General features: G+C 51.2%; 1 protein-coding gene across 10 annotated transcripts; it reads left to right on the top strand.

Moving 5' to 3' along the window:
- Window positions 1-65,709: 65,709 nt before the first annotated feature.
- TLE3 (TLE family member 3, transcriptional corepressor) lies at window positions 65,710-114,503 on the top strand. 10 transcript variants are annotated; one of them, XM_027971540.2, is made up of 20 exons: window positions 65,710-66,831; window positions 67,403-67,503; window positions 68,057-68,120; window positions 69,067-69,111; window positions 88,431-88,493; window positions 90,430-90,504; window positions 97,777-97,981; window positions 99,534-99,550; window positions 103,391-103,510; window positions 104,395-104,445; window positions 105,051-105,203; window positions 105,594-105,726; window positions 106,295-106,479; window positions 107,077-107,153; window positions 107,934-108,183; window positions 108,548-108,795; window positions 109,331-109,478; window positions 110,327-110,477; window positions 111,346-111,422; window positions 112,474-114,503. In XM_027971540.2, exons 1-20 carry the CDS (start codon window positions 66,808-66,810, stop codon window positions 112,579-112,581), a joined length of 2,295 nt encoding a protein of 764 aa, XP_027827341.1. In that variant the 5' UTR covers window positions 65,710-66,807; the 3' UTR covers window positions 112,582-114,503. The 10 variants fall into 10 exon arrangements, with proteins under 10 accessions (XP_027827341.1, XP_027827339.1, XP_027827340.1 ...); XM_027971538.2 differs by having other exon boundaries at window positions 106,295-106,494; XM_027971539.2 differs by having other exon boundaries at window positions 105,594-105,735.
- The last annotated feature ends 27,461 nt before the right edge of the window (window positions 114,504-141,964 follow it).

Below are 141,964 nucleotides of genomic sequence, written 5' to 3'. Positions count from 1 at the left end.
GGGCCTCAGAAGACCTAATGGCTTCTAGTCTTGCCCTTTGGAATGCTTCTCAGAGACTGCTGACTTATCCTACTGGAGGATGAAAGGCATGAGGAGGAGAACCAAGGCACTCCAGCAAACAGCCTGCATCAGACACGTGAAGAAGGCCGTGGTGAACCTTCTGGAACTGCAGATCCTCCAGTCAATGCTCCAGCCAAAGGAAACTGTGTAAGCCCAGAAGAACTGGGAGAAAAAAGCCGCTTCATTTTTAGGGGTGCTTGTTATGCAGCAATAGCTGACGGATACACAATCTTACTCCAGAGCCACACTCTGAGTATTCTTGGTGTCCCTCACAAGAGGCAATCCAGAGTAGTGGATCAGAGTGTGGTCTCTGGAGGCAGCCTGGCTTCAATTCCCGGCTCTACCCTTTCCTAGCTGTGTGACCTCAGACAAGTCACTTCAGCTCTTTGTGCTTCGGCTTCTCCCTCTGGGAAATGGGGGTGATAGTAATAACATAATTTCCTTGTTATAGCCTATGACACTTGAGTTACTAGAAAGACATGTAAAGCGCCTAGAGTAGTGTCTGGCACAGAGTGTTTGCTTCTGTTCTCCCTAAAGAAAGGAAATTCCCAGGCTCATGGTCACTCACCCAGTCAGGGCTCCTGAGGACTGTGGCAGAAATCTGCCCGTCTTCTGCCTCTCACATCCTCAGTCGCTCAGAGAGAAGAGCTGAAAGCCCCAGAAAGAACATCCAGGGGGAGGTCCCCTCAAGAACTGTATCATGTGTGGCCCTGGAAATGGATGCCATTGGGTCTACTTTTACCAGATGAAGAAACCAAGACCCAGAGAAAGAACTAGCCCTTACTCAGCCTCCTAATTCCTAGTCCAGGCTTGCCCCTCAAGCCCACCTGGTTTCCTGTCCCGGTGCTGAAGCAGCAGTGGGTATCCTCCTTGGAGCCATTCCCCAGCCTCAAGAGAGGAGCAGAGCAGACCCCCTGGGGCTCAGTTAGCCAGCCTTCTTTGGGATAAGGTGGGAGGGATGATGGTGGCAGGGCCAGCCCCTCCCTGAGGCCTCCTGTAACCAGAAACACGCAGGAAGGAGAGTGGGCCAGATGCCAGCAATGACAGGGTCCCAAGGCTCACCTTATAACGGAGCTCTTCTACCATCTTCTAGTTTCTCCCTTTCATCTTTCTCTTCCCTTGATCCTTTGTTCCTGTTTGGCCAGCATCCCCTCTCTTTCTATCTCCTCGAGGACAACCCTCCTTTTTTCCTTTCCTGATAGGCTGAGTACCAGGCAGACAGGAAACAAACCTGAGATTTTCCAATAGGTGCCTGGTACAATATAAAGTGAAGTGAAAGTCGCTCAGTCGTGTCTGACTCTGTGACCCCAAGGACTATACAGTCCATGGAATTCTCCAGGCCAGAATACTGGAGTGGGTAACCACTCCCTTCTCCAGGGGATCTTCCCAACCCAGGGATCGAATCCAGGTCTCCCACATTGCAGGAGGATTCTTTATCAGCTGAGCCACAAGGGAAGTCCAAGAATACTGGAGTGGGCAGCCTACCCCTTCGGATCTTTCTGACCCAGGAATTGAATGGGGCTCTCCTGCATTGCAGGCAGATTCTTTACCAACTGAGCTACCCTGTGGTTCAGCTGGTAAAGAATCTGCCAGTGTGGGAGACCAGGGTTCGATCCCTGGGTTGGGAAAGATCCCCTGGAGAAGGGAATGGCTATCCACTCCAGTATTCTGGCCTGGAGAATTCCATGGACTTTAACGTTTAATGATGTAAACATTCCCCTTTTGATTGACACAACAACCCCACGAGGGATGAGTTGTTACTCCCCTGTTACAAATGAGGCAGCAAGGGCCCCAAGGGGCTAAGTGACTTGTCTGAGAAGACACCTTCAGTCGATGTCAGAAGTGGAATTTGAATCCAGACCCTCTGCCCTCCAAGTCATGCCATTTCCATCGCACCACCTGGTCTCCCGCAGGGGAGGCTGGCAGCCCAGCACAGAAACCCAGGGTGGAAACACTGAGTGGAAACTACATTAATGAAAGGAGAGAGTGAGCCAGGCCGGCCCCCCAGGGCTGGTTCCTCATCAGCCTGAGCCCCTGGAGGAGCTGGGGAAGAGATGTTCCCAGCCTTCTCGGCAGCTAATTACTGGCTTCACTTTTTCCTTTCCCTCCTTAGATGTTTCCGATGCCCTCATCAAGTGCTCCAGACTCAGCCTGCAGAGCAGGGCTGCGCCTCAGAGCTGGTGAGGGAGGAGGGGCTGCGGAAAGCAAGCCTGCAGGGCCCACTCACGGCCCCATCCAGGAGGGCAAGGGCTTCCCGTGCGGCTGAATCCACGCTCCTCAGTACAGATCTGTTGGACTAATAAATCGAGCACACCTAGGCGCTGGTTTCTGCGCTCTGATGTTCACAGCTGTAGCTCACAGCATCCCTGCAGCGTTCACACGGCAGCATCATAACTATGTGCCCTGACTGTGCCGAATGCTCTCGGAGTGTGGTCTCACTTCCTGTTCTCATGACCCCCTGAGAGAGCCCTCCGGAGTCCCCCACTCCCACCGTGTTGTCCCAACCTCACACAGCAACGGATGCCCCCTGGATATAAGTGGCCTCTTCCCTGGTGGCTCAGTGGTAAAGAATCCACCTGTCAATGCAGGAGATGAAGGTTTGAACCCTGGATTGGGAAGACACCTCAGAGAAGGAACAGACAACCCAGTCCATTATTCTTGCCTGGAGAATCCCTTGGATAGAGGAGTCTGGTGGGCTACAGTCCATGGGGTCACAAAGAGTTGAACACAACTTACCAACTAAATGACAACAACAACAACAACCCAGCTAGTAGGTGGTTGTGCCAGGAGCCAAGCCCAGGTTCCTTTGGCCCCTGAGTTGATGCTCTTAAGCATGATGCTCTAGGTCATGTAGAGAATACGAAGGTTCAGAGGTGGATGTGACATCTCACATGTCAGAGACCAAGAGTTGGCCGCCTGGAGCTGCTTCTGTTTCTGAGTGTGGCTCTCACCTGGCCAGGACCCCACTGGGGCTGATACCCCTCCAAATGTAGCCCATCCAGGTAGCTGTTCCTTCCCACCTCCCGACCCGTTCTCCCCAAAGCTTCCAACACAGCAGCCTGGCCCACCTCTCTCCCTACTTCTTGGCCATTCATTGCCCATCTGAGCTTTGCGGCATGCTGCTGAGAGTCCAGTTACATCTTGACCATTGAGCGCTATCTGTGAAATGCATGTGTCTCTGGTCAAGCCAGCAGCTGGAGCCTGCGCAGCAGATTCACTCTCTGACCCCCTTCTCTCTCACCTCCTCCTGCCCTCACCTTCTTCCCTCACCATGACACTCCCTTCCCCTCTTTCTCAGCTTACCTCCTCCTCACCCAGAAAGGGAGAGGGCACAGCACAGTTCTGGAGGTTCAAGGCCCAATGTCAATTTCCAGGCACCTGTGGCTGAGTGACCTTGGACAATTTACTTGTCTTCAAAACGAAGCTAACAAGCCAGGTAGGGCCTTGGGGCTGCAGGAAGAAAAGGCCAGCAAATATTTGGGGGTGCCCAGTCTGTGCTGGGCTTCCCTGGTGGCTCAGACAGTAAAGAATCTGCCTTCAGTGCAGAAGACCCAGGTTCAATCCCTGGGTCAGGAAGATCCTCTGGAGAAGGGAATGGCAACCCATTCCAGTATTCTCACCTGGAGAATCCAATGGACAGAGGAGTCTGGCAGGCTACAGCCCACGGAGTTACAAAGAGTCAGATATGACTAATCAACTAACACTTTTACTTTTTCAGTCTGTGCCTGGGACTGTTTAGGGGTTGCTCTGCCTTTTCCCACCAGCTTGAGCCTCCCAAGTGAGCCTAAGTAGAGGTAGGGGCAGAAAGGGTTTCACCTAGAAGTGGGGACTTGGACTGTATCCATTTTTTAATGAGGAAAATAGATTTCAGAGAGATGAAGTCACTCACCTAAATGTCCCAAGGCTGGTAAGCATTTGGGTCTGCATTTGAACTGGCCCTCCCTAAGATGAAACCAGTGTTCATCCCCTCACTCAGTATGTGTCTTCCCCGAGTACCTGTTGTGTGTCAGCACCTTAGAAAGACACTTTAAGGCACAGCCCCCCTCTCCCAAGTGACTGGGCAGGTGTCAAGGGCCAGGGGAGATGGAGGGTGGGAAGCACCTGTAAATGCTAATCTCTCCTCCCACAGTCCTGCCTCTGCTCGGCCAGACAGAGAGGCCTGGGTGGGCAGAGAGGCCAGAGGTTGCTGGCAGACCCCTCGTGAGACCTCTCAGGAGTCTTCCCCTACAGTCCTCCCTGATACTCAGGTCTAAGGTTGGAATTCAACCAGCAGAAGACCCTTGGGCTTGGTCCAGATCCCACTGTGCCCTCAATGTCCGGGGGCTCACTGCTCTGAGAAGCACCCCTTCTCCCCCTAGGCCTCTCGTCCTGCTGGTCCTGGTGTGCAGAAGCCCTGCACGGAGACTGAGCCATAAGCAGAACCCAGCCAGGGCACGGCCAGTGCCAGGAGGAAGCCCTGAGCATGTGCCAACACTGGGAGCAAGATGGGAGGTTATTTTTAGAGGCACCCTGATGGGGCAGCCGTCTGTCCCCGTGCACGATGACACGGAGATGCCCTCTGGAGAAGGACAGGAGATTTGCCATCCAACACTCAGCCTCTCCTGGCCTCGTCAGAGCCTGGGCAAGCCCCCCTCCTCCAGGGAGATTTCCCCGGTTCTTGCGATCTGCCGGTGGCCCTGCATCTCAGTTTTGTAGGCAGGAAAGCAGAAGAGGACACGGATGTCCCTCTTGCATGTTGAAAGGTCTCTGCGCCAGGTGCCTTCAGCACATCTGACTTCTTTCAGGCCTCCTGAGGGGTGGGCATTACTCATTCTCAAACAGAGGAAAAATTGACGCTCAGCAAGGCTAAGTAACTTCCTTGGGGTGACACAGCTCGTGCCTGGCAAAGCTAGGATTTAAACCCAGGACTGCGTGATGCCAAACCCTTTCCACTCCACAGTGGCTCTGAGAAACATACCCTCTTCCCAATTTCTGGATGATCCTCCGGCCACATGTCCTGCTCCATTCCTTTGTGGGACCTTCAGGTCTGATCTTTCACTAAATGCTGGAGACTTCAGGATGAGTCAGCCCTGGCCTATGGTTCTCACTAGGGGATTTAAGCGTTTGTTATGTATCTACCATATACCAGGCGCTAGGCTCTGTGAATCCCCTTGGGATTAATCATTGGGGTGCTTAATCCACTCAGACCTCTGTGCTCTGAGCTTTGCTTCTACTCTTCTGTTCAGTCTTCACGATGACCCTGGGCTGCAGCACTAGTATCTCCATTTTTCAGATAAGGAAAATAAGGGCTGGAGAGATTAACTCTCATTCGCCCAGGGCTTTGAGATCACATGGTTTAGGGGCCTTATTACACATGCATTAGCTATTTTAACATTTCCTGCTTTTCCCGCCTGGGGCTGCCCTGATGGCTCAGTGGTAAAGAATCCACCTGCCAATGCAGGAGACGGGAGGGGGGAGGTTTCAGTCCCTGGATTGGGAAGATCCCCTGGTGCAGGAAATGGCAACCCATTCCAGTATTCTTACCTGGAGAATCCCATGGACAGAGGAGCCTGGCGGGCCACAGTCCATGGGGTTGCAAAGAGTCAGACATGACTGAGGGTACTGGCATGCATTGTTGTTATCAGCTGACTCCTAATCACATGGAATGCTGAGGGCCTGAGGGCCTGAGGGACCTTAGAGACCTGCTCTGGTTCAATCCCCTAATCCCTCGTTTCTTATTGACCTTGAGGCAGGTTGGGTTTCCCTGGCAGCTCAGCTGGTAAAGAATCTCCCTGCAATGCAGGAGACCTAGGTTCAATCCCTGGGCTGGGAAGATCCCTGGAGAAGGGATAGGCTACCCACTCCAGTATTCTGGCCTGGAGAATTCCATGGGCAGAGAGAGGAGCCTGGCAAGCTACAGTCCGTGGGGTTGCAAACAGCTGGACACGTCTGAGAGACTTTCACTTTCAATCTTTGAATTGAGACAGGTAACAGTTTCTAACCCTGCCCCTTTTGCAGATGGGAAAGGCAAAGCCCAGAGAGGGTGTGCAACTCCCTACATGTTGCACAGTGACGGAGACAGGACGGTGCCTGCTTGCACCTACAGCCTGTCTGCCTTTGGCTTTAGACAGAGGCCCCCACCCCGCCCCCTCCCCACTGTGTCTGAGTAGTCCAGGACATAGTCACAAGGTGGGAGTATCCTCATAGCTCTCTGCGTTTGGTCTCACAGGAAACCAGAGACCCTGGGCAGTGTTCCAGCTCAGGAATAGGGGAAGAAACTCCAGCATCAGGAAGGGATGTACGTTTTGGAATGCACGGAACTTAAACAGTTCTTCAGGAAGCAAGGTCAATGGAAGGCCCTGCAGGGACTGGGATAGAGAATGTGATGCAACAGAACAGGGACTGGCCCCCTGGCGACCAGGCCCTGACCCTCTCAATCCCTACAGGGCCTGGCGGCAGGGGCTGGGATTCTTGACCACTGTGGGCCTCCTTCCCAGGACCAGAGGGATCTCTTGTGTTTGTTCAGTCATTCAGTCATGTCCGACTCTTTCTAACCCCATGGACTCAGTACTCCAGACTTCCCTGGCCTTCACTAACTCCCAGAGTTTTCTCAGATTCATGGGCATTGAATTGATAATGCCATTCAACCATTTCACCCTCTGTTGTTCCCTTCTCTTCATGCCTTCAATCTTTCCCAGCATCAGGGTCTTTTCCAATGAGTTGGCTCTTTGCATCAGTTGGCCAAAGTATTTTGGCCTCACTCGGATCCCTGCCTCTAGGCTTCAGTGGCTTTCTCCTCTCTTGTAAGGATACTAGTCAGTGGATTTAGGGCCCACCTGATTAACCGCTTCATCTCAAAATCCTTTATAACATCTGCAAAGACCTTTTTTACCATAGAAGGAAATCCCCAGTTTCTGGAAATTAGGCTGTGAATATCTCTTCGGGGGCAAGGGGCACCATCCAACCCACTGTAGCAGGATCTTAGCTCCATAATCACAGGCTCTAGGCATCTGAGAGGCTTCTGGCAGCTCAGCCCAGCTGGATGTGGAGTCCTAAGTGAGGGGCAACTTGCTTTCTGCCTGCCTGCTTGGCCCACCCTGAGGCAGAAGGCTGAGGGCAGAGATACTCCCAGGAGGGAAGGAGGTTTTTCTGCAAAGGTGGCTCCAGCTCTGGGAGGCAGTAGCTCCTGCAAGTCTGTCTTCCTGCTCAGAGACAAATGAGCAGGCTAATACAACTTGGAAACATCAAAGGAGCATTCCGCCCAAAGATGGGAACAATAAAGAATAAAAATAGTAGAGACCTAGTAGATGCTGAAGAGATCAAAAAGAGATGGAAAGAATACATGGAAGACCTGTATAAAAAAGATCTTAATGAACCAGATTACTTCAATAGTGTGGTTAGTCACCCAGAGCCAGACATTCTGGAGTCAAGTGGGCCTTAAGAAGCATTGCTGTTAATAAAGCTGGGGGATGAGATGAAATTCCAGCAGAACTATTCCCTAAATCCCTAAAGGCTGATGCCATCAAGGTTTTGCATTCATTATGTCAGCAAGTCTGGAAGACCCAGCCGTGGGCACAGGACTGGCAAAGGTCAGTCCTCATCCCAGTTCCCAAGAAGGGTAGTACCAAAGAATGCACTCTCAGACAGTTGCACTCATCTCCCATGTTGGTAAGGTCATGCTTAAAATCTTGCATGCTAGGATTCAGCATTATGTGCATCAAGAACTTCCAGATGTCCAAATTAGGTTTAGAAAAGGAAGAGGAGCTAGAGATCAAATTGGCAACATCTGCTGGATTGTAGAGAGAGCAAGGAAATTTCAGATAAGCATCTATTTCTGTTTCATCGACTATGCTGAAGCCTTTGCTTGGATCATGACAAACTGTGGAAAGCTCTTAGAGAGATGGGAATACCAGACCATTTTACCTGTCTCCTGAGAAATCTGTATGCAGGTCAAGAAGCAACAGTTAGAACCTTGTATGGAACGACTGACTGGTTCAAGATTGAAAAAGGAGTATGACAAGGCTGTTTATTGTCATCCTGTTTATTTAACTTATATGCAGAGTTCATTATGCAAAATGCCAGACTGGATGAATTACAAGCTGGAATCAAGATTGCTGGGAGAAATATAGCAACCTCAGATGTGTGGATGATACCACTTTAATGGCAGAAAGTGAAGAGCCTCTTGATGAGGGTGAAAGCAGAGAGTGAAAAAACCAGTTTAAAACTCAATATTTAAAAAACTAAGATCATGGCATCCAGTCCCATCACTTCATGTCAGATGGAAGAGGAAAAGGTGAAAGTAGTGACAGATTTCCTCTTCTTGGGCTCCAAAATCACTGCAGACGGTGACTGCAGCCATGAAATCAGAAGACAAATGCTTCTTGGCACTAAAGCAACGACAAAGCTAGACAGTGTGCTGAAAAGCAGAGGCATTACCAACGAAGGTCTGTATAGTCAAGGCTATGGTCTTCCCAGTGGCCATGTATGGTTGAGAGAGCTGGACCATAAAGAAGGCAGAATGCCAAGGAGCTGATGCCTTCAAACTGTGGTCCTGGAAAAGACTCCTGAAAGTCCCCTGGATGGCAAGGAGATCAAACCAGTCAAGCTTAAGGGAGATCAGCTCTGAATATTCACTGGAAGGACTGATGCTAAAAATGAAGCTCCAGTATTTTGATCATCTGATGCAAACAGATGACTCATTGGAAAAGTCCCTGATGCTGGGAAAAACTGAGAATAGAAGGAGAAGAGGGAGTCAGAGGATGAGATGGCTGGACGGAATCACCAGTGCAATGAACACGAACTTGGGCAAACTCCAGGAGATGGTGAGGGACAGGGAGGCCTGGTGTGCTGCGGTCCATGGGGCTATAAAGAGTCAGACACGACTGGGCAACTGACCAGCAATCTAGCTCCATTAGTCGGAATGGCCGTGTCTGAAAGGAACTGAGGACAATCAAACCAATTCCTTCTGCACCTAAGGACAGAGAAAGAAGGGCAGAGTGAAACGGGATTCAGGAGCAGCGTCAGGAGATGTGGCAGAACCTCCCAGTGCAGCTCAAACACAGTCCAGGATCACCATCTTCCCTTCCCAGCCCGAGCACGGGCCCCAGAGTCCAGGTTGGGCAGATCTGCCCCGCTTCGGGACATGTTCTATCATCAGAGTCCTTGCCAAGCACGCCTTCGGATCTGGGGTCTTGGGAAGACCTCAGTGAATACAGAAGACCATTCTTACTCCAGACCACTGGAGGTGAGGCCTTAGCTAGTCAGCTAGTTTACTGAGTGCTTTGGCCTGGCTCTGAAAGGGACAGCGTGGGGGAAAGACAGGCCTGGGGCATTGTTTCAGTGGTCGGGGGCTATAGACTGAATAGCAACTGTGTGCGCAAGGAGAAGTAGAGAGCGTGGCCTGGAGGGCGGAGGTCAGGGGACAATGACATGGGCAAGAAAGCGTTCTGGGGGCTTGGGGACAACTGGAAGGAGGTTCATGTAGAGAGACTGGCTCAGGAGATAAAGCTGGAATAATGTATTCTAGGGTCTCAGGAACCCCCCCCCCCAGTCTTGGGAGTGACAATATTGGGCTGGATTCCAGGAAGATTAATTTAGGGGCCACTTGTAAGACAGATCTGGAGGCAAGAGGAAACAGGGCAAAGTGACTGGTTGGGAGGCTGTTGTGCGTACCCAAGAAGGGTAATGAGCGCTTGAACAAGAGTGGTGGTTCTGAGGCTGGAAAGAAAAGGATGTAAAAGGGAGGAGTGGAGGGGGGGAAGGACTCTTTGAACATCCATCCTGGGCTGAACACTGAACATACTATGTCTCATTCCACATCTCGTCTCATCTTCTCAACTGCCGGCACCATGGGACAGCGGCTTCCTGAGAAACATCACGTGGGGCGGTAGGAAAGGAGAGATTGCAGGGTGAACAAAAGGGACTCACAAAGTCATTTTCTCTGCAGTGATTCCAATAATTGCAATGTCCTAGAGCCAAGCCTGCAGGCTGTGATTGCGAGCTAAGAGTAAGGAACAGCGTGTGTCCCGTGTGGGAGGTGTGACTGATAGCAAGTCCAGTAACAAGCATTGTGTCCCCTAATGGAAGGGCTGCACCATTTCCACCTCAAGCTATTGGAATGTGCACACGAAACTGTATCTGCATTCATCGTCCCCATTTTACAGACTCCCCAACTCCCAGGAAGAGGAGCGGCGAGGATGACTCAATGACTGATGCCTGCTGACAGCCCCAGAGGAAGGGCAGGCGCCCGTGGGGCTCCAGCCGGGATGTCAGCCAGCTCCCGGAGGCCTGAGCTTCATGAACGGGCAGCCAAGAGAAGGCAATCCCTCTCCCTCTCAGCCAGGCTGTCCCTCCCACCCCCAGGAAGCGCTGATTGAGCATGGCACTCTCAGAGCAGTGAGGGATGAAAATGGGAAAGGAGGAGAAGGAGCAGCCAGGGAAGGAGGGAGCATCGTGCCCAGGGGGAAGACAGCACCCTATTTAGGCCAGACGGAGGGCAGCTCTGCCCAGCTATCGCTGCACTGCCTTTTAGCACTTTAATCAAATGCCTTACGAATGGGTTCACCCGGATGTCAAAAATCCAATCGGATACATTTATTGGCCTGACAACCAATTTTCTGCGATGTATCATCAGGGACTGATGGTCCATTCGCGCAGCAGGGGAGTTGGAGATAATGGAGCCGAGAGCGCCATGGTGTGCTCTCCATATTGTCTCAGGCTGTCATGGGGAAGGAAAGGAGCCTGGGCCCACAGAGGCAGACGGACAGGTGGACAGACAGAGCGCGCCTGAAGCCTAGGATTCTACACAGCGAGGGGCGTGCTAGATGCAGGAGAGCGATCAGGGCAGCTCAGGCAGACCATTCAGAAACCACACTGCCTGAGCCAATGCCCATGCCTAATGTGGGGTCCTCGGGGCCTCGCCAGCCACTTCAGAAGAATGGGAGAGCATGAACCTGGCAGGGCTGATGCGAGGCCCACAAGGACTCGTTATCCTCCACGTGCAAGGCGTGGAGAAAGGGAGCCAACTAAGACATGGCTCTAGGGCTTGGGGAGCCCCCAAAGAGTGGGGGAGGCCAAGTGGAAAGGTCAGAGGGGACCACAGATGCCTCCCCTCTCACGCCTGCCCTAGAGCCTCCAGGAGCGCCCCTTTGCCCGTGAGTTGCCACAGTGAGGACCAGGCCTCTGGCTTCCACTCCCATTACAGCTCCTCTCATATCCCCTCATGCCTTCTTTTTGTTGTCGGTCTTCTGTGTAAGATCACCTTTGAGCAAAAGGCTGCATTCCTTTAAGAAGAAAACTGAAAAGCACAGGTTTAGTCCAATCCTCTCACTCTACTAGCAGGGAAACTGAAGCCCAGAGTGGAGAAGGGACTCCTAGGCAGACTCCTTGGAGGAGGTGACATGTGCCCTGAGCCTTGAAGGATGTGCAGAATTTCCCGTGTGGACAGGCAACAGGAGCGGGAAGGAATTGCTACGCTGCCCTCGGCTAGTTCCCACCTCTGGGCCTCTGCTCAGGATCTTGCGACCTGGAGGGCTCTGTCACCCTTTGTCCTGTGCCCCGCTTGCTCACGTTTCTCCTCCTCTAATAACCAGCTATGTCACTTCCTCCAAGAAGCCTCCTCATCCAGAATGAATGGTCCCAGCACCCTCGTCCTCGTGACAAATTATTTACAGCACATTTTAGCTCTTCCACAATTCTACCTGCCCCGTGTCCAAGGTCAATGGTGCTATCGCTATCCAGCCAAAGATCATGAAGAACATACCTGTGTTTGAACAAAAGTGGATGTGTTACCTGTTGCAACAGGCTGAACGGTGGGGAATGGCGGGTTATCAAGGAGAGGGCACGAGAGATGAGTTCCACCACTGGGGCTGGTGATGTACGATTTGGAGGAATTCTAGGAAGCAGAGTCCTGTTCTGGTTTGAATGCTGTCAGGAAGTGAGCAGGGGGGCAGGCAGTAATTCTATGCCTGAGTAACTTAATGAATCTTATCTTGGAGGGAAGAAGAGAGCACAGCAAAGACTGTAATTGCTTAAAAAGCAGTAGTCCCTGATATTAGCCAGAGTAGGGGAATGCTTAGTGATTTTTGTGGTTTGGAAAATGTTCTTGTTTTTGTCTGTGTTCAGACACGATTATGGAGTGGTCTTGTTTTTGTCTTGCTCATGGCCTTGTCTGATGTTTATATTCTGGGAAATTGTTTATGTTCTGCAGGGGAGAAGGGCAGTCAGGCTGGAGTGCCAGGCCAGCTCCGGCTCTCAGGGGCTATCTGCCTCCTCCAGGGAAGGGCCCAACTCTTGCCCTTTCCTTTCCTGCCTCTCCAGCACTGAGCCCAGTGCCTGGCATCCAGGAATTGTGTCCTGATCCTACGAGAGGTTAGGCGCACAGCAGGGCAGGTTTGAGGACTTAGCGTGGCTGAAACCAAGGACAGAGCGGGGAGCATACAGACGGAAGTCAGGAGCAGGCTTCGAATGCCAACTAATCAAATGAGATAACTGAGGTGGCTGCTCTCTGGAAGGTATAAAGTACGAGCGGATGGTGAAGGATTAGTCTTATCTCCTGCTCCTTCCTCCCTGGACATTGGCCTGGAGACTTGCAAGCTGTTCGGCAACCTCACCAGTCTCCAGAGACAGGAAGGGAGGGAATCACAGCTCAGCAGAAGCTGGAGCAGCCCATCCCGATGGGCGGGCTAGCCGAGGAGGGCTATTTATCCCGAGGATGCCCCTGACCTTTCCCCGTGCAGCAGGGACAGACGCACGGAGCCCGGCTGCATCCTTCTCCTTTAAAACAAGAAATGGAAGCATTACTCACCACCCCGGCCATTTATCATGGTCTGGGGACATTAATTTGACAGTGTGTCATTTTCCATTTGGTTTGGGCCTGGTGGAGGCTGCCCTCGAAACACCTTCAATTAAATGCAGCTAATAACACAGAGCTATTTTGAGAGAGCAGAGCCCTCTACCTCCCCCCAGAGCTCTGATGTGAGGAGGGGTGGGGGTGCTGCGGGGAGGCTGCAGTTCATGGTGATCTCAGCGAAGTGATATTGCCCACAAATCTGGGTCCTGCACCATTTTAGGCAAGAGAAGTGCAGACAGGACAGGGAAGATGGGGAGAAGGACTGCCTTGACCCCTGGATGAGAAGATTCCAGCAACCGGCTATGTTGTAGCCCTTTCCTAAGGACATGGGAAGCCATGGCTCTCACCCGACATAGAGAAAGCAAAGGTTTTGGAGTCCAGAAGACTTGGAAGTGGATCTTGGCTATTCTTTCTGCTGTGTGACTTTAGGCAAATCCTATAACCCCTCTGAGCCTGTTTTCTCATTTGTAAATGGAAACAAGAGTTCCTCTTTTGTGGAATGAATGATGTTTCATGTTATTTTATTAATTCAAACAAAACATTATACACATGAAGCTTATTAATTCACTGAAGATAACTCATAATAGCCTTTTTATTTTCCTAGTTTCAAATTTAGAGAAAGACCAGTAAGTGCCCAACACTCAGGACTTCTTCCGTAAGACTTGGAAATTGGCAAAAGCACATGGTCCCCAGTTAAAAATCTCTGGGCTTCACTGTCACCTTAGCCACCAACTAGCCATGCAATTTATTAACCTCCCTGTGCCTCAGTTTCTCCTGTGGAGGGAGACAGTCATGGCAACCCTCCCTAGGACTGCTGAGAGGATTAAATGATATGATGTATGTAGTACCTAGTAAACCGTACATGGTTAACCCACGTTAGCTCACTTCTTCCTTGCCTCGGCCTTGAGCCTAGGAAAAAGCACCAATCTCATGATTATTACATTTCAGATGTGTGCCAAGCATTGCGTATGAATAATCTCATTTTCATCCTCAAAATGTTATGTTAGATACTATTAGCAGATTGAGCCAGATGAAATTTGTTGGTTTCATAGTTCAAACTGGTTGAAGATCAGTAATTTTATATGTTCAGCCTAACATCTTTCATTCTGTTGATGAGGCAGTTAGGCTCAGGATGCTGATGTGCTCAGATCAGGCACATGGACCAGTGGTGGAGATGAGATGGGCTTCTGGCAGATGACACCAGAGCTGGTCAGCTTAGCCCGGCCTTGGGAATAAAGGACAATAGCCACCTATCTTGCTTTGATAGCAGTATCCCTAATTCAAGCCTAGTGGCTGTAGAAACACATGGTCAGACCCAGTTGAAAGTCTGGAAAGACTCAGTGTAAGGGTCAAAGCAAGGCTTAGTATGTAGGGAGGGCCCAGCAGGGGCATTCAGGACTCTGCACAGCAAGTTCTGAGGGTTGCTAGGCTCCTTGGTGACCCCAGGACTCAAACTTCACACTCTGATGTTTATCCAGTCCCTCAGATGGCTACCCTCCCACTGGAAGGCCCCAGACGGCCAAGAGCCACAACTCACCCCACGTCCTGCCACCCACAGCTCCTGCAAAGAGTGATATTGATTTGGCTGCTACTGCCATGGTTCCTCCAGAACTGCACTGAAGGGAAGCCCACGGACCACCTTGTGCAACCATGGAGATCCTATTTGTGAGACAAGACACTGGCAATCCCAGCCACGACTTAGGCATGCCCAGTTCAGAGGAGACAGCTTAGTCTGCATAGCCCCAGGCTCTTTTCCCAGCTTCGCTGCTGGCTTGTTCTGTCCTCATGAACCAGGCCTTTCCCTCTCTGGGCTCTGTCTCCTCTGTAAAACAGGACCCTGAATTAAGGACCTTGCCAGTTCCTCTATCACCGAAGGTCCACGGGTCTGTATAAGCAGATTTCAGAAGGTGACTCCACTGGTTTACTCAAACACCTTTGCTCCAGAAGAAATGAAGTGAAGTAGTGAGATTCTCCACTTACAGTTACTAACTATCCTGGCTGATTTCAACTCATGCTCTTTTTTAAATAGCTTTTGAAACACGTATTTTTTTCTTTTCCTGTACTTTCCCTCCCTTCCTCAAAAGAAAGACTAAGGAAGAAAATAAAGGAATCTACATTCTTTTCTTCCCTCACCAGAACTGTTTTGGTTTTTTTTTTCCAGTTGGTTGAGGCAAATAAGTGGACATTTCCTACCAAGAATGAATGCCTTTGTCTCCTTCCGCAGATTCACTGGAACTTGGTGTTAGGGAAACCTGTGGAGACCTGAGTTTCAATATGATGCTCACAGCCGTAGAAGACTAGCCAGGCAGTTACAGCAGACTGCCCCACTCTCTTGACCACAGGTAAACCAGGGACAAATATTCTGGAAGGCTTGACAAAATTAATCTGGATTTTAAAAGATGTGTATCTTTTAGAATATATCCTAAGGAAATAATCCCAAGTTTAGAAAGAACCATGGGCATATTCGTGATATGAAAAAGCAAATTCAGGACTTTTCTGGTGGTCCAGCGGGTAAGACTCTGCACTCAATGCAGGGGCCCAGGGTTTGATCCCTTGTCAAAGAACTAGATTCCACATGCCACAACTAAGACCCGGTACAGAGGGATAAATAAATAAATATTAGAAAGAAAGAAAAAGTAAAGCAAATTAAACATCCAGCAGTAAGGGGTGAGTTAAGTAAACCGTCTCACATCTTCTTGATGGGATACAACATACTATACAGCAATTATAAAACAAGGCCATAACACTCAGGGTAACATGGAAAAGCAAGTATGTTCTAACTATGGGCGGGGGGAGTCAAGATTTGAATCTGATTGAACATGGTGGATTAAATGCACTTGGTCTTCTCACATTCAGCATCTTATTAAACTGACATAGAGGGGGAGGCGTATAAAATCCTCAGCCCAAAGCAGTCTGTGACATCAGGAGATAAGAGATTTCAGCAAATGTCTGGGCTCTGGAAAGTCATTCTGGGTGGTAATGACTCTGCAGAGTGGAGACAGCTAAGACAGAAAGCACCTGCAGGAGACCAACGAGAAGCAAATGGATTTGCCCTGAATTCCTGAGAGGCTCAGCGCTTGCCAGTCCAAGTCTGTGAAAGGCCGCGGTGGCTCTGGAGCAGTTGTGCTCCTAGACCCCTCTTCATGCTCCACGGCACCCTCCCGGTACCAGACCTCAGCCGGAACTTGAGAAAGGAAAGGCAATGGAAACACATGTCCGCAGAAAGAAGAGAGGGACACCATTTCTGCCACTACTCAATATGTAGCCTGATTATAATTCAAGTGTGACGATGAGTACATACCCTTCAGACATGCAAAACCTAACCTCCTTTGCACCTTTTATTAGGAAGTTGCTAAGTATGCACTTCAGCCAAACGAGAGAACAAACCAAGAAGTAGTAACACATGGGATATAGAAAGAGGGGATCTCACTCAAGAAACTGGTACAGTTTCCGGTAACTACCAAGCACGGGGCCCAGAACCCCCAGAGGGGTCCAGACAGCAGCCAGTCCGCATGAGGGCGAAGAGGGGGAAGAGCATGGAGATTAGATAGTTTCAATTTTGTATTTTACTTTTTAATAATTGTATTTATTTTGGCTGTGCCAGGTCTTCCCTGCTATTTCCCCTAGTTGCAAGGAGCAGGGGTTAGTCCCTAGTTTCAGTGGTCAGGCTTCTCATTGCAGCTTCTCTTGTCGTGCAGCACAAGCTCTGGGGCGAGCAGGTTCAGTACTCATGGTTCCTGGGCTCTGGAGCACTGGCTCAAAAGCTGTACCACAAGGGGTTCACTGCTCCAAAGCATGTGGGGGAACTTCCTGGACCAGGGATTGAACACGTGTCTCCTGCATAGGCAGGTGGATTCTTTATCACTGAGCCACCCAGGAAGCCCCATTTCAAATGTTGAGGAAGCAATAGTGATAGACATTTGATAGCTGTCTTGAAGCACAGAGAACTGAGCCAATGAAAAAACAAAGGCATTAATACCAAGAAAAATAAAACGATAAACAAAAAGGGGAAGTATGATCCTTATGCCTGACTTGAGTCATGGTGAAATGTATTTTGACAGTCATGATAATGTAAGCACAGCCCCAAACTGTGATATAACACAGTAGGGTAAGGAGAGAAGAAGAAAAGGTGGCGGGAAGGTAGGGCTTGTAGAGTAGCTCAATTCTCAGCTGCCAGAATAGGAAATCGATAGATAATGGGGAAAAAAATGGCAATACAACAAATTATTTAGAAGTATATGGAGATTAATAAAGAAGCATTTCCTCATGAGAGTCGGGGAGGGGTGAGGAACACTTGGGGAAACAGATACTTTTCACATTTAGCCTTTAGCTACTCGGATTTTTAGAGCTGTGTCCATATATTACTTTGGGAAAAGTAAAATCAGTTTTTCGAAACTGTATCCCCAGGTAGATCACAACTGTCAGTTCCTGAAGCCACGCTAACCCAGTCCCGTATCATGCCCTCTACAAGACCACGCACACTTTCAGGTCATTCCCAAGACTGTGGCTGCCTGCTTGTTCCCAACCTAATTCCCTCACTTTTGGTCCCTCACCCCAGACCCCCAGCTCCATCTAGGATGGCTATTTGCTGGGTTTTCTTTTTGACTCTTTAGGTGGGTTTAGAGATGCTCTTGGCTTGCTGAATTCGGTGCTTCTACTAAGGTTTTCCTTCCATTTCTTCCCTTGACTCCCATTGCCTGGGGTGAGGCCCCCAGCACTGCCTCTACATCACACGAGCCTGCCCACTGGCCCCCAGCTGATTGGGGCAAGGGTGACCCCATGACCCACGCAGGGCCAATCCCATTCTCCCTGGGAAGTTCGCAATTGAGACGGAGAGCCAGACAGCTGGATGCTCTCCTGAGTAGCAGATGTAAATGTGAATGTAGGCGCTGTGGGCTGGAAGGCTTCCAACTCCATGGGCATGAAGGGGAGACAGTCAGTCTGGAGCGGGAAAGACAGGCAGGAGGAAGCCAACTCAAGAGAGCATGTATTCTCAAGTAGAAAGACAAGCCGAGAGAGAAGCCAGGTCCTTGAAAGGTCTTCCTAAGGTCTTAAATTCTTCGCGCTCCTTGGTTTCCTTAGGAGAAAGCTTTCTTTGCTGATGAAGCTAGTTTGAGTTGGTTTCTGTCACTTACAACCAGCCTATTTTCCTAAATCCTAAATGGGGTGGGGGTTAGTGAGAAGAAGACATTTGACTTTTTTGACACTCCAGCATCTATTCCCTCCCTCAGCAGCCCCCAGTTTCCTCTAGGGGCATTTCTATCCTCCCTCCCAGCTCACAGAGCACAGCCTCAGTTTACAGGAAACACAGAACTGTGTTTCTCTGGGGTTGGGGAGAACATGATTCCAGAGGCTCTTTGGCTGGAACCCCTTCCACTGCCCTGGTTCAGCCTGAGAATGGACACTTGACCAGTGAGACCCTCTCCTGGGACTCTGGATCCCCAGCAGAGGCAAGAAATGGGGCCAGGCTGGCATGCCTTCATTCCGCCCATGCAAGCAGAAACTGCATAGCAGGTGTGGACCGCATCAGGCTCCATCAGGTTCCCTCATCTTTGAGGATGGCTGGGGATGGTACCCTCAGTTTCAACAATGGGACTCTGGTTTGGGCAGACCACAAAGGCTTTGGAAGCAGAGGAGGAGAATGACTGGCAGGCTGACTCCCAGGCTGAACTCTGGCAGGGGCTGGCATTGGAGGTTTGCCATATATTGTGTGACCATGATCCCATTCTTACTGCCAGGCTGGGGCCGCCTGCAAAACACAGAGTATACAGCAAGGGGGTTGGTTAGAAGAAGATTATACAGTGAAAAAAAATCTAGTGAGAAATGTCTTTGTTTTTCTCCTTTTTCTTCTAAGAATTCTCGCAGCCCCTGTGTCTCTATTTCTGCTTTCCAAATAAGTTCACCTGTACCATTTTTCTAGATTCCACATATAAGCATTAATATATGCTGTTTCTCTCTTTCTGGCTTAGTGCACTCTCTATGACATTCTCCATCCACATCTCTATATATGACCTGAGTTTGTTCCTTTTCATGGCTGAGTAATATTCCTTTGTACATATGTTCCAGGAAACTTCTAGTTTTAGAAGCAGATCGATCTAGGGTCGACTCCTATTTCCTAGCTGAGTTTGGCCAAGTCACTTAGCATCTGTGAACTTCAGCTTCCTTATCTAGAAATTAGGGAGAACAAAGCAACTCCATCATAGGATTGCTCAAAGCAAAGTGCTCAGGAAGACATCTGTGCACACTATATGCCATGGCCTTCTGTTACGTAAATGATATCTGCCTCGTCGCATCGCTGTGAGATGATGTGAGCCAAGGGCTTTTCTTGAAACTCTTGCTGAGAATCTTCAGATGTGCAGCACAGGCCCTGAGCCAAGTGCCCACTGGGCCTAGCGCCCGCCCTGGCTCTCCTGCAGCCCCACGCTCACAGCTGCCCACTGCAGTGGCTTCTGGTTTGTTTCCTCTCTGCTCTCTCGGGGCCTGGACTGGCTTCACGGGCTTCACGCAGGAGGCCTGTGCTTGGGGTCACGCTCTGCAATCACCCTCTTGACATTCTGGAACACAGGCTCCACGTCTGGCATAGCAGATCCTGCCTATCCTGGTGCCTACAGGAAGCGAGCCCTCCATCCATGTGTGTCAGAATGAGGTGAACCAAAACAGATCTGGCTCTGCCTTCTAAGTGCTTGCCACCTCGCTGGGAAGACAGCCTGCAGGGCACTGAAGCCCCACACGGCACCTGGGGAGGCTTTGACGAGCCCAGGTTGGGGTCCAGCAAACCTGGACTCAGGCTCTGAGTGTGATGCTGGACAAATGACTTCACCTCTGGGAACCTCAGTTTCTTTGGCTGTAAATTGGTGCTAAGTCACCCAGCTCAGTCAGCTCTGGAAGGCCACCCTGTGGTGGGCAAATGGGTGGTGTCACCCTGCCAAGTTGTGGTTGGAAGGTGGGCTTGGGCAACGCAATGGCAGCTCCTGCCTCTGGGGTTCAAGAAAGGCCCTGTTCTCCAGGATCTCTGGGCTCTTCCCATCTGGTCCTGGTGTTCCTCCATCACTCTTATCAGGGGTACGTGCCTGAGGACTCTGACGTGGGGCACTGCACGCTGAGTTAAGCCTTGCAGAAAGCAAGGGGTCCCCAAGTGATTTCCAACATTTCCAAACCTCTGATGGGAATCCCACGTTGACCTAAACTTGACAGCAGGGCTCACTGAACTCTTGGCTGAACCTTGGCTGAGACCACCTCATTCCTCAGACAACCAAGGATTCGAGATCTGGTCAGATTTTTCTGAGCAGGGGTTTAGAGAGATTTCTGATTGGAAGAAAGAAAAAAAAAAAGTGGAAAAATGAATTCATTTGGCTGGCACAATCTTTCACATCATGTTAAAAATAACAAAATAGTTAAAAAATAATGAAAGGAGCTCTTTGCAATAAACAACTTACAGTAAGTGAGTCTGAACTACTTGGCTAAGAAATTAGGATCCAGCCATATCTTCTTCCATCTCCCTTCCCACCCTCACCATCATCACTTCCCTTCTCTTCTTAGCACCTTTTCCCTCCTGAATCCTGTCCTGGGCTGACCTCCCTTTCCTACCTAGGACCGACCTTCCTAGGCCAGATTGCCCCTGCGGGAGAAGAGAAACATTATGTGAGCTTGGCCTCTAAGTTACCCAGGTTTCACAGGGCTGACCCCTTCCCACCTCCCAGCCCACCCCCACCGTGATTCCTCCCAGAGGGTCACCCCGAGGACAAGCAGTTTGCTAACTCAGGGGAGAGCTGGGAACTTGCAGCCTGAGTATCAGTAAAATTTATGAGTCATGGATATCACAGGACCCCGTTTTCATTCGACTTCATTCACCACTTCCTTTCTTCGTATTAATTTCTCCCAACAGCCCACTTATCTTTCCTCTTGGAGCCCGGCCCACCAGTACGTTCTCTGATACGGTGGTATCTCTAACAGGCTACAGCACTCAACGCGGTGATGGGCTTTGGAGCTGGCTCACTCAAGCACTCACAAGTTACTCTCTGGGGCTAATCAAATATCCAAACAACCTCCCCCAGCGATGTGGAGGAGCTTGGTGACAGCAAGACACAGCCACAGAGCCATCAGAACAGGCCACACTTGTCTGGTGGCAGGCAGCGAGGCCGTTTCTGCTGCGCCACACACCTCATGGCTTTTCCTGAGAAGAAACTGCTCTCTGGTTATTGGAATTGAAATCTTTTTTCTTCTTTTCTTTTGAGATGTTCCACACCAACGGTCAGTCAGGTGGTGGTTAAATTTGTTTTGATGGCAAAATGAATCACAGTAGCATCAGCAGGGGTTAAAGGGAAAAGACTGTATCTAGGAAACAGGTCTCACTTCTGCCCTGAGGTCCCTGGACAAGTCACAGCCACTCTGAACTTCCGTTTCCTCTTCTGGAATATAAGAGAAATGGGTTAAGTGGTCCTTAGGGTTCCCAGACCAGAAGGTGACTCAACGTTATGTCATACCTTACAGCTTGAACAACACTTTCATGTTTGTTACTTCATTTGCTGTCCTCAAGAATCCCATGGGTGAGCCAGGAGAGGGACTATTAGCTCTAGTTTATAGCAGCGAAATGACTTGCCCCCAATTATGCATCCTGCATGGGACAGAGTTGAGCCTCCTTCCTGTCTGGTCTCCTGGCCCAGGCTTGTCCCACCTCCTGATGCAGACAGAGCAGGCTCTGTGATGCCAACCACCCATTCCCCTCATCACCACACAGGAGCTTCCATCCAAGCCAGAACTCAGGGGTCATCCCATCCGCTTCATTTCCTGTTGGAAAACTGAGACCCCGGTGGGGAGTGAAAGGACCTTCCCAAGAGCACAGTGTGAAGTGCCCCCGTCTCCTGGCACCTCACCCCGGGCCAGCCCACCCCACTCTTCTCCTCACGGGTACTGCAGGAGTGAGAACCCCTGCATCTCAGGCCTGTGCTAAGGACGGGTCTGTCAAAGGTGACACTCGTAACACATTTGGGGCATACCATTGTGTCATCACTACCCATAACGCCTGTGTGGGCCTGGAGACATTGTCACTAGGGTCCTCTTGGAGGCTGATGTGTTAACAGAGCTCATGACAGGCTGGTCAGTGCCCTGTCATCCTCTACATCTCCCTGGCCATCTAGGACGGCAGTGGCCCAGCTCATCCTCTGGGCTCTTCCAAGCCCTCCGATTTCTACCGATGCCCAGCCCCACGGGACTCATCCACTTCCAGACCCCAGAAGGAAGTGGTTCATTCCATCTCTCCCCACCACACCCACCCTGCTGGCCAGAACAGCACAGGCCTGCAGTGCCCACCCCTTCCTGTCAGCCTGGCAATGCCAGCTCTTCTCAGCCCCAATCCCAATTCCACACATGGCCCTGCAGAGGTAAGCACCTCCCCCCAACTCCCACGACACGGACTAAGCCTCGGGAGAGCCCTCGTGGTCTCACGTGGCCTTGCCCTGTCCACAGAGCTGTCCTTTAAACTGGCAGCTCTGTGAGGCTGTATCTCACTCCTCTCGGTATTTTCAGTGCCTGGACTGTGGTAGGGCTCAGCGACCTTGGAGGGAGGGCAGGCAAACATAACACATTGCTTGGAGCACAGGTCTGGGCGCCAGACCCACCCTCACTGCAATCAACGACACAATTCATCAATGTGGGAGTTTCTCCAAGCCTCAGTTTTCTGATCTATAGAATGGGAACAATGACCTCATCAGGATTAGGGGGCTAAACCATGGAAAGTGCATCACAGTAACTGGGAACTGTCATTATTATTATTATTAGGGAATTCCCTGGGAGGTTATTCCCTCCTCTCACAAGAAAGCCCCAGGGTCTCCACACTCCTTGCAGGAAGTGCTCAGGAGAGCTGGCAGTCTCCCTCCCTCCCTTCTCCTCCAGCCCCAGTCGGAAAACCCCTTCGTCAGGTGGCCCCAGACATAGCCAGCTGTTTTCCTTTCCCTTGTTGACTTGGGGAAGACCTGGCCGCCAAGCCTTGGGCTGGGCCTCCCACTCTGTTAAGTGCAAACATTGAGCTGTGTATTTTGGGCCCCTCTGAAGGGCTGTTTCTGGTGAAATACCAGGTTTTGAAATACTTCACTGCTTGTTTGCCTTCGGAAGTCCGTCCATGCTCGGGTCCCCAAGGCCTGTTTTAGAAAGGCTGGAGGGGCTGTGTGGTCCGAGAATCAGGCAGGACAGTGCGGGAGGGCAGCAGATCCTGGGGTGGAATGGGGAACCCTGTCCTCCTGGGGGGTCCTTGTCCTGCTTGGGGAGAGCAGGCAAAGACACTCAGAGACCAAAGCGTAAATGCAAGGACAGACTAAGGCTAAGGTTCAGAGCAAGACTTTGACTGAAAAGAGCCTCCTGCAGCCCCATCTGCAGAAATACCGCTGGTCCCCACCCCGACCCCACCCATCTAGCTTCCTCCAGCCCCTCCCCCGCTCCATCTCCAGTCCCCACCTCTCCACCCGCACATATATGTAAACTTCTAGGCTGACCAAGAGCCAGTTTGAGAGGAATGGACGTTCATTTGAGCTGCAAGGCTCCAAGAAGTAGCCATCTCGTCCAGCAGCAGAGGCAGAAGGGGCCAGTGAGGGAGGCAGGGCTGACTTGCTGTGAACTGCATGGGTTGGAGCTGGTCCTCCAGGGGACAGACGAACTGCCATATCCTGGGTGGTCACTTGGGCCAAGCGTTTTTACAAGCCTTGTTTACTTTAAACTGGGTGAGAGGTGGTGTCATCCCCGTGTCACAGACAAGGAGACTGATGCTAAAACAGATTGGGATCCTTGTCTAAGGGCCAGGACCCTGGAAGGGGCTCCGAGGACAGGGCCCACTGACCTCCCTTACAGGCAGTGGCTCTGGGAAGTGCAGGCTGAAAGGAAGTGGGGAAGAGCTCACAGAAAAGGGAATGTGGAGGAAGCTGACCCAAGAAAATCAAGGCAAGATGTTTGGGACACATTCAGAGGCTGTGAGAAGCACAGTTTGGCAGGAGAGAAAGGAGACTGGGGAGACGAGGACAGAACAGAGGCAGGAGTTGACCAAAGAAGGGCCTCCAGCTCTCCTGCCAGGGGCCCCTGTCTGAGGAGTAGCAAATAATGACTGAGCGCCTTGGGTGTGCCCCAGTGCCTGAGTGTCCCCGACGAGAAAAGCAGAGAAGGGAACTGGTTTATTCACAAAGCCATTTCCTGAAAAAGTGAGTGTTAGTCGCTCAGCCATGTACGACTCCTTGTGACCTCATGAACTGTAGCCTGTCAGGCTCCTCTGTCCATGGGGATTCTCCAGGCAAGAATACTGGAGTGGGTTACCATGCCCTCCTCCAGGGGATCTTCCCAACCCAGGGATTGAACCCAGGTCTCCCGCATCACAGGTGGATTCTTTACTGTCTAAGCCAGCAGGGAAGCCTGGATCCCCCCTAATGCAGACAGTCCAAAGCTGATGTCCTAGGGCTCATATATCTCCCACAGAAAGGGACCTCTTGTCAGGCCTCCACTTGGAATCAGCTGACCCTGAGTGACCTGGAATCCCATCCCTAGGTGGACTAAAACTTCTGGTTCAGGTGCGGCAGGGATTAAAGGCAAGCATACACACCACGAGAAGGGGCTGCTGAAGACAACCACAAAGAAGGGGCAAGAACCACCAAAGCAAGGTGCACAGACATGCTCCCACTGTGAAGCTGGTGAGGGCTGTCTCACAGAGGCCAGCTTTGGCGGAGAGAGCTGAGCCTCTGGACTCTGCTGTGAGGGCAGAAAACTTCCTGCTACTCTGAGACTCCATATCACCATCGAAAAGCAGGCCTAAGTCCACCAACAGGAATGAAAGGGGGTCACCAGCTGAGTGTCTGACACTTGTTTCATGATCACTGTGCTTGATGGCATTTTATTCGTTTATTTATTTTGACTGCATGGGTCTTTGTTGCAGCACAAAGCAGACTTTCTCTAGTTGGAGCATGTAGGTTCTCTAGTTGTGGCGCATATGCTTAGTTGCCCCACGGCACATAGGATCCTAGTTCCCTGACCAGGCATCTAACCCATGTTTTCTATATTGGAAGGTGGATTCTTAACTGCTGGACCACCAGTGAAGTCCCAATGTCTTTTTTTTTTTTTTCAATTATTGGAGGAAACTCAACCCATCCTAGAGCAGTAGTTCTCAAACTTGCCTGCACAGGCTGGAATCATCCAAGGGGCTTTAATAAATACTCATGCCTGGCTTCACCTCCCAGAGACTCAGAATTAAATGGCCTGAGGTTGGACCAAGTGTTAAGCTCTCCAAATGATTCTAATAAAGCTAGGCCTGAGAACCCCTGCTCTGGAGGCAACTGTAACCCAACCCCACCCAGAAATAGGCATTCAGGGTCGCATCATCAGAGTTACCAAGTCTATGAAGTGGAAGTCACTCAGTCGTGTCTGACTCTTTGCAACCCCATGGACTATGTGGAATTCTCCAGGCCGGAATACTGGAGTGGGTAGCCGTTCCCTTCTCCAGGGGATCTTCCCAACCCAGGGATCAAATCCAGGTCTCTCGCATTGCAGGCAGATTCTTTACCAACTGAGTTATCAGGGAAGCCCCAAGAGTTTCCAAGAAGGGGCTAAATATCTGGGTACCCAGGGTCTGAAAGCAGAGGAACATATTTTAGAACACTTTCAAAATGGTTAATTTCTTTTAAGCTTTGGCTCTTAAGGGAATAAAGTTCAATTATCTGGAAAACTCACTTATGTGGAACTCCTCACTCCCTAATGACACTGGCTAAATGAGGTGTTACGATTCTATAGATTCTCAAATTAGAGTCTTTATGATTCTTCACCCAGGAAAAAAAAAAATTATCCAGAGGCTTGGATTTGAAGCACTCCTCGCTGCCCAGGCTCCTTAGGTAGCAGTTAGGCCCTGCTGAAACCTTGTTTCTAGAAGGAAGGGCTCCCCTGGCCTCATGGGAAGATTTTTGCTTCAAGCTCCAGCCAGCCAGAGTGACATGCCCGCCCCTCATTTGTCTCAGCTCCCCGAGGCCATTTAGCCCATTTCCGCATCAAACAGTGAGTATTCTCTTCTCCCACATCCAATGACCACATCCTGATAGGTTGGGAGAATCACTCTTACCACACATCCTGCAGAGTGCATGGGCTCCACATGAATATTTTGAATGTTTTTTTCATCATGAATAAAAATAAAGGATTTGTTTCATTTGTTCTATTAGCCCATTTTTAACCAGAGGGCAGAGAAGGAAAACAAAAGATGCTTTGATTATTAAAATCTCATTTTTCTCTTAAGGACTGCATGCCAGCAAAACTCAGAGATGGAACATTTATCAGTGAGTTTCCACGACCTAAATAAGGAAAAGAGCTTGGAAAGAAGGATCCCAGGACCCTTTGCGCTTTCGTCATTAGATACTAACTTTTTGTTTATTTAATGCCTGTCTCCCCACTGGAAAAGAAGTTCAAGGACAGCAAAGTGGGAAGATGAATCCCACCAAGACACAATAGTTACCTACTATATTAGTTGGCTCTGGCTCCTGTAACAAAGTGCCACAACCTGATTGGTTTTAAACAACAGAAATGTATTGTCTCACAAGTCTTGAAATCAAGGTGTTAGCAAGGTTGGTTCTTTCTGAGGGCTATGAGGAAGAATCTGTGCCATATGTAGGGGTCCTCCAAGACAGCCACACCTGGGCTTCATCTAGACAGCCTGGCAGTCACAAAAATAAGCCAAGGCCCTTTCTGAAGGAGCCTGATTGGACTGGGTTGGAGTGGGACTCAGCACTGGTATCTTTTTGAAACAGTCGTTCTCAGACTTGGCTGTACATCGGAATCACCTGAGCAGCTTCAAAAATTACTGATGGCCGGTGGCACGTCTAGACATCCTGATTTAATTCATTGGTTTGGAGAAAGATCTGGGCTTTGGGAGTTTCCAGCACTCCCTAAGGGAGTCTGATTCAGAGTCAGGACTGACAACCATGGCTCTGTGGGGGCGGAGCAGTGACAGGTCCCCCGGAGGAGTGCGGGGCAGCTGTGAGAAGGAGCGGAGACCCTCGCAGCCTCGAGAGCCAGGAAAGGTATCAGGCACTGCAGGGAGGGTACGGGGCGGGGCGGGGGTGGTGCTTAGAGGTCGTCAGGCAGTGGTGGGCTGGGGCCAGCTCGGCGGGCTCTGTAGGGGGGCTACTTGTAGGCATCTCTTCCTGACTCTGCTCAGTGCCTCACGTTGATTTCAAAATTAGCCGTGGTGAGATGTATACCACAGAAGTAGGCATGCATCAGGATATAAATCAACCCCACCCCCACCAGAGCCAACCATGCAGTGTTTACCAGAACACCACTGTCTTCTGGTCTGACTGCCATTTTAGGGCAGAGTTTTCACCCATATGTCTCCTATCCCAGGACAGGCTCTGCTCTGAGGCTCCTTGTGTCCAGGCTGGAGAAGATCTCTGTCCCTTTGCCCCAGACCTCTGTGCTCTCTGTCTATCTGAGTGGCTTTCCTGCCTCCATCACCTGCCATCTACAGCAGCCTGCCCTGGCCAGCCCCCTGGTCTCTGGGGCCCTTGAGGGACCACAGGGGCTATAATTCAGGTGTTAGCTCTGGAGGACCCCAGCCCCTGGGGAGAAACCAAGGGCAGAGAGCGGGTGACCACGGAAGGCAGGGGTGACAGTGAGCAGAAGTGAGGGACCCTCAGAGCCCAGGTTGTCCTGTGGTGCACCAGCCACACATACGGGGCTCCACAGAGGCCAGTGGGCATCAAGCTGCCGGCCGCCAGTCACCCACGGTCATCTCACTAGGGCAGGACTGGGTTCCATATTATTTTATGGCCCTACAGACATTTCTGTGTGGATTAATACTTCTGATCCTCTGGGCCCTTTTTGCATTTCCCTGGAGCCCCAGCCAGACGCCCCTGCTGGGCCTTTGGGGACATTCTTGTGAGAGACCCAGCAGAGAGCCAGCCTCCTCCAGGAGCCCTACCAGACCTCCCCTCTCTATCTCCCACTCATGTGTAGCTTTGACCAGCAACGCCTCTTTCCTCACAAATCCCCAGCCAGGCAGCAGTGAATGCCTCCCCAGTCAGCTATAACCAGCTTCCACTTGGGTCCACTTGCACAGGAGAAAAGACTAGTCTCATTTTCAGGGCAGCACGAACAAATTAGAGTAGGTCTCAGATGGCACCCCATTCCAATAATCTTGCCTGGAAAATCCCATGGACAAAGGAGCTTGGTGGGCTACAGTCCATGGGGTTGCAAAGAGTCAGACACGACTGAGCGACTTCACTTTCCCTTTTCACTTTCATGCATTGGAGAAGGAAATGGCAACCCACTCCAGGGTTCTTGCCTGGAGAATCCCAGGGACGGCGGAGCCTGGTGGGCTGCCGTCTATGGGCTCGCACAGAGTCGGACACGACTGATGCGACTTAGCAAAAAAAAAAAAAGCAGTGAACTAGCTACACACCAAAGCCAGGCCACAGGATGGAGGGTGAAGGCTTAGGGACTAGGTATCCTTGGGCCTGGTGAGGTTCTGAGCCCAGGAGCATACTCTGGTAGTTGAACAGTCACTACATGGACATGGAATTCATCATCTATGTGTCAAGGAGAGAGCAGAACTTAGCCAAACCAAGAGTATCCATGAGGCAGACACAGCTTTGACAAGGTGCCCTGGCTTTTTTAGAGCTGCCCAGGCCATTTGTACAGGCCTCTGAAGTTGACAAAAACAAGGGTCACTCTGGTCAAAGACGGCCATGTTTTTAAATTACCACCACCAACACATGGGCCAGAGCCCCCCATTTCACCCACTACTCTACCCCCACAGGAGCTAAAGGCCCCAGGAAGGAATCAAAAGTTGGCATTCCCTATGTGTTTCTCTCCTCTGATGTTAGAACCCAGGCAAGCTTCTTCCTCCTGGCCCTGAGATGCATAGACATCTCTGAAGCATGGTCTCCAAGAAACACTGGCTGAGATGTAAATAACCAATAGCTGTGAGACCCTCTCAGCATCTTGGGCTGGGAAGAGATGTTAATCTAGACCAGTGGCTGAAGCTAAAGAGAAGACTTACAAGACGTAATATCAGGCACTGCCAAGGTGGACATGGGAGCTAGAAATCACAGACCTCAGTGGCAGGTCCTGTGCTGGGAGCTAAACTCCACTAGCTCATTTCATCCTCCTTCTCAGAAGGTCGCTAGATATTCCCAATAAATCTACCTGGCATCAGAGAAAGGCTGGGCATGGACGCCAGAGGTGAATATTTGAAAATATACATGTCTGCGTTCTCTTCTCTGCAGAATAGCATTTAACATTATTCAACAGAAAACCACACCTAAGCAGATCTTCCAGACAGATGAAACAGAGGGTAAACTCAGTCTCTTCAAGAGGGATCCCTCGGGTTGCAGGAAGATGGAGGGCCTCTGTAGGTAGCATCCTCTCCAGTGTTTGTTTTCAGATCATTAAATACTTAACAGAGGAGAGACTAAAAGCCAAAGTGTTCCAAGCTACTGCTGATTAAGTATCAATCAGGAATTAAGACAGAGCAACTCGAAAATTGTAATGATCCTTTTTAAGGACAGGCCATGTCCACTTGATTTTTTTAACCTGCATGGCAGGAAGCTAAATGACTAAAGTATGTGATTAAACTTGAGACACCTGGTGCCCTCACCACTCTGTTGGGTATCACTGTCCTTAGTTTACCTGCAGGGACCTGGAGCTCTCAAAGGCTGTGCCAGTGCCCCGAAGTCACATGGCTACTGAGTATGCATGCGGTGGGGTACGCGGTAAACACTGGCCGCACCTCCACTGTCCCATCTCACAAGCGCAGGCAGAGGGATTTAGAGAGACCTGGCCTGTGATCATGCTTGACTTTACTTTCAAATCCCATCCCCTGACATAGCTGGCAGAGCCCTGGGCTCTGGGCAAAGCCAAGGCAATTCACACACCCTGAGTGTTTACTGAGTTTACATTGTTCTGATGCATGTAGCTTTCTATTGTCACAACCATCAGTCAAGGAGACACCATGGGATTTCCCCTGTGGCCCACTGGTTGAGAATATGCCTGCCGATGCAGGGGATGTGAGTTTGATCCCTAGTCCAGGAAGAATCCACATGACATGGGGCAACTAAGTCAGTGCTCCACAACTGCGGAAGCCTGCAAGTTCTAGAGGCTGGGAGAAGCCACTGCAATGAGAAGACCATGCACAACCAGAGAGCAGCCTCCACTCGCTGCAATCAGAGAAAGACCCAGCACAGCAAAAATAAATTTAAAAATTTTAAAGTAGATTCCATGATGAGATACCACTCTACTGTTGAGAGACTGAGACTGAGGGAGGGTGAGTAATCTGTCCAAGATACCCAGAGGGTGAGCACTGGGCCCCATGTACAAACTCTTTGATTTCAGCATCCCCACACTTCACTTCTGTCCCAGGATCCCAGCCTCCCCTCACCTCACACGGGGTCCCAGTGCATTCTGTGGGTTCCCAGATACCACCCTGAAGATGAGGAGATGACTGGGCTCCAGCCCTAACTGGCTCTAAGAGGATTCTATTCCCCTGTGGTTCTGGAGTCAAAGGGTTAACTTTGACCTGACTCCCCTTTCAAAGGAAATGAAGCAGAGGCCCTATGGGAGTGGAGAGGGAGGGGGTATGTCCTATGACTGAGTCACTTTGGCACTTAATTGCTTATTATTTAATTGCCTTATGGGGAGGCACAAAGTGATCGACTGCAAAGTTATTAGCAAACTCCAGTTTTAAGGAAATAATTACTGAATTCTCCCTCCCTGGGTTGAGTAATTCCTTCCAAGATACTCAACGACATTAAGCATTTTCACCAGGGCCGCTAGCAGCTCCATAATATGCAAATAAAGTAACTCTGTAATTACCAATAAAATGCTTACTGAAGTGACAAATTTTTACTCAGCAGTGAGTTGGGGGAAAAAAATGGCGTCATTTGTTTTTTAAGGATCCTTTAACCTTGTTAGTTGGCATTCATTTCTGTGCTGTTTTATGGTCATTTAAAAAGACAGCAGAGCAGACAGGCCTCCCTCGGTGGGGAGAAGGCCCTCCTGGGGGTTCTCTCCTCCACCCAGCCTGGCTCCTTCTGGAGAGGGATCGGTGGTCCACACTGGGTGCTAGGGAAACAAAGCCACTCTGCAGACTGGCCCTGGATGTCTTTTTTAATTAATTAATCAATCAGTTAATTAATTTGGCCGCACCAGGTCTTGGTTGCAGGGTGTGGGTCTTTAGTTGCAGCATGCAAACTCTTAGTTGTGGCCTGTGGGATCTAGCTCCCTGATCAGGGGTTGAACCCAGGCCCCCTGCTCTAGGAGTTCTGAGTCTTAGCCACTGCACCACCAGGGAGGTCCCTGTGGGTGTCTTGATGGATGCTTGGTGGAGTTGGGCTTTCAGTGGGATTCAGGACTGATCTTTCCAGGTGGACAAATAAAGAGTGAGCTCTCAGCCTGGAGCAGCTGTCACATGATCCTCTGAAGCCCAAGTATGACGGCTGTGTGGTTCCTGTTTTCAAACCCTTCCCTTTCACTCCAGAGATCACAATGTGAAACAGAGGGCTGTTTGCTAGGCCCTCTGGGCTTTTCACAGTCAGTCAGGGCTCTGGGCACAGTGAGGGCTCCAGTTACCTCTTCCCCAGGCTCATCCATGCTTCCATACACAAGTTTGATTGTTTCATCTGTGAAACAGTGTCTTAGTCATCATAGACTAGATTATGCAGCGGTAACAAGCGAGTCCAGTATCTCAATGGCTTAAAACAATCAACATCTACTTTTTGTTCATGCTCCATGCCATCCTGGTTCAGCCAGAGTATCTGCTCTTGTCGTTTCTCAATAAAAAGCATGCTGATGAAGCTACCACCTTGTTGGCAGGCCCATCACCATGCTGGAAGGAAAATGAAATGTTTTCCAACCTGGAATGAGAGATTCCTTCCTTTCACACGGCATTGTTCCCGTGGCCCCACTCCATCACAAGGGGCTGAGGAAGTGAAATTCTTCTTGGTACTCAGAAAGAGGAGAGCCAGAAGTATATGATGACAAGTCTAATGACCAGCATGAATATGGATTTGAAACATGGTACAAGAAGACTCTTGAGAGTCCCTTGGACTACAAGGAGATCAAACCAGTCAATCCTAAAGGAAATCAGCCCTGAATATTCATTGAAAGGACTGATGCTAAAGCTGAAGATCCAATCATTTGCCCACCTGATGCAAAGAATGATTCATTGGCAAAGATCCTGATGCTGGGGAAGATTGAGGGCGAAAGGAGAAGGGAGCAACAGAGGATGAGATAGCTACACAGCATCATGGGCTCAATGGACATGAATCTGAGCAAACTCCAGGAGAGAGTGAAGAGTAGGGGAACCTGGCATGATATAGTCCATGGGGTCTCAAAGAGTCGGACATGACTTAGCTACTGAACAATGACAACAAGAATGATCTCCCTCCTGGTGTTGTTGGAAGAGTTAAGTGTGATCCAGCTTGTAGGGAGCTTAGCACAGTGCCTGGCACGTGGCCAGTGCTCAGCCAGTGTTAACTACTCAGTAGGTTCTCAGTGCATGCTAACTGGAGGTTCCAGCGGAACCCTACGTAGTCACTTAGAACTAGATCTCTTTCTGGATCTCTATAAGTTGTGGTGACCAGAGAAAGCGTTCAAAGAAAAAACACCAGTCGAACCCAGGTTAGGGGATGCTACAATATCAAGAGATGACACTCAAGAGGAGGAGAGGCATGAGCCAAGGAGGTGAGGCTGGGGAGTAAGATGTATACGGAGAAGGCTGAGATGAACTGCACGGGAGTAGAGTTTCGCAGGGAGAGTCCCATATCCAACAGGGGTGTCCCCTCAAAGAATAGGAAAGGGGGCTTCATTCTGAAGCCTGTGTTAGCCACAACACTTCGCAAATCAGGAACATTCCTTTGATGTGTCCTGCATCTCATTCTTGGCTTGGAAACTGTTTCGGGGGAATAAGGTTGGGCCTAGATTATCAGAAACCTTGATCTGAAACCCAAATCCCAACTGAGAACCTAGGCCTCCTAACTCCTAGTCCACAGGCCTCTCCACAGCCCCACACAGTGGCTGACCTCGTTTTTTTTTTTTCTCCTTCTTGTTGCCAAAGGCTCCATTTCTGGGTGATCACATTTGCCCCCAGGGGAAAGTCTTTCTCTTATATTTGCATTGGGAACTGCTCAAAGTCCCACCAAGGCCTTGGAACCATGCCACCCACATCCTCTCACACTGGCCCAATTGTTCACGGCAAATGCCTCCCTTTTGAACTCTGGACCTTCTGGAGGAAACAGTTTCAATAGGAATAATTCTGAATTCTCCTAGGCCTTGGCATCTGGGCGTCTGGAATAGAGCTTCCAGGATATATGGCTCTTTTGAAGGAAACAAATTCAATCGGTGATTGTGCTCCCATTAATATGCCTAAGGAGTGATTCTGAACTCTTGCCAGGGCGTTTTTTTTTTTCATTCGACAAACACATATTGATCTCCTACTGTGTGTGGGGGCAGAAAGATGGCGAGAGCGGACACTTTGAAAAATGACTTGGACCCAGTATCGTAAGGAGCATAAAGGAGAATAATAGAGGAAGGCGTAGAAGGCTATGGAGAGCCCTGCAAAGGGGTAGTTAACTATGCCTGCAAGACAGGAAGGCTCGGAAAGGCGAAACCAGGGCTACCAGGCACTGCAGAAAATCGACCTGCAGAAACTTGGGGGGTCCTACACTTACTCCCCAACATTTCTGGGCAAGTTTGGAATGCACCCAATTCAAAAAGATTCCGGTGAGCAGACATTTTACCATGGATGGGTTACTTGCCAGGTGCAGAGCTAGATGACAGAGGGATCTAGAGAGAAACAAGGCAAAGCCCTGCCCCTGGATAGCTGATGCTCCAACCGTGGAGATTCAGTCTAAAAAAATACTTTTTAAAATTAATTAATTTAGTTTTGGCTGAGTCTTCACTGTTGTGGGTAGGCTTCCTCTGGCTGCGGCAAGCGGGATCGGCTCTCTGGTTGTGGTGCTCGGGCTTCCCAGCGCGGTGGCTTCTCTTGTGCGGAGCACGGGCCCTAGGGCATACGGGCTTCAGTAGCTGCGGTTCACAGGCCCAGCTGCCTCACAGCATGTGAGATCTTAGTCCCCAGACCAGGGATCGAACCTATGTCCCCCGTGTTGGCAGGCAGATTCTTAACCACTGGAACGCCAGGGAAGTCCTGGAAATTCAGTTTGGATACAGGTGGCTCTACCACACTGCCCAAGGATACAATGCCTTAGAAAGCCCTACTACAGTCCTTCCAAAGTGGAAAGGGCTAATAATCTCAGGGACTCATAGACACCAGGGCAGGCTTCCTAGAGGAGGTGGCAGCACTGAGGTTTTAGAAAGATGAAGTGGTAGGGAAGAGGGAGGAAGGAGGAGAGGCCTGTGGCACAAACAGACAGGGTGACCCCTGAGCCACGTCACAGGCACAAACCACATACGCACGTCCCAGCTGGAGCAAGGGCCTGCCTGACGCAGTGGCGGCAAAGCCAGGGTGAGGTGGGGTGAGGTTTGACATGACCCTGCTGGCCTGACGCCATCGAAGTTATCACCACCGAAGACTCTTCATTCAGCTTTCTCAAAGGATCCCATCTTTAGGAGGCCTGCCCTGCTGAATACACCCCTGCTATGAAACAGTAACCCGCGTGTTTTCTCACAGTATAACCAATGTAGGTTCAGTTGAGATTATACAGTGAAAGGAAAAGGAAGATTTTTCTGAACATCTCACTCGAGAGCTCTAGACTCCTCAATGGCTCCCTAGTGCTCGCAGGACAAAGTTCAACATGCAAAGTCCTTGGCTTCCCGGCCCCTCACCTCTCTACAGGGTTTTACCAGGTGACCTGTGGTTCTTCAGACCTGATATTTCCTCCTCAGACTTCTGAGTATGCTGCTGCTCTACATGGAAGCCTCTGATTCTTGCCCACTTCCCTATCTTCTGGCTTTTCAAACCTTAATGCTTCCTCCAGGCAGAGTCGTCTGACCCCACATAAAGGTTAGATGCTGAGTTCCAATCACACTGTGTGGGCATGCTCCATGGGCTTGTCTGTCTCTCCTGGGAGGCCGTGAACCCCTGGGGGCAGGGATTTCATATCCAAACCCCTTGGTGACCAGCACCATGGAAGACAGTGGTGCTCATTAGAGGTTGAGTAATGAGCAAGCCACCCAGTGAGTGAATCTGATGTGCCATTTCAGGTTAACCCATAGAGCAACATTGCAGGAAAAAGGACCATTCATACCTATCAAACTTTTTGAAGGAATGGAAAGTACCTACAGAATACCCACATAACCACCTCCACAGCTACAGGACCAGGGACTCCTGGCGCAGGCCCCGAGGAGCCGGTGGGGATTTCGATCAAGGGAGGGGTGTGCTTTTTCCAGCCACAGTTGTTATCTGTCTGGAAGCCCCTCTGTCCTCCTCCCCTGCACACCCTCCCTTATGTCAAGAGGGCTGGGCCGGTGGCAGCAGCATCAGCCAGGTTGTACCAACTTCTCCCATGGGTGTCTTTCTTGGTCCTCTTTCAATATGCTTTCACCCTTTGACCCCAGACAGGAAGCAGGATCAGTGTTTCTGAGTCCTCGTGAAATGATGTCCTTCTGATCCCTCACCTTCCCAACCCCATCTCTTATCATTGTCACCAACAACAACACTGCGGCCCAGACACACCTCCAATAGAGTCCCCACTTTTGTGGGTTTGGAGAGAAGGCAGGCAGGATAAATCCATCATTAAGTAACTTCCGTGGGAACCCTAAGTAGAGTGAGCAAGAAGGGGACAGGGGTCCCTGGCACAGAAGTGTAGAGGGCACCAGAATGCTAAGAAATGGTTTTTCCAGTCTGTATACATCTCTCAGCCCTCCTGTCTCACCCTGCGCACATCCATGGGGAGGATACAGAGGTGACCAGCTGGCTGGGGCGGCCTCACTCCCTGTCCCGCTGCGGCCACCACCTGTCGGTGCATTCATACTTTACACTCCTCATCCCACCCCTGTCCTTGAGGAGAGAGCTCTGGCCATCACTTACCCTGCGCTGAGCTGCTTGGGGCTCACATACAGCCCGCAGAGCCTCACTCAGCCGTCCCGAGAGGTGGGGCTGATTTCCCTACTTGAGCTGGAATGTTGTGTCCAGCAGAGTGGAGCAGCAGTTTGAGCCCAGGTCTGGGAGATCCTGAAGCCAGGGCTGTGATGCCAGCTGTCTGGTTTGGCCTTCGCAGCAGCCTGGTTGGGAAGGCCAAGCAGACGGGGGCATCCTCACCTGCTAACTCCGAGGTAGAGCTCTCCACTGCTGTGAATGTCAAGGGCCCCCACTTCTTCTTTGACTAACTTTGTGAGGCCCCATGGGGGTCTTGGCCATAATGGAGCCCTTGGTCATGGGGGTAAGGAAAAGGAGGGGCAAAGGAAGAAAAGGAGCCCCTCCCTCCTATCTAGACCCCCAACCCACTCTCTGTACCTCTCACCTTCCCCCACCCCAACCCACCAATAGTCCCATTCATTCACTCATTCACTCTCATAGTGAGCACCACCCTCGCTCAGAGGGATAGCTCACGTAATTCAACAGCTGGACACAGGCTTTATTATCATCCCCATTTCACAGAGAAGAAAACAGGCTTGGAGGCATTAATGATCCAGGTGCGCTGTTGGTGGGGGCTGGGACTCCAATTCAGCGCTGCCTGGCCCTGAAGCCTCTTGCTGCTACATTCCTGCAGAGGACTCTGCCCTGGTCCCCACCCTCAGTTATGCTGCTGTCCTAAGAGGGGAGGAGGAGCCCGAGAGCTTGGAATCCATGAGTAGAAGATTCCAGAAGTCAGGGCTCCTCCTTGTCCTCCTCAGCTGTTTGCTCAGGGAAGTCCCTCAGCCTGCTCTGGGTTTCCCTCCAGGCCCAGGAGCACTTCTGTCTGTCACAGGGGCGGGCAGGCAAGAGAGGACTAATTAACAGTCTGCAGCGGGGAGGAGTGGGAGGCAGAGGGGTGGCTTTGAAGCTGAAAGGTAACCTTCCAGGGGCAACCTGTTATCCTTAAGCTTCAGAGGTGGAATAAGGAAATTCCAGCTTCCAAATGGAGAGTAAAAATCTTTTAACAAGGTTATAAAGAGAGGCCAGGGTGAGGATGAGGGGCGGGTCCCTCGCAGTGCTCGCACCTCCACTGCGCAGACCCTAGCTGCCTTGAGCTAAAAGTGTGTGACCTGGGTCAGCCTCAGGCTGAGAGGCCTTTTTCATCACCGCAGGCAGCTGTCCTTGCCAGCAACCTGAGATGCTGGAGGAAGGGAGAACCAGGCCTCCCCCAGGGGCCCCTGGCTTGGGGTGGGGGTGGAGGGCCAGGAGCTGCAGATGGTCAGAGTGGCAGGGAGCAGTGCAGGTTTCTGGGCCTCGCTCTGTGGGTCCTGCCCTGGGGTTTGCTTTCTGAATTGACCTGCAGGAGTTCCACCCCACCCCACACACCTGGCCCCTGAGGGTGGCTGGCTACATGGAGCCCGGTTCCCAGCACAGCACAAGTCATCAATAGCTTTTGACTAAGGGCCTTTCTGGTGCTGGCTTTCTAGGGTTTCGTTTAGGTAGTCTGAGGGTCCCAGGTAACCAGGCTGTGCCCTCCAATCATTCCCTGACTCGGAAAGCCCTGGGGGCAGATCTGAAGGAAGCCCTGTCAGAAGCAGGACCTCTCTAGTGGGTTCCCTGAAGGCAGGGGTGGGCCCCACTCTGCTCTGGACCCCCAGTGCCTGCCACAGGGGTGAAGCCACACTCCAACATAAAATCTTGGTGTTTGCAATCCAGTAAACATGAAATTGAATGTGTGGAGTTACTAGATAGAAGAGATTTTGGAAAAGTCTCACCAAAAATTAAAACTTGATCCCATTTCCGTATCTGAACCAATCATTTAACCTCTCTGTGCCTCAGTTTCCTCATCTGTAAAACAGGGAGAGTGACAGGATCTACCCCATAAAGTTGTTCTTAAGTGATACAAGTTAATTCCTATAGAGCTGAGAACAGCATCTGACATATAGAAAGTACTCTGTCGTTTATTGCCGCGGCCAGCACAAGCAAGAGTCGCACCTGCACAGGGAGAGAACGGAGCGTCCCCGCTAAGAAAATAAGAGATAGACAAAAGATGGGGTTGAGAGGATCAGACCAAAATGGCTGATACCTTGCTTTATTGTGCTGCGGTATATATAGGGTAAAGTACGTGACTTAAGGCACTCACAAGGTTGTTTTTTAATCTCAGGATACAATCACCAGACCCTTACCATTGTATACAGAACACAATCAGAATATCTATCTTCTATGAAATATACACAATAAGATAATCTATCTTCTATGAAATGTTGCCGAAACCAAACATCTTGGAGCCTTAAGGGTTACAAAAACTCTTGAGGGTGGCGGGACAGGGAGCTTAGGCACGTGTCCTAGGGCCTGGCATACCTGCCAGGGAGCTCCCAAGACTTAACCCTTCACGGGTCGTCCCCCGCAGCTCCCCTCTCTTTATTTTTTAAAAGCTCCATAAGATGTTGGTGTTGCAACATGTTTTTATGTATTAAAACTCTCATATGTAGAAATTCTTTAACAATGCTACGAATAAGACAAGGAGCTAGACAAATTATGATAAGCACAACAGTCAGAACCGCGCCCATAGCAATTATACTTCGCCACAGCGAATGAAGGCTAGGAAAGTTAGAAAATAAATTTTGTAAAAAATTATCGACGGTATCAGCTATATTCAAAGTAGCTTTTGGAGAATTTTCGATGTCAAGAATTTCATTGTGCAATTGTAAAAGATCTAAAGAAACATTAGTATTAAACCAAATTCCTTGCAGATGTTTTTCACCTTATCCCACGGAAAGTCAGAAGTATTGTAAGGCTTTTTGTAACACAAATCCATTTATAATTAGCATGGCATTGAATTTTCATGCGAAAATTAATGCTCTGAACTTGTTCTCCTAAAACTCTAACTACATCATATAAAGCTGATAATCTATCTTCTATTTTTTATCTATATCTTCTTGAGTTCCCATTACTTTAGTAACATTATATGACAAGGAATCTACAGTATGAGCAGCTTGAATGGATTGTGCTAAAGATACAGAAGCAGTAACAGCAGTTGCTATGAGGGTGATTAAAGACACTATACCCAGAATAATCAGGCTCAGACCTCTTTTAGGACGGCTAAGAGCCGTATTAATGCGTTGTAACAATTCTAAAGCAGTTTCATCATACCATTCTTCAGTTATTTCAACAGGTAACATTACAAAAGCAGGTTGTTTTACTATTACAACTTGTTCTCCTTTGGCTACACCTCTAATGCAATTAGTAAGTATGCAATTAGAACAATTTAAATGATAAATATTCAATGACAGTGTTATTTCCATATGGCCTTGTATCAACATGAATGGATAAGGGACACAAGCTCGGGGATATAAAAATCCTGTAACTCCCACATCACCATATTTGCTCCCACTAATATTGGGCTGTAAATATAGGCTATTGCCATGACCAAAAGCAGCCAAAAGTTTCCACAGTTCAGTTTGAAATATAGGAGCAGTGTTTACAGAAAGAATGGGTGGATGCTGTCCTCGATATTCGGGGAAATCAGGTGTTCCTCCAGGTGCCCAGTCCCATAAAAGGGTGGTATTGGCATTGTTGATGTTATACACCGATGCAATTCGTGCTCGACATAAAGTCCAAGGAGTGTCTATTCCTATGCCGATGCTTAAATGTTTGTCACAAAACGGAATGTCGAGAGGTCCGGTTCCGTCACGGTACGATCTCTTTCCGGTTTTTTCATCAATGCCTGAAATAGTCACTCGAGGATAGGATATATCAGCTGACACCTGTATACAATGAGGATGCTGTGATTGATAAGAAAAGCACATAGGGTATTGAGTAGTAAGACCATAAAAGGAGATATTGGCTTGCTGAGGAGAAATGTGAATATCTGATTTTCCTCCTAAAAGACTTGTATCATTAACATATACAGGTACTGTTTCTTTATCCCATCCTAAGGATTGAATCATAGGCGGATCAGGAATGTATGCCCAAAAAGCCGCAGCTGCCCCGTTTTGTATCCGCTGTAACAATAATAATAACATGATCAGTATATTAGTAGGTGTCACTGGAGGTTGTACATGAGCCTCATTCCAAGCATAACGCATCAGCGCCTCAATTTGCCTCTGGGTAGGCAGCTCACTCGTGGGCTCACTCAGTGTCATGCGTTGCATTTGATGTGTCAGGGAGTTCCTCTGCCGCGCGTACCAGCCTTTCCGGAATCCAGCGCGGCGCTTCGGCATCCTGTGGAAAAACACAAACATGCCCTCGTCCCCATATAGTACAGGGTCTGGCCCATACCACAGATTGGTAAGTGGATCCTTCCATCGTACAAGTGGTTTTTTGCATGAGGATCGTTCTCCCCAAAAACGCTGGGCTGCTGAATTGCCTTCTGCGTCTAAAGTTAAAAAATTTAAAACATAGAGAGCATGGTTTAAGGCGTTATGCGGTGAGGGGCTATACAGTTCATTCCCCTTTTTTTGTTTTAATAATTGATGTTTAAGGCGTTGATGGGCTCGTTCCACAATACCTTGTCCCTGTGGATTATAAGGAATTCCTGTTTTATGATGAATTTGGAAAGAAAGACAAAAACGTTGAAAAGAACGGCTAGTATAACCAGGTCCATTATCTGTTTTAAGGGTTTGTGGGATTCCTGAAGTAGAAAAGCAAAACAGCAAGTGTTGAATACAGTGACGTGTTGATTCTCCAGTGTGAAGGGAAGCCATGAGAAAATTGGAAAAAGTGTCAATAGAGACATGAACATATTTAAGACGCCCAAATTGAGGAATGTGAGTAACGTCTGTTTGCCAGAGGTGATTAGGGCGTAAACCTCGAGGGTTGACACCATATTGAGGGAGAACAAAGAATTGAGGACAAGTAGAGCAAGATTTAACAATTTGCCGTGCAGCTTCACGGGAAATTTTAAATTGCAACCGTAAAGAATGACTATTTTGGTGATGTAAATCATGGGATTTTCGGGCTGCATCAATAGCTGATTGGAAAAACACTTGTTTAGTAAGAACGTCCGCAGTGTGATTGCCTTGTACCAGGGCACCAGGAAGGGTGGAATGTGCACGAATATGTCCAAAGAAACAGGGGTGTTGGCGGCAATGGAGAACCTGTTGAATCAATGTAAATAAGTTAAGAACTTCAGGAGAGGTGGTGCCGATAATTGGAACAGTTTCAATCATCTGTAAGGCACCGACCACATAGGAGCTGTCTGTAAATAAATTGAAGGAAGTAGGTACAGTTAGCAACGCTTGGTGGACTGCAAATAATTCCACAACTTGAGCAGAAGAAAAACTGGTTTGTGCGTAATAGGTTTGATGGTTAATGATTAAAGCTGCAGTTCCATTAGAAGATCCATCTGTAAATATAAGTGTCGCTTCGGGAATAGGTTGTCGGCGAACTATTTTTGGAAAAATAAAGGCATGAGAGCTAGCAAATTGTAACAATTTATCAGAAGGGTAATGATGAGTAATCCGTCCGGGGTAATTTGCAAAAGCTATAGACCAATTATCTGAAAATTGAAAAAGCCAATCTTGTTGTTCTAAAGCATAAGGAACACAAATGAAGGGGGGTTCCATACCAAAATATTGGATGGCCTCGTGACGTCCCTTTGCTACAATTTTTGCAACAAGTTCATAGTAAGGAAGCAGATGTTTAGTTGGAGTAGCAGACAAATATATCCATCGCAAAGGTTTATCTTGATAGAGAACCCCTGTGGGTGCTCGGGGGGTAGGAAGTATATACAAACCCCATGATCGTTGGTAATCACAATAAGTAATCTGTTGTTGTCTAATAGCTTCTTCTATTGATTGTAAAGCAGTTCGTCCTTCTAAAGAAAGTGTTCGGGGTGACGCAGGATCAGAGTCACCTTTAAGGATGTCAAATAATGGCTGCAAGGTATAAGTGGGTAATTTTAAATAAGGACGTATCCAATTAATGTCTCCTAAAAGTTTTTGAAAGTCATTTAGAGTTTTCAAATGGTCAGTCTGCAGTTTTACTAATTGGGTACTATAAACACGAGGATATAAGGAGAAACCCAAATAATTATAAGGAAAATGAGTCTGAATTTTTTCATCAGCAATAACAAGACCATTAAGGCTTAAATGTTGTTTTAGAATCGAAAAAGCTTGATACAATAGATGTTCGTCAGCATGAGCTAGTAATATATCATCCATATAATGAACCAAATATAGCTGAGGAAAACGTTGACGAACCGGAGCTATTGCTGTAGCAACAAATTTTTGGCACAGCGTAGGGCTATTAGTCATTCCTTGCGGGAGAACTCTCCATTGATAGCGTTGCATAGGCTCTTTAAAATTAACAGAGGGTAAACTGAAAGCAAATCTTTTGCAATCTTGAGGTGCAAGAGGAATAGTGTAAAAACAATCTTTTAAATCTATAACAATGATATAGGATTTATCAGGTATAGCAGAAGGAGTGGGCAACCCAGGTTGTAGGGCTCCCATATGCATCATTGTTTCATTTACCTTACGAAGATCTTGTAGCAATCTCCATTTCCCAGACTTCTTTTTAATAACAAAAATTGGGGAATTCCAAGCAGAGGTAGAGGGTTCAATATGCCCAAGTCTCAGCTGTTCCTGCACCAGCTGTTGTGCGGCAGAAAGTTTTTCCTGTGTTAGGGGCCACTGATCGACCCATACCGGTTCCTCAGATTTCCAATCAATAGGATCGGCATGTGTCACAGGAGAATCAGAGGTCCCTAGGAAAACACCCCAAGCCTTTTCGATCTTGATTAGATTTTTAAATCAAGGGGCAAAATGATGCCTTGATGTTGTTTACCTAAACCTTGATTTGGAAGTAAGCCCTGATCTAACATCAAATCTGTCACAGTGGGTGAAGGACTATATAAATAAACACCCATTTTGCTTAATATATCACGCCCCCATAGATTAACTGGAAGATAGGGCAGAATATAAGGTTTAAATTGGCCTGTATGTCCATCTTTATCCTTCCAAGTAAGAAGGGATGAACTCTGTTCTGGATTGGTAGTTTGGCCAATACCCTGGAGAGTGGAAATAGCCATCTGTTTTGGCCATGTAGTAGGCCAATATTTATCAGAAATAACACTAATATCGGCCCCTGTATCAAGCACTCCGCGGAAAAGCTTACCATTAATGCGTAGCTCAAGTTCTGGTCGTGCCTCGGTAACATTTTGCACCCAATAGGCGTCAGAGGACCCGAAACCTTTATCTTGACGGTCTCGGTTAATTGTTTTTCCTTGTATGACTAATGGAACTAAAAGAAGTTGAGCTATACGCTGTCCTGCATTGATCACAATAATTTTGTTAGGAGCGGAGGCTAATATTTTTATCTCTCCTGTATAATCAGAGTCAATCACACCAGGATGAATAAGTATTCCTTTTAAAGATGCACTGCTGCGCCCTAAAAGCAGTCCAGCTGTCCCTGGAGGTAAAGGCCCAAACACTCCTGTGGCAAGGGTTTGGACCCCCATCTCGGGAGTTAATACTGTGTAGGAGGTGGCACAGAGGTCCAATCCGCGCTGCCTCTTGTGGCTCGACAGAGGTCTGCAATGGTCCTTTTGGAACCTGCAGTGTTGCCCCATAACATTGTTTCGGGGCCAGGGGCTGGCCCTCACCCAGTTCTCCCGAAACCGGGGGCAAGGATTACCTTGAACATCCGTTTTGGAACGGCAATCCCGCGCCCAATGCTTTCCTTTTTTATAGCGTGGGCACAAATTAGGAGTGTTAACAGGGCTTTGTTGTTTTTGAGGGCACACTGCAGCCCGATGGCCAGGCTGACCACAAACAAAGCAACCCAAATTACCTGACTTTTGAAGTCCTTTCTTGTTCCGGGCTTGCTGCTGGAAAAGTACCTCTTTTATGCTTTTTCCTTGTAATGCTGCTGCCATAGCAATGCCTTGCATGTAGGAGGGTCCAATGTCAGCACAAATGCGAATAAAATCAGACAGATCTCCCTTTTTTCGATAAGGTCTTAAAGCAGCTTGACAAGCAGAGTTAGCGTTTTCAAAAGCCAATTGTTTTGCCAATACCATCCCAGCCTTTTCATCTGACATTATCTTACCTATAGTATCTAAAAGTCGTGCCACGAAGTCCTGGTAAGGCTCATCAGGTCCCTGCCGGACTTTTGAAAGATCCTCTGTCTTAGTACTGGAGCTAGGAAGTTTTTTCCATGCCTGCCGAGCCGCATTTGATATTTGTGCATATGCACCAGGTAAGAAATTAAGTTGAGTATCAGTAGCCTGGTAAGGGCCTTCACCAATCAACATTTCATAGGAGGTCTGTATACCTTGCTGTCGGTTAACATCAGCTATACGAGCACATTGTTCAAAAAATTCAGATTTCCATAATAAATAATCTCCCCTGAGAGACATGCCCTAGCTGTCTGCTTCCAATCATTTGGAGGTAAAGCTTGAGTACCCAAATTTTCTATCATAGCAATGGTGAATGGAGCGGTAGGACCGTATTGTGAGCAAGCAATCTTTAACTCTTTCAGTTGTTTAAAAGGCAGTGATTCATAATAACGCTGGTTGTTATTTTCAAAGACAGGAAAAGCAAGAGAAAAATCAGAGACAACCTCACCAAGTCGCTGTGCCTGTCTCAATGCCTTTTGCAGCGGAGACATGTTCTCAGACGGTGGAGGGGGCCCTGGAGGGGATCGAGACCAGCCACAACAGAAGGAGCATAAGCAGGGGAAGAGGCGGAGCAGAAGGAGATTTGGCATTGTTACTAGGAAGCTTGATTCCTGCGTTCTGTAAAGCAATAGTGAGGTTTTTAAAGCATTCAACCAATTCATCTTTAGATGTTAACGCCCCTTTTCTTGTGCTAAAAACCCCAATCTTCTTGATGGTATTTAGCAGCTTCTTCGTCTAATTCTGCCTCATCTGTGGATGAAAGTAAATCATCATTATCTGAAGGATGCAATAAGTTAGAAAACGGAGGGTCGCTTTTAACCCCCTCGGGAACAGCATATCTGGGTTCCGAATCAGGAACATGGAGAGGATCTTCTTCCTGTTTTAATAAATTTCCTAAACGTTTTAATTCATCATTATCAAAGTCCAGGCAGTCACGAATTAGTGTCCAAAAGGATAAAGTTTCGACAGGGATTTTTTCAGGGCCATGTAAAGTATAATGAGTCCGAATTTGTTCCCTACCTTCTTCCATGTCTCTAAATTTACTGTACCTTCTCTGGGGAACCAAGGGCAAACTTCCTCGATGAATGAAAGAAAATTGATTAATTTAGGTTTAGAAACAGTAATTCCCCTATGTTTTAACATTACAGATAACATATGCACAAACAACTGGCGACTATGCGTCTGTCCCATATTTATACTCTCAACTATATACCTTACTACTCCTCCTCAATTTAATTCACTTGTTTACTCATATACTCACTCTTTTCAATTAATAAGAGTAGTGGCGAGGAAAACTGTCGAGCTCGAGCCCCACGTTGGGCGCCACCTGCCGCGGCCAGCACAAGCAAGAGTCGCACCTGCACAGGGAGAGAACGGAGCGTCCCCGCTAAGAAAATAAGAGATAGACAAAAGATGGGGTTGAGAGGATCAGACCAAAATGGCTGATACCTTGCTTTATTGTGCTGCGGTATATATAGGGTAAAGTACGTGACTTAAGGCACTCACAAGGTTGTTTTTTAATCTCAGGATACAATCACCAGACCCTTACCATTGTATACAGAACACAATCAGAATATCTATCTTCTATGAAATATACACAATAAGATAATCTATCTTCTATGAAATGTTGCCGAAACCAAACATCTTGGAGCCTTAAGGGTTACAAAAACTCTTGAGGGTGGCGGGACAGGGAGCTTAGGCACGTGTCCTAGGGCCTGGCATACCTGCCAGGGAGCTCCCAAGACTTAACCCTTCACGGGTCGTCCCCCGCAGTTTATTATGACTTTTATTATTAACTGGTTATTCCTTACTATCAGCATTAGTTACGTAGTTATTGTTCTCTTCACCTGTTTGCTGCCTCCTAGAATTCCTTTAACCCTTTCACCACACAGGGCGGGGCAGACTGGGATGGCAGATGAATTTAGACAGACACTGTGACTTAAAAATAAGCCCTGGCAGTGCAGCAGCACATTGCAGGTGTTCAGAACTCCCCATCAGCTTTCCATGTGATCCTTACAACAAACCGGAAATCCAAAAACACAAGCACTGTTCTCCCCATTCACAGATGAGAACACCGAATCACAAAGAACAAGGGAGCTGTCTAGGTGATCCAGCTGGGCAAGGCAGAGCATCGATTTAAACACAGATGAGAAATCATTTGTGCAGTCGAGAAATGTGCACTGAGCATGGGTGGGCCAGGCCCTAAGGACACGAGAGAGACCTGTTCTTCTAGAGCTAACACCTCTTACACAATGAGCCAGGAAAAGGTGAGTAAATGAATAAAGATCGCAGCTTGTAGTAAAGACTATGAAGAAAATAAGCAGGATGCTATGATCAAACCTAAAGAGGGGGGACTTCCCTGGTGGTCTGATGGCTAAGACTCTGCACACCCAATGCAGAGGACCTGGGTTTAATCCCTGGGACTAGATCCCACGTGCTACAACTGAGAATTTGTATCCTGCAACTAAAGATCCCGTAAGTCACAACTAAGACCTGGAGCAGCCAAATAACTAAATAAATATTTTAGAAAACAAAAAAAACAAACACCTAAAAACTAAAGAGGAGGTTGATCCGAGACGACTTCTCTAAGATCTGGGCTAAGTCCTGAAAGATAATAGGTGATAGAAACCCAGTGCCTTTCCATTGCTCCCAGCTGCCTTATGTCTTAATTCTCACTAAAGTATAATAATTGATTGACTGTGGAACCCAGACTGCAAGCAAGATGTGTAAATAGAAGAGCAGAGGGAATCTGAGGTCAGTGTGGAGGCCCTGGAAGCAGAAAGGAAGAATGATGTAGAGAAGGAGAAGGTTTGGAAAGGTCAAGGGGCCTTGCAGAGGTAAGGATGTGAGTTGTAACTTTTAAGGGCTTTGCTAAAACCAGAAAGGCAGGCTTCGGGGCTCTGGGAGAAGCTCTCATTGGTGAGAAGGAAGCCCTCTGAGCCCTCCCAGAGACAGCTGGCAGTTTGAGGCTATCAGGGGAGAAAAATGGAAATGATCTGTCCCTGGGAAGCTGGGTTCAGGAAGAAGATATCATTCCTAAGGAGAGGGTGGAGGGGGGTTGGGGAGGGTTGGGGGGGGGTGGGGAGGATGGGGGGGTGAGGGGGGTGCGGGCTATAATGCAGGTCCTTCCGTTCTCACAGTTGTCCTGACTTAGCTGGTCCCATGCGCCATTCCACATCCTTAAAGTGTCCCTGCTATGCACCCCACACTCTAGATGGGAAGCAGAGAGGGCCTCTTCTGGGGAAGTCCCATTTGCACTGAGACCTGAGGTATGAAAGGGGAGGGGAGCTTGTTTCTGGCAAAAGGAGCAGTATGTGTAGTATGTGCTAGAAATTTAATTATTGGCTAATAACAGTAATAGTAATAATAATAACTGAGGGGGGCTGTTGACTGGCGGTGTTTGTTGATTTTTGTGATGTAAACGTTCTTCTCATAGCAAGATGTGGAAGACCACAAGCCAGGGAAGCTAGCTGCAGCCCCTGACTGGTGTGCGTGGTCTCAGACAGGTAGGCAGGTACTTGGCTGGTTGAATGAAGGGGTGCCCAACTGCGGAACCCAAGGAGATTGCTGGCCTTGGAGGGGGTGTGGGTGTTGGCCAGCAAGTAGTTTGTACAGACTGTGACTGCGGGTCTCTGCATCATATTCCTGTCACCCTCAGAGCTGCGGCCTGAGCCCAGAGTTCCTGGAGTTAAGTAGCAAAAACAGAGGTAATTCATTAGCTCCTCACAGGACCTTTTCATCAGGTAGGAGGGGCCAGCACTCTTTTAGCCACGGGTGGGATGCCCCTGGAAGTGCCTGTCCCTTCCTGTCGCTGACAAGACCCAGATGGTGGGTTCAACATCCCTTCTGCCTAAGGAGGTCCAGCCAGGCCGCTAATGTTTGAAGTGGCTGGGGGTGGGGGGAGGGGGGCACCCAAGGTGGAGAGGTGAGATGCCATTTGTGCTTCTCCAAAGGCCTAGTCCCAGGAGCTCTTGGATTATAGGGCATCTCTCCATTTCCATTTTTTTTTTTTTCAAAAAATAATTATTTATTTGGCTGTGCTGTATTTTAGTTATGCCATGCAAATACTTACTTGCAGCATGTGGGATCTAGCTCCCTAACTAGGGATCAAACCTGGGCCCCCTGCATTGAGGGCACCAAGTCTTAGCCACTGGACCACCTAGGAAGTCCCTCCATTCCGATTTTAAAGGCTAGAGCAGGGCAGAGAAGGACCAAGTGATGAAGATAGGTAGAGAACTGCCCAGGCTTCAGGCACCCAGGGGAATCAACCACTCACAGGAAGGAGGAGGGGGAGGCTTAAAAAGGGCAGGACTAGGTGACGGGGCCTTGAGGTCAGGGGACCTTCACTTCCCACCCAACCCATCACCCCGGACAAGGCACCTGCGCCTAGACCACCTAATTTTCTCAGTTCAAACCTGCCCTAAAAATCATCTGTGCTCCACCTAGTCAAACCGCCTTGTCCCTGGCAATCACTGAGCTTTTTACTGTCTCCGTTTTGGCCTTTTCCTAGAATGGTATATAGTTGGAAACATATAGTGTGTAGCCTCTTCAGATTGGCCTCTGTCGCTCAGTGATCAGCTGTAAGCTTCCTCTATGTCTTTTCCTGGCTTGATAGCTCATTTCTTTTTAGTGCCGAAAAATATCTCATTGTCTGAATGTATGGGAGTTTCTTTATCCTTTCACTCACTGAAGGACATCTTGGTTGCTTCCAAGTTTTGGCAATTGTGAATAAGCCTGCTACAAACACCCACATGAAGGTGTTTGTATGGGCATACGTTTTCATCTCATTTGAGTAAATAACGTGGAGTGCAACTGCTGGGTTGTATGGTAAGAATATGTTTGGTTTTCCAAACTAAATTGTTTTCTGTAGTGGCTACACCATTTTACATTTCCACCAGCAGTGAATGAGAATTCGTGTTCCTCCTTATTCTCGCCAGCATTTGGTGTCATCAGGGTTTTACAATTTGGCCTTTCTTAATAGGTGGATAGTGTTCTTATTGTTGTTTTAATTTGCATTTCCCTATGATACGGAGTATCTTTTTATACGCTAACTTGCAATTTGAACATCTTCTTTAGCGAAATGTCTGTTCAGACCTCTTGTCCATTTTTTAATTCGGCTGTTAATTGTCTTATTGTTGACTTTTAAGAATTCTTTGTATATTTTGGATACCATTCCTTTATCAGGTATGTCTCTTGCAAATACGTTCTCCCACTCCGGCCTGTCTTCTTGTTTTGTTGATGAGTTAATTTTTTCATTATTAAAATAATTTCTGTATATGCAGCAAATTGATAATGAAAATCAAGAGAAAAAATATTCTTCATTCCACTCCTCTAAGGATATTATTAATAATGATGATATTGACAAACGTTCTCATCTTTGGAACACTCCCAGTGTTCCAGGTGCTGACAATCGTCTCATGTGATCCCACCCCAGACCTTGTGGAGCAGATATTATTATGCCCATTTTACAGATGCTAAAGAGGAGGCTCAGAGAAATGCAGTGGCTAGATCCACACTGCATACTACTCAGAAGTGGAACCAGTATTCAGACCTAGCACTGTCTGTGTCACAGTCCTTGTCCCAAACTGGGCAATTATAGATGGTACTGTTTTCATCTTGAACCTCCCTTAGAGGCTTAAATACAGTTCATGTCTCTCCTACCCTGGATCCTCTTAATTTTTATCACTTATTTTTAATGTTATGATCTCCCTGAGAGATAGACATCCTTACCCAAGAACAGATTGAAACTGAGAGGTTAAGTGGCTTGCTCAAAGTCACACAACCAGCCAGTGTGTGAACTTGGATAAGCCACTTTCCAAGGATTCACACCCAGTGCTGTCAGACTCCAGAGTCCAGCTCTTCCCTCTACTTGGAGTGACCCCAGAAAAATCACCCTGGGGCCAGATTATTGCTATAACTGCTAGCTTGCTTTTCCCCTCCCCCCACCCATCCGTCTGTGACTTCTAGGGGATCATCCTGCTTTCTGCCTCTGCAGCCTCGCCCATGACCTTCACACCTGACCTTCTCCCCTGAGCCAGACCACCTGCATCTGCTCCTTCTTGAGCCTCCAGTCCACACTACTCTTCTGCCTGGCGCACCTTCCCTCCTCTACCACCAACTCCACCTGAGCCTGGAAGAGGCAGAGATGATAGCGGAGGGTGTCCTTGGAAGGTGGCACCATCATGATTCCCCAAGGGAGCTGTTCACGGGAAAGATTTGGGGTAGAAGCCCTTTCCGCAGGCCCTGTCTTCAGGGGCAGCTGAGCAAGCAGCCCACAGGAGGTGGGAGATTCCAGGTCTGCCTCTTTCCCAGGTAGGCTGGTGATGCTGGGGCCTCCCCATTAGTGGAAAGCACCCTCATGTCCCCCTCCCCTGACCTGTATGGGCCCCAATCCCAGTTCCTCTTGTTGTTACCGTCGGTGGCACAATGATGGTAGCTTCCTACTGCATGCCCGGAGGCTGACCTCCGGATCACCCAGCCCCAGCATTCCAGTTAAAGAGGAAGGGGCAGAACGGGAAGTGGGACTTCTGCCCTAGCAACCCCACAGTCTACTGGGAACCGGCAGGCATGGGGGCGGGGAGAGACAGCAGAAGAAGGTGTTTCTCTCTGCATTATTGAAAGCCGTTAGACATCTCCAAATGACCCCCTCCTTGATATTTTTGTAAAATCTCTGCCTTGCTGCATTTCATTCAGCATTTAATGAGCTCCTACTATGTGCCTACCCATGGAGTAGGCGTCATTAGCATCCAAGATCATAAGTCCAGCCTTTAATGGAAATGGCACTGGCAGGTGACCAAGATGAGTCCTGTTCCGTAATTATTAGCCAGCAGTCACAGGCACACTAGGAAACCTTCCAGGCCTCTACTGCGTCATCTTTAGGATGGGGACTGTGATATCTAACCAAGGGAGCAGGAATGTGAAAATGACCTTATATACTGGCCATCACTGTACAAAGGTCAGGTGATGCTCACAGCCCAGGAGGGATAGACACCCACATGCTCAGCTAACCGCAAGGCAGGGCATCCTGAGGTGCGGGCATCAGACACAATTTAAGGGTGCTATGGAGCCCTAAGGGAGTGATTCATTCTGACCAAGGGGGAGGGGGCCTTAAAGAGTGATGGAATTCCATGAGCTCAAGCACAGAAGAAAGGGCATTTGGGTAGAGGGAACACATGGGCAGAGACTAGAGGTGTGATCTACACCAGTGGTCCCCAACCCTTTTGGTGCCAGGGGCCGGTTTCATGGGAGATAATTCTTCCACAGATGGAAGTGAGGGGATGGTTTCAGGATGATTCAAGCGCATTACATTTATTGTGCACTTTATTTCTATTATTATTACATCAGCTCCAACTCAGATCAGCAGGTCTTAGATCCCAGAGGTTGGGGACCCCTGATCTACATTGCCTATGGCTATGGGGAGCTATGGGAGGGTTTTGAGCAGGGGAAGGACAGACCAAATTTGTCTTTTAATTTTTATTGGAGGATAATTACAATATTGTGATTTTTTTTTTTTTTGGCCATATATCAGTGTGAATCAGCCATAGGCATACTTATGTCCCCTCCATCCAGATACCTCCCCCACCTCCCTCCCTCCCCCACCCCTCCAGGTTGTCACAGAGCGCCAGCTTCTGTGCTGGGCATCATATATCAAAATCCCACTGGCTATCTGTCTTAGAGGTCACACCAGCTCCTAGAGAGGGACAGAGTGAAGTCACTGTGGTTCAGCTGAGTGAGACAGAGGCTTGAGCCAGCCACAATCTCCAGAGGAGAGGGGAAGCCGGCAGAGGCTCCCCCCGCCAGATGGAAGTGGGAAGCCTGGGCCGGGCTGAGCCAGCTGCCAGGCCTCAGCCCCTCCCCCAAGCCTGCCCCCACCCCCTGGGAGCCTAGAGACCTGTTTGTTTTCCTTGTAGAGAGGGGAGCCCTGCCCTTTGTGAGATTTCTGCTTAGGAAGGAGCAAGCTGTCTACTTGTGCTGCTGCCTGGATTTCCATCTATTGACACAGACTCTGACAATGAAAGCAAAGGCCAAGAGAGGCAGAGACGGGGGTGGCTGATTAAAATGTTCTTCCCGGGTTGTTCAGCTCTACCCTGGGAAGGCTCGCTGGAAAACCCGGGGAGGAACCATCTCCTCCAGAGCTGCAGGCCCAGTGAGAGGTGGGGCTTCAAAAATGACTGAGGAGTTTCTGCCCCGCCACCCCAACCCACTCCAGTGGCTCCAGCTCCCAAGACCACTGTTTTTGTGGTTTCACCCTCAGGTAATAACAGGGGTCACGTATGTGACTGTAATCCTTTTCAGGCTCAGTTTTGTTTCTAAATTGGGGCAATGAGAGTACCGCTTCACAGGCTTTGTTATAGGTCAGATTCACCCAGGGACAGACTCAGGTGGAGCAGGGTTGTCAGAAAAATACAGGTTGCTCTGTTAAATTTGATTTTTGGATAAATTGAGGATTTTGTTTAGTATAAGTACATCCTGTGCAACACTGTGGATATACTTATATAAAAAAAATTTATTTGTTTAACCAAAATTCAAATTTCAGTGAGTATCCTGTGTTTTTACTTGCTACCTCCCACAGCTATAAAGCGGAGAATGTTCAAGGGGTGTACTAAGCAAGGGAAGCAAGAAGGGGCAGAGAGAGAAGCCATAGGGCTGGGACAACATCACACAGAGGTCTCAGTCGACCTGCAGGGACACTTGGAAGCTGGAGCTGGGTGGCCTTTCAGAGTTGTCCAAGCTGAGACTAGGGCACTGGGTTTTTATATTCCTATAGCCCATCCACATTGGATTCTGGCTTTCCTTGGTAGGGTGGGACCCGATGGGGTGTGAGCTTGGGCAAGGGGGTTGTCCTCGCTGAAGGCAGTTCTGGGAGCTCCCCAAACTCCCCACAGCTAAGGCATGGGGCTTTGGTCCCAGGGGAGTCTAGGCCATGGCCCACCCTGCAACCGTGACCCAGTGGTTACGCAGTTTGATGAGATGATTATGAAAACAGCTTAGCATGGACCTGACACCTAGTAGTCAATGATTTTAGCATCTCCCAAATAAAGGCCAGGTCACGTGGCCTGGCCGTCAAGGCTATCAATTATCCAGATGCAAGTTACATGCTCTTCCAATTCCCCTCGGCTCCTGAAAACCCTTTCCAAAGTCAGTCCTGTTGATTTAGGGGGAGGGAGACTCTGTTCACAGTGTCCCCTCTGTGTTGATACAAGATCCGCTCTAACCTTCAATTCTGGAGATCTCAACCAATAGCATAGCGTTGCTCTCAGGAATCTGTCTCCTGCTAGTCTCCTGGTCATAGCCATGGGGGCTTCCGTCTTCCTCTGTTTGGCTCTGGCCTCATTCTCATCTTGGTTAGGAGTTATGATGTACGTACTCAGTCGCTCAGCTATGTCCAATTCTCTGCGACCCTCTGGAAAGTAGCCTGCCAGGCTCCTCTGTCTACGGGGATTCTCCAGGCAACTCCAGGCAAGAATCCTGGAGTGGGTTGCCAGGCTCTCCTCCAAGGGATCTTCCTGACCCAGGGACTGAACCCACATCTCTTTCATCTCTTGCATTGGCAGGCAGGTTCCTTACCACTTGCACCACCTGGAAAGCCCTAGGAGTTATGAGGCTGCCGTTAATTGGGCTGGAGTGGTACTGCTCCTCCTTGGCTAAAGGGGATCCCTGAATTGTAATTGTGGGGAACACCTGGCTCTAGTTCCTGGATTTGGTCTTTGTAGGGTAGGAGGCTGCTGGCAGGAGGGCAGGGACTACATCCACGTCTGGCTGTTGCTAGCTCTGGGTGAGCAAGTCCCCAACCCCATCTCACCCACCCACTCGCACACGTCCATTACCCACCGAAAACCCACCACCATTGCATCTTCCCTTTGCAAGGACTCCAGGGGCCCTCTGATTAAGACTGCCCTCTAGCATCTGGGCTTCTGAGCTCCCAGCTTCCTCTCTTTCTGGGTCTCCCACAATGTGAAATACATTTAAGTTCTGGGAGCAGAGAATCTAGCTCTAGTAGAAAAGCATCTAAGTTTGGATTTAGATAAAGAGGCTAAGGGGTCTGAAAATATTGAGACAAAGCAGTTGACATGCCCTCATTCATTCAGAATCCCTAACAGTCATCGAAAACTTGCTGCCAGCCAACGTTATCCCATTTAATTCCCACAGCCCCCTGTCAGGAAGGCACTATTACTATCCCCATTCTACAGATGAGGAAACTGAGGCTTAGCAAAACAAGTGTCTTGCCCAAGGTTCCACAGCAAAAAAGAGAAGCAGCAGCAGAAGAGTCAGAATTCCAACCCACACCTGTCTACCAATAGCACTTGGGCTCTGAATAGGAGAATGTACCCTCTGATAGGTTGCACAGATTCATCTGTTTCTCTTCAGGCTTGCTGGCCCTGAGTCATTGTTATTTTCAATATCATTATTCTTGTCAACAGGTAAACAGCAAGAAAAGATGAAATAGCCCCAAAGCCCAAGTCAGGCTGTGATTGGCACAGTCAGGAGGCTGGCCGAAAGAAGCAGTAGGGTACCCGCCAGAAGTCAGGGGCAGGGACTAGAAGCCACTCTAGCTATGCGACAGACAGCATCCAGTGGAAGGAGCTCATATCTGAGACACCACTGAAGGGCTAGAGCAGAGGGCTGGGTCTGGACCTCTGGGACGCACACCTACAGCTCCACAGAACGTATCTGCCAGGTGGCTATCTCTTTCCGCTGTTGTAAAAACCACATAAGATTTACCATCTTAACCATTTGTAAGTGTGATAGTAAGTTTGATAGTGTTAACTAAAGGCACATGGTTGTGCAACAGATCTCTAGAATTTCTTTCGTCTTGCAAAACTGAAACTCAGTACCCGCTTCCCCTCCCCCCACCTCCTGGCAACCACCACCTACTTTCTGTTTCTACGAAATTGACTAGTTTACAGACATCAGTTTAGTGGGATCATACAATATTTGTCTTTACGTGACTGGCTTCCTCTGCTTAGCATTAATGTCAAGTTTTATCCTTATTGTAGCATGTGACAGGATTTCCTTCTTTCTTATAAGTGAGTAATATTCCATTGTGCATATATATCACATTCTGTTTATCCATTCATCCGCAGACAGTCGGGTTGCTTCCACCTCTTGGCTATTGGGAATAATGCTGCAATAAACATAGGTGTGCAAAGATCTTTTCAAGATCCTGCTTTCAATGGTTTTTAGATATATACCCAGAAGTGGAATTGCTGGATCCTATGGCAATTCTATTTTTAATTTTTGAAGAGCCTCCGCATTATTTCCAATAGTGGCTATACCACTTAACACTCCCAATAGTGCACAAGTGTCCAACTTTTACCATATCATCACTAACATTTGTTTTTTTATTTTAATATAATGGTCATCCTCATGAGTTGAGGTGATATACCGTCGCGGGTTTGGTTTGCATTTCTCTAATGACTAATGATGTTGAATATCTTTTCCTGTGCTTGTTGGCCTTCCGTAGAGCTCCTTTGGAGAAACGCCTACTAAGTTCTTTGCCCATTTTTAAATCCAGTTGTTTATTTTGTTGCTGTTGTTTAGTTGCGCAAGTTCCTGGGAAATCTCGATGTTCTCCGCTCATCAGATAAATGATTTGCGGGTAGTCTCCATCTCTCCATGGGCTGCCGTTTCACTATGTTGGTTGCTTCCTTTGACACACAGAAGTTTTAAGTTTTCTATAGTTCCATTTGTCTATTTTTGTTTTATCGCCTGTTCTTTTGGTGTCATATCCAACAAATCGTTGCTAAATCCAGTGTTATGAAGGTTTTCCCCCATGCTTTCCTCTAGGAGTCTTGTGGGGAGAGCTGCTTGGCACAGTCAGGAGGATGGGGAAATAGACATCCACCTCTAGGATCTGTGACTTGGTGAATACCTGCTGTTACCAAGAGTCAGAGCTCAGAAATCTGCGCCCGACCCCCATCCCACCAACTTACTCTTGACATTTATGAAGCTAGTGATCAGACACTGGAACATGAGTGCAAAAACCCCACCATCTCCACAAACACATCCCCAGTCAGAGATGCCTGGGGTAGCCAGCGACGGACTCTGCCTTCCTGCTGCTTTCCAGTCTTGCTCAAGAGCATCTAATTGTGGAACTGTATTTTTGTTCACGGCCCTTGCAGTGAAGGAGTCTAGAAGTGTGATGTTTAGCTGTCAGTCTCTGCAGTATAGAAAGGTGGCCAGTAAGGAAGTTGGAATGAATGATGAGCACTGGGTGGGGGCGTGGGGGGGCCAAGGTAATACAGTAGATGCTATATTAGTTCCAGGCCCCAGCTTAGCCAACAGTGGAGCACTGGCACAGTGAAAGTTCACTGTGACTTTCCAAGTACCAAAGAATGGTGGGTTGATGAAGCAGGGTGGTCCTGGGTGGAGGAGTTCAGTGTTCACGGACACTAACTCTGCAGCTGGACAGGGCTGGTGTGCAACCCCAGGTCTTCCATGACCGAGCTGAGTGACTTAAGCAGATCATGGGTCTCTCTGGGTTTCCCTTCCATTCTTTGTAAAAGGGCACATGTGGGTGGTGGGGAAGGAGGTGGCCCAGAATTTCAGCCTCAGAATTTGAGCCATGCAATCTGCTCTGAGGCTGTGAGTGTAGCCCTTAGCCTCCCAGAGTCTCCATGTCCTCTTGGGCCCATTTTACAAGCGCAACTGGGAGGCCAAATTAGCACTAAGGGCTCCCTAGGTGCCTTCTGCTATGAGGCATTGGCAATGCCCCTCCCAGGCTTCCAGAGCCCTTCCCACTAAGCTGGAAAAAATTCTGTAGTCACAGCTGAGAATGTCTGGAAAGATATCATGTAGTTTAGTGATTCTAAAACTTCTTTTTTAGACTTCTTCGTTATTTCCTCAAAGTATTTTGTAGAACCTAATGTATTAAACAGATAAAAATTGGAGCTCTTCCAATGGAAGTGGGGAAGGGGATCCCTGTCGCCACCCTCTCCACTTCCCCATCTTCTTCCCACCCTGGGACTTGCACATATCCCAGTACCACCCTAGAGCACACTTAAAAACCCTGACTGGTTTATTCTAACGCCAGAAGGCCTAATTCTGAGCAAACTCACATTTATCAACTTGTATGGTAACGGGCAAGCCACTTTCTCTCTTTGATCCTCAGTTTTCTCATATGTCACATGGGGCTATTTCCCTGCCCTACAAGTTGTGTCTTGCCTACAAGTCCATATATATGGCAGTACTGTAAGCTGAAAACACTGCTTTGGTTTTATTTGTACCTTGCCTCTTCCTACAGATGTTTTGTGGGGGATCAGGAGTCAAACAATGTCGGTCCTTCAGACTTTCAAAATGAGTTTTTACAATTCTACTCCAACCTCAAAATCTGAAATGGTCTATCTGCCTTATTTCCTTCTTTCTTACCTCCGGAGGCCCCTCCCTTTTCTCCTGCCCCCATCTCCATGTTTCCAGAATTCTGGGTCTGCCAGCAGTCTGGACCTTCAGAGTCTCCAGCTCTCTTTCCTCTATACCCTTAGTTCTGCCCCAGCCCACTCTTCTTAAGTTGCTCCAGGCTCCCTCCTGCAGGACCTTCATTCCGGGAAGCGAACCTCCAAAGAAGCCAAAGAATACATACGTACATCAGTACTGGCCCGACTCTCCCTCGCTGAACTCCACACAATCTCATCCTATTTAGCCTTTCACTTGGATTTCTTTCAGAGCTGAGCCAACATCTACTTCCCTGACTACTTCCCAGTGTAACACAGTTGGCCAGAGGGACCAGGCTTAATGTCCCCACTTGGAGGAGGTACCAGGAAATCCCAGGACCTTGCTGAGAGCTAGCCCTTCATAGAGAGACTTTATTAGAACTACTACATGATTACTGATTTGTAGGGCAACCTTTAAAATGGCTTAAACTCTACACAAGGGAGGATGCCAGAGCCAGTTGGTTCTAATTACTTTCCGCTAGAGACAGCACAAAGAATAGAGAAAAGAGTAGAAAGGGGTCTAAAGACCTTGATCCAGTGTTTGAAGGTAGAGGGTCTGAGTTCAACAACTGCTTCTTCATGTCCTACACACGTGATACCTTTGTGTATCTCAGTTTGCTCATCTGCCAAAGAGGAGCAGAGAGCGCTGCCTTGCTTGTTAAAGTTAGATGAGACAGGTTTGCAGGGCTCCTCGACCTCAGTGTGACGGGCGTCTGCGACTCGGTCATTCTTTGCTGTGGGGGCTGTTCGGTACACTGCAGGATGTTAGGAGTCATCCCTGGCCTCTACTCAGTAGATGTCAGTAGCGTGACTACCCTCAATTTTGACAACCAAAAGTGTCCCCAGATATTGCCAACATCCTCTTAGGAGCAAAATCCCTCCTGATTGAGGACCACTGGTGTACATGAATACACTGTATAAACAAACTCTTCACTGCTACGGCCTGTATGTGACAAGTAGACTTTTATCAATTCATTTACTAAAAGGATAGAAAGTTGAGACCAGATTTGGAAGTGAACATCAAAGCTCTGAGGCAAATACAGACCCTCTCCTCTGTCCTTCTCACATCTGCACCCACCATCACAGACCAGGTGGCGACAGTCCCCCTCCCTCAATCATTCCGCCTGACCCAGAGCACTCCCCACTGCTGGCTCTGCTGGCCCGTGTAACTCTTGCGGCATGAGCCTCACCCTTGTGAAGTTGGACGCATTAATACCAGCAAAATATTTCTTAATCTCCTAAGCCTCCACTTTGAATCCTTAAAAAGGAAAGAAAGAAATGGCACAAATCTCTTAATTAGGACGCCCAATCACTTCGATAAATATTTACCCAGTTCCGGCATGAGGCACAGAAACCCTGCCCCCTTAGTCAATGGAGGTCAGCGAAGTGCGCCTTGGGAACAGCAGGATGCGAGGGAACTCGGCTTTGGATGGAATGCTGGGAGAATGTTTCCAGTCTTACACTTCTCCTAAAGAGAGGTAAACAAACACATTCCATCTGTACACAGTCCCAGGTGGACATGAGGGGCTCATTAAATTATTGCCTGGCTTCCTTAGATTTCTGGAGAGATGTGGTGGCCTCCTCTGCCAGTTGCACCATCAAGCAAAGCAAACCATCCCCAGCGTTCTCTAGAATGTCTTGGCTGACCATCTAGGTCCCTGTCTGGAACTCTTCCCCTTCCTCTGCACTTAGCCACACTAAGCACCACCCTCTACAGACAGCTTCCCTGCTTTCACCTCTACCCATCCCTTCTACCCAATACTGCTCCCCTGCATAGACCGTATTTAGTTCTTAGGGCCTACATACAGCCTGGAATTAGAGGCTGTCTGTGCTTGCGTATGTTCCAAAGGTTTCCCTTAGACTTTGGTACCTCCAAAAAGGGCTTAGAGTAGACTTTCTGTTAACCCCTGCCAGGTAAGCAATTAAGGGTCAGTCCCTGGTGGCTTAGATGGTAAAGCGTCTGCCTGCAATGCGGGAGACCCGTGTACCCGGGTCGGGAAGATCCCCTGGAGAAGGAAATGGCAATCCACTCCAGCACTCTTGCCTGGAAAATCCCATGGACGGAGGAGCCTGATAGGCTACAGTCCCTGGGGTCGCAAAGAGTCGGACACGACTGAGCGACTTCACTTTCACTTCACTATTCCCATTCTACCGATCTGGAAACTGAGAACCTGAGAGTTTCCAGGTCTTCCCCAGGATCTGGCTGCTCCTCAGGCCTCTTGATTCAGGCTGGGGCTGCCATGCAGTACTGAGTGGATTCCTCTCTTCTGATCTTAGGAGACTTTAGAGATATTTCACTGGAACCTGAAATACAAGTGAGGATGATGGCAGGGGTCTTAGGGAAGGGAGCCAAAGGACTTTTTCAGGTGGCAAAACACAGAAAGGATTCAAGGAAGCAGAAAGCACCCAGGCGCAGGCTAAGAGGGACGGGTCCCTGTTAGCAGCATTTGCTCATCCTGGTCCCCTTTACCCACTGGAACTTCTGTCCATCATTCTGGACTAAGCTTAAGCTCCACCCTCCCAGGCAGTCCTCCCAGGAGCCCCTTTCACAACTCCTGTTCTCCCTTAGAGCCAGACTACTTTATCCTCATATACTTCATTGTTGTGGCTTGTCTTCTCAGAAATGCTATGGACTCCACTGCTGTTTATCAAATTTCTCTGCCTCCAGAATTCCCCACCCACCAACCCTCCAAACCTTAGCTTTGAACTGCCTTTGGCCCTCCCCCTCCTGTACATATCTCAAGGGTCCTTGGGCAGTAGGGATATCCAAGGACATCATAGGACGATGATAAAGAATGGGAATTCCAGAGAGGGAGGGGAAGGCCTGATGACCTCGGTGGGGGATGAGGCGTGGGGCCAGGGTGGGGTGGGGGGCGGGTGAGCTTCAGTGAGCTCAGTGTTCCTACCTGGGCTTGGCTACTGCCTGAATTATTCCTCTCGAGGGTTGGGACATTAGACCTTCCTCATCTCTTCAGGCACTCAGGAAATGTGTAAGGAGTTGAATAATGTGTAAGGATGGTTCTGCATCATCATCATGGCCAACATGGCTATTATTGATCACTTAATGAGCCAGGCTCTGCACTAAGTACATTGCATGCATTATCTCCATCCATCCTCGGAACAACTCTCTGAGGTGGACAGGACTGTTATCTCCACTTTACAGATGAGGAAATGGAGGCTTAGCGAGATTGAATACATCCCTCCAGGTCACATACCTGGGACCAGCCAGAGAATTGGAAGAGGGGATAAGGAGACCCTGGGAAGTTCCCCGCCCTCCTAGAGCTCAGTTTCCATCCCTGAAATAAGGTGGTTGCAGAATGAGCTCTACAGGGGCTCTGTCTGGGACTTCCTAGGGGCCCTCCTGTTTCCTGTGGTCTGTCCTGTGGCCCTGATCTGCATTCCCAGGAAAGTCAAGCTTGTGGAGACAGTGGAGTGTTGGGGTGAAGACTCTGGAGCCAGACTGCCTGGGTTCAAGTTCATCAGCCACTGAAGTGACTTTGGGCAAGTCACTGTACATGGCATGTCAATTGCCCCCCACCCCCCTGTATAACAGGGGTGATATTGATAGTACCCACTTCATTCACTGTGAGAGGATTAAGTGTGTTAATATTTGTCAAGTGCTTAGAACAGTGTCTGGGACAGAGTTAAGCACTATGTAAGAGTTTGTTGGATAAATAAAAATTCCCTTTCCTTTTACTTTGTGGTGAGGTGCTCACTTGTGGAGGAAGACTGGGGATGACTGGTGGATAGGGGTGGTGCTGGTGAGGGGACAGAACTGCCCTAGCAATGGAGTCAAGGGCCAACCATCAGAGGAGGCTTACAGAATCAACCAAATGGGAGAGGACAGAGAAAGATTTCTCTTCCCTTTGTGCAGTCCCAACGACAGGCCTTGAGAAAATCAAAGCCATTGGAGGTTGTGGGGGAAGGGAGGACACAGAGTGATCTGAAACCCATCCAAGGTACTGCAAGTAAAAGTGTAGTCCTCAGTGGTGTCTGACTCTTTGCGACCCCATGGACTGTAGCCCGCCAGGCTCCTCTGTCTATATGATTTCCCAGCAAGAATACTGGAGTGGGTTACCATTTCCTTCTCCAGGGGATCTTCCTGACTCAGGGATGGATCCCTAGTCTCCTGCATTGCGGGCAGATTCTTTACCATCTAAGCTGCAAGGTACTGAGTTCTTCCTCAAATTGAAGGCCACAGCCCTGTGGCTGACCTGAGTAAAGCCCTTTGATTCCTGGGAAAAGGAGAAACCATTTATTAACACTCTATCTAAAGTGTTTGACAGTTAATTTTTAAAAGCCAGAGAAGTAGCTCTTGGAGCTGGTGAACAACTGCCCACCAACCACCTCTCACCCCCCAATGAAGGGCCGGGGAACCTTCGCTCTGCAAATCCAGGCCGGGCTTTCTGTCTCACCGGGTGACTTTTGTATATGTGTATGTGTGTGTGTGTGTGTGTGTGTGTATGCGTGTGTGTATGTGTGTGTGTGTGCCAGGAATTCCTCTCCCACGTGGGGTGGACTCTGAGGTACTCAATTAAGCAGCCAATGAAAAGTCAGCTCTCCAGTAGCAAATGACCCTGACACTTCTTGTAACATAAACAGTTGAAACGTTTCCAATTAGAACTGGAGACAGAGACGTTTGAACTCTCTCTCTCCACTCCCCTCCTTCTTGAAAAATAATTGTCAAGCGCTTTGGGCGGGGTGTCCTATACATGTTTTTTCTTTTCTACCTCAAGCATAAAAAATTATTTTTCTCCCTGTTTTTCCTAATTTGTGGTGTGGCAAGGTGGGGGGTAAAGGGGTGCCCAGCTGAAAGGAGAGCTGGGCTAGTTGCTTTTACCTCTCTGCTCCTCCACATGCTGGAGGCCAGAAACCCAGCAGACCTGGGAATGATGCTCTGTGAGGAGCCAGTGGAAGCCCAGCGCTGGGGAGCTGGGCCTGTGACCTCATCGCCAGACCCTCAGTATGAATGAATGAACGAAGATGAATGAGTGAATGCCTTTCCTTTAGCACTTATTTGCAGGGGTCCAGCTCCTGCTATCAAAGAGGACACTGAAGTTGGCCGTTGAACTGGTTACCTTGGACTGGAATCCTGACACCTATGCCCAGCTTGGGGCAAATTACTGGACTTTCTAGGTCTTCTCTTTTACTCTATAAAACAAGGCTACCAGTCAGGCTGTTTCCTTCGGGAGTGCCTGGGTAGCAGTGTCCTGCCTTGTACATTGAAAGGGCTTTGGCGCCGCTATTATTTCAGACTAGGTGGTGGGGTCCTCCAGTGGAATCCTGCCGATAAGGCGACTCTGCAAAACCAGGTCAATCACACGAGGGCTCCAAGGTTGCAGGGCTGGCGCTGAGGCTCACAGGTGAACTCGACGTGAGTCTACCAGGCAGGAGGGCACTGACTCAACGACCAGGAGAGTGGTCGTCCCGGCAGGAGCGACACCAAACCCCAGACCGCTCTTCTGGCCTCTATCCAAGTGGACCCGACCTGGGGGCCAGGTTTGTCGGCCAACTGCGGGCGGAGGCCAGTGGAGCCAGTCTTAAGTGAAAACGGAGAGAGGGAAGGCCGGACCAGGCGCCGCATCCCGGGCATCTTGAAGGCATTGTGTTTAATAAATCCGGGCGAGACGCACACCCACTCTCTCCCCCCACCCCTCACTCCCTCTCAGCTCCCAAATCGAGACCTGCTGCGGGATCCCAAGTTTATGGGGTTTTAAAACCCCCCTCCACTTTGATTAACAGCTTCAAAGAGCTCCCTTTAAAGTTTGCCCCCTTCCTCGCCCCCAACTCTCTTTTACGGGCCACCCCTCCCCCATCACTCCTCCTAGACCTCTGGACGACAAGAGAACACACAATGCAAGTTTGAAAGAGGTGGGGAAGGGGGTACTCTTTAGGCTTCCTCCTGAACGTGGGCCGTAGAAATTACCTGTTTAAGGCTTGCACAGGAGTCGGAGAACCGTGGAGTTTGGTTTTTTCCTTTCTTTCTTTCTTCCCCCGCCCCCTTCTTTTTTTCTTTTTTTGGTTTGTGTGTGTGTTTTTACCTTTTATTATTTAAATTGATACGTTTCATTACTAGGGAGAAAAATAAAATATTCCTTTGATACACAAAATCAAATTGATATTTAGCCTCTGCTTACTTTTTTATGCATGGCTCCTTTATACCACATGGTAGTGACAGATTGTTTGAGCTGGAAGGAAAAGCCATTCAAAGCTAATTAAGCAGCCATTCCAAGCACTATTTGCAAGCGGGAGGCTCAGAAGCCTCGGCATTTGTCAGCGCTCCCCCACCCCGCGTGGTTTTGACTGACAGCCTTGGTCGCCGACTGACAGGGCTCGGCAATTGAACCAATCAGTAACTGAGACTCTCATCAACAGCCTCTGATTGGCCTTCTGAGCCTCGCAAGGGGGCGGGGTCTTCGGCCCCCACGTGGGGGCAGGGGCGAGAAAGGGGCGGGGCGGGTGGGAAGCGGGTGCGCCCACCCGTGACGTAAGGGGGAGGGCAGAGAAGGGGGAGGGGGGAAGGAAGCTCCAAAGAGGAGCCATTTTGTGTCTAATGAATGCTGCGGCCAGATGCTCGCATCTGTCGAGCCGGGCTTCTCCCCACCCCCCCTCCTCAGTGCGTGGCGCACACGATTTATGTTTTTATTTAGGAAAATAAATAAATGAAGAGAGGAGCGCGGTTCGGGACTGGCGGCCGGAGGGGACGTGGGGAGGCTCAACTCCGAGGCGGGCGCTCACGTGTAACTCCCAGCGCACCGGCCTCCGAGCGCCCGCTCGCTCTCAGCTCCTCATTAAAATGCAAAAGCGAACTCCAGCTCCTAATGAGGGGAAAATATAGATCCCGGGCCTGCCGCCGGCCCCCGGGTGCGTGCGGGTTCGCGGAGATGTTGGGGAGGGGGGCCCACCTGGGCTCCCCGCCCAGCAGTGCCCCTGCGGCCCAGGGCGCGGCCCCCCCAGCCCCTCGACGCTCAAGGGCCGCGTCCCCTCGCCCCGTCTGCCCTGACGTAACCCCGAACGCAGTAGACGCAGGCTATGGGTTTGCGGGCAAACTGGCCCCCGGAGTCGAGTGGCCTGTGCGACCGCGCGGGGAGTCCCGGAGGCGCGGCGGTGGGGGTGGGAGAGGAGCGAACGGGGGCGGGTGAGCGTCTGCGCCTCCCGGGGCGTCGAGGCTGGCGGCCGAGAGGCCCACAGGCTCGCACGCGCGCCCCTCTGCAGGCTTCCGCCGACGCCGTGACACTGCCCGGGGTTAGGCTGAGAAAACCGGGTCGGAACTCGAAGCTCCCGGGCTGGTGGGGTAAGGCCGCCACCGTATTCCAGACTCCGCTTCCCTGGCCCCGGCGCTCACTGGGCAGCTGCGGCGAAGGCGTAGAGGTCTCCACCGGAAAAGAGTTCCCGAGTGGGGACAGCGCGGACTGTGCAGGGTGTCCGCGGGCAGACGGGCCCTTCTATCTGCGCAGCCCGCCAAGCAAGAGTTCCTCCGACTTGTCCTCGCGGGCAGCCGCCGCACATCAAAGACGCTGTTTATTTGGCTTTCCGTAAAGGACAAATGAACAAAGAAGAAAAGCTGGGGGCCGTGGGGGCGGGGGTGGGGGTGGGTGAGCAGGAGAAGGGGCTAAGGAAGGGACACTCTCAGTTCCGAGCAAAATTAAGGTGGGAGGCAACTTTGGGAGCCACCATTTTATCGGTCCTAAATCTTGTGAAGTGAAAACATTAAAGTGACAAAGTGATTCTGTTTGTTTTATAGTATCTAATTGGGCTGCTTTGCAGACCTAATGAGATTAGAGGGAGGAATCGTTCGCCGCCACTGCAGAATAAACTGATACATTGCTACCAGCCACAGGTTTTGAGGACTGTACAGCTTGTCTCTCTTTCTTTTGTTGTTATTCTGTCTTTCCTCTTTTCCCCTCCCGCCAAATGATTATTTGCTAGTATATCGTGGGAAAAAAAAAAGAGAGGGGGGGGGAAACCACAGCAGCCCTGGACTATAATATATATCTATTTATTATATGTCTTTCGGTTAATTCCTGATCTGAGGAGCGCTGTTTTTCACTCCCATGCGAAAGTCACCAGCGGGTAGGGCCTGATTGCTACTTTTCATGCATAGTTTTAGACACAAGAGGGCATTGTGACGTCGCGCCCGGCGGCGCCCAGTCGCAGGCCGAGTCCGGCTGCCCCACGTGGGGGCCCCGAGCTCCCATTGGCCAGCGCCGGGCGAAGCTGCCACATTATTTTGTTACTTTTCAGTCCCTATTTGGAACTGCTCTCGCGGCAGTTCAGACCTCGTGCTCGTCCCACTCGCCTGTCTGTGTGTGGTATCCGCAGGTCCGGGGCACTTTTTTGGTGTGTGTGTGTGTGTGTGTGTGTGTGTGTGCGCGCGCGCGCGGGCGCGCGCGTTGGGTGTGTGTTGGGGGTGGGGGGGAGTGTCGGGGCACGGAGAGGAGAGCCGGGCCGAGGCGAAGGAAGGAAGCCGCAGAGCTCCTGGGTCTCGAGCTGCGTCTCCCCTCCGGCGCTCTTCTGCCTGCGCGCTCCGAGGCGGCGGTGGCGGCACCGAGCGCTCCTCGCTGGGGACTCGGCGCTCGAACTGGGAGCAGCGAGGACACTCTTGCGGCGGCTTCTAGTGCTTGCTGGAGTTAGGATGCCAGGGCGGTTGATTCCCACCCACTGAACGCGGAGTTTCCTCCTCGGCCCTGGGAAGGGCTTGCAGCGGCGGCGGCGGCGGCGGCAGTAGCAGACGGAACAGCAGGCTTTCCTCTCCGAGGGGGGGCGTCGAAGCGCCAGCGCCGGGCTCCCGCCCTCACCCTCCGCCGCTCCTGCGGCCCCAAGCCGCCACCTCGGTGCCTGCCTCCTTCCTCTTCTCGCCGAGAGCCGCCCCTGGGATCGGACCCGTGCGCCCCGGATGCTGGGGCTGCCCTGGCGCGCCCCCCTCCCGGCGCGACGCGCTGAGTGAACCGGAGGGCGCTCGCGCTTGCCCCAAGAGGGGCCCCCAGACCTCGGGACCCCGCGCCAGACCCGCCAGGGAGACGACGATGTCCGCGCAGCCCCCGGCTCTGACGCGCTCCACGCAGCGAGGGGAAGGCGGCCGGCCGCAGCTCGCGGAGCCCTAGGTGCACAAAGCCCGCGCCCGCCGACGACTTTGCCGCCTGCTCCTCGGCTCTTTGTCTCCGCTTGGTGCGAGCGCCGGACTCTCGGATTTCGGTGCGAGATCGGGCTGGGGGGGCCGGGGGCGAGCTCTCGGTTTCCCGGCCGCCCCCCGCTCGGGTTTGGCTCCCCCCTCCCCCGCACCTCCCCGGCCCGGGCTCTCTGCGCTTCCACGCTCTCGGAATCACGACCCCTCCCTGCCATGTATCCGCAAGGCAGACATCCGGTGAGTAATTGCAACTCGGTTTATTTAAGCATCTATCATGGCAGGGTAAACGAGGCAGTTTATCTGGCACCTCCATTTTGCTTGTTGCTACCTTTATGGTATGTGTGTGTGTGTGTGTGTGTGTGTGTGTGTGCGCGCGCGCGCGCGCGCGCGCGCTCACACAAAGGATGGGGATGGGGGGGCGCCGTAGAGAGAGGAGGTTAATTCCGCTCTAATGGCGTGAGGGGCTCCCAGTGTTCCTGGGGAACTGTTTGTTTTCATGCTATCCCCCGCCCCATCACCCAAGTCTCCCAACTCGCTCGTTGTGTCTCCTCTGTCCCCGTCTTACTTGGGAATAGGAGCCCCTTCGTAAAAGGGATAGGAGCCCCGCGGCCGAGAGGGAGAGATTAGGGCGCCCCCCTCCCCGTCGGGGACCGGAGAAACTTGTTGGGAAGGTTCTGGGCTTTGTGGGAGGCCCCTTTGGCTGAGGTGGGGGCGGGGGAGACCGGGGAAAGCCGCTGAGGGGCTTGGGCAGCTTGGAGCCGGGTCTGACGCCCCCGCCCCTCCCCTGTCTTGTCCTGGCCGGCTTCAGGCTCCCCATCAACCAGGGCAGCCAGGATTTAAATTCACGGTGGCTGAGTCTTGTGACAGGATCAAAGACGAATTCCAGTTCCTTCAAGCTCAATATCACAGGTAAGGCCTGTGGGGGCCGCCCCGGGGCTGGCAGGGCGGGGGCGTCCCCCCCGCGGCTCCTGCCACCACCCCTCGGGGACTGAGCGGGCTCTCGACCCCGGGGCGGCGGGGCAGCCCGGGCCTCCTCCTTTTGTTTCCCCTTTCCGAGCGCGGCGCCTTAACCCTTTGCTGCCGGCAGCCTCCCGGCTCCCCGTGCCGTTCCCGGGGTGAGGGAAGTTGAGGGATCGGGGCGCGAGCCGGCTCGCTCCGGGCTCGAGGGGTCGCGAGGGGTCGCGAGCCAGCGTCAGGGTCCCGGCCCCCACTCCACCCCACCCCGCGCCCCGGATAAGTTCACTCGCTCGGCCACGGGAAGTTTCAAGTTGTTACACTCCCCCCCCCCCCGCTGTGTCGGGGACCCACGTGCCCCTCCGCCCGAGGCTGCGGGATGAGGGGAGTACCCCCGGGGGTGGGTATCAGGAAAGTGGCCAAGTGGCTCTGAGACGCCCTAGGGGTTGGGGTCCCAGAGGAGGCTGTGCAGGCCCCAGGCCTGAGCCGGCTCCTCCTGCCCTCGTAGCCTCAAAGTGGAATACGACAAGCTGGCGAACGAGAAGACGGAGATGCAGCGCCATTATGTGATGGTGAGAGGCGGCTGGGACCCGGCCAGGGTGGCGTGGGCCTGGGGAGCCCTGCCCAGCCTCCGCGGGGCAGCCCCCGCAGCGGGTGTGGTCCGAGTGTGCCATCCGACCCTTTTTCACCAGCCTCCGTCAGCCCGGGCCACTTGGAGGAGGGTGGGTGAGAGGAGGGGCAGAGAAACCCAACCCCTCTCCTCGTACACTACCTTTGTGCGCCTTTGATTTGTGTTCTGAAGGTTTCCCCGAGGGCTGGTTGTCCTGTCTCAGGTTGGATAAAAGCCGTTCTTAGAGACCTCCTGGGAGTGTGTAGAAACTTCTCTGCTCTGCAGCCCTGGGATTTAGCCAGAGTGGGACATAAGACCTCTCCCCCTCCCTCGTTTTCTCCCTAGGGGTTCCTGAGAGTGGAGGAGCCTTTTGCCTCCATGCTCACTCAGGGATCACCCCACTGAGAATCTCATGGACCCTGGGGCAGTGTGTAGACGGGTCCTCCCTTTTCCCAGTGTCTCTTCCAGCAAGTTTTAATCTTCTGATGGTGAGGAGGGCGCTGGAGGTCCCTAAGTGGGACTCTTTGCACTGCTATCCATATAAGAGACCTTGGGCACATTGCTAAAGAACTCTGATAGGGCAAGCGGCCCCAGTGTACACACGATTGATTCCCTGTTGAACCCAAACATTGTATAAACAGGATATATGGCACAGGCAGGGCTGGTGGGAGGGAGGGCCCAACTCTTCTTACACTATTTATTGCACATAGGGTATTCTGTTGAGATGAGAACAACACTCCTGAGTCCTTCATCTCTTCAAGCCTCTTTGTAGCTGACTTTGGGGTTTGACTTAAACTTCTTTAGCAAATGTATCCTAAAAGTACCATTTGGCCAAAACCTTCTCCAAAGCTGATTCTGGAACACAGATCTTGGTGTTGTGCGTTAACGGCAGTTCTTTTTACTTTTAGTACTACGAGATGTCCTACGGTTTGAACATTGAGATGCACAAGCAGGTAAGTGCTTTAGGATATGTATCTAATTACAGATCCTGCTCTTGACAGGCAGGGTCTGAGGCTTGGTTGAGTTTTCAGACATGTTGAGCTTTTAGCATCCGAGCTTGTGAAGTTTGTCCTGGTCTTGGATCTTGGTGGAGGGGTAAGGAGCAAAAGGAAAGTTGTCTGTTCAGGATCCGCTTTACAAACTTCTGTAACCCAGAGGTGGCTGCTTTAATCTGTTTTAATGTAAAATTTACAAAAGGAAAGGCAGGAGGGTGTGTGTGTGTGTGTGTGTGTGTGTGTGCGCGTGCGTGCGTGCTTGCGTGTGTGTGCGCATGTGCAAAAATGTGATGTTCTGCCTTGATAAGATTAAACTTCAAGAGTCTTAAAAGCCAGGCTGAGCTGTCAAAATGTAAGGGGACAGGCTACCTACTGCTTAAAAATATAAATCCAGGAGGAGTTATAGCTTGGTACCTTCCGTATATGAGGCAACTTTCTCATCTCCATCTTAATCTAAAGGCTGCCTTGATCATTCCCATTTTCCAGGGGGAAGCTGAGAGGTGAAGTAACAAGCCCAGGGGCAGCCTAGCCAGGACTTCTGAGATGACTGGGGGTTGAGCTCAGCTTTGAAATCCTGAAGTCAAACCAGTTTAGCTGGTGTGTGATGGATATGTAAACTACCCTGTATTGTCACTCTTCTAATAACAGTATACCTCAAACTGGGCAAATACAAACACCTTTATCTCAGTGCATATCAGTAACTCTGTCCTGGGCGCTGGGCTGGGCTGTGGGAGAGGCCTGTTTGTATATTTGTCTTCCGAGGAGAGGCCGCCTATAGTTTGGCTTGGCCAGTGATTAGCGTTGACTTGGCATGGAGAAATGGCGCAGGCCGGTGGTTCTTTTTAACAATTGGTGTTCTTGAAATCTCAGAAGGCTGTTGACTCATTCTAGCCTTTGGTGACCGTGACTTGAATGGATTTTCTGCTCTAAATGAACAGTGGTTTACAAGGCTTAAATTTTGCTCTTTAAGGGGGCAGGACCCAGGGCAGGTGAGAAGGGCAGGTGACCTCTGGAATGCTTGTAGATTCCGCCTGCCCGCTCCAGTGGTTTCACAGCGAGCCTTTGGAATCCAGGTTCCTTCCCCTTCCTGGAGGGAACCCCAGTGTTGGGTGAAGGGCAGCCAGAAAGGGGGCCTGAGTTTGTTGAGGAATGTTGGGAGGCAGTCAGGGATTAGCTTTTTAGGGGGACATGGGAAAAGGCTACCAGGCTTTTACTTCTTGACCCACAAGAATCATAATCAGACACCAGTTTGTAAGTAAAGATGTTTGTCCTCTGGAGTATGGGCTAGAGACTGCCTAACTTTAAGTGGAACTGGCTGGATCCGACTAGTCCATTAAAAATGTGTGAAGTGAAACGGGGGTCCCAGGTGTTCGAGGACCTTGGGCTGTTATGCAAGATGCCACCTCCTCCCATTCTCCACCCCTCTTTTTTTGTCCTCAGTGCTTGGTATCTTGGGTGTGTTTAAAGAGGGTAATTGCAACCAGGTTTAAAATTTATAGCAGCCGTTCTTCTAAAAGCTTCGTAATTAAGGTGTAATATGTCGTTGCATGTTGAGGTCTGCATGGGTGGTGTTCCCTGTGTCTGTAAGTGGATGGTTCTTTGGCACCAAGAATCCACCTTGGCTGTTGGAGCAAAGCTGCTCCTGGAGTCCTGGGCCACTCTGAACCCAGGAAGAGTTATTCATCTTCCTAGTGCATTCAGTGGTGGGGTTTACATAAAGAAGCAGCTGCGTGCATCTGGGGCTTCTGGCCCGTCCCCAGACCCTGGGTTCTTAGGAGGAGAATGCTTGAGGTTTGGCGACATGATTTCATTTAATCCTCTGAGCTGCCAGAGGGAGATAGATGTCTTCTTTGCCCCCTTTTTATAGGCGAGGAAACCGAGGCTTTAGGGAAGCCAGGAGGGCAGAGATGGGACTTAAATGTGGGCCTCTGGCTTCCAGAACGAGCACTTTACCCTGTTTGCCACTCACCTTTGCCTTGGAGCCTCAGCTCCCACTTGCTTCCCAGCAGGACTGTCTGTGCTCTGAGCACAGTGCCTGTGCTGGGTTTCCGGCAACCTCTGAGTTGGGTGAAATCGCCCTGTGGCTGTGGAGGAACAAAGAGGCAAGGAGGTGAAGAAACGCTGCACTAAGACATGCAGTCCTGACCTCCTGGGGCTGGCCACCTCCCTAGGCTTGCGAGGGTTCTGCAGAAGAAAACCGGCCACTAATTGTAGTGTGGGTCTTGGGTGCATTTGGCGGATGGTGGTTAGGCCTGAGCAAACAAGTTTATCAGCTGACCTGTTTAGCGGTTGACTGGTGTTTTATCTGCACACACAATCAAGTGACTGGAGTGCTTGAATTATTCATGCAGTGTCCTGCCCTCTAGACTTGACTGTTCGTGTGATTACATCTGCCTGGAACAAGCAGGCTGGATTCTTCATCTTGAAGCTCAGGGGTGGGGGTGGGGACTGTCTGTACTTTTATATAATAGATGATCTCCAGAGCTAGCACCTTGGGAAGTGTGGCAGCCCTCAGCCAGCTCACACACACATGCACACATACACACACGTGTGCGTGCGCACACCCCTCTTACCAACACCACCACGTATTTTTTTCAGAAGCCCTTCTTTGCTGGCTCAATGGGAAATGCTTGTTAGTTTGGAACCTCAGGTTCTGCCAGATGGGCCTGAGTATTGACAGAGGGCAGCTGATGAGGTACGTCCAGCCAGTCTTTACTTTACTGAGAGGTTACACTCACTGTGGCTGGCTCCCTTCCTGGCTGTGTCTCTGTCTCCCTCTGTGTTCTTTTTCCAAGCTGTCGAATGAATCCCAGAGAACACAGTCGATGGTTTTCTCCTCCCCTTCTCGGTTTCCCTCCCTAATTGTGGCAAAGCAGAGATTACAGAATCATGGGCCTGGCCTGAGATTTCAAGAGGTCACCCACCTCCTCCAAGCCTCTGCTTCTAGGCAGGATGTCAAGGGTGATTCAGCAAGGCCAGGGAGGTGATGATGGCTGGCCAGCTCATCAGTTCCCATCTTGTTCCCACAGAGGCTGACACTCTCCAGTGTCAGCCACAAATCACAAAGCCAGCGTGGAAACAGGCGCTCCAGAGCAATTGCAGTGCGTAGGGTTTGAGGCACTGATGCTCTGAGAAGCTGGGTCAGGCTGCCTTTTCACCCCTTGCTGGTGATCACTGAGGTTTTGGAAGAGCACTGGAGGCCTATTGATTTGGGGAATGTGTCATGCCCCCACTTTCCCATCACCAAGCAGCCCTTCCTCTGACCTTCTGTTCTAACTGGGAGAGCCCTTTGGCTTCTTCTGCAAACCTTTCAAGGTCCAGATGAAGGAACTAAGGCCCAGGCAGGGGAGCTGAGGTTTCCAGATCCATCCAGTCCAGTAAGTTACCAGAGGAGCTGCTGTTACCACTTCTCCTCCCGACCCAGCTCTCTTAGCAAAACTCAAGAAATGAAGAGTGCTCGTTTACTAACTAATAGCACTCTGTGTCTTTAATTACCATTGCTGCTTTCTGCGTTATTATCTCAGGAGGTTAAGGCTACAGACCTGGCGACACCAAAGTCCAAAGTCCCCCATTTCGGGTTGTATAACCATATCAGCTGAATCGCCTCTGCCTGCCCAGGGTCCTCTTCTGAACCGCCAGCTATTTGCACAACTAATGATTCATCGCGCCTGGTAATGAACACAGTGCATAGCCAGCAATCCCGGAGGGAAGGCTCACAGGCACGGTGAGGTGGTGAAGCCTGTGAATCTCTCACCCGAGGATGGGGATGGCCCAGGGGGTGGCCGTGGACATGGCTGAAAAGGGAGATGGAACATTTTCACGTACTACTTCCCCTCCCTGGGCCCTCACACCCACATGAAAAGGGGCTTGGGCTGAAAGCTTGGGGGCTTGGGCTGCCCTCTGTCAAAGCTTCAGTCATAACATCTGGAAGTTCTGTGGCCACTGTAAAGGTGTGAGGAGCGAGAGGGGACCAGCAGATGATGAAGTTACCAAAACCCTGCCCAGGAGTCGAGTCAGTCTGGGTGGGGAGAAGCTGGGACACTCAAATTGAAGGGGACGTATTTCTTCATACTAGGGCAGTCCCTGTTTGTGTGGCATCTGTGAGTTGAGCTAAGAAAAAATACCTTTGAGTATCATTTATTTTGGTCAGAATATTGGCATCCGGGAACCCCTCTAAAGACTCAATTTCCTTCTGACGTTTTTGCCTTGTTGCTCTTCTCCAGAGCTGTCTCTTCTCTCATCCTCTTCAGCAGTGGATTAGGGTATCTGCCTCGCTCCACTTTGGGGTCCACCAAGTTGAAAGCTCCCTTCACCCTGTCCTGTCCACCTAGGAAGAACCTGCACCCTGGACCCTCAAGGCTGCCGTCTCTGGACACTATTGCTTCTTGTTTGTGGAGCCGTCAGAGTGAGGGTCTGTGTGCTTTCTGGCTCTTTTCCTTCTTATCCACGCTATTATTGAAATGATCTGGGAGATGGGCACGTGGTCCCCACCAATCATGGGAACTGGTCCCAGATGAGGACCTGGCTCCTTATTGAAGACTCTTCATGAATCCTGCTGGACCAGGAGCTCCTCTTTCTGTCTGTGGCTTCCTCCTTTCCCTCATACAGGAAGGGGCTAGTCTTGTGTCAGAGATCCTTTTTTTCCTTTTTGTTGTTGAAGTAAGTCAGTCAGGATGGATTCCCTTTTTCTTCCTGTGTGGGGAAGATGTTTTTCATCTCATTTGTACAAAGTCCTGGGATACCAGGGAAAGGTGTTCCAGGCCAGACCTCAGTGGGGTGTCCCACTGGTCTGCATGCACGAAGTCTCAGTATCTGTGGGGAGCCCCTCTGTTGAGGTCTCCTATGTGTGCTTTGCACATAATAGGTGCCCGGTAAACACATTGCTTTTTCTTTGCCCAGGATTACTGTGGTGTCAGAGGGTGGAATTCCCATTCCCCCAGCCTTGTGAGTAGGAGGAGGGGGGGTTGCTCTTGCGGGGCTTCCTCCTACTTCCTCCTCTGGCTCAGCATCCAGGTTCTTCATCAGTCAAATGAGGGGGTTGGACTGATTCCCAAAACGGGTATTAGGGGCCTGGGATGTGCTGGGTGTGGGCTAGGGCTGGTTTCACAGACACCCTTCCCTCCTCTGGGGAGTCGGGCATCTAAATAAGTCATTGCAATGCAGTGAGGTAAGTGCTAACCGGGCCAGTGTCATGGGAGGAGCCCCGGGGGACAGAGCAGCTCATTCTTCCTGGGAAAGGGGAGTCGGGTCAGAGAAGACTACACCGGTGGGCTCAGGACTGTTACCTGAGCTGAGTCTTAAAGCGAGGGCCGTGTTCATTAGGCAGGCGCGCCCGGAGGCTCCTCTGGCGGTGGCAGCAGCCCTTGGAAACACAGCGCTATGTGGTGTCCCGGAGCCACAAGTCTGCAAGTCTTGGGAACCGGCCCGGGGGAGGGGAGGAGGGACACCACTTGGGGCGGGAGGCGAGGTGGTGACATGTTGCAGCGAAGTGATCCCCAAGGCCTCTCGGCGCTCACACTCACTGCTCTGTGGCTCCTCGTCCCCAGATGGCTCTCCAAGGCTGGCCCGCGTCCATCTGCCGGGCTGGGGGGAGGTGGGGGCCGCTCCCTGCAGTCTGTCTCCCTCCCCTGCTGGCTACCCCACCATCATCTGCTGGTTTGAACTTTATCCCCCAAAGTGGCATTGTCTTCTCGCTCATGTTGGTAATTCTGTAATGACTGGTTATGACCCGCCCCCTCCCCCATATTTAATTCTCATCAGCCCAGCTCTCCACTTTGCTATTAATGATAGCAAGCCAGCAAAATAGCTTTCAACATGCCATTGACAGTCTGGTTTAAGAGAGCACTTGAAGTAGTGCTAGACAGCTGAAAGCACCCATAATTGTGTACCAGAGTGAGAACCGCGCGCTCAAGGGCCTTGTTTTTATATGCTTAAAGGGACAATATCTTGTTTTCAACAAATGCTCTCCGAGACTCACAGCCAAGATGCGTTCTCTCCCCTTCTCTCTTTGCTTTTCTCCCTTGGCTTTTGTTTTTTTTTTCCTCTTGCCTTTCAAAAGAAATGTTCCCTCTCAAGTTGAGGCTAAGGAGAAACTTAGGGAAGGGGGGATTTCCTGCCACCGCAGAAGTAAGGTCTGGGGTGCCACCCACTGCAGGCAGCCTGTGGGGTATGCGGTGGAGGGGGGGTGGGGGCCTCCCCTGAGGGTCTTTTGGAGGAGGTAATGGGGGGGGGTTGCAGTTCTCCCCAGCAGTGATACAGAGTTCTTCGGTGGGTAAGGATGTTGCCTGGTGAGCATGAGGGTGGAGTGGGGCAGGCTTCCAAGATGTCACCTTGTTACCGTGGATGAGCAGGCAGAGGCCACCTGAGGGAGAAAGGGGTTGGCCTTTGGGGAGTCAGATTAGAACCTTCTAAGCTCTTGAAAGGAGATTCTAGGAGGCCCTTCTGTACAGAGGTCCCTCAGGAAATCATGAGGATGAGTAGGGCAGGGACCTGCCTTCTGCAGGGGACATTCATCCCAGCTTCAGGGATTAACAGGGGGACCCATTGACTCAGCCCTGAAGATTCTGCCTGAGAACAAATACCTCCTTCCACTTAACCCCACCGACATCATGACTTTGATGGTGCAGTAGACTTTTGAGAAGGGGTTCCCTTCACTGCTATAACCAAAACCTTCCCTGACCCATTACAGGGTGAAGGAAGAACAGAGTTCCTAGCAGTGGGGCTGAGATGACCAGGGAGCCCTGTTGGGGTTGAGTCTGGCTGTGGCCGTGGCCTTGTCTCCTTAGAGGGGCCCCATTTTGTTCACCTGCCACGTGAGGGACACGGGTGGGATACTGGGGCAGCTGCTGCCACCTCTAGACACTGCCAAGAGAAAGCCTTTATCGAAGACAGTGAAAATTCTGATCTATAGTTAGAGACTATAATAATACAGGCTTTCGTATTTGCGGAGCACTTGTTTGCAAAGCAGATAAGACGTTTTTGTCTTAGAAACCTAAACTCACAGGCATGTGGGTCCAGGACAAACACACCAGGAGGAAAGCGTCAGAGCGTGTCAGGAAAGGCCTGGGGTGTGAAGATGACCTGTATGCTTCAGGGTGCCCCCAGGCTGTGTTCCTAAGCTGGGGCTGGGGTGGGAGGGGAGCGTGTGGAGCAGCAGTGAGTCTGTGAGCAGGGTGAGGGACAAGACCATTTTGTGTTCACAGAGGCTTCTGAGCCCATTGTGGGTGCACGGTGTGTATTTTGTGGGGGACTCGGACTGTTGGGCTTCCCTGGTGGCTCAGGCCAGGGAAAGAATCTGCCTGCAATGCAGGAGACCCTGGTTCGATCCCTGGGTTAGAAAGGTCCCCTGGAGGAGGAAATGGCAACCCACTCCGGTATTCTTGCCTGGGAAATCCTGTGGTTAGAGAAGGGGCCTGGCGGGCTATAGGGCTTCCCTCATTGCTCAGTTGGTAAAGAATCCGCCTGCAGTGCAGGAGAGCCCAATTCGATTCCTGGGTACGGAGTATCCCCTGGAGGAGGGAATGGCTACCCACTCTCGTATTCTGATCTGGGGAATCCCATCAACTGTGTAGTCCATGGGGTCACAAATAGTTGGACACGACAGCGACTTTCACGTGATGGGCTACAGTCCATGGGGTTGCAAAGACTCTGACATGACTTAGCAACTGAGCACGCACAAGCAGGCACAGACCAGGACTGTTACATTCCAGTTTTGGGGGGCCGCTCCCTGACCCTTTGTAATATCACTGACCTTCTGGGAATGTTGCCAGGCTTAAGAAATATGTGTAATAAACCTGTATTTTAATGTGTCTTTAATAGGCTTACGCGCTTCCCCCCACCTCCCCTTCACATGACAGGACAGTGTGAAAGGGGAAGAAAGGAGAGGGGTGAAGAACCAGATACTTGGGGAAAGATGATAAAGCAGAGGTATGAGGGGATAAGGAATGGGGAAGAGCCGGGAAAGCATGCTGGATTTAGATTATAGGAGGACATGAGCAGCAGGAAGCAAGGGTTAATGGCTTGGAGGTAACTTAGTCAGTGATGCTTGTCATGCCTTAGCTATCTATATGGGCCTGGAGTTCCAAGTGCCGGGGCCTTATCTCATTGCCCTTTTAAATCCTTGATAACCATTGTTCACAGCTCTTCGACTTTTTTTTTTTTCTTTTAATTCCGAATGAGAACTTCTTAGTTTGCACTGGAAGGCTATGTCTTCCCTCAAACACAAATAGAGTTCTTTCCAACTCTATGCAACAAGGGGCAGGGGAGGGGATTCTTCCTGCCTGGTCAGCTGGGGAAGCTTTCTTTGGTTTTAAATGCCTTCACCAGCCAGCCAGTAGGTGAGGATGGTGTGACGAAGGGTTGGAGGAGGGGCCCCTTACCCAGTCTCCCAGGGCTTCTTAAAGGAGAGCCCTTAACAAATCTGTTCTTCTCCTGGTTTGAAACAACATCTTGGCAGATGGTTTGGGAATCAGTGGTGATATCTGCTGGGGAGGAGCAAGGCAGTTTAGCGTAGACTGGGGAACCAGGACAGGAGTCCGTCCTCCAGCTGAGGTGGGGCTGGGTACAGGCTCTGTCGGACTTCCTGCCCAGGAAGACGTCGGGCCGCCTCACGGGCCTGGGAGAAGCTACGTGTGTCTGCTAAAGTCACTTCAGTCATGTCCAACTCTGTGTGGCCCTGTGGAGAAGCTGCAGCTGATACCAAATGGTCTAGAGTGAGGGGCTGAATGGGCTGCTGGGAAGACATACAGATGAGATGAGGCAGATGGAGGTGGTGAGCTGGCCGGGGCCTGATTGGTCAGTGGGTGCTTTAGCATCTCCTTAAACTCTTCCTCTGAGAAGAGACAGGGACTCTTGCTCAGAGCTCCATCACCCGTGGAGAGGCCTGCAGACTGGCGTCTTCTCGCTTGGCCTAAGAGCAGGAGTCCTAGGGTGTGACTCTGGAGGGACTGAGGTCAGGGACCCTGTCTCCCGGGGCCTCCCACTTCATCCCAGGGAAACAGCTCTCTACGAAGCCAGCCCGAAATGAGGAGCATTAGAGCCCCAGAGAGGCACCCTGCCCTTGCCAGGGTGCTCCCCCTGTTGGCTTGACTCTGGCCGTGTCACCTGGGAAGTGTGTGTGGCACCATGGAGCTCAGTCTGCAGGGATCCCTTAAGGTGGTTGTGTGTGTGTGATCATCTCTCTTAGCCCTTTTTATCTTTTTTAATTTAATTTGTCTGTGCTGGGACTTAGTTGTGGCCTGTGGGATCTAGGTCCCTCACCAGAGATGGAACACAGGCTCCCTTCATTGGAGCTTGGAGTCTTAGCCGCTGGACTACCAGGAAGTCCCTGTGTTATCCATTTTTTGGTTTCTCATCTCTTACCTGATTCCTACCCCCTCCTTCTCAAAGGACCACCTTTCCCTGGCTTTCTCTCTGTCCCTCTGACCACATCCCTGTCTCAGTCATCTGGCTCTACAGGAATATTGGGCCTTTCCCAGACCTCCAGGTGATAGGTTATTGATAAAGCCTTTTTCACAAAGGTGCCGGTGGAATCAGAGTTTCGTCATCAGAAGTCAGTTGGTTCTCAAAGAGGGGATCCTGGGAAGTTAGGGGCAGAGTATCAGGATCTGGAAACTGGCCAGACCTGGTGGCTAAGAATCAGACTTTGGAGTCAGACAAACTTAGGTTTGAGTCCTCAATCAGGGTCTACTGGCTGTGTAACTTGGTGGCCCATTTGTCCTCTGTGAACTTGAATTTGTAACAGAGGTGATGAGGATGCCTGCCTACCTTTAGAGCAGTGTTGCCTGGTAGAACTTTCTGCAGTCATGGAAATGTCTGTCTTATTGTTCAGTATGGCGGCCACCAGCCGCATGGGGCTCTTGAGCCTTGGAGTGTGTCTGCTGTGACCGAGGAACTGAGTTTTGAGTTGAACTTTAGTGAACATTCACTAGCCTCGAGTGGCCGGCGGCATCATAGATGGGCCTGTGCGTGTATAGTGTTTTGAGGGTGATGTGAGATGATGTATTGACTCCTTTGTGTGTGGGGAGACCTCAACAAGGGCTTCTCACAACGGGACAGTCCCTGGAGCTGCCAAGGCCTTGGTGTTGCTAACGTTGTAAGACTTCCCAGAGCCCTTTCTCATTTGTGACTGGTTGGCTCCACCATGCCAGCCCTACGGTGTAGACACCTGAAGCCCCATCTCACAGTAGGAACACGGGTGTTTCAAGTTTAAGTGACTGACTTGTGGTCTCACGGTCGACCAGGGGCGGGTTCAGAACTGGAAACTAGGCTCGTTTCATTTGGACCAGTGATCTTTATCCAGAGGCCACAGCAAAGTGTGGTCTTTTGTGGTCTGCCCACTGGCCCACCTCCAGACCCACCTGTGCGTCAGGGCTTCAATTCCAGTGTTGGGAAGTCCTCAGACAGAGATTTTAAGAATTCAGTGAAATGTAAGCGTCAGTGATGCGTAGACCAGGGTTTCTCGCCCTGGGCACTGTTGGCATTTGGGGGTCAGATGATTCTTTGTGGTGGGGTTGTCCTGGGATGTTTAGCAGCATTGCTCTGCCTCCTGATTCCAGTGGCACCACTTCAGCTGTGACACCCCAGAATGTCTCTAGACACTGCCACATGTCCCCAGGGGAGCCAAAGCTGCCCTGCTCTAGAACCCGCGGTGGAGGAGGGGGAAGTCTGGCTCTAGGGCCCCTGCCTTGCTGTGTGACCTTGGGCAGCCAGGCCCTCTCTGGGCTGTTTTCTTCATCTGTAAAGTGAGATGTTGAATGTGCTGGCGATTTGGGAGGAGGCCAGCCCGAGAGGGAGCCGATCATATAAACAAGTTCCGAAATACCTGATCTTGACTTTTACGGCCTATGAAATGCCACCAGCCCTGCCATCTTTGTCTGGGGAAGCGAGGCCCCTCTGACACTTTTAAACTAGGAAGAGGACTTGTTCTTGGGTTGTGAACTTGGTGGTGAGGGTAAAATGGGGCTGTTTCTGCCCACAGACAGTCTGTTAAGGAATACTCTGACATCCTGCTTTCCCCTTCCTGCCCCCCAGGTTTCCCAGAAAGCCCCATCCTTAAAATTCATAGCCAATGCTTCATTTGTAGCACTGACCTTACAGGGAGACCCCCAAAATTTAACGAGCTGCCTCTGCAAGGGTAATATGACTTTTACAGCCTGTTGAGGGGCAAAGGGAGATTTGCATAATGTTCCAAGGGGGATTAGGTGGCTGGGGGTTGCCATGGCAACCCCACAGGGATGAATTGAGAATTTTTCCTCCTGGCAGGAGTTGGCCAATGGAGTCTGGGAAGGTGGGGGAGGGGGCCTGGGGTTATCTGAGGGGAGGGAGGGAGAGATGGGGAGGGGAGGGAGAGTGGGGAGGGGGTTGGTGGGTTGGTCGTGCCGGGGATGAATGGACAGTGTTGGGAGAAGCTGTAATTTGAAAAGACTTGCCCTGTTTCATCTATACAAGCAGGCTCTTTGAGGACCATTCCCTGGAGTGGGGGTGGGAGGCGGGCAGAGTTTAATGTGTTTTAGAAACCAAGAAATTAAAGCGAACAAATATTTAAAGATTATTGGATCTTGTTAATAGGAAGCCCGGTGGATAGAAACTGAGAGTCTGAGAAATGAAAGTCTTAGAGGCAGAGAGGGACTTGGCTGTCAAATTTCCAGGTCCCTCCCATGGAGTGGTGTCCACCCCCATGTGTCTGTAGGGTTGGAGTTGAATGCTCTGCAGGACAGGGTACTCACTTGCACGCAGCACTGTTTGGTTTTGAGAGCACTGAACATTATCTTGAACCCAAATCTGCCTCATTTATGCAACAGAAGCTGAGGTCCTAGCACAGGACACACCTGGGGCAGGCATGCAGGTCTCCAGACATCGCATTGCCAGCTCTTTCCAGGGTTAGTGGCCCACCACCACCCCGCTCCACTCCCTCACTTCCTCAAAGCATCACTGTTCCCAGTTCCCTTCCTCCCTGGACTCTTGGCAGAAAGTGTCTAAGGTTTCTGGTGAGCACACAAAAGGAAGGTGAGACTCCTTTCAGTGGAGCACACAGCAGGGTCATGTCACACCTAGGCCCCAAGATTCCCTCACCTTTCATCTGCCCTTGCCAGGTGAGGGCTGCCATCCTTACTCTGTGAAGGGCGTGGGGGCCAGTGTCAGAGGCCAGCCTCCAGCAGCATCCCTGCCCTCCCCCAGGAGACAGATCCTCAGGGTCATCCCAGGGCTGGGCCTTTTCTTGTTCCAAGCCCTCCCGGCATAAAGAATTCAGCAGGCTTCCTCGGAAGCATAAATATTTAATGGCGTTGTAGTTATATATAATTTGATCAATATGTCAGTGCTAAAAGGGCCTTTAAGGAGGCTCACCTATCATTGAGTGATCTGTGATGTAAACCTCCCCAGCCCCTCCAGGAGCAGGGGTCATTATCTCCCTGGCTGCTAAGTGGGTCATTTATTCACCCCCTTCTTAAAGATACCCTGGAACTGTTCTCTCACTGAGCCTGTACATGGTAGGGATGGAGCAGGGCCTGGGAGCCCTGCCCTGGCTTTTGCTGGAGGCCTCATCCCTCCCTGGACTTCCTTCTCTGTGGTGATAAAACACCCACTTATTTCATTTCCGTGCTCTCTGAGTTTGGTCCGAGGAGAAACTGCCTGGCAAGGAATTTCATCTTGTAGTCCAATAATCGAGGGCCTATCAATTTAGAATTGCCTAGGAAATGCAGTGGGATATTTTAAGGTAAAATTGCTCGGCTGCATTGTTCTGGAATCTTATAATATTTGATTGCTGGGTGACTGTGGCACCTGGCTGCTGGCGCTTCTGCCTTCTGCGCGGCCTCCAATCTCTCCCTCTGCCCCTGTGATGTTACTTCAAGGTGAGATAGACTCACTTTGAACACCCCAGGACGTGTGTCAGAGAGCTAGGTAAAACCTGATTCAAATTCAAGAACCTCAGAGCAGACTGAAGTGGCCGCCTCAGACATACATGCTTCAAGAGGCCCAGCCACCAGGGTGTGACTTTTCAGAGGTCACATGGCTTGTCAGACACGGAGCTGGCGAGCAAGCCAGCATTCCACGCGGCTTGGAATATAACTCAGTGTCTCACGTAGATATCTTTTCCTCAGCTCATCTTTCTCACACACATCCACAAACGCATCTCCAGAATCACACAGCTCTTTCCAAGAGCCTGCATGGTTGTCCGGTGAAGAAGTCCTTGTTTTAGAAGCTAACGCAGGAACCTAGGAGCGGCCCCTTGGCTGCCTCACAGAGAGGCAGTGGTTTCTTCCTGCTGAATGAAACACCTTGACGGGCCCTTTCCTGGCTGGCTGCAGCTCCTTGTGAATCATGGAAAGAACCCAGACAGGAGCAGCTACACACTCGCAGGTAGGATAGGACATCCCTGCTTTTGCCCGCTCTGTGACTGTTGTTGGCAGTTTGTCTGATGGACACACTTGAATGGTTCGAGTGCCATAAAGACTGGTCGCGGGCACCAAGCCCCAGCCAGCCCCAGTCTCGCCCACACCACCCAGCATGCATCCACATTTCGAGGTCCATCCACATTTCAAGGTGGCTTGCCTCTTTGCTCATCATTTAAACTCATGCTCGGCTCTACTTTTCTGAGCTTTCTGGAGGAATCCCTGTGTCACAGAGGAACTTGGGAGCGTTTAGTATTCTCAGACTCTAAACGAAGGCTCTTGGATCTTGTTATCATCCCCCTGTTTTGCAGACAATTAAGTTGAAGCCCAGATGAGGGAAGGGACTTGCCCAAATCCATGCAGGTCATTTCTGTGTGGCTCAGGGTTCAGAGCTCTAAAGCAGTCAGGTTCCTCTCTCTCCTTGTTTGTATTTGGCTGAGGTTAGAATGAAGTCTGCATTTTCTAGACCTGATCCTACCGGGCAGTTTAAATACCAGAGAGTGAGTCTTGGGGAAGTGGCTGTCGGTTGTTTCTTGAGCAGGCATTTAAATAAATTTAAAAAAAAGACAAGCCAAAGGCTGGCTGAAGGCTGCAGGCCAGGAGCAAGAGGCTGCTGAGGGTGTGGGCCGAGGGCAGGTTCCGGCTCCCTTCAGTGTCCTGGGTCAAAGGTCAGAGGGATGGGAACTGCAGCAAACGTGAGTGGCCGGGTGTGACTGGAGCAGTGTACTTTGAGAAAGCCCTCTGTTTATAGCAGGCTGCTCCACGATCCTGCTACAGTGAGGAGATGATTGTGTGAATGGGAGTTCCTAAGGCACGCTGAGCAGACAGCTCTTGGGGAAATTACACTCGCCCCCTACTATCCTGTGTTCCGACATTTATTTGCTTAACAGTCTCGATGGAGACGCGGGGCAGATGTTCCTCCCGCAGCCGGAGCCAGTTGGGAGCACAGACTCCGGATTTCGCAGGATCTCTGCGTACGCTTCTCTGTGTTGAGTAGATTAGTTCCTTCTGAGGAATGATGTTTTTCCACCAGCAAAGCTGCCTTCTTTGAACCACACTTGAAAAGAAACTTTCAAAGGCAGCACCAGGTTCCCCAAACACCTTTTTCCAAAGGAAGCCATCCTCCAGCTGCCTGGCATCCTCCTCCCAGGTTCCCCTCCAAGGCTCTGACTTGGAGCAGAGGCTTTGCTGAGGCCAAGATGGAGGGAAGGGTAGAGGTCTACCCCATGAGCCCCAGCTGCCATATTGATAATGGGATGCCCGGCATTGCCAGAAGGACTTCTCCAACATAGGCTCTAGTTCTAGTTTGTGATTTGTGACCTGTCCTGATTGTTAAAGTCACACATCTTGATTCTTTTTTTCTTTCCTTTCTTGGAAGCGATGTTTAGAGCTTGTTTGAATTGGATCAAATGCTGTTTTAACAGCTGTTCTATTCGGAACTGCTGTCAATTATTAACCCTGACAGTAGTTTTTCTTTCAAAAATGCTTCTCTGAGCTCTCTCAAAATGTCGAAATTTGGCTTCTTGGTAGGAAGTCGTTTAGTGAAGTTGCTTAATTGCCAGGCATCAGTTTCTCCATCTGAAAACTGGAGATTTATAGGAAGTGCCTTCCCTATAGGGTTCTTGTGAGCTCACACATGTAAAATGCTCAGAACAGCTGGATCTGTAGATGTTAGCTATTATTATTGTTGTTGTTAAGAGTGGTTCTGTCAGGCCAACTTTCTATTTGCAGAGCTTCCTATCCTCAGTCACCACCCTCAAAAAAATAAACATTAAAAAATTAAAGTCGTTTAGGGAACAGTTTTCCTGTTCATTCTTTGACCCTCTGCTGTATGCTGCACTCGGGTTTGGATTGGTCTGTGTGCTTAGTTGCACAGTCGTGTCTGACTCTTTGCAACCCCGTGGATTGTAGCTGCCAGGCTCCTCTGTCCATGGGATTTCCCAGGCAAGAAGACTGGAATGGGGTGCTGTTTCCTCCTGGGGATCTTCCCAGCCCAGGAATGGAACCCTCTTCTCCCTTGTCTCCTGCATTGCAGGAGGATTCTTTACCACCGAGCCACCGGTTTAGAGATGACCAAGGCTCAATTCCTGCTTCCATGTGGGAGACCAGGAGGGTGGTGCTGCCCGTGGCAGGGGACAGTCCCACCTGGGAGGGATGGGGTGTGCATACTTTCTCCACCCCCACTTCCCCCCAGAAAGAAATCCCCAGACCCAAGAACAGGGACCAAGGGTGACACCACCTACCTCGCCTCCCCCTCAACCCTATGTAGTCCTGACCCATGATGGACCAGAGTCCGTCCTGCCTCTCAGCGAAGCTGCTGTTCATTGAGTCTGGGCCCCAGGAGAGAGCCTGAAGGCTGATATCCCAAGCCTCTGGAATATTCTGTATCTTGTTCTGCTGACTCTTGGTTGACTTGTGGAGGCAAGAACTGTTCCCCGTGGTGGAAAGGAGAGATGAGAGGGGACTTGCTCGGAGCGACCCAACTGTGGTCATCTTGTAGCCTGGATGCCAAGCCTGGAACCAGTTGGAGCTACATGAATCCCAGCAGGTTGTTCCTCATAACCAGAGGATGCTGGCCTCTGGACCAGGCCCTGCCAGGGAAGATTCCACCTGGAGGCAGCCTGTGGCCACACGTTTGCTAGAAGGTGCAGGGAAGGGGAAGGCTGGCTGGCTGCTTTTTCTTTTGTCCCTTCACCTACCAAAATCTTGACACTTGACCTGTTTGCTAGAAGAAGTAAGCAACAGCTAGGACTCCTTTATGGGCTTCCGAGGTGGTGATAGTGTAAAGCATCTGCCTGCTGATGCAGGAGGTGGAGGAGACCTAGGTTCAATCCCTGGGTCGGGGAAGATCCCCTGGGGGAAGGCATGGCAACCCACTCCAGCATTCTTGCCTGGAGAATCCAATGGACAGAGAGGAGCCTGCTGGGCTACAATCCAAAGTGTCACGAAGAGCCAGGCACGACTAAAGTGACTTAGCATGCACACACAGGACTCCTTGATAATCACCCCAAAGATGGTAAGACCTACAGTGGGCCAAAGTGACGGGGAAGGTTCCGAGCTTGCTGCCTGCCTTCCTGGCTGAGGAGCGGGCGGCAGCTAGGGACCCGCTGGGTGCCTTGTGACTGGTCCGGCTTGACCACTGCTTGAGCTGCTGCCCACTCCGTCTCCCGGTTGTAGGTCAGCACTTTGTCCACCACTGCCCCTCCCCCTAATGCTGCCCACACTGAAGCAGGCCCACATCCCCAGCCAGGGGACACTGTAATATGACGTCTTGAAACACACATGCAGGGAAGCCAGTGAGATTCTTTTGTCTCTAGATTTTACTGGGCATCTGTCATGTACCAGCCTCTGCTAAGCCAGTCATTTGAGGTAAGAGACATAGGACCAGTGAGCTCCCTCAGCTCATTGGTAAGGATGATTTATTTTGTTGATTTCTCTTTGCTTTGTATTTTAAATAAAACTTTCTAGTCTTACTTGGCACAGAAACATGTGACAGGTGAGTGATTATGTTGTTCTATACAGGTTTGGACTGAGCTGATTGTTTCTAGAATTCCTGACATATACAGTTCTGACGCTTATATTTCATCGCCCTTTCCCACTATCAATCAATGTGGGAGAAGAAAAAGTGGAAAGAAATGAGAAGGGACCCTGTTTTGGACTAGAACTCTTTCCACTTACCTAGATTAATAATTTATACAATAGTTAGTAATCGTCCCAGGAGACTTATAAGTATGAATGATGGGCATCTAGTGGGCAGAGGCCAGGGCTGCTGCTAAAAACTGTACAGTGCCCGGAACAGCCCCACCCAGCAGAGTTTTCTCTGGCCCCAAATGTGTGTAGCATGGCATCTCAGGTGGCTCAGTGCTGAAGAATCCGCCTGCAGTGCAGGAGACTCAGGCTCGATCCCTGGGTCGGGAAGATCCCCTGGAGGAGGAAATGGCAACCCACTCCAGTATTCTTGCCTGGGAAATCCTGTGAACAAGAGGAGCCTGGCGGGCTGTAGTCCATGGGGTCACACAGAGTCGGACACAGCTGAGCACATATGTGGATGGCACTGACGCTGCGACAAGCCCTCCTGTACAGTGTCCTTGCTGAAGTAAACCCCAGAAGTACAGATGTGGCTGTGAGTCCCTCCCTTGGAACTCAGCCAAGGATGAGTTTGGAAATAGGACCATTATTGGCACTGGTTGGTCCAGGATATGAGGGACAGTCTTTCGCACCAAAGACTTGGCTTTTACCCCCAGTGCCCAATCTAGAGTGTTCCAGGATAGAGCTGTGATCTGTGACCCCCACCCAGGAGCCCTTGCTGCTCTGGACAAGGGGTCTGTGTTGGAACCTGCACTGCAGCCAGCAGCCCCGGGATGTGGGCCCACAAAAGCCCACAGACTGCTAGCCTGAGACCCGTCTCTTCACCACCCAGAGGCATCTTCACCAGTGGCTGGGGACGGGTTGTGGTGGGGGGTTGGGGTAGTAGGGGTGCTGGCACCACAAATTCTCCGTAGGGCCAGGGTCTGCTTGTAAGCCTTCAGACAGCATTGCTTTTACTTTAAATGCACAAGGGTTTCTCATCCGGAGTCATTTGACATGCAGCTGATCACAGATTTTTAAAGGCTGTTGTCATGGTTTTGTCTCTCAAAGATTGCTATGTGCTGATGAGAGCTCTGAAGCCAGCTCTGGGACCTCAGTCCCGGCAGCCTTGGGATTCAGAATGAGATAAGAGAGGCGCTTCTGAGACGTGTCTGTCAGTGGTCCTCAGCCTTCCTATCTGGACTGTTAACCATTTAGCCCCACTCTTTTTTCTTTTTTAAAACCATTCTTCATTTGAGATGGCTCACATAGACGGATGGCAAAAACAGTTGATTTTTTCTTCCTTCTTTTTTATTTTTTTAATACTTACTTATTTGGCCATGACAGATGTTAGCTGCAACACGCAGGACCTTCAGTCTTCCTTGCAGCATGTGGCATCTAGTTCCCTCACCAGAGATGGATCTTGGCCCCTTGTATTTTGAGTGCAGAGTCGTAGCCACTGGACTACCAGGGAAGCCCCCAGTTGATGTTTTTCTGAATGTGATCTTTTCTGGAGTGTTAGGGGTGGGGCAGAGAATTGATCTGCCTTTCTGTGAGCAGCTTAGATGAAGGGCTAGGGTTCCGATAGTTACGTCCCGAGCAGCATCTTAGAGAAGGCAAGGCTTGATCTCCCCAGAAGGAAGCGTCGATGGTGGGATTTCTGGCTGGACAGCGCTGGAAGGGCGAGGGATTGGTCTGCGGAGGGAGAGGCAGCAGTGGGAAGTGGGAGTGAGGGAATCCCTCTCAGCGGCACATCACTGGGCGTGAGGCTGGCCCCAGGGGGCACTTGGCACACATCACTGGGCGTGAGGCTGGCCCCAGGGGGCACTTGGCACATGCGTCCAGGGTCCTCCACCACCTCCTGATGGGTCTGGGCGTCTGAGAGTCTGAATTGCAGTTGCCCGTGGGGCCACTGGGCAAAGCAGTTCCTCCTCACTGCGCTGCGTCGCTCTTGGGAAAGGTTTCGCCGCAGTGGGTGGTATGGGGGTGGTTCCTGTTTAGCTTTGCATTGTTTTGGTTAGGGCTTCCATTCCAGAGGAGGCGAACTTATACGCTGAACCAAACACGGAGACCACCTCTGATAGGAAACTGGAGCTCCTGGAAATTGGGTTGGTTGGAGGGAGTTGGAAGGAATTGCTTCACGCTGTGGATTCAGCGAGGCCTCCTGGCAGGAGGTCCGTAGAGGGTGGAAGGACAGCCTGTCGAGGGCCTGTGGTTTGGCGGGGGTGGGGGGGTGGAGGGGGTTGCCCTTCCACAATCTGACACTTCGGCGACTTGAGTTGTTTGCCTGAGCCTCACGCAGTCTCTTTCCCTTTGCAGACAGAGATTGCGAAGAGGCTGAACACGATTTTAGCACAGATCATGCCTTTCCTGTCACAAGAGGTAAGACCTTCTTTTGCTTTGTCTTCTGTGCCTTGCCAGAGCGGCCCCTGTCCATCCGTTCGTGTGGACAGAAGTTGACAACCTGGGGTTTTACACAACCGTCTCTGGCATATCAGAGAGGCCCTTTGCTCCTTCTTCTGGTGGAAGCTGATCCCTGCTTCTGCCTGAGCCCCAGGAGGAGGGTCCCGGCCTGTGATGGAGCCCACAGTAGGCAGTGGGTATCTCTGCCTCTTCCCGTTCCCACCCTTCGGCCCATCCAAGCCAGCATTCCCAGCCTCAGCTTCCCCATGTCCCAGCACCCACTGCTGGAGACATCTAAGAGCAAGGAAGCATGCCCAGTCAGTGCCAGGAGCCAGACCCTGTGGGGGGAACCACTCACCCAAAGGTTCTGACTCATCAGGACGGCCGAGTCAGTCACGTCGTCTTCTAAGTGCTCTTTCCAGGAGACCCCCTCAGCCCCCACCTGAGACAGTGCTGGACTGGTGGGCAGTAGGAGAAAACCCTCTCCAAAGAGGCCCCTTGGTGCAGGGCAGACGGGTGGGCTGCCGAGAGGGGCCCGTAGAGCTCACTGCAGCCTGGACAGGCCTGCCCTCCAGGCCTCCTCCGGGGCTGAGACCACCTGCACGCCCTCCTGGGTGCTAGGTCTCTTGAGCGGGAGTGCTGACCCCTACCTGTTTGAATTCCTGTAAACGCAGGATGTAAGTGATGCCCTCGTGTCTGGTAGCCCACTAGGGGAGACAACTGCCTTATGAAGTCAGTACTACCCCACGGCTGAAGGGAATGAATGCTCTAAAAAAAGTTTTTTTTAAAAAATAGACTTAATTTTTTAGAGCGCTCTGAGGTTCATAGCAAAGCTGAATGGACGGTACAGAGCTGTCCCCTAGCCTCCCCACCATCAGCGTCCCACCCTGGAGTAACTGACGAGCCTGCCTCACGCGGCATCACCCGAGGCCGTAGCTTAGATCAGGGTTCATTGTGCCGTGTTTGCCCTCTATTTAGACACGTACTTTTTTGGTTCGTTCTGTTTAGACAGATACAGGTTGAGTATAGGTACATGTACTTTTCTTCTGAACCCTTCGAATGGAGTTGCAAACATCCTGAAAACTCACAGCATTCTCCCTAGTCAGGCTGCCTCTCCTAAAAACAGGACACCTTCCTATTGCATGGACGACAATATTGTCACTGCATCTAGAAACGGAATAGTCATGCAGCAGCATCGTCTGATGTCCAGCTCTTTCTCGGAGGCCTCGGATAAAGATTTTGTTTCCAGTGGTAGAGGGCGACAGTTGACAGATTACCATCTTTTGGCTCGTTTATATTAACTTAAAATTATGGGACGTTTTTATTACAAAAGTAATACGTGCTCATTGAAAAAAGGGCTCCCCATCCCCCGTGTCCTGTTTTGGTTAGTGGCCCTGGCCTGCCTCCTGTTAGGACTGTGGCCTGGCCTGTCCCACGTGGCCCCCGCACCCCATGCCTCCTTGGGCAGCGAAGGCCGCCACCTCTGACCCTGCCTGTCCATGTGGCCCCAGCACCCCATGCCTCCTCTGACCCTGCCTGTCCATGTGGCCCCCGGACCCCATGCCTCCTCTCACCCTGCCTGTCCATGTGGCCCCCGCACCCCATGCCTCCTCTGACCCTGCCTGTCCATGTGGCCTCCGCACTCCATGCCTCCTCTGATGCTGCCTGTCCCATGTGGCCTCCGCACCCCATGCCTCCTCTGACCCTGCCTGTCCTGGGTGGCCCCTGCACCCCATGCCCCCTTGGGCAGGGACCATGTGGCCCCCGCACCCCAATGCCTCCCTGGGCGGGGAAGGCCTCCGCCTCTGACCCTGCCTGTCCCGTGTGGTCTGACCCCGCCTGTCCCATGCGGCCCCCGCACCCCATGCCTCCTGGGCGGGGAAGGCCACCTCTGACCCTGACCTTGCCCCTCCAGCACCAGCAGCAGGTGGCGCAGGCGGTGGAGCGAGCCAAGCAGGTCACCATGACAGAGCTGAACGCCATCATCGGGGTACGTGGACTCCCCAGTCTGCCTCTCACCGTGTGTATAGCCCTTTTATTCCTCTCATTTACCATAACCAGAGACAGACCCTGACCTCAGCTGGCCTCAAAGAATGGCGGCCCCAGGGCTCCAGTGCTCCCAGCATCTCATGGGCTTGGACCCACCTAGATACCTTCCCCCATGGCTCCCCAGTTGCCTCCCAGTCCCCAGATTAAAGGGGTATCTGACCCAACCCTAATCCACCTCTAAATCCATCCGCCCCATCCTACCGGCTTTTGGTGTCTCCAACAGAGAAGGGGTGGGCTCTGGGGTCACCTTGGCGGCCAGCCTGATGTCTCCCACCTCCCTGGGGGCCTGTCCCTTCCCTGGCACAGATCTGCCCCTCTTTGGCCTCCTGAGGTCAGAGCTGTCTCTGCTGCTCTGTGCTGTGAAGCGTGCTGTGGCTTTCGGGTCTGGGCCTTGCTGGCCTGTGCGCTGAGCTGCCTGGCTGAGCATCCATCAGGGACCTGTGTGAAGTCCAGCCAGGACCCCTGGCCAGGTCTCCCTCACTGAGTGTGCATCCCCAAAGGGACTTTTGGACAATATACATTCCAGGGCACCCCCCTAAGAATTCTTTTCCATCAGTCTGGGGTGGGACTGGGAGTCTGTGTTTTTGTGTTTTTTCCAGATCATTCTGAACCATAGTCTGGCTTGGGAAGCAGTAGACAGGTTGGCTAGGGTCTTTCTAGCCCTTTGATTGGTCTTCAGTCCTCTTCTTGTCCTTAAGTACAGTCATTATTTCAAGGTGGAATTAAAGGTGCAGAACGTTCTGGCTTGCTGGGATGAATGATGTCACTGGGCTCTTGATTCTGCGGAGAAACCTGGGGCCCTCTGTTCTAGTTCCACTTTTTCTCCACTTTTTCTCCGTGTGACCTCAGGCAGATCCCGTCTTTTCCTCGCACCCTGGTTTCTGCATCTGTTACAGGACAGGGGTGAACCAGCTCACCTCTTTGGGCCAGGACTGCTGGGAGAGCAGGGTCGGAGAGACAGAGTGATGCTGGTGGATCCTCACCCTTCGTCATGTCAGTGGCACCCGTGATGGTTATGGGCTTCCATCCTTCTGGCCTGAGTTGCCTGTGGGGGGGCTGGGCAGGGCAGCTAGCCTGGTCTAAATCCTGGCAGTGCTGGGGGAGGGGCAGACCCTCACCTGCTGTGCAGGAGGAGCGGAGGGGAGGCCGGGAAGGAGAACATGAGTGGGTGGTAACTGTTTCTAGCCAGTGATCTGGGAGGCAGAGCTCCCAGCAGGAAAACCATAATATTGTACAGTTTGAAGTCTCCTCGGAAACCACCCAGCCCAGGCTGCAGCCTCTAGGCTCATGAACTTTGAGGCCGGGTGCTTTGTGAGGATGCATGGGAGGGCGTTCAGCAGCAGCCCTGGTCTCCACCCACTGGATGCTGGTGACCTCCACACACAGTTGTGACACCCCACAATGTTTCCAGACATTGCAAAATGTCCCAGTGGGGGACCCGGGGGCAGTGCATGAAAGGGCCCGAGGTAGAGAGCGACTGATTCAACTGATGCCCTTGCTTTATAGAGGCTGGGAGTGACAGCCAGTCACACAGGGTTCAGGAGCAAAGTCAGGCCAGACGCCCCAGGCTGGCTTTCAGCTCAGGGCTCCTCCCCTGCCACCTTCTGCCCAGTCCGGCCCTGGTGTGGGGCCAGTGTCCTCCTCAGTGGTCAGTTCACAGCTAGATGGCCGTGCTGAGAGTGGTAGGCAAGGGCTCAGGGTGGGAAGTGCCTTCTCTGAAGTTTCTCCTCTCCCAGCTCCTTGCCCCCATCCATACTGTAGGCCCAGCCCTCCCACCCCTGCCGTGGCCACAGTGGGGTTCCCTCTTCCCCCTCCCCGAACTCCCCCTTTGGAATTAAAATCCTCTTATGAAAATAGTGTTTTTTTTTTTTTTTTTTTTTTAAGTTCTAAGAAAGAGTGGAATTGGGAAGAAGCACTGCTTGGATTAGCTTTGCTTCCTTCAAGGAGTATTTAGGAAGCTACACGTTAGGTCAAGGCAGCTCGAGGCAGATATTGGAATTCAATTAAAGCCAACGAGTGGGGCCTGTGACCCCCATTTTCGAGGTAATTGCTTCTTCAGCTCTGAGTGAACGCAGCCGTCGCCCTGTCATTAAGCAGGCAGCCGTCTAATCGCTGCGCCTGACAGAGCCTCACAAGGCAGGAATTACGGACAGGCTCTCGAGCCGGGGCATCCCGCGAAGGAGGGAGAGGGAGAGTGGGCTTGTGGCCGGCTGACTCAGGAAAGTGATGGAGAGGAAGGTGGGGAGGGGCCTGGAGTCCTGCCTCAGCAGTAAGGGGCAGGGAAGGGAGGGCCCTGGAGGCCCTGATGGCAGCTGGTGCCTGCCCCATGGCACAGCTGGATTTGCCCCTCTGCGGGAAGGAGTGGCCCGGCCTCCTGATCTGGGAGCTGGGTGGCTCGTGCAAGTCACCTAGTTCCTCCAGGCCTGTTACTCCATCTGTGGAAAGGTGAAGGGCTGGGCAAGTGTCGAATGATGTCCCGCTAAAGTTGGTCGTCTGGGGCTCTCTTGGGCATGGGGTGGAAGGATTCTGCCTTCGTGCCTTGGCTTATATCAGAGAGAGGTGAGAGATCAGGTATCTGGCAAGCCTGATCACTGGCGTGCCTGCAGTGAGGGGCATGTTTATCACACAGGTTAGAGGATTTCTAGGGTCTCCCCTCCAGGTGAGAGAGGCCAGGGTCTAGCATCAACTTGGTGTGAGGTGAGAGGGGATGGAGGGACTGACGGAGGCCCAGGCTTGTTGGTCTGCGGGGCCACTGGGAACTCATGTCCATCTGGGGAAGGCAGGCCTGAAGGTGTGTGTGTGCTCGTGAAGGGCCTACGAAACCCAGTTACTGCAGACCTGATCCACACCCTCTCTTCTTGGATCCAGGTCATTAGGGGATCCTTACACAGTCAAAAGATTGCTGGGCATCGTGGCGGGGGGCAGAGTTTTATCCCTTGGTCAGCAACTTGCAAAAGGTCTCCCTAGGCAGATTAGACGCAGTGAGCTGATGGTACCCACCACTTCCAGAGCTCACGTTTCGGTTTGCTCCAGTGGCTCCAGGTCCTGCGGGTGGAGAGGTGCGCACCCCACTTGCTGCTGTTCAGTTGCTCAATCACGTCCAACTCTTTGCGAACCCATGGCCTGCAGCACACCAGGCTTCCCTGTGCTTCACTATCCCCTGGAGTTTGCTCGATCATGTCCATTGAAGTCAGTGATGTTATCTAAACATCTCATCCTCTGCCACCCCCTTATCTTGCCCTCAATCTTTCTCAGCATCAGGGTCTTTTCCAATGAGTCGGCTCTTCGAGTCAAGTGGCCAGCTCACCCCACTTGCCTACTGACACTTTGGGCTGTGTTCCCTTGAAAATTATTAGTGGAAGAGATATTATAAAGTGTTGATAGGTTTTCTTTCTGTGCTGGAGTATAGTTGACTTTCAGTGTTACGTTAGTTTCGAGTGTATAGCAGTGATTCGGTTATACATACACATGTATCTCTTCTTGTTCAAACTCTTTCCCCATAGGTTATTATAGAATATTGAGCAGCCATCCCTGTGCTATACAGTGGGTCCTTGGTGGTGGTTACTTTTTTTTTTCAGGTTAGGTAGGGGTGGGGTGAGGAAGAGGGAGGTTGTAGCTTGTCACAAATTGCACAGAGTGTGCTGAAGCCAGTCCTGAGGTTCTTGCATTCCCTCACAAAGCTGATGAACTGGGTTTGGTTGACAGGGGGTGTAGAAAGGGAGCCTTAGAATGAATGCATCCTTTTCTCTCAGCCGGGGGCCATGGTAGAGAAAAGTCACGCTGGGCTTGAGTTCTGGCCCTGGTCTCTTTGGCTTCGCAGAGTCATTTCACCCCTCTGAGCCTGTCCCTGTCTGGGAAATGGAGTAACAGCATTGCTGTGAGCCCTCCCAGCTGTAGTAGAGCACAGAGGCACAATTTCACCTGGAGCTGGGGGGCCACTTCTGTGGGCAAGAAGTAGAAGGACCAGGCAGAGGTCAGGGCTGCTCTCCTCTCCCCTGGGAGGTGAGGAGTCTCTGTCTCATACAGCTAGGACGTCCTCAGTGGGTCTCGGCCCTGGGAAGGCTTAGCCTACTTCGCTAGGTTTAACCCAAATCATGAACCTGAGAAGCGAAGCCTTAAATCAGGTAGCAGAGGCATGAAGCATGACGTGCACAACCCAGTTACACAGACTCGGCCAGCAAGGGCCTCCCCATCAGCGTGCCCTGTGAGTGAGTAGCCCTGTGTTCTGAGCCCAGGATCTGGGCACTTGGCACCCATGAGGAGGGCAGGGACACACGCCTGCCCCCGGGATGTGTCTCTGACAGGCTGCTGTTCTGGCATGAGGAGGGGGCACTCGTGAGGGGCCTTGCCCCCTGGTTGGGGGTTTGAGGGGGATTGTTGACTTCTTTCACTTCATGGACAGAGAGATCCTGGTCTTAGAGGGGACAGTGGAAGCTGGAGACAGGCAGCTGCAGAGGTGAGCCCAGTGCTGCCTCGGATGGGGGCTCGATCCCGTTTCTCCCCGGTTGAGAACCCCGTAACCCTCCCACTCGGATGTTGCTGTGTTTCCTCCCCTCGTCCTCTGAAGTCAGAGACGTGTCATGGGGACAGGAAAGCAGCCTGAGGGTGGCTGTGCCCTGCCTGCGATGCTGGGATGGAGAGACAGGTGGAACACTGCCAGCCGCCCCGCTTTGGAGAAGATTTTTTTCTCACTCTCTGTCACAACCAGGATGCTTGTCAGCAGACCCTTGAACCGACAAGCCCTGGCATCTGTCCTCGCCCTGAGAGAGAAGCCTCGGAGGTCGGCTGTCTGTCCTTGCCTCCTGGAGCCTGCTGGACTGCTCCTGACCGTGCCTTCCATCCATCCAGAGCAGACCTCGGGGGAGTTTCTGGCTGTGCAGGAGGTCCTGCTCTTGTGCTTGAAGATGAGAAGTACACGGAAGCTGCCTTTCCTCTGTCGCAAAGAAGACATACCTGCTTCATGGGCCACTGCAGAAAACCACCGTCTCCACCTTGGAAGCTAAACAGCTTTGAAAGCCAGTGTCTTCCATACAGACACCGCAATTGCAATTATAGACTCTGTTTCAAGTTTCTGGTGCTGGTTCACTGGCTCACCTTTCAGGAAGCAGGATGCCCCACTGACGCTCCTCGTCCCAACTGACTGTTCAAGTTGCACCTTCTTGGGCCTTGCCTCTGGGGGGTGGATGGCTTTAGGGTAGACACCTCCACTTTGTGTCTGCTCTGGCGTCTCAGGGCAGACAACCCGGACCAGTGCCCACCAGCAGCTTCCATAAACTTCCCACCAAGAGACGTCCCAGGTCTTGAGCAGTGGCTGTGGTCCCAGGCTTTTCTCCCTACACTGAAAAATGAGCCCTGCAGGGCTAGGAGTGTAGTACCTCAGTTTCCTCATTTGCAAAGTGGGGATCATGAATTTGGGGGTGCACGAGGTTGGCAGTTTGCAGTTTAGTTGGGGAAGAGCAGGTCTCTTAACATGTGCTCTGTACTCAGACACTCAAGTCGTGTCCAACTCTCTGTGATCCCATGAGCTCTAGCCCACCAGGCTTCTCTGTCCAGGGGGCTCTCCTGGTGAGAATACTGGAGCGGGGTGCCATTTCCTCCGCCAGGGGATCTTCCTAACCCAGGGACTAAACCCAGGTCTCCTGCATTGCAGGCAGATTCTTTACTTGGGAAGCCATTTGGGAAGCTCTTAACCCCTGATCTCAAATACACTTACTGTCTCCTGGAGCCGCGTGTCCATCCAGAGCCGTGGGCCTTCACTGTAGTCTGTCGTCTGTCAGCAGTGGCCAGAGAGCCACGGTTCACATTGACAGGTGGGCTTGTCAGGCTTTGGCTCTCTGTCACCCCCGTAAACTCTTCTTGCCTGGGGGCAGGGGGTCTCCTTAGGAACAGCCTTTGGATGATGTTGGTAGTTGACCCTATTCCAGCCCCTGAGTACCAGTTCGCCATCTTTGAAGTGGGCACAACCCTTCTGCCAGGTAGTTGAAAGGGTCAGATAATATTTGGAAAGGGCCCAGGCATTCTTTCAGGCATTCAGTAAATTTCCATCCCCTCCCCTCGTGCTTGTTGAAAGGAAAGACATATGTATAACCCGAGGCCACAGTCACTCCCAAGAAATGTTTCAATCTCTATGAAAGAGAGACATTGGTCATGGCGTAGTCAGCGGCACAGTGCCCACGGTTCTTAAGATTGATGAAGGGTGTTTTGTCTTGGCTGCTGGGGGAGAACAAGGGGACGGGGGAAGAGAAGACCCTGAGACCAGTGCTGGGTTGAGGAGTTCGGGACATCCACGGAGCGGAATCCTTGACTCGGGATTGTTGTCCTTGCTATTGATGGTAGTCGTCATTGGGCGTGCCTAGTCCTGTCCGACTCTGGGACCCCGTGGACTGTGGCCCTCCAGGCTTCTCCATCCATGGGATTTTCCAGGCAAGAATACTGGCATGTGTTGCCATTTCCTTCTCCATCTATTGATGATAATAACTGAATTAATACCTGTCTAGATTTGGGGAAAGTAGGGGAGAAGGGGGCCCATGGAAAGCCCTCTGGTAGATGTTCGCTATTGTTAAGAGATCACTTAGTGACCTACCTGAGGTCACCCAGCTAGTAAGTGCCAGGGCTGGGATTTGAATCCAGATCTGTCTTAATTCCAAAGCCCTCCTCTTCACCCTGTTCCCTGCTCTCCTGTTCAGTGGCCTTGGTTCTCATTCCTCTGGCCCCAAACTCTTCTTGATCCCAGGACTCTTCTGCTGTGTGCTGCTCTTGCTCTGAAAGACAGGCGTGGAGTTCTTCAGAATTAGGGAGTCTTCCCCAGGGCTGGGGATAAGGGTGGGAGACGCTGGCTGCTGACGTTCGCAGGCATGTAAGCATGAGCAAATCTGTGACTGCTGGGAGCTTAAAAGTGGATTGCCCTCCACAGAGAGGGAGCCCTGATGTCTGTGGTTTTTAAATGCATGCTTTATTTATCTTGGGCTGGGAATCATACATTGAGAACTTCTGTCCTGGTTGGGGAGGAGGTGGTGTTTGCCATCATAAATCTTGTGTCTAAATTGCAGTCCATTAACAGACTTCCTCCAGCATGACAGCATGTGGCCTGAGCTGGGGATGAGGCTTTGGCGGGGTGCGTGTTCCCCTGCTGCCTCCTGGAGGAGCGAGAGGGCTGGCCTAGGCCTCTCCCGCCCTGCTGGCTCGGCCGTGCTCACCACCCACTTCATTGCAGCAACAGCAGCTCCAGGCGCAGCACCTCTCCCATGCCACACACGGCCCCCCGGTCCAGCTGCCACCCCACCCGTCAGGCCTCCAGCCTCCAGGGATCCCCCCAGTAACGGGGAGCAGCTCGGGGCTGCTGGCACTTGGTGCACTGGGCAGCCAGGCCCACCTGTCAGTGAAGGACGAGAAGAACCACCATGAGCTGGACCACAGAGGTGCGACCCGGGGCCAGGGCAGGGGCAAGGGCGGGGGTGTGGTGTGGGCACAGGCTCTAGAGGCCCTGCTGTGAACGGACACAGCGAATGCTGTCACCCGAGGACCAGGAGTTAGCAAGCCTTGGAGCCATCCATCAGTGAAGTTCCTGGTGTTTGGAAACCAGAGCCCCATCCCCCAGGCCCACCCCCCAATCCCTGAGGTGTACCCACTCGTCTCTGCCTTGGAAGACCTCTGGTCCTTTCATGCTGGAGTACCTTTCCATTTTCCTAGCTACATCCTGCCCATACTCCAAGGGGGTCAGCCCCAGTCCCATTCCTTCAGGCGGCCCTCCTGGCCAAGCTGAGAGTTTTTTCAAATTCCCAGAGGAGTTTAAGAGTTGGGGTCCCAAGACCTCTGTTGCCATCATCTTCTATCCTTCCCTGAAAAATGTTTCATCCTCACAGAGATCATTAGCCCTCTGAGGACAGAGGCCAAGTTCCCAGGTGTCTAACCCATAGAGGGTCCTTGGAAAAGGCACCAGTTGACTCTCAAGTAAAGGCTTGTTAGGGGCTGCACGCTACGCAGAGACAGTGCTGGTGCTGCTGCAGGGAGAGGACTGGGGAGATGGGATGAGAACGCTCCTGCCCTTCACTCAGCCCTTCCCGCAAGGAAGCTGTGGGGCATCAGGAGCGCTTAGTTTTATCGGGATCGGAAAGGGCCTGGCTTCCTAGCAGACCCTTTGCAAATAGGACCACTCTGTGTGGTCTGCCCGCAGATTTTTTTTCTAGCTTTATTGATACGTAATTGACACATAGCATCGCATTTAAGGTGTACCACGTGATGGTTTGATTTATGCTTAGATATGGGCACATGCCAGTGCCCTATGGGCATGAGGGCTTGGAGTGTCACCATCCTACCCAGGCTGGGGCTGGGGAGCAGTAGCAGGTCCTGGGAACTGAGACTGAGATTTCTGGCTCTGCCCTAGGATGATCCTCCCGGCAGAGGAAGAGGGCCTCTCTGCAGCAGACAGGAGGACCAGGGAGCTAGTGCTTGACTGGGCAGATAATCAGAGGCCTCTGCTTCCAGGGGCTTCTTGGCAAAGAAACAGAGAAGGGTGATAATTAAAAACAACACCATACCAAAAAACCACTCCCATAATTAATTTTAAAAAAATAACAATAGTGTTCTCAACTCTCAGATCCTATGGATATTTTATATAGCACGATCCTTCCCAAGCTTGTGGCTTTAAAAACTGCTGACCAGTAATCTTGGCACCCTTCTCAGCATGGCAGGGAGAGCTAGGCCACAGAGCCCCCTGCAGCCCCACCCAGGCCTGGTGGCCCGGAGAAGCAATGGAATTGGGGCGGTTAATTTCCAAACTGAGAGACGTCACCTAATGGCTCTGCCTTGGCTGACCCGGGGTGACTCAGAGAGCCAGGCCACTGCCCATTTTAAAATCCGTGAACTAGCAAAGCGTAAAAGCCAGCTGGACGAGACTGACCTTGCTTTCTTTTTGTTTTTCTGTGTTGTGGGACCCGACCCTCCTCCTTTCCTGGCCTTCTGTCCCTGAAGAGAGAGAATCCAGTGCGGTAAGTGCTGGCACTCTGGGGCCTGTGGGGTGCATTTGGCGTGCAGGGTACTTGGGGTACGCTGTGTGGGCTCCTGGGGGTGGCTGGGTGTTGTCATGAAATAAGAGCTGTTGTCACCTGTTGCTTGACCTTTACTTGGGCAAGCTTTTACGTCTCCAGGCTTTAGGGCCATTATTTGTCAAATGAAGAGTTGGGCTAAGTGAGCTGTGGCTAACCCCCTTTTTATATAAGAGGTGATTACTGGAGAGGTCAGCCGGCCAGCCCTGGGTCCTACAAGGGGGGTTGTGGAGTCACGGGGCTGACCCCAGAGCTCGGGACCCTGGCGTCCCTCCCTCATTTGGGGCTGGAGTCCCTCCCTGTCCCCCAGGTTGGCCGTCTCCTGTATGATCCTGTATCTTCTTTATTTCCTCCCAGCACCTGAGGTTTCTCCCTGTTGCAGGCTTTAACTTGGTTTAAGAAGTGCTCACAAGCGAGCATTAAGGCCAGGCTGCCTGCGTGTCTGCCAGCTCTGAGATTTGCCGTAAATCTTTCTGATCACACTGAGGCTCAGAGGTTCTGTTTCAAGTGAATAAGCCTTCTGAATAAGCGCAGTGGAGTCTGGATAAAAAAATCCTCCAGCGATTAGCAAAGCTATTTTATTCCTCATCGCCGTCCTTGTATCTGGGGCCATCTAATCTGTTAGGATGGCTTTGGTTATTACCTCGTGTTAAGTAGGACTTGGAAGGTCAGGCAGTTAACTAACCATCTAAACAGCAGCTTCCTCGGGTGGCTTCTCCATCTCGACCCACGTCCCCTCCCCAGCCCTCCACTGGGCTGACTCTGAACCTCCCATCAGCAGTAGTGCTCACGTCTGTCCCCTCTCTGCTTGCCTGTGTGCTCAGAAGTCCAGGTCATTTGGGCCCAGGAATGACTAGGAACATCAGAAAGGAACAGATGAAGCTGCAGACCCATTCTGATAGCTTTCGTGTTGATCCCAGGTGCCCTTTTTGGAGAGGTAGTTTGCCTAGACAGGAAGAGGGCTGGGCTGGACACCTCAAGGCTCAGCCTGGTCCCGGCTTCACGGGGCAATTGGGTAGCCCCTCTCGGCCTCTCCCAGCCTCAGTTTTTCCATCTGTAATATGGGAATATTCCTGCTCAGCCAGCCTCTCTGCTTAGTTAGGAAGACCCCACTTAGCACAGGACCCAGGACCCAGCTTTATCTGCTTACCACGGACTTGCCACAGAGAGCAGTGGCTGCTCAATCCCTTCACTGCCTTCAGACGTCCTCATCCTCATCTCTCTTGGCCTTGGCTTTGCGTTCTCTCTGTGAATGCTTTCTGCTAAAGAATCCCACGAGGAGCCCCCAAGATTGGGGCGCGCTTCACAGTGCTCTCCGATGTTGAGACTCAGGGCAGAGGGGCCCCTGGAGAGTTCAGTGGAAATGAACAGGGTCACCGTCCTTGGCAGGGAGGGCTGTGGGCCGTAGGGGCTCACACGTGTGCGCGCAGCCATAGTGTCGGGGGGAGTGGAAATGAACGTAATCAGCCCTTTGGAAACCAGGTTGTCAACAGATGAGGCCCCGGCAGGAAAGACAGGGCCATGTCGGAGTGGGAGGGGGGCCGACTGGCCGGGCTGGAAGCTGTCCCGGAGGGGTTAGTCTGGAGTCCAATTAGAGGTAGCTTCATTCATATTTCCTTGCCTAGCCGAAGCAATAAAAAATACTTAGTTTTTTGGCCGCCTGCCAGCCAGAGGCGGGCTGGATCGATGCCGCTAAACGCCTGACATGACTCTCCTCCGGTAGCAGGGAGGCTTTGCAGCTGACTGCAGAAGAAAGAGCCCGCTGTTCTCCGAGCCGCGGCCTGGGTCGCGGGGGGAAACAGGAGCGGCCGCACACCCCCCTCTCCTTGCTACCCACGCAAGAGCAGAGGGGCTGGGAGTGTTTCTGCTTAGCACAGGGTGGCCGCCGTCGGAGGAAATGAAATGAAATGACAGTGATTTTTCTGCCGGCGCTCGCCGCGGCTAATTGAATTGCGGCTGTGCGCGCATCGCTGCCGCGCCTGCCCAGCTGCGGGGAAGGTTGAAGCTGCACTTCCATTATAACCTCCATATTTTCTTCAAGGCTTGATAACTCTGCCATTTTAATTTGCTTCAGGCAGAAGCTTGGCAGGGAAGGGCTGCCCAGAAACCGGCTTAGGGGAGGAAATGAAGTTCTGCGGCTCCTTCCCGCACCGCTCCCCGCAGAACACCAGACCCTGCCTCTGGGGGAAGTGGGGAGACTGTCCATCTGCCTCTGGAAGGCCTCCTCCTTTGAGGAGACATCTCTGCAGGTCCCCGTGTAGGCTTGTCACACTCCCCTGGGCACAGGGGTGAGGATGGACTGGACCTTGCTCCCCGCCCTGCCCCAGCTGGGCGGTCAGCTGCTGGGGGGCAGGGACTGCATCGTGTTCACTCATGCACACCTGCATCCCGCCTCAGGCCTGATCCAGCGCAGGTGCGCAGGAGAGGGTGCCAAGTGACGCGGGGGAAGGTGTGGCGCCATCTCTGGTGGTGGTGTTGTTTGGTCCCTCAGTCGTGTCCCACTCTGTTGCGACCCCATGGACTGTAGCTGCCTGGCTCCTCCCCTTCATGGGATTCTCTAGGCAAGAATACTGGAATAGGTTGCCATTCCCTTCTGCAGGGGATCTTTCCGACCCAGGGGATGAACCTGTGTCTCCTGCATTGGCAGGGGGATTCTTTACCACTGAGCCACCAGTGTGGTCTCTTAGGAAGGGACAAACCTCAGCGGTCCCCTAGAGGGGGTTGTGGTGTCTTTCCCTTGGCAGAGAGGTTTGCTGGCAGGCACCCCTGCCCATCGCACCTCCCTGCCTGCTCCCAGCCCGGTGTTGGCGTCCACGTGATGCCTGTCGCTCCTACTCACCCTTCGCGCCACCAGCTGGAGTCCTTCCCTGAGAGAAGCTCTCAACTTCCGCTCCATCCTCAGACCCACTGGCATTGTCTCTCCTGCCTTACCTTGTTAGCCCGCCTTTCCTCTTCCCAGGCCATGAATTCCAAACTCTTCTCATCCTCATTTGCTTTGTAGTTGAAGGGAGAACTCATTAGTCTTTTCCAGGCATAAAAACCTCGGGTTTTCTTCAAGTTGCCTCCTGCTGGGGGGACCTTGGGCACGTTTCCCATCGTCTCGGGACCTGGACTTGGCCATCATCACAGAGGGGAGGGGAATTCTACCTGCCCTCTCTGCCTTTTCCCATCTTCAGAGGGAGAGGCTTCATGACGTTGTGTTTTCTGCTTCATTGCAACCCTGGTGTTTCTCTCTAAGATTGCGGGAGGCCAAGCCGTCACAGAAGGGCATTCGCACAAGATGCCCGTTGCGTGCCTGCACTGGGGAGCCCTGTTGGCACCTGGCAGTTGCCCTGCCTGTTGGCCCCGCTTCCTGTCAGGTTTAGCAGATGAGGTATTGTGCATAGCCCCAGTTTGTCAGCTCAGATCTGTCTTCAAGACTCCGTACAAATTTTCAGCTTATCCATTCTTTGAGCACAGAGGGGTGGAAGAGGAGATAGGTGCGACCCCGCCTTCATGAAGCGCGCAGCGTCATGGGCCAGAGGCCAGTGGCTCATGCAAGGTTGATTATCTGACAGCAGCGGCATTGCTACAGTAGAGAACTGTCATGCTCTCAGGGCCTCAGGAACCAAAATCTGAGGAACCAAATCTGGAGAGTTGGGAGGGCGTCCCTCCCTGGAGAGGCTGATGGAGCCAAGACCTGCAGGACACACAGAGCACCTCGACTGGCCTTCCGGGTCACCCCACTGAGCTAGATCGATGCGTGAATGAAATGTTCACACTAAGTCTCCTTCTTGCTTCCAGAATAACTCAGTGTCGCCCTCGGAAAGCCTGCGAGCTAGTGAGAAGCACCGGGGATCTGCGGACTACAGCATGGAAGCCAAGAAGCGGAAAGCAGAGGAGAAGGACAGTTTAAGCCGATACGTACGTCCCGGGCTCCACCGGGGTTTGTGTTGGGTCGGCCGGGCTGAAGGAGAAGCCCTCTCCCGCCCCAGGGCCTGGTTGTGGAAGAGTCAGGTACAGGTGGGGGAGGAGAGGTGGCCCACTGAGGAGGGCAGGTGGCCTGGGAATGGGAAGCCTGCATAGATCAGTGCGCTGTGAGCATATGGGCCACAGCCAGGAGGGAGTGAGCAGAGAGGTCCTCCTGGGCCCTGTGGGGTCTGGGGAGAGTTAGGGGCCCCTCCCTAGATGGACCTGCAACCCCGTGCTACCATCACGGCCCCCTCAGAATCTGTGGGCTGCCCTTATACTTTGACCCTGCAGGTGGCCACAGTTTCTGCTCTGTGCCAGGCTGGGCAGGGCTGAGAGCTGGGGCAGAGGGCAGGGGGCAATGTAGTTTGGGAGCCAGTGCCCTTGGGCCCAGCCCTCCCTGTCCAGCCACTTGGCTGCCCTGGGGCTTTGGGCATATCGTGCAGCCAAAGCCTCAGCTGCGTTTCTGGGAGACGAGGCTAATCACCCCTCCCACACCATGATGGAAATGATGGAATGAGACCACGTACAAGTGATGGTGGATGTCAGGCCAGCTAGAGAGAGGTGTCTGCCTCCAGAGGGACAAGTTAAAGGGAGCTTAGAAATATAATGGGGCAGGTGTGGGTGAGGCTGCCAGTGGCTGTGGGAGCCGAATGAACCCGGGTCCAGGAGGCTGCTCTAGCAAACAGCAGAGGGGAGGCCGCCACTGGTGGGGCTGAGTGGGGACAGTGTGGACTTTGGGGTTTGGCTGAGGTTCAGCTCCTGGCTGGTGGAAATGGGATGGTTTGGGCTCAGTCTGGGGTGGGTATGGCCTCTCATCGGCTTCTCTTTCCATGCAGGATAGTGACGGGGACAAGAGTGATGACCTAGTGGTGGATGTTTCCAATGAGGTGAGGGCATTTCCCGGTCGCAGGGCGGCTCTCTGTGTGGGGAGTTAGAGATGGTTCCTGTCCCGGGTGGGAGCTGTTGTGTCTCGGCTATTGCACCCTCACCGGCAGCCCCAGCTGGGTTTGATGCCTTTGGGTTGGGGGCATCAGGCTGGTCAGGAGGAAGAAGACAGGGCTTGGCTGCTTGGTGGCTGGGGAGTCATTAACCATGCTGGCTTCCTAGGATGGGTCTCCAGAGAGAGAGAGAGAGACCCCTGAAGATCCCAGTGGAGGGCCGGCTCCCCTGGTCCTCTAGGTCAGCTCTATTCTCCCCACCATCCCTGGGGTCTTGGGGTGGTGAGCCCCGTGGGTCAGCCTCAGCTGGGAATGAGGAGCTGGAAGGGGTCTACACGAAGTCAAGAGGGCCAGCTGTCCAGCGTGGAGGCCTGAACTCATTTCGATCTTGAGCAGATCCCGTCCACCCACCCCCTCTGTCCTCAGTCTCCCCATCTTTGGGATGAGGAGGGGTCAGACTAGGTTGTTAAGAGCTGGTGGCCGCCCCTTGGGACCAGAGAAGACTCAGGCTCATCGTAGCTGTTAGCACATCTCTGTCTCACTTGTGTCCTTAGGACCCTGCGACACCCCGGGTCAGCCCGGCACATTCCCCTCCTGAAAATGGCCTGGACAAGGCCCGTGGCCTGAAGAAGGATGCCCCCACCAGCCCTGCCTCGGTGGCCTCCTCCAGCAGCACGCCCTCCTCCAAGACCAAAGACCTTGGTCATGTATGTGGAGTCTGCCCCTGGCACCGCAGAGACTAGGAGAGGGCTGGGGAGGGTTGCGGCAGAGGGAAAAAGCTCCTGGAAAAGGGGCTGGACCTGGAGTGCTACTGATTAGAAGGTGGAGGGGTAGAGCAGAAAGCACAAGGATTGGGGCTTGGCCTGGGTTCACATCCTGGCTTTACCACTTACAGGCTGAACCCTGTGCTTAGTTACTGTTTCTGAGCCTCAGTTGCTGCATCTGTAAAATGGGAACACAGTCCCTGCCAAACCAGACTGGGCAAGAGTGAAGGGGCTGTGTGGCAGGAGATTGGGAACTAGGCCTCGTGTGGTGCTGAGCTCTCGGAGAAAGGAGTCTTCATAGCCTCCCTTGGTCTCTGCGTTTCCCTCTTGCAGAATGACAAATCCTCCACCCCTGGACTCAAGTCCAACACGCCAACCCCGCGGAATGATGCCCCAACTCCTGGCACCAGCACGACCCCGGGGCTCCGGTCGATGCCAGGCAAACCTCCAGGCATGGACCCGATAGGTATAATGGGTAGGCACAATGGGGCTGAGCTGACTGTGCTTGAGGGGAGGGTCTGCCCCGGGCCAGGGCTGGAGCCTCACAGATGGGCCGGAGCACCAGGCAGGGAGTCAGAGTCAGGGCTGTCCCAGGGCCTGTCTCTGCGGGACTTGGTCAGGTTTGACACCGAGGTGAATGCCTGCTGCTTCAGCACTCACGTCAGGGCTTACTGGGGCCACCGTTGAGCTCAGCGTGGGGAAGGAGCTTCAGACAGCTCGGGACACCATCAGTGTGTGTCTGCCTTTGTTGTTCTGTGAGATTCTGAAAAATGCTCTTCTCTGGGCCTCTGAATCTTGTTCTATAAAAAAAAAGGTGGGCACATCTCTCACCTCAAACCTTCTTGGGCTGTGAACATGAGGGTCTCTGGTAGTGAGCTCAGCCCAGGAGGACTGCCTGGAGTGGATAGCTTGAGAAGACAGGGAAGATTGCTTCTGGGCCAGAGGCAGCCTGGTGGCCTGGGCTTTTCCTGGATGAAGGGGGTGGGACCTCTCCCCTTGGCGGTGCGTCTGGGCTTACATCCGCCTCCTTGCAGCCTCGGCCCTGCGTACGCCCATCTCCATCACCAGCTCCTACGCCGCACCCTTTGCCATGATGAGCCACCACGAGATGAACGGCTCCCTCACCAGCCCCGGCGCCTACGCGGGCCTCCACAACATCCCGCCGCAGATGAGCGCGGCTGCAGCCGCCGCCGCCGCAGCCTATGGCCGATCGCCAATGGTGAGCTTTGGAGCTGTACGTAGACCTTTTGGCTCCTTTTGGGGGGGCCTGGGCAAGGAGTGGGGAGGGGAGTTGGAAGGGGTTAGAGAGACGCTTCCTGCATGCAGAGGGCGCCCTCTGGGTCCAGTGACCAGGCAGCTGCCTTGCGGGGAGTGTTGATGAGGAATCAGAAGGGAACACTCTTGGGGGTCACAGACCTGCTTCCCACCCCCCTGCCCTTTTGTCACCATGTCTCAACCAACAGCCTCCCTGGGCTGCCCCTTTCCATCTGGGAGGTGGGGCTGGCACCCGTCTTTCTGGGTGCTCTGGGTGGGACTCCCACAGTGAGTCAGGTGATTTCACAAGGCAAGGCCTTGGCCCGTGGGGCTGCCCATGTGTTATACCAAGGTGTGTCTGCTGTTACTGAGAGGGCCCGGGCCTGTGTTGTCGCTGGAACAAGGGGCTCTGCTCTGCTCCGCCGTCTCGGGCTCTGAAGAGGCAGTGTGGTGCTGGTGGGACAGGACGTGGTGGAGGAGGAAGCTAGGGTTGGGGTGTTGTATAGTAGGGGGACAGAGGACGGCACCCCTCACTAAGGGCTGGCCTTGTCTTGCCTTACAGGTTGGCTTTGACCCTCACCCCCCAATGCGGGCCACAGGCCTGCCCTCAAGCCTCGCCTCCATTCCTGGTGGAAAACCGTAAGCCTTGACTACTTACTTTCTGCTTGTTGGGGAGGGCAGAGAGCACACCACCCACCCACCTATCCCCTGCCCTGATGGGCCTCTCCTGGGGAAGGGTGTCTGCCTCTCTAGGGGTACCCCTGGGGCAGGTTGCAATCCCGTTGATGGCTGCTTGGCTGCACTCCTGATCGCCCCTGGGCTCCCTCTGAAAGGGGAAGGAGAAGGTTTGGGGTTGAGGTTGTGATCCCTGGGCTCTGAGAGGGAAGGAGCGTTTCACATGTCGGGCTTCCCAGCTGGATGCCATGGATCTTCCCTGCCCTGGGGGTTCCTGTGGGTTCTAGCCACAGCTGGCACTCCTATGACCTGAACCAGCAGGCAGACCACACTGGCTCACCCCTGGCTCTGATGTGTACTCTGTGATTCATTTAGGGACAGGGGGCAAGCGGATTTTCTTCCCTAATACTACTGGCTCCTAGAGGAGGGGTGGCATTCAAGCTGGGCCCTTTCCGGGGCCAGAGTGCTAGGGATTGTATAGATGGCGGGAAAGGTTGTTCCAAGGCAATGAGGGATCAGTGACGTGGTTTGGAGCAAGGATCTATTAGCAGGGGCAGAAGTCAGGGCAGGACTATGAAGCTGTCTCCGCCCTGGTGGAACCAGGTCAAGGAGGTTGGGGTTACCAGGTTTCCTAAGATGAGGGCAGGGGACACCTGGAGGCAGGCAGGCCAGGCAAGGTTTAGGGCCAGTCAGGAAACTGTTAGAGGACTGGAGATGGCAGAAGCGTGGTTCTCCCCCTTTCAGAGCCTACTCTTTCCATGTGAGTGCTGATGGGCAGATGCAGCCTGTGCCCTTTCCCCACGACGCCCTGGCAGGCCCTGGCATCCCCAGGCACGCCCGGCAGATCAACACTCTCAGCCACGGGGAGGTGGTGTGTGCGGTGACCATCAGCAACCCCACGCGCCACGTCTACACAGGAGGCAAGGGCTGCGTGAAGATCTGGGACATCAGCCAGCCGGGGAGCAAGAGCCCCATCTCCCAGCTGGACTGCCTGGTGAGGACCCCAGGGCTGCGGGCATCCCTGCTAGCTGTCATAGGAGAGCTGGGGCCTGGGCGGCACCCCACTGACCTGGCCAGGTGCAGCCCTGTATCGACTGAGCGACTTCGGGCAACCTGGCAAACCTCTCTGAGCCCTGCTGTCACTGTCTGTTAAGGGGAGATGATGCTGGTCTCCAGGGGTCTGTAGAGAAGTGGAAGTTTAAAAAGTCAGGAGGGAGCAATGGGGTTGGCCTGGCAACCGCGAATAAGGGCAGGAAGTGAGCAGATGTGGCGAGGATGCTTGGTGTGGCTGGATGTGACTTTCCCGGTCCCTGGGAGGAGGGGTGGGCGGCGCTGAGCACTGCCCCCTCCTCCTTCAGAACAGGGACAACTACATCCGCTCCTGCAAGCTGCTCCCCGACGGGCGCACGCTCATCGTGGGCGGCGAGGCCAGCACGCTCACCATCTGGGACCTGGCCTCGCCCACGCCCCGCATCAAGGCTGAGCTGACGTCCTCGGCTCCGGCCTGCTATGCCCTGGCCATCAGCCCTGACGCCAAAGTCTGCTTCTCCTGCTGCAGCGACGGCAACATTGCCGTGTGGGACCTGCACAACCAGACGCTGGTCAGGTGAGGCACGGGAGGGGCAGGGCTGTCCTCGCCCTGGGGAGGCCGCGCTGGCGTCGTGGCTGTGACGGCCGGTCAGAGGTGCTGTGGGGTGGCCGGGGTGGCACAGGCGAGGGCGCCCAGGCGAAAGGACGGCGGCTTGTGCCAGGTGTCCAGCAGGGGCGGGAGGGCTCTGTGGACCAGGAGCTTGCACCAGGCTCCGGGGAGGGGGCCCTGGAGCAGACCCCGCAGGGCAGAACTCGGATAAGTTGAGACACGCAGAGATGTGGGGAGAAGAGGCGGCGTCGAGACCGCTATGGAGGAGCTTAAGTGTGGGGCCTCGGGAGCAAAGCTGCTGGGTCTGAGCCCTGCCTCCCTGTGACCTCATGAGAGTTCTGGCCCTGGCTGAGACGCTCAAGTGGGAGAGGAGCCCTGAGAGACCGTGGCCCTCAAGTTTCCTGTTCTGCTGGGGGAGAGTTGGCATCTCCCTGGGACAGCTGTCAAAACAGCAGGCAGTGCTTCCCTGGGGCTTACCCTCATCCCTGCCTGGCCTTCCTAGGCAGTTCCAGGGCCACACGGACGGGGCCAGCTGCATAGACATCTCCCATGACGGCACCAAGCTGTGGACGGGAGGCCTGGACAACACTGTGCGCTCCTGGGACCTGCGGGAGGGCCGGCAGCTGCAGCAGCACGACTTTACCTCCCAGGTGTGTGCCTGAGACCCCCCCGCCCCATCCACTGGAGCAGCGTGGGGCCTTTCCTCCCTGGGTCTCAGTGGCTGGTTCAGGGGACCAAGGGGTCCTCACACGTGGTCATTACAAATGGACCTGAGACCAACCTGAGTCATCTAGGAAGCCTTCCCGGAGGAAGTGGCCATGAAATAGAATCCACAAGGCTTTGGAGTTGGTCGCATCTGCCCCTGCTGCTCAGACTTGATACCCAGCTCCTCTGCCATTGAGCATTTGGCCTCAGTTTTCTCATTCCTGGGATGGGAATAGTCATAGCTACTTCATGGGTCTGGTGTGAGTACCTGAAATGGTCCCTCTGAAAGCCTTGGCTGTAAGCCTGGCTATAGAAAGCATTCCATAAATGCTAGGTATTATTTTTTGTTATTGTATTATTTGTGTTAATATTTTAATCTTACATGTTTAATACATTAGTGTTTTATTTACTCATATTTTTCTTAAGGAAAGGTAAAAGTCACCGAGACAGAGAATAACTTTGAACGTGAAATGTCTGTGTCACCTCTGAGTTTGAATCCTGGCTCTGCCACTTTACTTTTTAGAGTCAGCAACCTCTCTGAGCCTCAGCTTCCTCACCTGGGAAGTTGATTGTGGATAAAACATGAGATCCTCTTCCCTTAATGGGGAGAGAGGGGGACTTTGCATTGCACATGGCAGGTGGGGAGGTGCTGGGGGAGGGAGTCGGTAAGACGCTGAGCCCACAGGGTTCCTGAGCAGGACCGTGGGAGAGCGCCCCTCCTCTCCCTCCTCCTGTCCCCCTGCCCCGCTGTGCTTCTGGAGGACACTGATCTCTGCCCGCCCCATCCCTGCAGATCTTCTCGCTGGGTTACTGCCCCACCGGGGAGTGGCTGGCCGTGGGCATGGAGAGCAGCAATGTGGAGGTGCTGCACCACACCAAGCCCGACAAGTACCAGCTGCACCTGCACGAGAGCTGCGTGCTGTCCCTCAAGTTCGCCTACTGCGGTGAGCCTGGGAAGCGGGAGCCTGGCCAGCCCTCCGCGCAGGGGTGCGGCTCAGAGCTTAGAGAAGGGCCAGGGCCCCGCTAAAGGAGCACGGTCTCAGAACTGGGCTCCTGACCCAGACCAGTACCCCCATCCCGCCCCGCACCTCAGGATGCAGATACTGCCACAGGGTACCAAGCACCTGTGACACCAGGCCAGAGCCAGACTTTGATGGCCTGGGGCAGAGGAGCAGTGTGCCCAGCCCTGCAGGCAGTGCCTACAGGTGATTTGGACCATGGGCTTTGGTGGCCACAGCTCTGGACTGAAGTGTGTGCCGGCCCACTGACTAGCTGTGCAGCTTAGGACAGTCCCAGCCTCTCTGAGCCCCAACAGGTCTTTATGGACCAGGAATAACAGGCACCCCCCAGGGCTTTGGGAACCCTGGAGCTTTAACACAGGCAAAGCTCTGGTGGCATGCCTGCAGAGACCCACCACCTTTGGCTGGATCTCTAGCTGCTTGGAGCTTCGCCATCCCCAGTACTTCCTGCCATCTTTCAGTAGTAGAATCGAGATGGGTCAGTTGAGCTTAGTGGCTTTAAAAAGAATCTTCTGGGGAAGTGTAATCCCTGTGATTAATTGCAGATACTGCCTTTCTCTGTCCCAGCCTGCCCACCCCTCCCCTTGATTGCAGAGAAAGGCAGTATCTGAGTGTCCATGTGTGTCCGTGTGTCCGTGGTATGTCTTGATTACAAAACGCTTCTCACAAGGGAAGAGTCAGCCCGGCGCTAGTTAGCGGGTCACGCCGCGTTTCCATGGTAGCTGGCCATGTATGGGGCGGGTCTTGCTTTAGAGGGCAGCAGCCCACAACCTGATGTTTCCTTTGCCTGCAGGCAAGTGGTTTGTGAGCACTGGGAAAGATAACCTTCTCAACGCCTGGAGGACTCCGTATGGAGCCAGCATATTCCAGGTACTACCCGCCCTCCAAGTGCCCCTCTTGATTCTGCTGAGAGTCCAGGCCTGGCCACGGTGATGGGGCAGGGATAGGGGAGGCAGAGCAGGACTTGCCCTGACCCCTACCTGCTGGGGGTCCCAGACAGCTTCTCCAGCAGCGAGGGTTTGGACTCGGGCACATCAGTGGGACGCATACTCTGCTGCTAGTGGCATCTGACCGATTGGGGCGAGGGCTTTTAGCAGAGGTTCCTGTAGGATTTCTAGAGCAAGGAGGAATAAAAACATGCTCTTGGCTCTGGCCTGCACACTGAGCCCTCACAGGAGCTGCACCAGGCATTTGAGCAAACTGGGCAGCTTTTTTTTTTCTGAGCAGTGTTGTCTGGTATTAAAGTAGGTTTATTTTCCATCTCAACACTTCAATATAAGGAGAGAGGTCTGCGGCCAGAGAAGGATCCAGAAGGAGATGAGAGAGAGGGAAGAGGCTTTTTTGTGTGTGGGTTTTCAAAACCTAGGGCCTGACACTGCACTGTCCCTCACTCACTCATACACTCACACAGAGAGACACACACACACAGTCTTGCACAACTACACTCAAGTCACACACACTCGCTCTCAGAGTGAGTAAGACACTCTCTCGATGCAGTCTAGAAGTCTGGCATCTGGTGCATCACTCATGTAACTTTCAAGAGTCTCTAATTACACTGGATGTTCAAAACTTAGGTGCACATCCTTTTTTTTAGCTCATCAGACTGAGGGTCTGGCCCACTGACAGCTGCTCCCAGCTCAGAAATGCTTCTTCCTATTTGTAAACTCAGGATGCAAAGCTCACACTCAAGTGTTCTGTTCTGCTGCTCGGAGCTGACTGTAAAGATCACATCTGGCCCAGTTAATGAGTTTTTCCTTATGGGGAAGCAGGTAGAAAGGGCCCCTCTAATGGGGAAGGGCTGTGTTCAAAGGCCTCGCAGCGTGCACTCCAGGATGTGCAGAGGGCGGGTGAATTCTGAGAGTACCGAGAGAGCGCTGAGTACCCCAAAGAGTGAGTTTCTGTCCTTTATTTCCTCCTCCAGTCTAAGGAATCCTCGTCAGTCTTGAGCTGTGACATTTCGGCAGATGACAAATATATCGTAACAGGCTCTGGTGACAAGAAGGCCACGGTTTATGAGGTCATCTACTAAGCAAGGACTGTGACGGGGCTGTCAAGCTCTGGGAGACACAGACTCGGCTGTGCCAGGGAGACCCCGCAGACACGGAGGACGGGCAGCGAGCGGCCCAGCACCGCGCTCCGGTGGGCTGAGAGGGTGCGTCCGTCACGGTCGGGACTCCTGGGCATGGACTCCTGTGTCTCACGGACTCCGATGGATTTCTCCCCTCCTCCTCCCGTAACGATGCTGGCAGAGGCTGCACGTAGATTTGGAGGCTCGTGGCTCCAGCTGTCCACATACACCCTCATGAATCTCTTTCCTTCCCCTTTCTTCTGATGTGTCCCCCTGCCCTGGCTCGGGGACACTGGAGTGTGGACCACACGTTTGTACCAGGGAGCGGGGGAGGGTTTCACGTTCCCGACTGTGCAGCGCACAAGGTTTGTGAAAAGTGTAAATAACAGACTCCTATCTCGGACTGGTCAGCGGGGGAGGAGGCCCCTTCCCACCGGCAATGCCAGCCGTGTATTTCGCCTGCTGTATTCGTAATCCACTCGTGGTGGTGGCTTTTTTTTTTTTTTTTAAACAGAAGTTCCCATCTGGGAAGGGGAGGCAGGGAGGGGGGCAGAATGGAGAGGGGAGTGGGAGAGGGAGAAGACTCCTGGGTGGAGGAGGGGCAGTACGGCTGGCGGCCAGGTCAGCCATCAGGCAGCCCCTGGGCGAGTGTGTCTCCATGTGGACCTGGGAATCGTCTTAAAGCATGGCAGGACCCAGCTCCAGCAGACTGATCGACAGGCAGAGCTTGAGATGGGTGCCCGCCCAGGCTGACGGCAGCAGAAACACCGTGAATTTTTTGTGGCCTCCTGAGTTCCACCTGCCTCTTAGCCCCTTGGCTCCCCTCTCCGGTGTCTGAACCTGTCTGTCTGTCTCCCCCATCCCACCGCCACCTCCATCTCTCTTTGGTGCACACTTGGTTGTCGTGACGAGAAATGGAAGTTCAAAGGCACTCACTCTGTCTCCAGCCCTACTTAATCTTCGGACACAACCTGAAAAGGACACAAAGTTAGAAGAACGCATAGCAACTCAGCTCAGGGAGCTACCAGAGAAAAAATAGCAACTGATGTGGGTGCTTTTTTTTTTTTTTTAATTTGAATAAAAAGAATTAGAAGTGATGTCCTTTCATAAAATGCCTTCTCCCCACTTTCCTGCCTCTGACCCCTTACTCTCTCCTTAGAGGGAAAATGTGTATTTAACCTGCGGGATGGAGTCTAAGGTTGATCTCCCTGCCCCCCAGCCCCAGGCAGGGCAGCGGGGAGAGGGGACTGGGGCTGGGCTGGGGGTGCTGCCTTCTCCCGGCTTCATGTCTCCCTTAGGAGTGCAAACAGCTTACAGGTAGAATATCAGCTCCTGCGGGTGCCACTTTTTGGTACCAAAATGCTCTGAGGTATTAGGGTTTTGTTCTTTGTTTTGTTTTTCCTTTGCTTTTTTTTTTTCTTCTAAGGAAAAGCTAAAGGCTGTTATGAGTCCTGGTGGTGGGCTCTCCATGGATGTAGCATATGGAGGATAATTTTTATACTGCATTTTTATGGGTTATTTTCTAACGTGTGATCCTGTCTGGTGAGAAGGAAGGGGGTTTCCCAGTGAACCCCTCTCCAATGCTCTTGCTCCCAGGTGAGCCCCTCCCCCTACCTGGCTCTGGAGGCCGAAGAGAAGGGCAAGGTGGGTGCCCTGACCTTTCTGAGGCTGGGGAGGGGTGTCCAGAGTCTGTCTGTGTCTCTCTTCCTCTCTCTCAGTCTCTCTCTCTGGGTCCTGGATGCTAAGCCACCACCTATTGTTAAGGCTCTTGCCACAAGGGAGGGCGAGGGTGGAAGACAAATTGATTCCTGAAGAAAAAAAGAAAATGAAAAGTCATTGTAATGACCTGTTTTTATATTTTTAAAAGTTACTATTTAAAGGTTGGTTTGATTGTTGCGTTTTAATTCTTCTTCCTCCCCCTCCTGCCCCACCCCAGTAGTTTATCTCCATTCTCCCTCCTCCCAAACCCCCAAGAAGAGGGGTGGGGTGCTGTCTACCCCATGTCCTGGGTGATTTCCTTTGTCTTCCATGAATGTGAGCTCTTTGTTTTCTAAAGCATTCCCATGCTCCCCCCACACCCCTAGAAAGTGGTCATGTGGGATAGCTAAAAAGGGAGTGTTTTCATGCCCCCAGCCCTTGCTGTCTCCCCAGTTTAAAGCGGGGTGGGGTGGGGGGTTTCCTCGGGGCAGTTGCCAGAGGGGAAGTCCACAGTTAACACCGATGTCCTATATAGCTGCCATTGCCCAACTCTTGGGGAAAAAAAGTGAAATGGGATGAACTTGTAGAGAAATTGCAGTGTCTATGACCATCAGGACCCTGGAAACCTCTACCATCTTTTTTTAAGCTTAACTTGAGATGCTGTGGGGTAACCCCACTTAGGACGGGTTTACAGATGGGAAATGGGGGCAGTACCCTTGGTGGGGCAGGACTGTCCTGGGGTCGTGGTTCCCAGGTTCCTGGGCATCATGCAGCCATGAACTAAATCTCCAGAATGTGGGGTAATGTGGTTTCCAACTCCTGCCAAAGTCACTGCAAATGAACACACAAAAATGATTGCCTGCCGCTGTTTCATTCGAGAAAGGGGATTGAACGTTTGAAGGAAGGAGTGACCATCCAGATAAAGCAGCCTTTATTCTAAGCCTCGAAAGGACAGCTGGGCTGCACATACCAGGATCACTTAGCTGGGGCCGGGCTTGCTGTCAGGCTTACAGAAGAGACGCTTCCAGCATGTAGGAAGAAGGCCCATCTGGGGCTATGTTTGGCTGACATCTCTGTCTTGTACTAGTGGCACAAACTTGAGTAAAGGAACACCCCTTTGAACCACGCTTTCCTTGCTTGTCACAGTCTGATCATCACAGCAGAGGGCTAGTGGGGCCAAATGGGGGAGACTGGCCAGAACAGTCTGCCTGAAGGTTGCAGGTCCCAGTGGGTAGAAGGGAAGAATGTCTCAGAATGCTCCCCTCCACTCTTGGCTCCTGGGAGTGAAGGCCAATGTCAGGCCCATTGCTGAGAAGGGGAGACCATCTCAGAAAGGCTCCTCTACCAAGAGGTTCTGGGCACAATTGACCATGGGGAGACGACCAAGATTCAGTTCAGGCCCGGAAGCTCACAATGGAAGCCAGGGAGAGACACCTGACCTGTGAAAGTGCAGTTGGGAACACATCCTTCGGCTCTGACTACTGGTGCCTCAACCCTGCCTGTCCTCTCTGCGACTGTCCTGGCAAGCTCACAAGCCTCTCCACCCTGAGCCTGTCACTGCGCATGCTTGTCTTTTCCTCGCTACTGCCTCCCACCGCACCACCGCTCCCCTCCTGCACTTGCCACTTTACGGAACCTCAGCCCCGACTCAGCCCTACTAAAGCCATATCCACTGCCATAACCACCTCTCGAAACTCTGCAGATGATTCCTCTGCACTTGAAGGTTTGGGAGGCCTCTTTGAATCATTGGGGCGGGACCCAAATACTGTGCGCACTCTGATTTCCATCTCGAATCCCCCAAGACTGCCCCTACCTCCTCATCAACAAAGTAGTAGAAAACCTCCATACCATTTTCCCGTGGTGGTTTAGTTGCTAAGTTGTGTCTGACAGTTGCAACCCCATGGACTGTAGCCTGCCAGGTTCCTCTGTCCATGGGATTTCACAGGCAAGAATACTGGAGTGGGCTTGCCATTTCCTTCCCCAGGGGATCTTCCAAACTCAAGAATCGAACCCAGGACTCCTGCATTGCAGGTGGACTGCTGCACCGCAAGCCAATTCTTTACCAACTGAGCTATGAGGGAGGTCCCATTTTCCAAGCCTTTTTCAAAGTCACCCCTTAGCCATTCCTGCAAAAATTCAGGCTCATACTGATCATAGCATTTGCAACTCTTCAGTGCTCCTGTTCACTTGTCCACACAGCTAGACTGGTTTCGCTGACTGCAGACAGTGCCCAGGACATCATAGACCCAGGGCAGCACCAGTGAATAAAGGCTGAGCTGTCCCTGGCTTGAGGTTATCCTGATTCTCAGGGCAAGTGGGCTGTCCTGAGGCTTGTCCCTGAAGCCCAGAGAAAGGGTTGGCTTTTGAGGGTCTTCCAGCTTGGTCACCCTGCCTTTGCTCGAAGCAAGATCTTTGAAACAAACAGAGAGAGCGTGGTCGTCAGAAGCCACAGTCTGGCCAGGAGCCAAGTTCGTGGTTTCAGGTCACATCAGATGATGTGCAAGTGTCCAGGCCGTTTGTAACAGTGGCAGAGCCATTCACTCTCAGGCCTCTCTGAGTCACTGCCCTGTTTCCCACCCCAGGCGGCCCCGACCCCAGCAGAGGCAGTGACCCTCCTACATCATAGCGTCTGCAGCGAGGAACGGGTGCAGAGAGCTGGAGCTGGAAGCGTGGTCGGCAAGACTTAAATGTTACAGACTGGCCATGGGCTCTCCCATGGAGCTGGGGTGTACATTTTTAGTTTCCAAGAGCACAGTGTTGGAGAATGAACTATTTTTAATATGAAGCATAACAAACAAACGTGATGAGCCTTTTTTTATTTGCACGGTTAGGCATCATTTGATGTTTTTGCGACAATAGTAGGACATGAACTCTATAAAATGTGCCATACTCGTGAAGTATTTTTAAATATTACACCAAAGTTGGAACTTTTGTATTTGAAGAGACATCTATCCTTGGCCCCTAGTTTGATAGATGGGACAGTGAAGGCCCATAAAGGCTACATAACTCACCATGAGTCACACAGCCTGAGCCAACATTGCGACTCACACCTCCCTTTCCCCTAAACCCATACCACGGCCTCGGTGAAGGAGCCACTTAGTGGGCAGGACTGAATGGCACTGTCTCAAGGATTAGTATCTAGTGTCTTCTTTAGTATCTTCTATTAGTATTTAGTATTAGTATTTAGTATCTTCTATTAGTATCTTCTTTAAGAGGACTGGTGAGGAAATTCCTCAGGGAAGGGCCATGGCTGACAAGAGTCGTGGGAACCAGTATCCTGCCTTGAGAACATTCTAGAACATACCCACCCATCTTACCCATGTTTCCATCCACTCACCAGTCACCCATTCATCCATCCATCCATCCACCCACCCACTCATCCGCTCATCTCTCCATCCTTCCATCTACCCATCCATCCCATGAACATTTCTATGGAGAGACCCTAACATATGCCAGGCATGGTTCTAGGTGCTAGGATGCAAAGATCGGTAAGACACAATGCCTGCCCTCTCCGTAGTGTGCTCAGCCAACTGGGACAAACTGTCACATAAACTGACAATGGCCGCTCCATGAGATGCGTGTGTGTGTGTGTGTGTGTGTGTGTGTGTGTGTGTGTCTTAGTCACTCAGTCCTGTCCAACTCCGTAACCCCGTGGACTGTAGTCCATCAGGCTCCTCTGTCCATGGGATTCTTCAGGCAAAAATACTGGAATGGGTTGCCAGTTCCTTCTAGAGGGGATCTTCCTGACCCAGGATCAAACCCAGCTCTCCCACATTGCCGACAGATTCTTTTACCGACTGAGCCACCAGGGAAGTCCAAAAGGAAGACAGATACCAGCAGGTTAATGCTAATGCCCATAACCTGGATGAGATGTGTGAAGGCACAAACCAGAAGATGCCACACCACACAGTAGAGATGTTATCCAGGGAGTGGAGTCAGAGCAAGGGCTTCTTGGAAGGATTGAGCCAAACCAAGGCCCGAGGAACAGAGAGATGCCGTGCCCAAGGGAGGTGGGGAGAAGAGTGTTCCAGGTAGAAGGAATAGCGTGTGCTAAGGCCCGGAGTAAGAGGCACATCCTCCTCCATCTCCCTCCCCCAACCCACCTAGTTCTCCGTTTTGCCCTGATCTAGCTACACTCCAGCTTGTTGAAGTCCCCATTCCTGTAGCCTCTTGTTGGCCAGTCCCCTCCTGTGCAGAAAACAGGCTCAGATTCAGGCCAAGCAGGATGGTGAAACTTAGGAGGAGGGATCTGCAGAGGCCAGAGTTCTGACCTGAGCCAGGAGGGGCAGGGGGATGAGGAGGAAATATTAGGGGGTGAGCTGCAGTTCAGAGGGTTGAGACTGCCTGTGTTGAGCCCCAGGCACTAGGTCCCCACCTCAACTGACGTGCAGAGACTGGGGTTCTGTGCACTGGGGCACTGGACATGATCTGGGTCCCTTATCTGATGGATACAGTTGTGTAGGACATTAAACTGCGCATCTGTCCCCACCAGCCCTCTGCTGGGAGCCCCTTGATGGCCCTGGGCACAGCACTGTGTCTGAACTCCTTACTTGGTTCCCCGGTGCAGCCCTGTACCTCTAGAGCCATCTTTTCACACCCGTCACACATGCCTCCAATGCCCTGAGAGGCCACACTCTGATTTTAGGTTATTTATGTGTTTCTCTTGCAGCCAGGAATGCCCTGCATCTTTCTTTGAACCCCTGTTCATTCTTTAGCCCTCAACTTTAGTTTCACTTCAAGGGAGCCCTTCCCTAGCCCCCAGCTCCTTTAGTCTGCACTGGCTGCGTCTCCCTTGTGCTGCTGGAGTGTCTTCTGCCAGCTCTCTCTCTTCTGCCAGCTCATGGGACGTACTATGCATGGTGCATCACGGCTGTTAATTTAATGGTATCATCCTCTCCTGTTTCCACCTGGGTGTGAGCGGGGATTGTGTCTCAGATTTCTGGTACTCAGTATGTAGTACATGCTCAGGAAATGTTAGTTGAATGAATCAGTGAGTGTGGGATGAAGATAATAGCTATTCTTAATAGAGGACTTAGTATGTGTCTGCCAGTTCTTTTTGGCATTGTGTAATTCCAAACTCATAACTGTCCTAAGAGGTCAATGCTATTACTATATTCATTTTATAGATGACGTCACTGAAGTTCCAAGATCACGCAGCTTGTAGCATTTGTACGATACTGCTGCTGGCTGGCTGGCTGGACAGATGAATGAGTAGATGGATGAATGGGTGGGTGGGTGGTGGACCATTAGGACGGGTTCAGAAACTGGAAAGAATTGACCCCACAGGTAGAGCAGGGGATGAGTGGTCTCAAGATGAAGAACATAGGAAGGAGAGACAGAAGGCAGAAACGTCCACTGCCTAGTTAGGCCTTCCTCACATCCATTAGGGCATGTGTGTCAATGCCCAGAAAGCTCCACAGCATGCTCACTCTGACCCTGACTCTGAACTCCCCTCCCAAGCAGATCAGCCAGCGCAAGGCTGATGGCTCAGAAGCAGGCCCTTGAGGTCTCCTGCACCACTGAGGCCAGAAGCAAGAGTGAGATGGGGCTGTGGTCTTGTCTCTCCTGGATATCACAGAGGGAAGCTACTTGTGTAAGCGTTTGCTGGCAATAGCTGACAAGACTCGGAAAAAGCAGATCTGGAATGTCCAATACTGGCAAATGAAACAGCAAGCTAATTAGGATTCCCTTTAACCATGTGGACAGACAGCCATGTTGGATAAAATCAAAGGAAAACAGGGAATTCCCTGGAGGTCCAGTGGTTAGGAGTCAGCACTTTCACAGCCAGGGCCCAGAGTCCATACTCTCTGCTCAGGGAACTAAGAGCCTGCAAGCTGCATGGTGCAGCCAAAAATAAAAAGCAAATAACACAATTTTGATAGCCTATCATGAAAAAAAGGGGACTCATTTAATGTCATAGATAAACGACTTTAAAGGTAGAGTGGGAGCTCCCAAGTTCAGAACACTACATAAACTCTAAAAAATGGACAGAAAGAGGAATGGGAGGTTTTAACAAACCACTAAGAGAAATTGGTAGATCAAGCTGAGAGAGAAATTAATATGGATATGGAAGAGTTGAACAACATAATTGAATCACAGAACCCTACAACCGACTATTGAAGAACCCAGCTAGAAGATCTAGTTTCATCAATCAAAAGAAATAGATAAAGACATTTCGCAAAATTCAACATTCATGGTTTTCCCTAAGGTACCAAACAAGGAATATCCTGGATATCACAGGGGGAAGAAAATGTCTTTAATCCTATGATGGACAGCTAAACCAGATGAGCAGCAACCCAATAATAGATAAAAATTAAGTTTTAGAAGCATGATTTCAAAGTCAGCAACATAACAAGAATGTTCTTATTACTGTTTCTATTCAACATTGGGCTGGAGGCTCTACTCAATGCAATTGGACAAAATAGAACAATTAAAAAATGAATGCAATGATTGAAATGAAAGAAACAACTATGATTATTTATGGATAGTATGACTATATATGTAGAAAATAAACAGTTGAAACAAGAGAGTTTAACTATGTTGCTAGATCTGAAGTCAATATTCATTAATCAATAGCATTCCTATTCATAAGCAATAACCAATTTCAAAGCATAATGTAAAGAAATAAAAATGCTTTTACAAATAGCAACAAATACGACCTATGAGTAAAACTAAGTAACACTACACAAGACCTTTTTGAAGAAAAACATTAAATGTTACAGGTCTTTTTTAAAAGACCTGTGCAGATCATAAACTATACCATATTCATTGATAAGAAAATTCAGTATCATTTTTAAAGCTCTCTTTCCCAGCAATCAATTTACAATGCAATATCAAACAAAACCCAAAGAGAATGATTTCTATGTAATTTGAAAAGCTAATACTAATATTTATCTGAAGAATAAAGGACTCAAAATAGCAACTATAATTTTGAAGAGGAAAAAGAAAGGAGAGCTTGTCCTCCAGATAGCAAGACTTATTAGGGACTTAAGGCTACAGTTGGCAGGCAAATATGCTCTTGGTGCACGTGTAGACAAATGGACCAATGGAACAAAACAGAGTCTATAAATCAGTCTCCATAGAGATGAAATGTGACTATGACCTAGGTGCCATTATGTATCACTGAAGAAAAGCACTTTTAGCAAACAGTTCTGGGACAATAGACCACAATAGACCATCTTTATGGAGGGGAAATGGACCTCGGCCTTACTCAGGGTACAAAAAGAAATTGCAGTGGGATTAAACTTAAGCTTTTAGAAATCTGAGTAGGGAAAGGATCATTGAACAAGATACAGAAATTGAGAGCTATAATGAAAAAATTAGAGGTCCATTTGACTGTATTAAAATTTAAAACACCTGTACCACAAAAGATGCCATAAACTTCCAAAGCATGAAAAAATACAAATGTGACACCTATAGCTGACACAGAAACTGGAATACGTAAAGAATTCTTCCAAACTGGCACATAGAAGTAAACAACCCAGAAAAATGGGAAGAACACAGGTGATTCACAGGAGAAGCACAAATGGCCAGGAAACAGGTGAAAATGCCCCATCCTCACTAGTCGTCGGGGAAATGCAAATCCAAAAGCTAAAGCAAAAGAGAACAACTCATTCCCATTGGATTGGCAAGTTTTGCATTTAACAACATGCACCTTCCATGAGGGTGTGGGATGACTAGTATGGTCAGACACTGTTTGTGGGAGAGCATAACTGGGTCACCCACTTCGTAGAGCATTTGGCAACAGCAAAGTAGAAGCAACACAACCCTATGACCTGATAATTCTGCTTCCAAGTACACATGCTGGAGAACCTCTTATGCAAAGAGATACATGCAGAGACTTTTCATTGCCCCATTGTTCGAAGCAGCAAAAATAACTGTGAATAACCAGTAATGCAATAACGCATTATTGGAGGAACGAATAAAGAAAAATCTATACATTTTTATATAAAGAAATTGTATGGAGGCTTTAAAATGTATGAGCTGGGTCTGCATGCATCAACTTGGATAAATTTCAAAAACACAATGTTGTGTGAAAAGAGCAAGTTGCAAAAGGGAATATATGATATGATACTATTTATGTCAAATATAAATCCACACAAAACAATTCTAAATTTGAGTATACACATCAAGCTATAAAAACGCAAGTGGAAAGAACACAGCCTGCCACCAGGATGTTGGTATCTGTGAGGAGGGAAGGAAGGGAGAGGAAGGTGGGAGTTTGGCTCTATCCATCATCCCATTCTGTTACCTTTAAAAAAAAATCCGAAGAACATCTCAAAATATTCACATTTAAAAAATCTATGTAGTTGGGCTTCTCTGGTGGTGCAGTAGATAAGAATCCACCTACCAGTGCAGGAGATGTGAATTTGAGCCCTGGTCCAGGAAGATTCCACAAGCAACTAAGCCCATGCATCACAGCTCCTGAGCCGGTGCTGCAGAGACCAGGATCTGCAGCTCCGGAAGCCACGTGTCCGAGGTCCTGTGCTCCACAACAGGAGAAGCCACCGCAATGAGAAGACCGTGCACCACAGCAAAAAGTGTCCCCTGCTTACCACAACTGGTACGTAGCAATGTTTAAAAATCCATGTGGTAGTTTTAGTAGTATCAGTTGGAAAAGACCCTGATGCTGGGAGGGATTGGGGGCAGGAGGAGAAGGGGACAACAGAGGATGAGATGGCTGGATGGCATCACGGACTCGGTGCACATGAGTTTGGGTGAACTCCGGGGGTTGGTGACGAACAGGGAGGCCTGGCATGCTGCGATTCATGGGGTCGCAAAGAGTCGGACAGGACTGAGCGACTGAACTGAACTGAACTGAATATCTTCTATATGTCTGAAATATTTCATAATTGAAGACTAAAGAAAGAAAGCCAGAAGAGTCAGGACTTGCACCATGGTTTCTGGCGACTAAGAGGGGAAATTTGGGTGTGGAGTAGGGGGATGGGTGCACATGCCCAGAGGCAGAGGAGCACAGCCCCAAGCTCACCATGTCACCTTGGCTATGTCACCAGACCTCTCCAGATCTTGGTCTTATCTATGGAGTCATGCTTGAAGGCTGGGTGAGCAATCCCTGAATCATCTCCAGTCTAGATATTTTGTGATTCTAATGATTCTGTAGATTGCATGGGCAACTATCTCATGCAGAGACATCATGGACTGAATCCATTTGGCTTTTTATTATGAAACATGCCAAACATACAAAAGTAGAGAAAACAATATCATGAATCTCCATATACTTATCATCCAGCATCAACAGTTATCAGCTCAGGGTTAACCTTGTTTCATTCCTACACGCCTTCTATTTATACATGACCACTAGAATATTATGCAACAAATCCCAGACATTTCGTTATTTAACTAGTAAACATTTCAATATCTCCAAAAAGTTAAATCTATTTTAAAAATATAGCTGTGATATTCATACCACTAAGCCACCCCCAAAATTAACAGTAATATTCAATGTCTTCAAATGCCCACTCTGCATTTGAATTTCCTCAATTGTCTCATGATTTTTTTAAAAACATTGTATATATGAATTAGGATCCCAAATAAAGTCCATACAAAGTGATTACAATTGATACGTCTTATAAGTTCCTTCTTCATATTTCAGTGTCTCTCGCTCTCTCTCTCTAACATACCTGCACATACATACATACATACATTAATGTATTGAAGAAACAAAATTATTTGTCCCCAAAGCTTCTCGTAGTCCGAATTGTGCTGATCACTAAATTGTAGTTAGGTCTTGGAGCCTGATTAGATCCAGATTTCACTGGGGGGTGGGGGTGCCGAGGAACAACAAGAATATCTCATTAACCCATTAGGAGGCACGTACTATCTAGATGTTTCTCTTTCTGTATGAGAGCAGTCATGGATGATCATGTCTAGACGCATGAATTCATTAGGGGGTACAAAACGTGGTATTTTATTACTCCTTCATCTATCTGCTTGGATACTGCTATAAAAAGAAACCACCCCTCATGAACCATTTGGTCATCTTGAGGTAAAGTTTAAATGCAAGATAAATGCCTACTTATTTTACTTTATTTTTCAGTTTTCAAAGTAATATGCTAGTTTCTTAGTATTGTCAAAGATTTTCTTCTTTTAAAATATCACTTTTAACTTGTGGATTTGTATATAGTTGATACATTTCTGTCAAGCGGAGTTATCCTTGAAAGTGAAAGTTGCTCAGTCATGTCTGACTCTTTGCAACCCCACGGACTATATAGTCCATGGAATTCTTCAGGCCAGAATACTGGAGTGGGTAGCCTTTCCCTTCTCCAGGGGGTCTTCCCGACCCAGGGATCGAATCCAGGTCTCTCACATTGTAGGCAGATTCTTTACTAGCTGAGCCACAAGGGAAGTCCAAGAATGTTGGAGTGGGTAGTCTATCCCTTCTCCAGTGGATCTCCCTGACCCAGGAATCAAAACGGGGTCTCCTTCATTGCAGGCAGATTCATTACCAACTGAGCTATCCTTATTGCTTCTCAAATCATCCTATTTTAGACAACTTCTTGAAGATACCTTCTGAGTCTTTTTGATATGCCTGTGGTAGTCTTTGATAGCTTCATTGCTTACTGGTACAACATTCTCATCTTGTACATTTTCTATCTGAAGTCTGGAGTCAGCCATTTCTCCAAGAAGCCCTAGTTCCTTTTAGTGGGAATTAGTATTTAGAAGCCATAATCTGGGAGTGAGCTTGATGCTAATGGATTGGTCACTGTAGTTAGCTCCTTCCAGTAGCAGAGATAGGATACGTGTGTGTTTGTATATTTGTTAAAGATAAAGTACATCGTGAAATCTACTGATAGCTTTTCAAGTGTAGTTAATTTACAATGTTGTACCATTCAAGTGTATAGCAAAATGACTCAGCTATGTACATACATTATATATATATACTTATATTTCATCACCTCCAATAGCTTTGTTCATAGTGATGCTTCTTCCTAAGGCCCACTTGACTTCACATTCCAGGAGGTCTGGCTCTAGGTGAGTGATCACACCATGGTGATTATCTGGGTCGTGAAGATCTTTTTTGTACAGTTCTTCTGTATATTCTTGCCATCTCTTCTTAGTATCTTCTGCTTCTGTTAGGTCCATACCATTTCTGTCCTTTATTGAGCCCATCTTTGCATGGAATGTTCCCTTGGTATCTCTAATTTTCTTGAAGAGATCTCTAGTCTCTCCCATTCTATTGTTTTCCTCTATTTCTTTGCACTGATCACTGAGGAAGACTTTCTTATATCTCCTTGCTATTCTTTGGAACTCTGCGTTCAGATGCTTATATCTTTCCTTTTCTCCTTTGCTCTTTGCAACTCTTTTTTCCACAGCTATTTGTAAGGCTTCCTCAGACAGCCAGTTTGCTTTTTTGCATTTCTTTTTCTTGGGGATGGTCTTGATCCCTGTCTCCTGTACAATGTCATGAACCTCCATCCATAGTTCATCAGACAATCTATCAGATCTAGTCCCTTAAATCTACTTCTCACTTCCACTGTATAATCATAAGGGATTTGATTTAGGTCATACCTGAATGGTCTGGTGGTTTTCCCTACTTTCTTCGATTTAAGTCTGAATTTGGCAATAAGGAGGTCATGAGGAACCACCGTCAGCTCCTGGTCTTGTTTTTGCTGACTATATAGAGCTTCTTCACTTTTGGCTAAGTGAATATAGTCTCTATATTCTTTTGGCAAAGAATATAGTCAATCTGATTTCGGTGTTGACCATCTGGTGATGTTCATGTGTAGAGTCTTCTCTCGTGTTGTTGGAAGAGGGTGTTTGCTATGACCAATGCATTCTCTTGGCAAAACTCTATTAGCCTTTGCCATGATTCACTGTACTCCAAGGCCAAACTTGTCTGTTACTCCAGGTGTTTCTTGACTTCCTACTTTTGCATTCCAGTCCCCTAAAATGAAAAGAACATCTTTTTGGGGTGTTAGTTCTAGAAGGTCTTGTAGGTCTTCCTAGAACTGTTCAACTTCAGCATCTTCAGCATTACTGCTTGGGACATAGACTTGGATCACCATGATATTGAATGGTTTGCCTTGGAAACGAACACCTGACCTGCCTCTTGAGAAATCTGTATGCAGGTCACAAAGCAACAGTTAGAACTGGACATGGAACAACAGACTGGTTCCAAATAGGAAAAGGAGTGTGAAGGCTATATATTGTCACCCTGCTTATTTACCTCATATGCAGAGTACATCATGAGAAATGCTGGGATGGATGAAGCGCAAGCTGGAATTAAGATTGCCAGGAGAAATATCAACATCAGATATGCAGATGACACCATCCTTATTGCAGAAAGCAAAGAAGAACTAAAGAGCCTCTTGATGAAAGTGAAAGAGGAGAGTGAAGAAGTTGTCTTAAAGCTCAACATTCAGAAAACTAAGATCATGGCATCTGGTCCCATCACTTCATGGTAAGTAGATGGGGAAACAGTGGCTGACTTTTTTTTGGGGGGGGGGTCCAAAAAAGAGATTGCAACCATGAAATTAAAAGACACTTACTCCTTGGAAGGAAAGTTATGACCAACCTAGACACCATATTAAAAAGCAGAGACATTACTTTGCCAACAAAGTTCTCTCTAGTCAAGGCTATGGTTTTCCAGTGGTCATGTATGGATGTGAGAGTTGGACTATAAAGAAAGCTGAGCACCAAAGAATTGATGCTTTTGAACTGTGGTATTGGAGAAGACTCAAGAGTCCTTTGGACTGCAAGGAGATCCAACCAGTCCATCCTAAAGGAGATCAGTCCTGGGTGCTCATTGGAAGGACTAATGTTGAAGCTGAAACTCCAATACTTTGGCCATCTGATACGAAGAACTGACTCATTTGAAAAGACCTTGAAGCTGGGAAAGATTGAAGGCGGGAGAAGAAGGGGGTGACAGAGGATGAGACGGATGGATGGCATCACTGACTCTATGGACATGAGTTTGAGTAAATTCCAGGAGTTGGTGATGGACAGGGAGGCCTGGTGTGATGCAGTCCATGGGATCACAAAGAGTCAGACATGACTGAGTGAACTGAACTGAACTGGTATATATATATATATATATATATATATATAATATGTCTTATATATTTTTTCTCAGATTCTTTTCTAATACAGGTTATTCCAAGATATTGATATGGTTCCCTATCTACTGATACTTCAAATTCAGGGTTATAGGTTTTTACTTAACCTCACTGATCTTCTACCTGAATTTCCTTTCAAAGTAGATTAAATTCTGAGTGGTTCACATCTAAGTAATTAGGATGTTGAACTCCTTCTCTTGTACTCCAAGTGTTGCTTGCCTCATTCTCTAACCTGACTGTGAACTTTCCGAGGGCACAGATCAAATTTGGTTTGCTCTATACTCCTGGCACCTGACAGAGTACCTGTCCCATGATAGGTGCTTCGTAAATAGTTACTGAATGCCTGAAGGAACCATGATTTCAACAAAAAGTTCCCTCTCCTTAAATAGAGAAGTAGAGTGAATGGAAACTGAAAACTAGCTCGGAACTTTAAGCCAAGCCAATCCACCCGCCCACTGATTCAATAGATACACAGACAGCGCGTAGCCAGTGCCAGAGGCTGGGGACTGACATGGAGTATAAAGATGAATTGTTCATGCCTCAAGCAGTGTACTCATCAGTAGGGAAACCAAACTTGAACAATTAGAGCAGTTATAAAACCACGTTATTAATAAGTACTATGGACAGCATATTATGGGGGTGAGGAGGATCAGGCAGCTCTAAGAGGGTCAGAACGGGACATCCATAAGGGAGATCACATTTGTCCCAAGTTTTTAAGGATGAACAGGAGTTGTGGGTTGAGAGAAAGAAAGGCGTTTTAGACACACTGGTCCTTGAGTGGCCTGTCCCTCTGTAGTGATGAGCTAGTTTACTCCTGGATGGCTAAAGGTTTTACAGATCCTTTATGCTGGGGCTGGAGGCTACTCTTTGGAGCAATGGTCCCCAACCTTTTTGGCACCAGGGACAAGTTTTCCCCAACGTGGGGTGGTGGTGGTTTCAGGATGATCCAAGCGCATCACATTTATTGTGCCCTTTATTTCTATTACATCAGCTCCATCTCAGATGATCCGGCATTAGGTCCCGGAGGTTGGGGACCCTTGCCTGGAGGACCCTCAGTATCTCCCATGAGGGGGCTATAGGAGGGCAGGCACAAAGTATGAGGGAGGAAGGAGGAAGAGAGGGAGCCCACAGGCCCGAGTCACTTTGGAGAGCACTGTACAGAGAGGCGGCCCTCGCTGCAGAGCTCTATTTGGAAACCAGCGCCAAGTGCTGCGCATGCGTGAGGTAGATCAGTGCGCCGGTGAGAGTTATTCGCATTTCAGCTTGTTTGGGGACATACTCCCTAGTCCCTGGGAAGCCCCGAGGACCGATGTTACCAGTTGGCTCACTTTTATCAGGGTGTAGTGCCTGCCTCTGACCCTACTGGCCCAGTTCCAGGACCTACAGCTGTCAGGCCTCTGAGCCCTGCCCCCAACATGGGCAGAGCTACCCTGCTGACGCAGCACCCTCTGAACCCAAGGATCAAGGAATTGCAGTCATTTGTAAATTAGTATCTGGTGATTGGTGCCCTGGTTTACTAAAATCCACCAGGCAAGGAGTTACTTCATAGTTATTCTTTAAATAAATTCACTTTTAAAGCTTAAATATAAGCATTTAAGAGGAAAGCTTTATATCATTCTCCTAAATGGGACAGAGGAGCCTGGTAGGCTGCAGTCCATGGGGTTGCGAAGAGTCGGACATGACTGAGCTACTTCCCTTTCACTTTTCACTTTCATGCATTGGAGGAGGAAATGGCAACCCACTCCAGTGTTCTTGCCTGGAGAATCCCAGGGACGGCGGAGCCTGGTAGGCTGCCGTCTATGAGGTCGCACAGAGTTGGACACAACTGAAGTGACTTAGCAGCAGCAGCAGCAGCAAATGGGTATCACTCATCTTTTAAAAAAGTTCTCCATACTACTAAATGTAACGTCAACAAATCTAACCACACCTTTCTTCTAGTCCTCCTGACTCCCTCTTTGTTATGGAAAGGGAAATGGGGCAGCGTTTGAGAGGTGCTAAGAACTCATCAGCATCCTAGAGAATTAGAAAGGGAAAAGCTTTCTTGCTCTGTGGGCAATGCTTTTCTTTTTCTTTTAATTGAAGTATAGCTGACTTACAATGTTGTGCTGATTTCTGCCATACAGCAAAGTGACTCAATTATACACATATATACATTCTTTCTTTATATTATTTTTCATTATGGTTTATGCCAGGAGATTGCCTATCATTGGCAATGATTTCCAATGCGTCTTCACCTTACTTAAAAAGAATCCTCCCCCAACCAGATCAAGTCCATGACTCCCATGACAGATGGAGAAACTGAGGCCCCGAGAGCACAAGTGACTTGAAATGGAAGCTCCACAGAACATCGGACTCTCTTGGTTTGCAGAATGAACAAATGATTGACCTCATGCAGCCGGAGTCAAGACTGAAACCTAAACCCTAGGTTTCTTGACTCTGCGTGTCTTTTGCATCGCAGGCTCCCCGACCACGTCCCCCACCTCCAACACCTCTCCTCAGCTTCCCCTTTTGGTTCTACTTGGGGAATTCCAGGGACCGCTTTCCGGGCAGGGTGATGTGGTCCCGCCTGGACCTCGCTCTTGTGCCATGTCGCCAGGGCTACCCAGTGGCTGACCACCCAGGGTCGAGGCGGCCTGACGTGGGATGTCGAGAGGGAAGGCGGCAGCCCCATCTTCGCTGTCTCTGGCCTCAGCAGTCAGCAGCTCTAGCCTCATCCTGGGCCATCAGCCCTGCCCTATCCGACCTGCCTGGGAGCAAGAGAGGCAGCACAGAGCGGGCTTGTCAGACACGGACTGAGTGGCCTTCATGGCTGCGGGAGAGGTCTGGACTGGCAGAAGCGGGGTTCCTACCCCTTCAGCTCCCCTCTCTCCCTCTTCACTCTCACAGTGGCCTCTGTCCCAGCCTGTGGGCTTGGTTGTGTGTTCTCCTGAGCCAGTCTTTGTGAGGCAGCGACTGTGTCAGCTCCTGTTTGGGCCCCCCATCCACATTCAAGCTTCTATCCAGTCAGCCCTGAGACTCCAGAAATGCACAGGACCCGGCCATTGCTCACCAGTTGCTACCGGGATTGCAGGTGGGAAACAGACCTGTCCCCAGGTGACCCCAGCATTCTGTGGTCAGAGCTCCAAGGGGACTAGCATGGGGCTGGGGGAGGGATGAGAATCCAGAGGAGGGGCACCCAGCTGGCTCCAAGGTCAGGATGGCTTCCTGGAGGTTGGGAGGCCTATGCTGGGCTCTGAGGGACCAGTGGGATGAAGAAGGCCAAAGGAAGGGGTAGAGCTGTGGAACAGCATGTACAAAGGCCCTGGGGCAATGGGGAAAGATGAGGCTCAAGGGAGAACACCTGGGCGGGGGGGGCGGTGTCAGATGTATCCTGGAGGAACCAAGGAACCACCGTGTATGCGTACGTGCACGCTCAGCCAGTCATGTCCGACTCCTTGCAACCCCATGGACTGTAGCCCACCAAGCTCCTTTGTCCATGGAATCTTCCAGGCAAGAATACTGGCATGGGTTGCCATGCCCTCTTCCAGGGGATCTTCCCGACCCAGGGATCAAATCTGCTGTCTCCTGTGTCCCCTGCAAGGCAGGCAGGTTCCTTACCACTGAGACACCTGGGAAGCCCCCAAGGAGCTGCTGACAGTTTAGCAAATGAGACTTGTGGTGGGATTTGGGCATGAGCTCTAGCTGTGGTATTGCGCTACCCATGGTGACTATGGCCTTAGAGCTTGGCATAGCTGGAAAAACGTGCTGAACAAGTAAGAGAATAACCAGGACATGGGAGCCCTGAGCTCTCTTTCCCCCACCCCACCCCTGCTCCACAGGGGCTCAGAATGAAGACTTTTCCCGATAGGGGACTCACTCATCTGCAGGTCCAATAGACAGGTTCCTGTTTCCTGGTGCTGCCACACCTGGAGGCCTGGTGTTCTGGGGCGACACTGCTGCCCCTAAAAAAGCAGCCCTGTCCTGTGCCCCCCTCCGCCTCATGGTGACGCTTGCCCAGCTTGCCCAGGCGTGGCCTGTCTCATCCTCCTAGTCCCTCTGAGTCCCCCTGCCCAGAGCCCACCACTGTCTGATCCGCTGCCTGCTGACTGATGGCCATTTCACTGCCCCACCTCACGTCCCCAGGGTCCCCGCCCTGTGGCTGGTGTCCCCTGCATTGCCCCTGGGGCCCCTTCTGTGACCGCCTTTGACCGTTTCAGATCTCAAGCCTAAGTCTGGCCTCTCCCCCTTCCCAGAGTCCCGAGGGCTAGGGGCCCAACTTTCCTCTCGGCACAGTTCCTAGGAGAGCGAAACAGGTGAGGTCTGGCTTCCTGTGCGTCATCTCTCATGGGTCTGGGCCTCAGTTTCCTCATCAGGAGCATGGGGGCAAATCCGAGATGTTCCAGTCTCACCCTCCGCCATGGGCGGGCACAAACCCAGAAGAGCCGGTACCGTCGCCTCCCCACATTCCGCATTTCAGATGTTGGCTTTCTGGGCCGCGCTCCCTACGGGGAGGGCCCGCTTCCCCAGCGATCACGGTGCCGTCGCGGCCCCAGCCCGGAGGCAGCCCGAGTCAGCAGTTCTGCGCCGCCCCGCCGCGTGGTCCGCCCGCAGCACCTCGCCCCTCGGGCGGCCCCCGCGCCGAGCAGATGGCAGGGGAGGCGAGCGGCCGCGTCAGCTGCTGTTATCTCTCGCTGATGACACGGAGTGTAAATTCTGTTGGCAACACTCCCTCCTGCCTCTGCATGCCACCAGCTTTAATCACTGTAATTGAGTTATAATGAATGATTGTGTGTTCGCATTGTCTGAGCCAGGCGCAACCCAAGCGAGCAGGAGCGTGGGGCCGGCCCGCCGGGGTGGGGGGAGTCCTTTCTGCCTGGGGAGGGGGGGACCTCGCCCAGCCGCTGCCTGGGGCTCCCTCCCCACACCGCACTCCCTCCCCCATCCCTAGCATGGAGGCGGCCACGCATCACAGTGGGGAGCAGGTTGATTTTTCACTCTATTATTTTCGAATGACAATGAATTCAGGAAACATTGTGGAGTATTTGGAAAACTCGGATAAGCCAGAAGAAAAGTAAAGAAAGAAAAGGAGTCGCTGAAATCCTGCCCCTCAGTGATAACCTCCCCTGCCGCACCCAGTCCATTCCCCGCTCCACCTCCGCTTAAATTTTGGTGGATTCTTTCAGGCTTTTACAGGCCAGTAGTTACAGCTGTGGCCCGCTTCCCCCATAACAGTGCTGTTGACATCTGTGCTGAGTGAGTCTTTATGAGCCTGGCCTCACTCACCTCTACCAGCAGCTCCCAGAGGCAGTGCCTTATTACCCCATTTCACAGAGGAAGCAGCTGAGGCTCAGACAACTCAAAGAACCTCCCAAGCACAAGGAGCTAGTAAGTGGCTGCCTTGTTTCAAACCCTGGTGCCTCTGATTCTGTTGGCACCCTGCTAAATATGCAAATAAAATGAAGTCACTCAGTTGTGGCCCACTCTTTGTGACCCCATGGGCTGTATAGACCATGGCATTCTCCTGGCCAGGATACTGCAGTGAGTAGCCTATCCCTTCTCCAGCAATTCTTCCCAACCCAGGGATCGAACCAAGGTCTCCTGCATTGCAGGCAGATTCTTGACCAGCTGAGCTACCAGGGATTCTCTGGCAAATTAAATGAATGGATTTTAAACATCTCTACACTTTCCCTAACCCCTGGGGCCCAAGAGAAAAGCAAAACTGGCTCTGGAACTTTAAAGCTCTTTCTTATTCCCACATGACAGCATTCAGCAGGGGAGAATGAGTTCTGGAACAAGACCTCTTCCGGGAAAACAGCCACCACGCCCCTCGATGGGTGGGTGGGGGTCACTTGGGACCTGTGACCTCCCAGATTCACAGGGCCCTGTGGGCTGCTCTCTCTTCCAAGTTGGAGGCCAAGGCCATAGGTAAGTCGTGGCCCCCATGTGTAAGTGAGCAGGGAAGGGAGAATTCCCAGGGTATTCTGCTGGTTCTGGCAGGTGGTCTCAGGGTCCCTCTTTGCAGGATGGGCGGGTGGGCAGCTGATGTGATCCTGGGGTCTCCTGGCTCCCAGCACTCTCAGGTCTCCTACCCTGAGCCAGGATAGGTATTGGTGAGACTGCTAGTGGCCGCCAGCTCAGAGACAGCATAGGTCAGAGTATGGGGGTACTGGTCCTTCTGAGCACCCCCACCCCAGAGGGCTCTGTCCCCACAGTGGGAGTGGGCAGGGCTAGAGTGTGACAGATAGGCCCCTGGAAGTTAGGAGGTAGGAGCTTATTCTAGACCTGTCCTTGAATTTCTGCATAGCTTTGGCAGGTCTGGCTGTGCCGAAGTTCCCCTCCAAGCGCCTCCCAACTGATGAACTTGGACCTGATTGCTTCTCCCACTCTTCCAGGTAGCATCTTTCTTTCTTTCTTTTTTTTTTTTTTTGCTGCATGATAATATTATTATTAAAATAAATATATTACTTACATCTATGCATTTGCACACATATGGGCTTCCCTGGTGGCTCAGTGGTAAAAAATCTGCCTGCCAATGCTTGAGACCTGGGTTCAATCCCTGGGTAGGGAAGATTCCCTGGAGGAGGGCATGGCAACCCGCTAAGCACTGTGCTTTGGGCTTAGTTTGTTTTGTGTGTGTGTGTGTGTGTGTGTGACTGAGTGTGGCGCATTTCTTACACCAACAAAATACAATTCATTCACAAACAGATGCCTTGGTGTCTCAAACCCTGTGCTCTAAAGCCAAGCTCTGGGAAAGGAGCTGGCCTCGTCCTTGGCCTTGGACCCACCTTCACCTCTGGATCTGGATGAATGAGGTTTGTGAGTCTCCTTGTCTGAAGCAGCCCTCCAAGCGAGTCACAGGGATTGTTCTTGGAGTATTTCTTGGTAAGGTATTTCAAGGGCCCTTTAGAAAACGGCTTCTCAGAGAAAACAATGATGACTTTCGTGAAGTGTGCTCCGTAAACAACATTCCCCAGGCGTCACCTTTTCCACTCCTTTCACCTTCTCTTTGGAGGGTGGTTCCGGTTTCTAGGATCAGAAGTTCCTTCTCCCAACAGCTGGTGAACCAGGAGGAGCTCAGATGCTCTGGGCTGGGGGGGCACAAAGGATGCCAGCACAGGGAGCGTACCAGGCCCTTTCACTGTCATCTAAGTCTTTCCTGCAGCCTGGCACCAGCTCCATCTTACAGAAGAGGCATCTGAAGCACAGAGAGGTTAGGCATCTGAAGCACAGAGAGGCTAAGCATCTTGCCTAGGGCTGCACAGCCGGGTGATGGTGCTCTGTGACAGACACAGGGCGGAGTGAGCGAGACACACACCATTTCTGCCTTTCAGGAACAGCCGCAGGCCTGGACTCTTGACATACCTCAGGGCTCCCATGGACGGCTGGACTCTCTCCACTCATCCCTCCTGCAGACACTCCCCCCTTGCATTTGCACGCATGAGTGAACACACCCTCCACCCGGCAGCATAGCAGCCCCGCCTCCAAGCCCACTGCCTGGTGATGGGCTTGCTCACCTGGACCTCACTGGCAAGGCCTCTGAGCTGAAGTGGAGCGATTCTCCTGTCTCATTAGGAAGACTGTGTGGATCCCTGAGCTGTGGGGCTTCTGGGGACTAAGACATCCCCAAAACATGGGTGACCCATAGGAGCCGCTGATGCTCAGCCAGCAGCTGCTCTGATGCTGCTCCTTACTGGGACCTGCACAGACCTCCCCCTGCAGTCAAAGTGCTTGATGGGCCCCCTGCCATCCTGGTCTGGGGCCTGCCCACCAGCGGCTCCGCTGCTTGCTCCAGGGCTAGGGGTGGGTTCTGCTCTCTGGGGCCCTAGCCTGCCCTCCCTTTGTCCTGACCCACAGGGAACTTTGCTCCTTCACTTTGGGTACCAAAGACTTCTCCCAGGGATCAGGGCTTTTACCTGGACCTGTTAGAATCCTACTACTGTGACTTAGCCAGATAGTCACTGGCCTAGGCTTTGAACCCCCTGAAGTTTTCCCCATAGCGGGATACAGTGGCACTGGTGGGGTTTGCCTGCTCACCATGGCCTGTTCCTGGTGCTTCAGGCGGTAGTGGAATGGGCAGGGCACTAGGCTTGGAGCCAGAGCTGGGTTGACCCTAGGTCTGCCGCTGATACGCTGGTGACATTGGAAAAGTCCGTATCTCTGGTCCTCAGTTTCCTCGTCTGCGCCATGGGTCTAAATAGACCTACCTCTCTAGGTTGAGAGGTTTGAGAAGAGCACCTAAAAATGTACTTTGTGAACAGCTAAGAATTGCCTCTGCAAGGATGATAAATCCTTCCTAGGTTCCAAATGGGGTGTGTAGCCACCCCAAGCTGACCTGCCAATGCCTATAGTAGTTGGTGAGGTTTGTCTTCTGAACTTGGTTCCTTTTTGTGTCTCATCTTAGCTTCCAGGTCTGTGCCTTCTTCCCATTCAGGGACCAAGATGCTGTGGGGCTGCCTTTTGTAAGAGAAGATACTCAACTGGAAACTTTTTCTTTTAAAAAGAGATGCTTATGTACCCTGAGAAAACTGTGATTGAAAAAGACAGATGTAACCCAGAGTTCACTGCAGCACGATTTACAACAGGCAGGACGTGGAAGCAACCTAAATGTCCATCGGCAGATGAATAGATAGAAATGTGGTACATATATACAATGAAATATTACTCAGCCCCCAAAAGAACTGAATTTGATTCAGTTCTAGTGAGGTGGATGAACCTAGAGCCTGTTAAACAAGGTGAAGTAAGTCAGAAAGAGAAAAACAAATATCATATGGTAACGCAAATATATGGAATCTCGGAAAATGGTGCTGATGAACCGATTTGCTGGGCAAGAAGAGAGATGCAGACGGAGGGAAGACTTGCAGAAAACGTGTATTATCATAGGTAAAGTAGATAGCTAATGGGAAGTTGCTGTATAACACATGGAGTTCAACCCTGTACTTTGTGCCAACCGCTGATGGGGTGAGGGGTGGAAGGGAGGTTCAAGAAGGAGGGGAATATATGTATACTGAAGGCTGATGCACGTTGTTGTATGGCGGAAACCAACACAACATTGTAAAGCCTCCTATTAAAAAGTAAAAGCCTCCATTATCCCCCAATTAAAAATAAATTAAAAAAATTTAAATTAGAAAACTAAAAAGAGATGCTTAAAGAGGGCGGCGTTTAAGGCCCAGGCGTGCTCCGTGATGGTGGCATTTCCAGCGCCCTGGCTCCTGCACAGGGGAGGGGGCCTGGGGATGGAGTCAGAGAGTCCTCTGTAAGACAGCCTCATGACACATGCTGAGTGACCACTAGAAGCCTGTGGATCTCTCAGGAGATGTGCTGCAGCCTGACTCCCTGCCTGGTTTTCACAGAATCATCCGCTGCTGGAGCTGAAAAGGAACCTCTGAGATTCCCTCACCCCCTGCTAAGTGTCAGGGCTTCATCCGCGTGGCTGCCCTGGAGGTGTCTGCTGCGCTCCCGTTTGAGGCTGGTAGATTTACCAGGTATCCCAGGTCATAGAGCAGGGTCTGAGCAAGACTCCAAGTGAGTGCTTTGCCTGGTCCCTCCTTTGTGCTGCTTCTGAAGGATCCTGGGAAGCTCGTCTCTCCTGGCCCCAACAGGTGCCCTTGGCCGGCAGGGCTCAGCTCAGATGCTCTGCTGTTCTGGGTCCTCCTGGCCTGGGCCCAGCAGTGCAGCTGTGATGGCCATCATCTCACACAACCTGTCCAGGCCAGCTGGGTGTCACAGGCAGCTTCACTCGGTGGCAGGGCAGGGCGCCATGATGGTGACCCTCTCGGAGAAGCTGGTGGGTGCAGGAAAGTGGGCATGGGCCTGGAGAAAGGTGGTCCAGAAGCAAAGGAGAATTGGGGCTGGAAGACAGTAACTCTTTTCTCAGGAAGGCAAGAGTGCGAAACCAGCCCAAGAAAGAGCCCCAGTTCCACCTTGAGCACCCACGCAAAGGGTCCAGGGTGTCCTCACAAGGAAAAGCAGATGGCTCCTTGGCCAGAGATATGACTACTCAGGGGTCTAATAGGGGCTGACATCTGACCAGAAGGCTTGGAGGGCAGGTGAACGCCAGGGTCGGCCAAGCCCAGGTGAGTGAGGCAGGTGGAGAGCCTTGGAGAACAAGGGGCTTCCTCCCAGACTTATTAAAAAGTAACTGATGAATGCAGAGAGGAGATGGCCCAAAGCTGAAATCAGGTTGTGGGGTGGAGGCAGGCTTTGGGGCATTTGGGGAGAACCCTGGTGGGTCTTGTCAGCAGATCCTCCCATCTCTGAATCCTGGTCACAGGAGGGGCCTGGGCTCCTGGGCTGGGTTTGTTCTTCAGACTGCGGCTTCTCCTCTGGAGAGAGCAAGAAGCACCTGCCTGATCAGAAATCCTGGGTGAGAAATCTGCCCGTGGGCTGGGCCTCAAGGTCTAGGTGAAGCCTCTCTGTTTTTCAGGATGAGAGACTCTGGAAGTGGCCCGGCCAGAGAGTGTGGAGAAGGGGAGGTCGGACAGGGAGGCGGGCCCAAGCCCCTCCCAGCAAAGCCTTCTTCGGCCATCACAACCCTGTCCCCACGCAGGCAAGAAATAATTTTAAGTAAAAACTTCCCTGTGTGCAGAAGTCTTACATTTTACGGTGTCCTTTGACTCCTGTTGCTTATTTGATCTGCACAGCTCTGGGGTGGAACATCTCTCTATTTGACAGTGAAGGAACCTGGGACTCAGAGAGGGCAAGTGATTTCCTCGAGGCCACACAGCTGGCCAGGGGAAGCCAGCAGACTTCACTCTAGGTCTTGCTCTTCTTGTCTCCCTACCCAGCTAGGTCCTGGGGCCAGATGCATGTCCAGGTCCTCAGGCCTGGCTGGCATCCTGCAGTGTAGCAAGAATTTTTGAACTTTTTATTAATTTATTTTTGGCTGCACTGAGCTTTTGTTGTTGAGTGAGATTTTCCCTAGTTGCAGCGAGTGGGGGCTGCTCATTAGTTCCGGTGCCAGAGCTTCTCATTGCGGTGGCTTCTTTTGTTGAGGAGCACGGCCCTAGTGTGCCAGCTTTAGTAGGTGTGCCGCGTGGGTTCAGTAGTCGCAGCCCCCAGGCTCTACAGCACAGGCTCAATGGTTGTGGCGCGTGGGCTTAGTTGCTCCGAGGCATGTGGGATCTTCCTGGACCAAGGGATCAAACTCATATCTCCTGCCTTGGCAGGCAGATTCTTTACGACTGAGCTACTAGGGAAGCCCCAGTGTAGCAAGAATTTTCCAGCAGCTTCTGCAAACCCCTTCCCTAATGGGGACCGAGAAGGAGAGCTTAATCTCTAAGCCAAACGGAACCCAAAGTTCTGGCTACAGAGACTCTAGGTTGAAGAGCACCAGCAGCTGCAGAGGAGGCCAGATTCCCTGCAGGATGCTGTCAGCCGCTTCCGGGGGGCCGCTGGTGCTTACAGATGAAGGCTGATCTCAAGAGCCCCAACCATGCCCCACACTGCCCTGTGAGCCCTGCCTCTGGCCGCTTCTGCAGGCTCATTCCCCCCTCTCTTCTCTCTGCTCGCTCAGCTCTGCCTCACTGGCCTCTATAAAGCCACCAAGTTTGCTGCTGCCTCGGTGGTACTCTCCGCTCTGATCCCAGGGCTTGGAATTGCTCTTCCCAGATAGCTTCTGGGCTCAGCACCCCCATCTCTCCCCTTGGTCCCACCCTCCCCTCACCACTCATCACCCCTTCTGGCTCTCACTGCTTATGTTACTTTCTTCCTTGCTGGACGTTACTGTTTTGTCCATAGTTGTCTGTCTCCCCTGCAAGCGCTGGATGGCAGAAGCTGTTCTGTTCTCTGCTACAGTCCCGGTGCCTGGAACAGGATGGGCAGCTGATAAAAATTTATGGAATGAATGCATGGCCTGAAGGCCACTTTCCGCTTAAGATGTCAGCTGTGTCATTTCTCCACGGAGAGGATTTGATGGGGAGGGTGGAGAGGAGGCTCGGCAGGTGGGGGGGAATGAGAGAGCAGCATTATCAGCGACTCTTGGCAGTGGCAGCTGCTCCCGTCTGGGCGCCCTTTGTGTCTAATCCGTGTGGATGCAGCTCAGCCAACTTACTAACTGAATGCCACCCTCCCTGGCCCTCCTACCCGCCCTTGCTGCTGCTGTGTCGCGAGCTCAGGCTCTCAGACCAGGTCACCCCAAAGCCCAGTGAATCTTCCCCTCCAGTCTGCCACCTACACTGTGGCCAGCACTTGCCATCTGGGGCCCTGACCGTCCCATCTTGTTTCCAGGGCAGCAGGTCCTAAAGGCCTATCCCCAGGCTGGCTTTGGAGTCTGTCCTGATCTCAAATCCTGCTCGTTCAGTACCAGCTGGGTGGCCTTGGGCAAGTCTCTGAAGCTCCCTGAGCTTCATGGTTCATCCATCCAGTGTAGGAATGAGACAGCAGTTATCTTCGAGCCCACACTGAGCCCCATGCTCATTACCCTGACTCTGCAAAATGGGGATAAAGATGCCAACCTTATAGGATTGTTGAAGGAGTAAATGAAGCTCAATTATTTGAAATGCCAGGCACGGGGCCTGGCATATGGGGGTGTTCAGATAATAGTAACTTTGCCTGTCTCCCAGAACTGTTTGTCTGTGAACCCACCCAGTGTAGAGAGGAGAGGGGAGGAAGGGGCTATGTCGTTTAATAACCCAGGTGGTTCAAGGCCAGCTCTGAGGATCCATCCTAAGGTCAGCCGAGGTAAAATGGTCCATTTGCAGAGGGTCTTCCAGAATCACCTTCCCGCCCACCTGTTCTGTCCCCTTCCCGCTCAGACTGTACACTCACCACTCCCATCACCTCTCAGGAGTTTGTTTTCCTGACAGTTTGAGCAGATTCCCGCCTAACAGTGGGCAGCTGACCTCATAGGCCTCCACCTCCTCTGCTAGCAGACTTTAGTGGGAGCAGGGGAGAGGTGGGTGGGAGAGCTGCCCCAGGGAGTTGGCTTGACCTGGGTTCTCAGTTCAAGAGAGCCATTTTTCTGTGGTGCAGGAGTTCATCTCTGCCGGAAGGAGGAGGGCCTTGACCCCCCAGCCCCAGGACGACCATCGCCGCGTGGAGGTGGCACCTACAGCCCCCTCACTGATGCAGGTCATCTCTGGGCCCAGCCTGCCCCCTGGCCCCTGCCAGCGTGTAGAGAGGATGGCTCCGGAGTCCCCCACCTGGGCCCGCCAAGTGGGGCCTGTGTGTCTCTTTGCATCTCTGTCTTCCTGTGTGCCCCTGGCCAGCTTGCTTGTCTGCAGTATCTGTGCCTGGTGTGTTTGTGCGTTTGTGAGTGTGCCCGGCCGTGTAACATCTCTGGATGGAGGCTTGGGCCTGGCATATCTGAGTGTGTGTGTACGCGCATTCATGCCTGGATTGCACCCATGAGTGTCTGCCTCTGTGCCCGGGTGGGGGTGGGATGGTGGTGTGGGGAACGGGTTTTCTTTCTTGTCCGTGACTTTCAAATCAACACCACCCAACCCACACTCCTGGCCTCCTTTCCCTGCCCTGGCGCCTAGCACATGAACTTGGTAACGTGTTCGCAGGAGCTGTTGGAAAGCAAAGGCAGGTCTTTCCTCTTTAAAGGTAAATTCCAGGGGGAAGAACACTACAGAGGAATTGTCCCGGAGATAGCTGGCTGGTGGCCAATTCGTCTTGTAAAAAAGATCCCCGGTGCCTGTGGAGCCAAGATGAAACAATTCCTTGGAATTAACCAAGCTAATTTTGACGAGCAAACATTTTGCTACAATGAAAGTTTTTATTGTAGCACATAAAAGTCAAAACAACACCCAGTCCCCTTGGGGGAGACAGGCGGGCGGGAAGAAGAAAAACAGCGCACACACAAGCTCTAACTAATCATTGTGAAATCAAAAGTGCTCAGTGCTGCCAAATTAAATGTGACTAAAAATACCCATGGAGAGGGGCCGCTTAAGGGCAGCCCCCAGAAGCTCTTGATTCTCAGCTGACTTAAGAAATCGAACCCCCTCCACCCCAGCCCCCCTGCCCACCAACCCACCCTGCCCCTGCAAAGCTCTTCAAGCACAAGCCATTATGTTCCAGGGAATACTGAGGCCAGAGGGAACAGACATTGTCAGCTTCTAGAACATTCCTCAGGCCTGGATCAACAAGGTGGTGTCACCTGGCAGGAGTAGAGAAGAAAGCTGCCATTTCTAGGTGCCTGGCAGCTCTCTGGACTCCCCCCCCTCCTCGATGGTCCCTTATGCTCTCCTGTATGGGGTCACTTCTACACCTTTTGTTCACGCAGGGCTCCCTTTAAGGAATGCCCTTGCCCACCCTTCCAGGCAAGGTCAAGTCCCTGTCCCTCCAGGCAGTCTATTTTGGACTGTTTCATGTTGTGGGTTCCTGCTGAGGGTCACATGACCATCACACTCTTTGGCGTGCCCCACAATGAATACCCCAGATTTTGGTGAAAGAAGCTCCCTTTGGTGGACAAAGACTTAGCTGAGCATGGAGTGGGTTTGCAACCATGTGGGAAACTGACCTAGGGGGCTGTCCTTACAGAGCATGTAGTCGGCACTAAATGAAGTCATATCAAGCCAGCAAGACTTTCCTCAGCTCCTCCTGGGCACTCCAGACTGTGTTAGGCACAGGGTGGTCGCCTGTGTGTAGAT

This window comes from Ovis aries, chromosome 7 (genome assembly GCF_016772045.2).
Source record: "Ovis aries strain OAR_USU_Benz2616 breed Rambouillet chromosome 7, ARS-UI_Ramb_v3.0, whole genome shotgun sequence".
NCBI classification, from domain to species: Eukaryota; Metazoa; Chordata; class Mammalia; order Artiodactyla; family Bovidae; genus Ovis; species Ovis aries.
This window is presented reverse-complemented; position numbering and strand designations above follow the sequence as displayed.

Bases quoted from the DNA above. Each gene is read 5' to 3' on its own strand.
- TLE3 (XM_027971534.2), top strand. From the start codon at position 66,808: ATGTATCCGCAAGGCAGACATCCG. The intron at 105,736-106,294 runs GTAGGCACAATG...GCCTCCTTGCAG, and splicing joins GGACCCGATAGGTATAATGG to CCTCGGCCCTGCGTACGCCC. The intron at 106,495-107,076 runs GTACGTAGACCT...CTTGCCTTACAG, and splicing joins CAATGGTGAGCTTTGGAGCT to GTTGGCTTTGACCCTCACCC.